The sequence below is a fragment of the Thamnophis elegans genome, chromosome 6, assembly GCF_009769535.1.
Source record: "Thamnophis elegans isolate rThaEle1 chromosome 6, rThaEle1.pri, whole genome shotgun sequence".
NCBI classification, from domain to species: Eukaryota; Metazoa; Chordata; class Lepidosauria; order Squamata; family Colubridae; genus Thamnophis; species Thamnophis elegans.
Window position 1 is genome coordinate 31559586 of NC_045546.1, and position 144179 is coordinate 31703764.

The following is a 144179-nucleotide window of genomic DNA, read 5'->3' on the forward strand; positions in this document are numbered from 1 at the left end:
AAAATCACATGCCAGGCTAACTTAAGATGGCAGATCTGGCAATTCTGGTTGTAGTCATTAACCAAATCATGGCGATCACATGATCACAGAATATACTAACCACTGGAACTGTTGTAAACCTTTCCCCCAGTTTTAGTATAATTAAAATAAGAAATAACCCCATCCCCAAGTGTGAGAGGTCACGTTGGCTAATTGGGTTAATTGGCAGGCTGTCCAGGTATTCCTTCCCCAACCTTATTCGTTGCCAGTAGAGATGACCTTGGTTCTCATGAGAAAGTTCTCTGTTGTGTCTAGTAAAGCATTCCAACCTCCTTTCCCCCTTCCCCTATGTGTGGCAACTGAGGAACAGAAAAATGGCTGCTGCCAGGTTTGGTTCAAAGTTGACAAATATTTTGCATACACATACTTATTGAACCTTTATACGTATGCATCAAAATAGGATTATTTTGTATATCTTTGGGAAGAGAGTGAGTTAATTTTCTCTTAGCAAAATACAAAGTTTGGAACTTGAAAAAATATATGATGGATCAGCAGTATGTTCAAGGTCCTACCTTGCACCCCCCCCTCCAGCTGAGAAAATGCATTTTTAAAAAAGTGTTTCATTTAAACTCTCCTGAGTAAGCATAACTAATAGCACAGCATAGTCATAGTCAGAGAGTTAGTAAACACCATTATATATAGAAGCCCTATAGAAATAGAAGTTATTTGCTTATGCTTGAAAGACTGATAAAGGAATTAGTAGTCCAGTAAATAACTAGTGAATAGCACAGTGGGGCAAAGGGTATTTAGTCAACCACTAGTTGTGCAAGTTCCTCCACTTAAAAAAATGAGAGAGGCCTGTAATTGACATCATAGGTAGACCTCAACTATGAGAGACAAAATGAGAAAACAAATCCAGACAATCACATTGTCTGATTTGGAAAAAAATGTATTTGCAAATTATGGTGGAAAATAAGTATTTGGTCAATATCAAAAGTTCATTTCAATACTTTGTTATATATCCTTTGTTGGCAATGACAGAGGTCAAATGTCTGTAAGTCTTCACAAAGTTGGCTCATACTGTTGCTGGTATGTTGGCCCATTCCTCCATGCAGATCTCCTCTAGAGCAGTGATGTTTTGGGGCTGTCGCTGGGCAACACAGACTTTCATCTCCCTCCAAAGGTTTTCTATGGGGTTGAGATCTGGAAACTGGCTAGGCCACTCCAGGACCTTGAAATGCTTCTTACTAAAAGAGAATTTGACAACTAGACAGATTCTTTGGGTATTAAAAGTATCTTTACCATGTGGAATGGGATAAAGGAATGATTACCCTTAAGATTAGTTGTTCTGTTTGCTTCCCCTAACTAAAACAAATGAAACAGGATATTTGTACCAATACCCCCTGTGGGGAGGTAAATGAGTAATGAATGTCATGTCTCTGTTTTGGGAGATTGTGTAGAGGTCTACATGACACAGGAAAGGGGTCTACGTGATACAGGAAGGCCAGGTATTTGGGGATGATCGATAAGTTGTCAAAGAGTATAAAAGACTGTACAGAACTGCCATTCGGGGTTCAGGTTTTGCTCCTGAACCTTTGCGCAAATAAACCTTTCCCTTTGACAAAGAGCTGGTCTTGTCTCATTTTCTGCAACATTACGAAGCCACTCCTTCATTGCCCGGGCGGTGTGTTCGGGATCATTGTCCTGCTGAAAGACCAAGCCACATTTCATCTTCAATGCCCTTGCTGATGGAAGGAGATTTGCATTCAAAATCTCACGATACATGGCCCCATTCATTCTTTCCTGTACATGGATCAGTCGTCCTGGTCCCTTTGCAGAGAAACAGCCCCAAAGCATGATGTTGCCACCCCCGTGCTTCACAGTAGGTATGGTGTTCTTTGGATGCAATTCAGCATTCTCTTTCCTCCAAACAAGACGAGTTGTGTTTCTACCAAACAGTTCTACTTTGGTTTCATCTGACCATATGACATTCTCCCAATCCTCTTCTGGATCATCCAAATGCTCTCTAGCAAACTTCAGACAGGCCCGGACATGTACTGGCTTAAGCAGGGGGACACGTCTGGCACTGCAGGATCTGAGTCCCTGGCAGCGGCGTGTATTACTGATGGTAGCCTTTGTTACGTTGGTCCCAGCTCCCTGCAGGTCATTCACTAGGTCCCCCCGTGTGGTTCTGGGATTTTTGCTCACCGTTCTCGCGATCATTTTGACCCTACTGGGTGAGATCTTACGTGGAGCCCCAGATCGAGGGAGATTATCAGTGGTCTTGTATGTCTTCCATTTTCTAATTATTGCTCCCACAGTTGATTTCTTCACACCAAGCTGCTTGCCTATTGCAGATTCAGTCTTCCCAGCCTGGTGCAGGTCTACAATTTTATTTCTGGTGTCCTTCGACAGCTCTGGTCTTCACCATAGTGGAGTTTGGAGTGTAACTGATTGAGGTTGTGGACAGGTATCTTTTATATTGCTAACAAGTTCAAACAGGTGCCATTAATACAGGTAATGAGTGGAGGACAAAGGAGTCTCTTAAAGAAGAAGTTACATGTCTGTGAGAGCCAGAAATCTTGCTTGTTTGTAGGTGTCCAAATACTTATTTTCCACCATAATTTGCGAATAAATTCTTTCCAAATCAGACAATGTGATTGTCTGGATTTGTTTTCTCATTTTGTCTCTCATAGTTGAGGTCTACCTATGATGTCAATTACAGGCCTCTCTCATCTTTTTAAGTGGGAGAACTTGCACAATTGGTGGCTGACAAATACTTTTTTGCCCCACTGTATAAACTCTTTTCTACTGTACTCATGCCCACAATGAACTTTTAGAGATAAAAGCCTCATTTAATATTTGTTTTTCAGATATGCTGGTCATGAAACAGATCTTATTCATAATGGTCCTGGGTGCTGGAGTGATGTATGCTGTATTACATAGCAACCTGTGGAAGACCAACAGCTTGGGGTAATGGCAATATATTCTTAGAAAAGCCATCGTTTCCTTTGTCCTGATTATTTGTAGATGTGGCTAAGCTATGGGAAAGGCTTCTCCGACATTCAGGAGTTAGAAATTAGTTTGTCATGTTTGGAAAGCAAAGCTCTTGAAAGGATAGGGTAAAAATGAAAGGCAACGGTGCAGAATTACTGCTGTGCTAAGTGCCAAGGCTATGCAGGTCAAGAAGGAGGTGAAGAAGCTGGACACAGAACAACTGATTGGTTCAATATAAGGAACAGAGTATGACAGGGCCATATATTGCCACCCTACTCATTTAACATGTGCAGAATACATCATACAAAATGCTGTGATGGAATCACAAACTGGAATTAAGATTGCTGGGAGAAATAACAATAATCTCAGATAGGCAGATGATGCCACTTTAATGGCAGAAAGTGAAGAAGAACCAAAAACCATCTTGATGATGGTAAAAGAGCGTGTAAAAGTTGGCTTGAAACTAACATTTAAAAAAAACTGAGATCAAGGCATCTGATTCCATCACTTCCTAGCAAATAGAAAGGGAAGAAATAGAAACAATAACAGGTTATATTTTCTTGGACTCCAAGATCAGTGCAGATGGCAATTTGCAGCCATGAAATTAAAGGATGCTTGCTCCTTGGGTAAAAAGCTATGGCAGATCTAGACAGTATATTAAAAAGTAGAGACAAAGGTCCATGCAGGCAAAGCTGTGGTTTTCCTAGTAGTAATGTATGACTGTGAGAATTGGCCTGTAAGGAAGGTTGAGCACTGATGAATTGATGCTTTCAAATTGTGTTGTTGGAGAAGAATCTTGACTCGAGTCCCTTTTTGGTCCCTTAGACCAAAAAGAAATCAAATCAATCAATCCTAAAGGAAATCAATCCTGGTTATTCTTTGGAAGGACATATACTGAAGCTGAAGGTCAAATACTTTGACCACTTAATAACAAGAAAGGATACATTGGAAAAGACCTCGATGTTGAGAAAGATTGAAGGCATAAGGCAAGGTGGAAGGCAGAAGATGAAATGATTAGCTAGTGTCATTGACACAAATGAATACAAATTTGGGCCAACTCGGAGACAGTGGAGGAGAGTGGGGCATAGCGTGCTATAATCCATGCAGTTGTAAAGAGTTAGACATGACTTAGCCCTGAATAATAAGAAGTTCTTTGCTATTTTGCCACAGTGGCTTATGAGCAGTAGATTTGGGGACTAGGAGGCAATGAACATACAAATGAAAGCTAAAGTGATTTATTGAATAAGTTAATGGAAATTAAAGGCTGTAGTTAAAAAAATGTAAAGAAGAATGGTATGGAGCTAAAAATAACAATAGGTTCCTTCTGCTGCTGGGCACAGGTACTCCTTGACTTACCACAGTTCATTTAGTGACTGTTCAAAGTCGTGACCCGACAAATGCGCGCACGACAAAAGCGCGCCGACAAAACCACGGTGCTAAAACCGCGATGTCATCAACGCACCAACAACAGCGCCCTGACAACAGCGCGCCGACAGAAGCGCGATTTAAGTTAAGGTTAGGGTTAGGGTTAGGTTTAGAGCGCGCTTCTGTCGGCGCGCTGTTGTCGGCACGCTTCAGCGCTCATTTGTCGGTGCGGTTTAGAACTCGTGGTTTTGTCACCGCAGTTTAGTCGGGCGCCCTTTTGTCGGGCGCCCTTTTGTCGGGCGCCCTTTTGTCGGTGAACCGTTCAAAGTTACTTATCACTTATGACCATTTTTCACACAGCCATTGCAACTTTCCCATGGTCAGATGATCAAAAATAAGATGCTTTGCAAGTGGTTCATATTTATGATGGTTGCAGTATTCTGGGGTCGGTCATGTGATCAGTTTTTGTGATCTGATAACCAAAGTAAATGGGGAGTCCATTGCTTAACCACCATGTTACTAGCTCAACAAATGCAATGATTCAGTTAACAACTGTGGCAAGAAAAGTCATAAAATGGGGCAAACTCACTAAACAAATGTTTTACTTACCAACATAAATTTTGGGCTCAATTGTTGTTGTAACTCAACGACTACATGTACTCCTTTCTAAATGACCCAAACCACCGAGGCTCATATATAGGTAGCCTGTTCCAGGAGCCTTTGTAGCCTAGAAGAGCTGTGTAGTATGAAACTGCTTACGGATTTCCAAAAGATTCTAAAACTCCAGTGTTTGTCTCAATATGCCAAGAAGTTGAAATACCAGTCTGCATGCTTGTAAGTAAACTCAGAATGGGGGAATGAATTGAACCTATATCCTGTCATTTTTCTGAGGCTGTAAATATTTACAGCGTTGGGAGTGGGGAGAGGAGAAGCATGAGCTTAGCTTTGTGACAACTGTAACAACATTGCTAAAAAGGCATATTAAGAGTTGTCAACTTAATCCTGAGTAGCTTCTTCTCTGGTAACTCTGTACTACTGACAAGATCAAAAAAAAATTTGCTAGACCAATTCTCAAATGCAGCTCATCTGTCTGGAACCCGTACTGCATATCGGACATTAACACAATTGAGTGAGTCCAGAGATATTTTACAAGAAGAGTTCTCCACTCCTCTGCTCGCAACAGAATATCTTATGCCACCAGACTTGAAAGTTTGGGCTTAGACAATTTAGAACTACGCCGCTTTCGGTCTGACCTAAACGTAGTACATAAAATTATCTACTACAATGTTCTTACCTGTCAATGACTACTTCAGCTTCAACCACAACAATACACGGGCACTCAATAGATACAAACTGAAGGTAGACCGTACCAAACTCGATTGCCGGAAATACGACTTCAGCAACAGAGTGGTCAATGTGTTACCTGTTTCTTCCCCAAACCCCCACAACTTTAACCTTAGACTGTCTACTATTAACCCCATTTATTTGTATCCATTTCATGTATTCATAACCTTGTATATACCTATACCTATTACCTTATACACGCTTGACAAAAAAAAAAAAAAAAATAGAATTAGGGGTAGGAAATGTTTCTGCCTTGTTGCAGCTGCTTTCCCCAAGCAACTCCAGTTTTTCATTCCCTCATATTTCCTTATATTTGTTTTATCAGCTGCTAGATAGTATCAACTCAGAGATTTCCCTTCTTCTTTCAGGCGCCTGATTTTCACAGGAACACCTTTTAGAGATAAATGACACTTTATTTTATTTATATTTACCCAGCTTGGAAGAGCACCTCTGGACGACTTACAACTATAAAAATAAGGGAATTAAAAACAAAACACAATAAATATCCAGAATAGGAAAACCGTTACAATAACAGGGCCGGCCATTGCATATTCTGTTCAAGATCTTTTTTTCTAGATAGGCTGATCCCACAGTCTGATCAAATGTCTCTGAAAATAGAAATGGTGCTCCATAGGTGAAGCACTGCGACACCAAGTGTTCTGGCAGATTTTATGGGACCAACAGAGGCAGTTGGAAACGGTAAGCTCCATAAAGAACCCAGTCTTGTGTTTGGAAGAATTTTATAGGTGATAACCACTCCTTTGAATTATACCCAGAAACCTTTAGAGAGAGAGTGAATCTCCCAAAGTAGTAGTGTTTCATGGGCTTACTGAGCTGCACCCTGTGTATAAGATGGATTTGTGCAAAACTGCATTTGTTATGGTCAAGTTATTCCCTGGTAACCATGAGTTACTCTGGCACTGCCCCCTGCCATTGGGTGGTGGAAACTATTAAATCTGTCTGCCCTTGGTGACCTATGATCCCAGGTGTGTTCCAGAGGGAGCTGGGTTTTTTCCATATGGTCTGCTGTATAGTCCAAAATGAAGCTTGGCCTTGGTCATAATTTGGAATGAGAGGGTGCCAAGGCTTTGAATTGGATTGCACCCTTGCAAACTTTTTCCTCCTATGGCTCTCATCACTCTTCATGGTTTATGAAATAGTTGAGGCAAAGGAAATGGGAGAAGAACTGTCTAAAGTGGAAATCAGTGAAGGATGAACTCAATTGAACATGGGTTAGAGCTGCCTTGGTCTTGTCAGGGCAGTGAAGCATTAGTACTTCTTCGCCCTTATTGTGTTTGCAGATAACTGTCTGATGGCTCTGTTTAACCATGTTATCTGGAAATGGTTTGAACCTGTTGGGCCTAAGGAGGTGGACAGATACCTCATAATTGTGAGCTTGTCCCCTTATTCATTAAATCCATGTCCCTCCTGACTAGCTAAGGATGCCCATGAAGTGACAAGTGGTTGAATTCTGGTGGTGGCAAATTCTTCGAGAAGTGATTGTTTCTCCACCTCTTAAAGAGGTGTTTATTTGTCCCCTCTGCAAAAAGTCATTGCTAGACAATCTGCATCAAGCATCCAATCTCCCTTTCTTAGGGAAGTTGGTGGAAAAAGTGGTTGCACAACAGTGTCAGCAGTTCATGAATGAAGCTGCCTAGGATCTGTCCCTTTATGAGGTTTCAGAGGAACATTTTAAGCCCAACCTTCGCACCTCACCAGATAGAAAGCATGCTGTGAATGTTAGGATATAGTGGTGAACCCATGACTATATATATATAGGTCTTATCTGATGATGCTGAGACTTTTAAATTATTCTTTATGAGTGACTTTATTTTTGCTTGAGGGATGTTTTGTCATTAGCCATTTGGGGACTTCAGGAATGAGTAGCAGGCAAGTATAGTAAATAAACATTTACTTCAGTTGTAGATTAATTGTATTTTTTGAGTCTTCTAGGACCATTGGATTAGTTGGTATATAAATAAATAAGGAGTGGTTGGTATATACTTTTAAATAAGCACTTTTAAATAAAAACACTAGGGGTATTGGAACAGAGACCGCATCGTTATCTATCAGAGATGTTCTAGAAAATCCTGAGCAGGAGGTTGGAATAGATATGGGGTGTCAAACTGGCAGCGCACAGTCCAGATGCATCATGGGCAGGCCACACCCACCCCAGCTCCGCAAAGACAAGAAAACGTGATACGTCACGTGACACAATTGAGTTTGACACCTGGAAAATAGATGATTTCTAAAATCCTTTTCAACTTGATTATTATTTCTAAGTATAATTTTTTCCTATTGACAAACAATACTGCTTATTTTTCTCCAAGTGTATCTAGCAATGATCACGAGACAAATTTTATATATATAAAATGGAATCTTCACTTTCTGTCAATCTATTTTAATACAGTCTCTTCTTCTTTTTCTAGATGGTCCTCTCTCAGCAGAAAACGTTGCAACTTCAAAACCAATGTTTCCACTTTTATACAGTGAGTAAGAAAAGAAAGTGATGGAAATGGTTATTTAGGTTAGTAATAGGATTACATTCCCCTAAAGGAATGAGCTCAGCACTGTCTACATTGATGTAAGGTATCAACCATGACCCTTATTGAGTCAAGAGAGAACTTAGATTCAATTGCCTACTAATCAAGAATTATCCAAAGGCACAACAACTAAAAACTCTAGAGCAAGGGACTCCAAACTTGGTAACTTTAAGTCTTGTGGACTTCAACTCCCAGAATTCCACAGCCAGCATGATTGAAGACTTTTGGAGACCCCTTGCTCTAGAGTAAAGATTACTATAATCTGGAAAAGTTGATGCACCAATATCAATTAAACTATGCCATAGCTGAACCAATATAATATTGACTGAGAACATTCCAAGTTCGTTTTCTTCAGAAATGGCTACAAGAATCTCTTTTATCATTAGAAAAAAGGTTTGAATATGTAACTGCTAGGTTTGACTTCTGACTTTTACTAGTATAAGTGTCTTTACATCCGCAAATTTTTCTCACTTGTAGGAGAGGATTTTTAGTTTATTTTTTGTAATTGATAACTTTGTTCCTGCATTTCCAAAATGTAAATTGTTGACTTGTATGTATGAATACTCTTGCTTGCATTCTGCCTTAATAATCTGTGATACTGTCCTAAAGCAATGCATGGTTTCACTGGTGAAAAATAGTAGCATTTTAAAGCCATATGCTACCAACACATCTATCTATAGGAACTTGCTATTTATATTAGAATGAATGAAATCAGCATTGAGCTCCATACAGCAAGCTTTATTTCTTTCATGCATACGTGTTGTGTAAGAATGTATATACAGAAGGGGTGGGATTTATGTCACAATTCTACTTTTAGTATTCTGCCCATCTTGCCTCTCCCCAAATGACAGTGGCTATAAGGAAACAATTTTTACATGGCCACAGAGTTGTTATATGGTACAAGTTCAGTTTAGTTTCATGGAAGTTATTTTCTGTAATGAATAACAAAGGAAGCGTTCTCCTAGACAAGCTATACTAGATCTAGTAATGATGGCAACCAATGACACATTGTCAAAGGTGATGCCCCATGTCATTTTGGGTGATATGCCAGTATTTACCAACACCCAACAGCTATCCTCAAGAGTTCTATTTCTAAATAAATGTCCCTTTGCCACACAACTTTTAGAGGCTGTGAAGATTACATGAGAATGGGATGTCTTCTCATACAGCCTCTGGAGCTGAATGGGCCAAACTTTTGCATGGTTTTTAGAGTCTGCAGAAGCTGCAGAAAAACAATCTCTAAAGTCATTTAAAAAACAGAGGCCTCATGTGACTTGGAACCGCTTCGAGGAACCTGCAGAATTGCGTCAACAGAAAGAATATACTGATTGAAAGAAAGTAATACATGGCAGATTTTGAGGATGACACACATAATTGGATTACATTTTTTTAAAAAATGAATGAACAGAGAGGGAGGGAGAGAGAGAAGGGACCATCTGTTTAGAAATATAATTTCAAATATGGGTCCTGTTCTGACCCCCCTCCTCCGTCCATTAGCAAAAGCTGAGACAAATGTAAATGAGAATGTTTTTTAATAGCAAGTTCAGACTCTCGGTGGCTGAAAGCCAAATAAACAAATAGATAAGGACTTTGGCAGCAATCCAGCCTGCCAAGTTCGTTTCTCTTTAGTCCCAAACGTTGACTTCTGCAAGAAGGGCGTGGCACAAGCAGTCTCTTTTATAGTCTGGGAGAGGAGCTTAATGACCATTAGCTGAGTGTAATTACCTCTGTAATTATGTAGTTGTTCTTGACGCCGAGTAGCTCTTCGACGGCGTGCATCCCGGAACAACTCACAGTTGGTTTCTGGCTCACTCTCCCTTGTCTCCTCCACATTGATCCAAGGCCACCTGGTGGCCAACCAGTCTCTCTGCGCCCTGCTCAGAGTCGGAACCCTGTCCAGGGTCCTCCACATTCTCCAGGGCCGACTCATAGGGCCCCTCGCTGTCGGAGTCTGGTGGCAGCTCCAACGGCTCCTGCCGGGCCACAACAGGTCCCTTGCAACTAATAAATACAAATAAGCAGTGGCAAAAAAAATCTGATTTAGCCACCTTACATGTGTGTATGGGGTGTACATTAAAAGGTCTGATGAAATGTACGTTTCTAAATATTTCTATGATTTTACAAACTGAATTTTGCTGAATAAAAATGCCCTAATACTGAAGGGCTAGCACTGCAAAATGAGCCACCAATACTGGCAATTGCATACATTTGGTTAACTCCTTAAATAGTTAAAGAAGCGTGACATGACCAGATATATCCTTAGTTCTACCCCTTAATCTCAAATATTTGTGCATATTCTTTTGTCGGCATATCAAAATGTATTGTTACATCTGCTTGTTATATATATATATAAGGTGTATTGAAATAAGCAATAATCATCTTTTAAAAAATAAAATACACATTAACAATTTTAACATTATTTTTATTGAATATATTTATCTTTTAGTAGTAGTTATTTACTTAACATATCTTGAAGCCTCCATGGACTTCTTACTCTGTTACTTTGCAGCATTTGGGAAATTGTTTGAAAAATGCATACTACATTTTTCTACATACTACAAATGCAACACTACATAGGTATTTCCTATTCTGGAAAAAAATGTTTTTAATGTTTTTGGGAAGTTGGTGACAATGAAATGGCATAGTTATTGATATAACAACAATGTTCCAAAAGTCTACCTTCAGTTTACAGAAAAAAAAGCTATTTAATAGTTGTACCCGATGTATGAAAGCCAGTTTGATGTAGCAGTTAAGATACAGACAGGAGCTTAGGATCTGGAGACATTGTGTTCTAGTTCCACATTCGTCATGAATGTGACCTTGGAAGTCACTCTCAGTTTTAGGAAAAAGACAGTTACAAACCACTTGCCATTGCTTTCTTGGTGCTCTTGTGAAGATAATCCAGACAGTTATAATGAGTTAACACTGACTGAAAAGTGTGCAAATACTGTATGTATGTATATATACATTATATATAAATAAAATAAAATAAATAAAATAGCTGGTCTGGTTAGATTATTATAAATATATTTTACATTGTCAATCTGATGATATGGACAAACTGCTTACAGGTATAAAGCATTTCATTTGCTTCATTCATGAATTTGTTTGTCTTGAAACGTGAAATAATCAATTCCTAATTTGTCCAATTGACCAGAATAACTATTACCCAGGGCCTAGTGTACTATTTTAGAGCAAATTCTTAGAGCAGGCAGTATCTTCTCACTACAATGATATTTCAAAGGAGATTGTTTATTTGAATCCATTCCATAGTTCATGTCTGGTTTGGTGACAAAAATAATCCTTGTCAGAAGATTGATTCTGTTGATTCTCCTAGACCAGGAATATCAGGTATGAAAAACCTGTTTAGTCCTACCCAGAGTTGCTGAAACTTTTGAACTATACTTAATGGAAATTTTGCAAGAATCTTTTACTGAACTGACATGATATCGGTGTTCCAATTCAGCTTATCTTTCAGAAATTATACTTATTTGTTTTTAATACATTCCTTTAATAAAGATCTTGTTTCAGTCTTTGTTTCTAATTAATAGCTAGTTCATTTTTGTCTGATTAGCGATGGGGCCAGCTTTTGTATTTCCATTTTAAGGACTATATGTCTACTTTGTTCTGATAATTCAAATATGCACATTCATGTGAGCAGTCTACTTCATTACACTGAGATCCTCGTAAGATGCCTTATTCATCATGTTTCATTAGACAGTATGGATATCAGAGAAATGGCCTTTTCAGTTTTCATCCTATATTTCTGGAATAATTTTTTAAAAATGTGTCTGTGGTGTTGTTATTTCAGTATACTTCAGTATACTTCAGTATACTTCAGTATGTTTTATGTATGTCAATTATTACAATAGCTATTTGTGTTTTTTGCCCTTTTTGGTTGTTTAATTATAGTAAATTAAGAGTTTAGTTGGTGAGAAATAGGCAGTTGGAAAAACAGTGTAAAGTAACCACATAAATACAAATAAGTATTTTTCCATTCTTTTTAGGATGGATAATTTCTGTCCTTTCTTGTGCGAAAGTAATTTTTATGATATATCTGCAAGACGTGGAAGTGATAAGTTTGATCTACCTTATGGAGTGAGGAATTCAGGTAAGTGTTGGCACTGTTAATGTTAAATGGGAAGGACACACTCCACCCTCCCAGTCAGTGGAAAAAATGTCTTCCATGAAACTGGTGCTGGCTGCCAAAATATTTGGGGATTGCTGCCATATACTGTTACATAATATGAGCAGCCTACAGTTAAGGTTCAATTATGAAAGATGTGTAGTTCATTTTTATTCAGTGGTATAGTGTTTTCAGAAGTATTGCATAGAAATAGAGTCAAACATAAATTAACAACATGCTTTGGTAAAATTAGAAGTTGCAGGATCTGCTTTCTTGTACTCTCTTCATTTGTAATACTGGATGAGGCCTTGCTGTATCTATATACTGAGCATAAGTCAACAAGACCATTACCTCAACACTCTGAATTTGCACATATTGGGGGCAGTTCTTATAGTTCTGTAGTGAATGCTTCCATTATGTATATTTAAGCAGCAGATGAGACTTGTTAAGAAAGGGATAAAATGTTTGGAATATGTTTAGTCTGATTGTGATTATGTGTTTAGGAGTATAAATTAAATAACTTTGTAACTAAAGATTATTCTGCTTCTAGACACGTCTTTGATGCAGTGAGAGTTGCCTCAGGATAACATTCCTAATTGTTGAATGTTATGCTTAAATCCTGCTTGCAAGCCATGTTCATGCAGGTACCTACAGTAGATTGAGGTGACCTTATTTTTGTTAGCTATAAAAATAAAAAAATAAAAGTTCCTGCACAGAAATCTGTTTCTGCGTGCACTTTAGTTTTACAGCAGCAACAAATTATATTCAAATCAATTATACTGGATTTTTGCATTTTAGTTTTACAGCAACAACAAATTATACTCAAACCAATTATGCAGAATTTTGTTGGGACAATAAAATGCTACTTCTTTTTTTAAATAAAACGTTTGTGTTACAGAACTCCATTTTCAAATTGCACTTTCAAAACTTAAAAGCTGTGACCTGTTCCAGGAAGATGACAGGTGAATATTATATCTTTTATCTAATGATAGAGAGCTTTGTAAGAAAATCTATGCATCTTAGGATATAATACTGCTTTTTGTATTTTTAATAGAATTTTAATTGCATTTTTTATTAACAGAAGCAATAATTGTATTGATACTTTTGATAATTCTTGAATTGATAGTATAATCAGTGAAACTTAAAATGATGACATGATTACTGAAAACTACTTAGGAAGCCAATTTAAGGGGCTTTCCAAAGCTGCAGATTCCTTTTTTCTTTGGTGGTCTTTCTCATATAATCCTTCCTCTATGAACTAAGTGACATGAAAATGTAGTTTTAAAAGTAGCAATTTTTAACCTATCATCCTTATCTATTGTTCAAGATGAACAAAAATGTAAAATGAAATAAAATGGAGCTTGTGATTTTGTTCATCTTGTGTGGCTCAAAGAAAGTGTCCTATGTCTCTTTTCCATTTCCTTTTTGCTATAGTTTAATGGAAAAATAGCTTCAGAAACTGTGCTTACAAAAGAGAAACTGTCAGGAATGATATTGGTTGGGGAGCTCTATTTCCTGCTTAAAAAACCCATTTCAAATCCTTAATTCAGACTTAATCTGCAGCAAAAGGTTGATGTTCTATCCTTAAAGTTCAGAGAATATCACTTAGTCTCCTTCCTCATCTTCAGGGCATCTGAATATGAACATTGATGATAAAAATATTTTCAGTGAATTACATTTAACATTGCCCTTCTGTTTATAAAGACACATTTATTGTATAATGCTTAATAGTTGTGTTATTATCATTCAGCAGCCCATCCTGTAAAAAATGTATTGTGGTTGGCAATGGAGGAATCCTTCGAAACAAGAAGCTGGGTCAAAAAATTGATTCTTACGATGTGGTAATTAGGTAAATAAACTTTCTGTTGTGAAAAAAAAAGGATTTTATCATTAGCTTTATTATGGGTATGGGCCCCTATTATTACAAGGAAAAGAGGCAGGAAATGGCATATTGAAATATGGCATAATGCAATATATACAGGTAGATCTCGAATGAGAGACTATTTGAAATGGTGTTAGCACTGAAAAATTAACTTTATCATCTGTCTTCGCATTTAACAATTGTTACATTGTCCCCACAGTCGGGTGATCACAACTTACACTTCCAACAAGCAGAATCAATGGAGCACTGAGGAATAAAATCACAAATAGCAGTTATGAAGCATCTTGCTTAGCGAGTGTGGGTGATTTGCTTAACAATTACAGTGGAAGTAAGGTTGTCAGTCCATTGCAGATATATGATGTCTCACTTAACTGATGGATAATTAGCAATGGAGTTACTGATCGCAGTTGTAGTGATTAAGCAAGTGTAGGAATGACCAGATTAACCCTGAAGGCAGGGTCAAATGCATCATCAGTGTGGAGTCACTATGCTGTCACAAGAGATCTAAGTCAATTCCATTGACTCTTATCTAGCAGAAGTTTGCCTTGACCATTAGTAAAACAGATTCTTGCATAGGAAGCATAATATAAAGACATAGTACTTTTGAATTCTATCCCAGCTTCTGGCTTACTACCTGTAAACTACCTCTACCTGTAGTTCTGTACAAGAACTACCTGTCAAGGCATACTGTGTAATAAATTCATGGATAAATTTAAGAACTGGTATGCAAAGTAGAATATCTCCTTTTAAATGTAATCCATTTATGTTTGATGACATCCTAGGTTGCTCCTTCCTGCCCCACATTTTGTTGTTTTATTTATTTCTTTTTAAAGTTACAAGCAAAGTACAGAACTGTGTTAGTCTATAACAAAATAGTAAACATAAAGACTGGCTATACTTTCAAAATTAACCAGGTTTAATAGGGATCAGTTTTCATGAGCAGCTGCTGCCTTAAAGGTATAATTAGACTCATGTTTGTTTATAATGAGTAACTTAACGGAAATATACACGAGGAAAAATATCACCTTAGGGGGTAGGTAAAGCAAAAGACAGAATAAAAAAGTTTAGTTAGGATAAATAATTCCAAGATTGTATATTCAATACTTTTCATAATATTTTAGGAAGTAATTATTAGAAAGTACAGCTGTTTCAGATAAGCTAAAGAAGAAGTAGGAAACCACAGGAAATGTAATTACTTGTCATATTCCTGTATCAAAGTTGAAGGGGAAGTTTTCCATGTTTATGTTGCTCAAAAAGTTTACAGAACAGCTTACTGACTTCATCTGTATTGACTCTTCTGAAAGCAAATAGAAACTAAATCAAGGATGAGTGATTTTACATCATATGCATCTTTCAATAATTCCATGCAATGTTTTGCTTCATGTCAAATGCCTTGGGCATCAGTTTTGACTTCTGGCAAAGATAGTCCATTCTTTAGTAATCTGGTTGGTAGGAAGATAAAAAAGAGGGAGAACAGGAAATGTTGAAAAAGAGAGGGATTTGGATTCTTCTATGTCCCTTGACAGATTTCTCCCAAAGGAAAGTGCTCCTAAAATAAAACCAAAAGATTCCAATAGTTGAGTTATGGCTTTAGTCAAACCTCCCTTTTTTCATATTGCATCTATTATGTATTTACAGGTGAAATCTGCATATTATGCAGACTTAATATTAGAACAAATTCTGATTTTGAATGCCATCTTAAAGTTGTACTCCAGAAATAAAAGCAGGGTTTTTCATAACTATTAATATTTTTCTTGAATAGAATGAATAATGGGCCTGTTATAGGCTATGAAGATGATGTTGGAAGGAGGACGACATTCCGACTTTTCTATCCAGAGTCAATGTTTTCAGATCCACTTCACTATGATCCTAAAACTACTGCAGTTTTTGTTGTCTTCAAGCGCCATGACTTAAAATGGCTTTCAGACCTGTTAAGTGGCAACAATATAATAGTAAGTTCTGTGCGGTGACAATGTGTCTATATTTTCTCTTGCTTCTCCTTAGCATAAAGAGACACAGCACTTTGCAGTGGGCCCTGGTTGGGAATATTAATTGCAATATTGCAGGATTGGCTTGTTCTTACAGTATGCCTAAATCCAAGAACATGTAGCTATGCTTAATGCAATGTTTATTTACATATTGTTGTATACAACCATCGGGAATTGTCCTAAGTAAGAATGATCTCTTTTAGGTTGGTACTTTTGGAATCTATTTTTGACTTTCCCTTCAACTAGCATAAATTGTGCAAAGTAATTGTATATCTATATTTTTTTATTTCAATTTTTTCAACTGCTTCCTACATCAATTAAATACACTCTTTGCACAGATAAAGTTACTGAGTTAAATAAAAACATACTGTATAATATTGATAATGTATCCTTGAGTTAACAAAATATATATTGTAAAAACCTGAGCTAAAAATTTCATAATAAAAATGATGTTCCCCTTTCCCCAAATAAAATAGTGATACAATATTAATTAATATTGTAAAAATCAATTTAAAAATATTTTTTTAAAAAGGTGGGAAAGGGGAATTTAAAAAAGAAATGGATACAGACAAGGTAACTTGGAACAATCAGTTTGCTATAATGGTTAAAGTGTTGGACTAGAAACTGGGAAATCATGAGTTCAAGTTTTTTGCTAGTCAAAAAGTTTGTTGGATGGACTTTCAACCCACCTTGCAGAGTTATTATGGAAAAAATAAGTGGGAATATTATGCATGCCACTTTGAGTTGAATAAAAAAGAGACAGGATGGAAATCTAATAATAACGTTTAGAAAATTTGAGCAGATCCCTTAAAAATCCCCTTTCTTGCTTCTCTTGAAAGCAAGGTGCTTCAGATACTGATAAACTCTTTTTGTGCTAGCTTGTAATTTATACCACAATTAATGTTCCTAGAAATAAATGTTTGGAAATCCAAAGATTTATACTGAGGATAATTTTTATACTGGAATAGAGTTAGCTGGAGTTGGCAGAATGGTGTTTGTGTCTTTGAAGGAGTAGCCTCACAGTTACAATGGAAATTTAAAGTGCAAGCAAGAAGTAGGAAGGAGATTGGTGATTTACCCGGCTTGAGTTTGAGCAGACCAATCCTGATGCGCTCTATTTAATGATTTCATTCAACCAGAGAAATCAGAATGGAATAGTGGCCCTTAGATTTGTTCCTTTGATGAGGTCCTCTGAATTCTTAGTGTTTGAGGTACTGTTGAAGATAGACCCAACAACAAAGGTCTGCTCTTAGTGTCAAGTTCATTTTTTTCAATGAGACCAAGTGAACAGATTGCTTACCTAGATAACTGAAAAGCCCTCTCCCTTCTTGAATCTGTTTCAAAGGAGGATCAGAGTGTTGAGCTGAGGTATCCTGGCGGACTACTTGTGAAGACCTAACAGTGGTTTTTCAAAAGGCAACTGGACTTTGCTTTTCCCCAAAGTCATTTCACTTCGCGTTTTCAGTCAGAACTGAAGAAGCTTCTTGGATGAGAAGTGAAACATCTTTAAGTTGAAAAAGCACCTTTGTGACAATCTTGACATGGGTGACTGAGAATAGTCATAGACACGGAGAAGACCTAGGTAGCCTGGTTGCTGAAGGACTGGAGCCACTTGGATAGTTTTGAGATGATAGTCCCCTCAGGGAGAAGGGCGGCCTATAAATCTTAATAAAAAATGAAATGATAGGGAGCAGCAATGTTCTATGAGAGACAAAATTGCCTGTATTGAATCACCACTTGTGGTGAAAGGACAAAGTGCATGGGCATCAGTGACAAGTATATTAATGTGATAGTGAGCCCTTCCAATTAACACTTTAAGATTGATTTCTCTATGGGTTATGGAGGGTTGTAGAAGAGTGATCAAGAGTTGATTGATTGGGTTGTAGGGAGTGCCTGTCATGGTTCCAAGTAATGATCCTAATCAATTCAGGACCCTGCGGCTGTAGCTTTTCTCAAATATCTCCTTTATTGGTACATCATATTAGCACGTTCAGGTGTGAATCCAATTCTAAATATTTCCCGCAGTTTGGTACAATTAAAAGAACAGATGTTCCCGATGTAGTATGCTTCCCAGCTGCTCCCTCTGGCTGTTATGAGCACTCGTTGAAATGACCTTGGTTCCCATGAGCCCTATCGCTGTTATATCTGGAACATTAGAAGAAAACATTTCATACTCCATTGGTTCCCCTCCCCCATATATATGGCAACTAAGAAATGAAGAGAAGAAAATATGGCTTCAGTTAAAATCATTTCGAGAGTTAACAGTGCCATTTAATATGTTGTGTAAATGCTGTGTAGAAGCACCATTATGAGTTTAATGGGATTTAGAGATGTAAATTTCTCAATCGTAGTGGGTTGTAAGAGATACTGGACAGAATCTGCATTTAGGGGGGAAATTGCCAGATTGGAGGATTTTTTAAATTGATACTTGATTATAGTTTTAGGGAAGTTTTTAGAAAAGATGGTAATCTTTCCTCAGTTTTGTAGGATTTCATTTCAGATCAGCCTTATAGTTAATGAAAAATCATATTACTAACTTGTTTTCCCATTTATAAAGTTCATTATTCTCCATTTCCTTAAAGTAATCAGGATATGTTTTCACTATGTTTTCAATATGAATCAGAAAACATGACTACTGCATCTTTTTTTAGAACTTGTTTGTATGATATTTTTTTCCTTTACAATGGCACATTTTTTTCTGTTATGAAAATACAGCTTTAACATACTAAACGCATGCTTTTTGTCCATAGTCAACTAGTGCCTTTTGGAAGAAACCAGCAATGAGGATGATTTATAAGCCTAACCAAATCAGAATCCTTGATCCATTTATTATTAAAAGAACAGCGTATGAATTGCTTCATTTCCCCAGAAAATTTCCTAAACGATTAGTAAGTATTTTACTATGACAATTTCAATAATATTGACTAAGAAATTGTAATTGGAAATACTGAATCAAAGTTTCCTGTAGTTTACCTATTACAACAAAATTAGGACATTACTATATTTCTACATTGTTTTTGGCTCCCAAGAGTTGAGAATTTATCCTATCCTCTTAATCTTGAGTTTTGTGTAGGCTGAAGGAAAGTATGAGATATTGACTCAAGATAATTTAACTTGAGATTTCTTGTTGTTCAGATATCACATTGGTTTTTCGTTAGAACTTTGAACAATAATTGTAATGTAATATATAGCTATATATGTAATATATATAATTTAATAGAACTTTAAATTGTTATTTAAAACAGATTGTTTCAAGCACTTTAAAAAAATGCAGGAATCCCTGAAAAGTGCATATTTGTATTTTTAAATGTTGGTTTGGATTACTATTTTACATAATTGTTTTCATTTTAAATGATATAGTTGTAGCATTTTTAAAAATGAACTGAACCTTAATGGGATCAATTCATTTGATACTAACCAATATTTATATAGTCACAATTTTATACATTTTAGTTCCATTTATTGTCCAATAAAAATTGTAACCATTATTATTATTATTAACACATAGTAACATATCCAAATCAATAGCAATAACTGTGCCCTTAGGTAATAGTACCATATCTTAATATTTATCTTCCATTACAAGTGAGTAAATACAAGTTTTACATTATTTTTAACAATTCTGATTTAGAAGCCCATTTTACTAAGCTGAGGCAATCTACTGGTTCCTGGCATATATGAGCGATCTATATTAAATGATAATTGGCTACTTTAAAAGTGGAATCAAGGATTTTTTCTCCATTTATATGAACTCATTCATTTATATGAACCAGCTCTTAAATAAACTCAATGCTGCTATTCTGCTTGATAGAAAAACTATAGCCAGTGGTTAAAGGTCATTTAGAGTAGGTAAATAATTTTAATGCTTTTCCACTGTCTTTAGGTAGTAAACCTTAGTAACCTTGTATTTGTATTTGTAGTTAATAAATTTATAGGCCGCCCAATCCCGAAGGACTCCGGGCGGCTTACAAAATATTTTTTTTTAAAAAAATAAAGAATTAAAAAACAGAGGAAAAACAGATTAAAAGCCACACCATGCACCCAATCTGTGAACCTTAGTAAGCAGATTACCTAGTCCAAGATTCTGCTTAGTGCATAATCCACTACAGATGACCATCGGACTTCTGTATGAAGACAACCAAACAAAGTAGGATTCATCATTCCATGTAGCAAGCTATTCTACTAGTTGGCACCCTGTTTTCCCGAAAATAAGACCTCCCCAGATAATAACCCCAACCGGGCTTTTGAGCGTGTGCACTAAAATAAGCCCTCGCCCCCAAAATAAGCCCTCCCCAAAAATATTGTAACACAGCAGCAATCCTGCTCACCACCTCCTGTACTTCAAATAATAATATTAAAATATTAAAAATAATAAGACATCCCCCAAAATAAGGTTAAGTGCTTATTTTGGGGGTGAAAATAAAATACCTTATTTTCTAGAAAACACGGTAGTTTATGCCAGAAAGTTCTTTCTGAAGTCTAGCTTGATTTTGGGTCCTAATAGTATAACCTATTGTTTCTGAAATAATAGAGAATGCCTGTTTCCTTTACTCTACCACAACCTTGAAATAGCTAAAGATGTCTACATTGCCCTTAATTTCCTCTTCTATAGGCTAAATATACCCAAACCCTTTACCCTTTTCTCATAGGGTTATGTTTCAAGCACCTTCACCATCTTTGATAGCCCTCTTCTGTCACTATTCCCGAATTGAACATAAAATTGGGACTGCTGGTGTAATAAGCAATGCATTTTTCCCACATTTTCTTTAAATTCTGCAAAGTAATCCAGACAACATGGATTCTTCAACCAAATTTTCTGCTATTATCTAGTAGTCATCCAGATTTTTGCAGACTAGGTGAGGTAGCCCTATTTAGCTTATTTCCTGGGGAAAAAAACAGAGTGAAAAACAATTGAGTATGGCTTCAGAAGCTGGTGATTCAAGATTAGGATATTATTATTTTTTCATGTTAAAATATGCTGCTTTTTTCCATTTTTCTTCAACCCGTTTTTTCTTTACTATCATATCCATTAGATTAGGCCAAGAAAGCTGGCTGAATGAGGCCTACAGCCAATGGAGAGGGTAGGGAAACATAAAAGACCATTGAATATCCTGGCCACTGCAGCTTAGCTATAGTGATGCCTGAGCGCATAGCAGAGAGTGTTAGCCATGGTGAGGACCTGGAATAGCAGCAGTGGTTCAGAGACCAGCAAGCAAGCTCCTTCATGGTGCGCAAAAGTAATGAAAGCTGTAGCAACAATAACCAGGTAGACAGTTGGCCAGGTGGCACCGATATCAGCAAGGCAAATGGGAAAGCCTCTTTCAAGGCACTTGAAAGAGACAGTAGGCTGGCTGGGAAAGATCTCAGCACCCAGAAAGCCTCTCCTGGAGGCATCTCAGCTATGCTGCCTAACAGTTATTGCAAGCAAAGTGGGAAATACCCAACAATTGCACTTCATTGAGATTTCCACAGAAGCAGTTGTTTTAGGCACAGTTCTGCATTTACCTCTATGTCCTATAAGGAGAGCAAAATCTGCAGCATTTCACTCATTGTCTTTTGTGGTCTCCAAAGGACCTCCCAGTTACCAAATCAAAGTCTTTTACAATTTTGAAATAACAATCATATAAAAAGTGTTGTGTTGTTGTCAAGGACTGATGTATGTTAAAAACAGTCTCTCCCGCCCCCGCACATATCTGTATCCTAAATAGGCAATTAATCAATCTACTACATAATGAGCCTCCATTGATGTAGTATTGTTACCTTCCGTATAAGAAATACAATATCTATCCATCAAAGAGGTTACCTACGCTTGGTTTACTATAATCAACACTAGATAGATAAGCAGGCAGACAATGATATAGAATTTGCCATATTTCTTCCAAATGCAACTGTAGTTTGGCATATGTGAATCTGTTTGCAAATCAAATATATTTATAATTTGATCTTTTTTTTAGAGACCAAAACATCCCACAACAGGGTTAATTGCCATTGCCTTTGCCTTTGATATATGTACTGAAGTTCATGTGACAGGCTTCAAGTACAACCTGAAAGATCAGAGCAGTTCTTTGCACTATTATGGTAATGAAACCATGTCTATGATGATTAAGGTAATATTTATATTTATGCAACGTATTTCCTTTTCACCAGGTTGTATCAAATGTCAGCTTGTAGTAGCAGAAAGCATTTTCTGAGTATCTGTTGTTAGATATCTACCCCTTCCTTCGTACAGTCCTCAAGGCTGTATCTCAGATCAGCTTTGGATGGAGAGGGGGGGGGCTGCAGTATCTAAAGGAAATTTAGGAGACATAATCATTCTGAGCCATCATTGGTCATAACTCTGTGATGATTATTGTTATATCTTTTATTAGAGCTAGATAACAATAAACTGCTTAGTTTATTGTTCAAACATAGTTTGAACATGAGACAGTAGTTCTTAACAACCAATTGCTTGGGGACCGTTCAAAGTGACAATGGACACCCCCCCCCCCCCCGAGAAAGCTAATTGCGACCTGATCCTGAAGTTATGATATCCCGTCGTGGTCACAGAACTGCAATTCATAATGCTGGAAACATCATTTATTTCCAGTTTATGGCAAAAGCTGTCTCATAGTGAACACTGGGTTTACTTAACAACTACCGTATTCACTTAATGCTACAGATCCTGTCAGCCAAAAACAGTGGCTGGCAGGGATTAGAAGAGGAGCTTTTTCTGAAGCAGCCCCTCCTCTGTGGAACATCCTCCCTTCGTAGATTGGAATGGCCCCCAACCCTGTTAGCTTTCCATAAAGCTTTAAAGACCTGGATGTGCTACTAAGCCTGGGGCGTTACATGCATCCGGGCCCCTGCTTCCTGGCTATATTGTTAACAGGCCTGGTGTCTTGCTTTGTATGTATTCACATTAGACCAGTCGTTCCCAACATGAGGCCCAGGCTCAGGATGGGGAGGGGGCAATTTGATTTTTAATGGGGCAATTTGAACCTTGTTTAAACCAAGTTGAGTTCACTTTTTGAGTAAAGTAAGAATTATATGTCATGCGGGGCATCAGGATTCTAGAGATGCTTAGGTGGGGCTTGGCCAAATAAAAGGTTGGAAACCACTGCATTAGACACTTAACTTTTTTTAAATGTTTTAACAGTTTTTATTGTTTTTGTTGTTTTAAAATGTTTTTTAGGATTTTGATTATATTGCACATTTCTGACTCCTGAGCCCAGACTCATTTGCTGAGATGGGCACTATGTAAATTAAATAAATAAAATAATAAATAAAATAAATAAATAGTGACTGTTGCAAAAAAAAAAAGTTGCAAAAATTCTGTATTTTTCAGTTTTGTATTTTTTTATTGTTCTTTGCAGAATGAATACCATGATATCAATGCAGAACAAAGACTTTTGAAGAACCTTATAGATCACCATATTGTGATCAATCTCACAGAAGAACCAAATTGAAGAACAATCACATTTTTTGTAAAACTGAATGGGGGAATTATTTTTATTTGAATTATTTTTTTAATAAAGTATTTATAGAAATTTTCCATTTAAGAAAACTATAAATATATCTCACATATATTCTAAGAATGTCTCTGCCTAACTATTAGTGTTTTCCCAGAAAGTAACTATCACAGTCATTTACACAAACATGTTAATTTAGTAATGGAAAAATGCTGGCTATATTCATTTAACAAGAAACTATTATTTCCTCTTTAGTTTTCTGTTTACCATTTTTCACATTATGGCACATTGTACCTACATCTTGCAATGCAGATACGTAGAGATCAAGATAAAATGTTATTCAGGCAACAATTTATAATGTCCCTTCTGTTGAGTTTCAATCATGAGTAAAAAAAAAAAGGGAAGTGCTAAAAAAATTAATACACTTGCTCTCCATGATGTGGTGCTGAAAATGCATATAGTTAGTTTCTAAATCTTGTTTAAAATGAGACTGCAAACTGTGACTTTTTCATTAAGGTGATGTGTGCATCGGTTAAAGCGACACAGTGATAACTACTGAACAATGCTAAATGTAGTGCAAAAAATGGCTTACGAGTAATTTTCATTTTAAATAACGGAACAGTGAAAGTAAAGCAGTCACTCTGCTCTTAATTTCCTGCCTGTTGCAATTATAAAATTGTCTTGAAGTAATTAATATGTATTCAAGATGTTGCAATAGATGCTTAAATCAGAAGCATCTGCAGGAAGAATTTTTAAAAAGTCGTAATGGTGACCATGATTATATGATTAAAGTCCCACCAGTATTTTTTTTAATACGCAGTGCAATTACGTGAATGCAAACTATTTTATTCCTCCTCCCACTCTTTCTCCAGTGAACCTCCCCACTTAAAATACGGCATACTGTAGAAAGTTAGTTTTGGGCCTTGTTCAGAATGCTGTTTAAATTGTTTCTTCCAAATGTTTCAGGTTTTTTTTTTTACTTTTATTGTATTTTCTGCTCTCAATTTTTATCTTTAACTTTAAGGTCAGTGCTGCATTGTTGTCAAAGACACCATAGAGTCAGTGAAAGTAGAATCCCTAGAGCAGCCTAGAGGTCTGCATGTTTAAGAAACACTATTTAAAGGAACAGCTGAGCTAAGGGATAACAAATTCTTATTTCACTTGTTCACCTTTTAGTGACAAATATTCTGCTTTATAATATTTCCGTCAAAGCTATTTGACATTCTTGGTTTACTAATGCAAATGGTCCAAAAAACCTTTAAGTAACAGATGATAGTATTCTTCTAGTAGAACAGTCTTCCTAAATCATTGAATTTGGGGGGGATTTATTTTACCCTCTCTAAGTTAATATTTAACTCTTTAGAAAACATAATTTCTTAATGTGTTAATTTTGCTTAATACTGTATAGTGCTGCAGATGACTTGTGTCTTTGAAATTTCTGAGGAGCTTGAGGTAGATAGTAGGATATGTTCCAACGGTATTGAGCTACAGTTCTTACAAACATCAATGACCAGTTCCAGACATTATTTATAGCCCTAAATATTGGAAAACCACTTAGTTGACACACACAAAATATGGTTTTGTTTTTTTTACTGGCCAATTCTTTTACTTCTGTTAAAAATAAATAATTTATCATCATTAAATGATTTGAATATCTATAGTCCCATAATATAGTAGTATGTAGTATATTCTATAATATAGAATATCTATGGCAGTGTTTCTCAACCTTGGCAACTTGAAGATGTCCGGACTTCAACTCCCAGAATGCTGGCTGGGGAATTCTGGGAGTTGAAGTCCGGACATCTTCAAGTTGCTAAGGTTGAGAAATACTGATCTATGGTCTTATGCTATAGTATAGACACAGGCAAACTCGAACCAATATTAGAAGGCTCTTTGTCTCTTCTCCAAAGTCACTGATCCCCTCCAACTATTTTCCTATCTGTTGTCCTAATCAAAAAGAAAAATCTTATTTTTTAGCAGCACCAAATTGGAGATAATAGCTGTTCCTCTTCTTTTCAAGGCTTTCAAATAGTTTCTTTGTGGCGTATTTTAAAAGCTCTTTGCTGTATGGGGCTTGGGCAACCATTTTGAAATAGAGTTGCTGCTGAGGGGGTATTCAAGTCCCTTTTAGAAGATTAGTAATCAGGCTTATTTTGAAATATTGATAGCAGTGGAGGCTTTTTGAAGCCTGTCTGCCATGTAAGAATAGGCATGTGTGAATGAATACACGAGATATGTTAATGTGGGAAGAAAGGAGGGGGAAACAATGGAGGGATGTATATTCACATTGCATTTCACTTTGCTGGCTGTTGATAAATAAGATTTCCAGCGTATTTGTCCAGGATAAGCTAGGACCAAAATAGGTTCCTTATGCTAAAATTAAGGAATGTGTGGAAACTTACTCCAAATATATTCTTATTTTACACTGACTTGTGCATGGCATAGCCATTACCACCTATTAAATGTGTTAAAAACAATACATTATTGTTCCTAATAAAGAAGTACTTGACATCTTTGTCAAATTTACAAAAGTACTGTATAATGAACAGTTGCTATCGTTAGAGATGCTTAAATAGACTCTATCTTTCCAAAGGTTTCTTGTGCACTTGGTCTGCAATGTTGAGGCCTATTTGTATTTTTATTCTGTCTTGTAAATTTGACATGTAGAGTGCTGTAGTCTCAGGATTGATGCCAAATAAAGCTAATGTTAAGAAAAGGACATTTCAACTGGTGTATCATGCACTACAAGCAAGACTTGCTACATTTCCCACTTCTACATATCCCTTCGCAGGGTTAATTCTGCCCACATTCAGATATGGCCAGTTCTCACTTTTCTGGTGCCCCTTGGATTAAGCTACATTTCATATTTTGTATGTTATGTGATCAGCTGCACTGCTATAATCTTGTTTATCATCTCAGTACTACACAAAAGGTTAACTTTTGTTATTATCTAGATTTTTTCAGATTAATATTTCTGACTTGGCCCATTTAAAATTGAATTAAGGATATAGGTCTCATTCTTTGAAAGTAGCTTCACTTTTTCTTAATTTATTTTATAATTTAATAGAAGATATATGAGACTGGAAACAAATTGTGGAAGATTTACACCTTTGAACTTTCAACTGGGCTGAGTTTTTTTGTTGTTGCTCACATTGAATTTTGATTATCCTCTGAAATGTGATGATTTAATTTGGAAATTAAGAGTAGTAGTGTTACTTCTGTTGCATTAAGTATCTGCTGTTTGTATTCCCCAAAGTCTTCTTAAGTTTCTTAACAGTTAAGCAACCATTTCTACTTTCTGAAAATGTTTTGGGAGTAACATGTATGCTGTTAAGTGGCAATTCAACTTTTTGTTTTTATATCCAAGTGCAAATTTTAGCCTGTTGTAATTATTTGTGTAAAATAGTAGATTAATGTCAAAGAGAATTATTTTTGTTATAATAAATATGTTAAAATAAATACTTTTATTTATTGCTTTTTGAAATATTCTGCAGATCAATATAGATGCATTTACACTGCTAATGATATGATTCATAGGTTACCGATAATGGGCATTCCACACATAAATATAGATTTCACACTATGTCGGTGATACTATCCCATAATAGTACTCCCCAATACAATATTATCTCTACTAAAATATCTCAATAATATTCACACACTATATCTCATAATATGCGGTGGCTCAGTGGCTAAGACGCTGAGCTTGTCAATCAGAAAGGTCAGCAGTTTGGCAATTCGAATCTTTAGTGCTGTGTAACGGAAAGAGCTCCTGTTACTTGTCCCAACTTCTGCCAATCTAGCAGTTTGAAAGTGTGTAAAAATGCAAGTAGAAAAATAGGGACCACTTTGGTGGGAAGGTAACAGCGTTTCATGCCCTTTGGAATTTAGTCATGCTGACCCCATGACGACGGAGACGGATTCGGACAGTGCTGGCTCTTCGGCTTTGAAACGGAGTTGAGCACTGCCCCCTAGAGTTGGGAACAGCTAGCACATATGTACGAGGGAAACCTTTACCTTATATCTCATAATATTCCTTGGGTAATTATGAAGAAATACTCACACTGTTTACAGTTTTATAGCAAAGTGGGTTTTGGTAATAAAGCAGTTTTTCTTTGAATTACAATTAAAAGTAGCAAAGAATTTTTGCCAAAATTAATATTTTTTTAAAAAAAGTCTTTTTAAAATGTCTAATAGGATATAACAATAAATGATACCTTGCTATTTTAATTAAAACAATTTCATGCTATTTAAGAAACAGCTTTTATAAGGATTTTGGATTGTCCCCCATCTTGGTAATAAACATCTATTTTCCTTTTCATAACTGATAAGGAGTTGTATGCCTGATGAGATATATTTTTTTCATTTCATTTCATGAATTGTAAATAATCATGCCCAGAACAAAATGTGATTCTTTTATTATAAGATGTAAGTTGCTTTGTGTACTTTGTGTTTTCACCTACCATTTTTATGAATTGTTGTCCATAGCAGCTTCTGCCTTCTCCAGAAGATTGATTTCTGTTCATTGAATAATAATAACTATTACAAAAAGCTTTTTCCTACTCTTTCATGGTGATCTTGGCATTTTCAGACCAGATCTATATTACATGCAAAAATAATAAATACTATATATTTTAATGTAGTATTAATGTAACATAAATATGGAAAAAAATTGTTGGTCTAAAAGTCTTCTCACACCACTGAGAACAGTTGTGTGCTCAAAATTAAATAAATCATGTAAGACTGGTCTTAATAGTTTCAAGATTTTCCCTAATTGCTCTGCTGCTGATAAGGATCTTTTTAACTGGTAAATTTTAGGGAGTGAAATGTACAGTATATATAAATGTATATCATGAAAATAGTAGGTGTTGTGATTAGATCAAGGGAGTCTTAGTTCCATTGCATCAGTACATTGCAAAATATGATAGACATTTTCAGTTGTTTTTAATCTTTCTACTATGTGGACCTCCAATTTTAGATTATAAATTGTAGAAAAGTTTCAGAATCTGTGTGTCATCTCATAAATTTCCATCACAATTATTAAGGTAGTTAACTAAGTCTGTACATTTGTTTTTGAATCAGAAAACTGATTTTCTGAAACTCTTATTATAAAAATTTATGGGTATGGAAATACTGTATGAATGATTGGGAATTTTCTAGGTGGCTTTTTTTTTTTTTTTTTTTACTGTTAAAGGCAGATTAGGGAGAATGATAGTTAATGTTTTCAGCAATGGTTTTTAACATGCAGTAATTTGAACGAAGTTGATGGTTTAACACAAAAGGAGCGGGAAACGAAAGTTTGAATACATTTCCAGAAAAGAAAATTTCAAAATTGTTTATATAATGTTTTTCCAGGATGAATCTTCCTGAAGAATGTTCCACATAATTTTTATTGCACATTGCCCTGAGTCCCTCTGAACAAGATGGCAATACTTAAATATGATAAATAAATTCTGTTTTTTGTGCAACGTGTAGTTCTTGTACCTCAACAATTAGAACCGAGAGCTATGTTGTCTCTAATAAAAGAATATAGCATAATAACATGTTATATGATATAACCTTATCATTTAAAGTGATCACTATTACTTCTGGTAATGCATTCTATAATTTAATTGCATATGAGATAAATGATATCTGATCTGAAATGGCAGTATACAGTTTCATGGTCCAATCTTATTCCTGAGAGAAAAATGCCTCTTTCAAGCAATGTCACGATCCCATACATCATTTTATACACATTTATACAGCATTATTGTTTTGTTTATTGTGTGTGTACCTTATGATGATGGCAGAGACAGGCTGCTGAATGGGTGATTTATGGTTGCCTAGGTTTTCCAGCAGAACTAATATTAATTTATCACAGCAGATGCAATAACAATTAGCAACATTTCCTTATTAATTATCTACTAGCATTTCTGCCCTGTTTGTGTGTTCTAACTTGAACAGTACTTGCTGCTTCCTCCTTTTTCCTGGTTGCATTCCCTGCTATTTATTTAAGATATCTTTTCTACATACATAAACTCCCTTCATGGGAAATTGCAGTAAAGTACTGCAAGTTTGTATGCATAGAATAAATTCTTTTTTTCTTTTCAGAACTTACGCTGCATTGAATGTGGTCAGGCATAATAGTTATGATCAATTAATACAGCCCTCATTTTCCCTACATAATTGCTGTTTGTATGAAGAGTGAGCAATAAAAATGATGTTTTTGATAGCATACTAGTGCAATCAATAATTGTAGAGGATAATTTGCAGGAGCCATAAGTAACACATTCCAGGAAATAATTGAAATAAAATACCAAAACATTGTAAAAAGTTATTTAATGAGACCTTTGCAATCAGTACAAAAACTTAAATACAAAATTATTTCTTATTTTCATTTTTTATTTCTTTACCTTAGTAATCTGGCCTAAAGATCTTTGAATTGCCCATTGTTCTCAAATAGTTTGTGCTGTAATGCATTGAGGTTTAAATAATGGAAATTCCACTTGCTATTTGTATACATCTATATTAGGATAATCTTTCAATTAAGCATGGAATTTTCATTTAAGATATAAAAACAATAAGGATTAGTCTAGATGGAATGTTTAAAACAAACGAAAAAGTAAATGGATGTTAAATAACTCATAGATTACTTTTCCTATGTCAAGGAGAAATCATAACTATCAAAGGAACTAGAATGGCCAAGTCCATTAATTCCTCAACTCCGATAAAGCTAGAAGTACTTCTGCACCATAGATGCTTCTACTCAAACCACCCATCTGGATTTGGACTGAGGTGTGTAAATGAGTATTTCATCCATATAAGGCTACCTCTAGCTATATGGCTGCCATGAATAAAAGTTTTGTTAGGCATGGCAGAAAAGGAATCCCTTTTCAAGCTTTTCCTGAATATATCCTTTGTCTATAACTTTTCAAGTAATAAGAGCAGAGATTCACTTGGTTAAATCCTGAGTGGAGGATTAGACATTTCTACTCTAACATAGTTGTCTCCCCAGGAGTCCTTGAACTTCTTGAATACGTGCAATCGATGAGATCTGGGCAGCCCTAAACATGCAGCATCCAACATATCCTCTGTGGATCAAACAGGTGACACTGCACACAATGCTGTTGAAATTGGGATAGAGTTTTCACCACAAGATTTTTGTTAAGCAGAAGAAAGGATGAAGTTAGTCCCCTGCAGTTCCTCCTGCTAAACAACCAATCCATATGGTAATTTCTTGCTCATCAGAATAATCCCAGTTACAGTTCTTATACATGCAAATATTGTTCAGTAGAGCCACAGGATTTCAGCACAGTCTATTCAGGTACATCTATGTCCTTCAAGTATCCTTCTAGAATCTGTGTTAACTGAAAATGGTAATTGGGAGTGTTTTCTATTGGGACTTACTAATACTTTAAAACAGTTATGAAAGTCCTTTCCATGTGCTAATCTTTGAAGACTGTTAAATTGATAAGAAAACAAAAACGAAGCCTTTCATCAGTAACTTCATGCTTCTCAGATGGGTTGCTATGCAGTATATGTTGCAAGTTTAGGAATCTGAGGTAATCTCTTTACTCTTTCATGTACATCTCTTAATGGACTGGTTTGAGTTTCAGCTGGTTTAGATTTTAAAACTGTCAGTGCTGGATGTTTGTTGATTTTCTTTTTTCTTTTTTGCTGTTTTATTCTTGAATAGGATTTTATTACATCAGTGGTTCTTTGAAGACTTTTATCTTTAGTGGCAGACTGGAAATAGTTAATGTATTATTATGGTCAGTTGCATAGTCAACCAGATTTTAAGACTTGATTTGGCATTGTTAGCTACCTATTAAGTTCTTCTGAAGGACCTGGGATAGTCACACAAGGTATCTTGGTACTAGTTTTGCTTTCTTTTGACACAGTCATTCCACCTCTATTTACTGGTCTTTATATTTCTTTTATTTTCTTCAGTTCTTTCACTTCTATTCTGCTGTCTTTCTAGTGCAGGGGTGTCAAACTCATGGCCCGCAGACTGGATGTGTCACATGCTGGTCATGCCCACTCCCAGTTTAGCAAAGGGGAAAAACATGACGACATGTGTTTGACACCCCTGTTCTAGTGTATTATCTACAATCCAGACTGTTTTGTCTTATCCATAATTGTGAAGACTGATGTGTTAGGTGGCAAGTCTTTGTATGTTTGAATTCTAAAGTTCCAGATACTTTAGCTTCTTCACATTCTATTACTAGCATTTTGTGGTTCTACCAGTTCTTGCTTACAGGCAGGTGATATTTCTTGCAGATATTCCAATGTACCAATGTTGCTACTTAGTTAGGCCATTGCTTGTTGTCAGTCTGTGTGAACTTTTGTAGGAGCTTACTAAGTGATGCACTGTTTCTGCAGATTTGTTGCAGAGGTGGCATTTGCTTTCTGTTGCTGGCTTCTCAATTCTAGTGTTGCATGAATTTGTTCTTAAGCCTCGGTCTTGAACAGCCAGCATTAGCCCATCTGCCTCTTTCTTCAGCTTTACTATTGTTGCAAGCACTTGTTTTTATTTGCTTTGTCTGCAATTTTTCTTAATGTACTGGGCATGTAATACTTTGCCATGCCATGCCTCTTATTATTATTATGTACACAACAATGTGAAATTACAGGTGCCAGTTCTTTAGCTGTGTTGGCCTTCATACTCACTTTCCAATAACCTAGATATCATAATTATTGGCATGGCATATGTGTGAAACTAATAATCAATAAAAGTTATTATCTATGCACTATTAAGTTGGTGTCAATTCTTGGCAACCAGATAGATAGACTTTATTCAGGATGAAATAATAATAGCCGCTTTGCTGCTCCCACAAACATATGACTTTCTAATCTCCATGTATTTAAAAGCCATTTAGCCAAAATAGGCTTTTAGGAATAATCCATAGGATAGTTGAACTGAAGATAGTTACTCTATTATATGCCATTGCCTTTACATAACTCATACTGGATAAATCACACAATATACAAAACTAAAGGACTGTGCTATTCTCAGTCATTGCTAACCACCTTTTCCAGTATTTGTTAAAGGACCTAGGAAAATGAACAACGAATAAACTTCTATTTTGAGCATATCAAACATCCAGTCCTATCATTTCTTGATCAAAATTTGCAACAATGATTTCCAAGTGAAAAAGGATCACTCATTCCCTATTTGTGTATCAGGTAATTCAGACTTACCTGATTTCAGATACACATTGCCATTTTCTGTATTTATATTCTGTGATCCATAAATCAATATGAAACTGTTAATCTATGCTGCACTAACATTATTTAGTTTGTAAATACCATTTTACCTTTAAATCATTGATTTAAACTATTCCACAAACCAATCTGGAAATATAAACATTTACTTGTAATATGAATATGGTCTATTGCTTGTTGGAGAAAAGAAATCAATGCCATAGATTTCAGTCAATTTGCTAATAATTAAATTGCTTTCTAACACTGAGATTTGTCCTTTTCTACTATTTTTGTCAGTATAACCAGATTAAAATCTTCACATAAAAATAGAAACTTTGGCAAAGAGAAGTTGGTACATAATTACGGAGCCTTCTTGAAGTCATTGCAGTTTTTGTTATAAATAAATCTTTATAGTATTATTATAGAATAAATGTTTGTATCTTTGTCTATCACCTTTCACTTGAAAGTTTCACCCTAGAAGTAATTGATCAGTAAACACTGAATGTAAATCCTGACAGGACATTATTTTTAATTCAAAAAAGCAGAGAAATGTTGAAAAGATTCATTGTACAGCAGCAAGCCAATTAATGCTGGGCTTATCAATAGATTTTCTTTATAACAAGCTGTACATAAAATGTTTAAATTTGTAATTTTATTTTAATATTGTACATGTTGGTCCAAGAACGATCAATAAATGCACCTTTCAATGGTATAGATTTGGAAACATAGAAAAAAGAGCTTTCATTTGATCTGAGTGTGCAGTTTACATTGGATACAATAAATATCCAGAAAAAGATGAGTGAACGTATTGCCCAGCGTAAAGTCCCGCCGCCTGTTCAGAGGGCATCTGGATATAAACTCTGTCACCGTGCATCAGCTGAACAACGGCACTTCCAGAAGCTTGGTCCAGGAAACCTTTCTTGTATTCATCATACGTGTACATCAATGGCTCATTGTTTTTAAATAATGCCACCCAGACATTTCCCCCTTTGCAGTGTATGTGGTAAGCGAAGTAGTAGATCCCAGGGATTTCACAGGTAAAGACACCAGTCTGTGGATTATAATTCTGCCTGCCATTATAAAGGAGCTTGTCAAAGATCACAGGAACCCTGACCCGTGGGAAAGGAGTGGTGAGCTCAGCCGTGAAAGCCGGCATCTCATAGGTGGTAGCGGCGGCAGCGGCAGCGGCGGCGGCAGCACTGTTTTTGCTTTTCTTCCCCTTATAACCATATGGAGTCTTTATTCCATCAAGGCCTGGCCCTATCTCTGGCAAATAGTGTCCCATTGCTGGCGGTGTAGGTTGCATTATTATTGGAGGGCCAGGGGGACCAGGGGGACCAGGAGGTCCTTGGAGACCTGGCTGGCCAGGAGCACCAAGCGATCCAGGTTTCCCTGGTGGTCCAGGTATCCCTGAAACACCAGGTTTCCCCATTCCCGGAAAACCTGGCGGGCCTGGCAAACCCCGTTCACCTTTAGTTCCAGGTAGTCCAGGAGGTCCAATGGGGCCACTTGGTCCTGCAATACCTGGGATTCCAGTAGGGCCCTGATGGCCTTGAGTTCCTGGCTTTCCAGGTTCTCCCTTGGGGCCCATCAGCCCATGAGCACCAGGCAAACCTGGCAAACCTTTGTGACCAGCTTCTCCTTTTGGTCCAATTGGACCAGGCAAGCCTCTCAGACCTGATGGGCCCACCTCTCCTGGAAAACCAGGTTTACCTGGGAAACCTTGCAAACCAAGCTCACCTTTGGGACCGATAGGTCCTGGAGGCCCAACAGCTCCAAATTCTCCTTTTGGACCTGGGAATCCCATAACACCTGAGGGCCCCATTAATCCAGGCTGGCCTGGTTGGCCTGGTTCCCCTGGAGGCCCAGCCATGCCAGGTGGGCCCACATAACCTTTTTCACCCTTAGGTCCCAATGGGCCCGGAGCACCACCCATGCCCCGATCACCTTTAGGACCAGGGAAACCTGGCTTTCCAATCCCGGGAGCACCAGGTGACCCTGGTAAACCTGGCAGGCCTTGTTCCCCTTTCCCACCTGGCATGCCTGACTGTCCTGGGATTCCATCTTGTCCTGGCTTCCCTATACCTGGAAGACCAGGAGGACCTTGAATTCCAGGACTCCCAGCTAAGCCCTTTGGCCCTCTTTCCCCTGGAATTCCTGGTTTGCCTATAGCTCCCTGAGGGCCTGGAAAACCTATCATTCCTGGTTTGCCTATTCCAGGAAGTCCAACAGGACCGGGAGGACCTGGTAAACCAGGAGGTCCTTTTAGCCCTGGTAACCCTGGAATCCCCACACCTTTATCTCCTTTTGGGCCTTGGGGGCCTTGTATCCCAGGTTGCCCTTTCATTCCTGGCTCGCCCTTTCCTCCTGGTTGTCCTGGTGATCCTCTGTCGCCTGGTTTTCCTATTCCAGGCAGTCCTTGAGGTCCTGGTGGTCCTTTGGGTCCTGGAATTCCTATAGATCCACTCTCCCCCTTTGGCCCCATTTCACCTCTTGATCCTGGAGGCCCCATTGCTCCTGGTTTTCCTGGCATTCCAGGCATGCCTGGTTTTCCAATTCCTGGGTATCCTTGCGGTCCTGGTTTTCCTTTAGCTCCTGGTACTCCGTGTCCTGGCAGCCCTGGAGATCCTGGAGGCCCTCTTGGTCCAGGCTCTCCAGGAGGACCCTGCTCACCTCTCAAACTGGCTAATGGCAATTCTGCTTTTTAAAGAGAGAAAGAGAAATAAATAAAGAAAAGAATATTAACTTTCATCCTGACTTTCATCTAGATGACACCAATATGCTTCAAGAGGAATTGATGTATCAGCCTGCTGGCTGGATTATTTTTACAGTATAGTTGATGTTCAAAAAGAAGGATGGATTTCCTCCTTTCATTAGCAATTTTGTGATCAATGCTGCTGCTCCCTCAATTTCTATTTTTATTTTTGCTTTCCTAAATTGTTCCTGATGAATTAGATCCATATTCAAGTTGATATTTGTATGTGTTTTGATGCAGCAAAATCTAGAAAAGTAAAGAAAAATGACTTGTTGGAAAGGATCACATTGTGACTTCTCCGAATCTGGAAGATAAGGATACGAAAATGGGAGTGGACAAGATGCACACTCTTGCCACTCTCTGTATTTCACTAAAATTGTATTCGGCTTTAGTGCAAGTGACAATGTTTTATATTGTACTAAAGACAACAAGCTGCTTGCCAATGGCCTCTCACAAGATCACATTCCAGAACCTGCCCTTTAAGGCAGCCATCTCACTCTGCCTAAAGCAGGTATGAGAACATTTTGGTAACAGGACAGAATAAACTTAACATTTGGAAATGGGTGAGGAAAATGACCAATTTTGGTGCACAACTAGAAATAAGGAGTTGAAAAAAAAGGGATGTTTAAACATCTTGGCTTGTTGCCAACTCTCTGTAAACTTAAGTTCATAGCTGTTTCGGAATAAATGCACAAGCTGTCTTGCCCCCCCCCCCCAAAAAGCTCAACAAAAAATTCTTCACAAATGTTGACTTTTGCAATATATTCTATGCATTTGGGTAAAGTCAATATTTGAAACTTGCCTTCTCTTCCATCCTGTATAATGTAATAATTAGGATTTTGGAAGAGGATCAGAGAGGGTCATTTTCAACTCCAGCCTCAGCTATGGAACCTCATCAGGAGACCTTGGTCCAGTCACTAAGCCCACCCAACTTCACATCTTGCCCATATTACCTTTCTGTTTCTTTGAAATCCTCTCCTTGCCAAGCATGGGGATCTGTGGAATTTCTTTTATATACTGAGGTATATATTCTTTTCCATATGATAGATGTGGTCCCTCCTTTCCCATGTGCTGCATTGGCACTCCATCTTTACCCAGTGGCATGTGGGGTACTTGTTGCCCAAGGGGTTGGTACTGTGGCACTTGGGGAGGCATCGGCTTGATCCCATAATAAGCACCAGCTTGGATAGATCTCAGTAGCCCAAGGTAAATGATTAGCCATGCAGGTGCTAGCAATATATCCATAATCTGCAACAACAAATAAATCGTTCTCAAAATAGAAAAACAGCAAGAACTAATGTAAGAAACTTAATTTTGGACAATGAAAATTATCCCCGGTAAGAAGGTATTTCCTTTTGGTAATCTTTTTAGCTATTCTGCATTAAAGCAAACAGAGCTGGTTTTAGGTCTTATGCATCCTTATAGTATTTCTGGCATTTTAGCTTTGGAAGCATAAAGATAACTATGAACTGCTAAGTTATATTTATAATATTGCTTTGGGAAAATTATCCCATTACATTGCAGAATATTAAAATGATGATTTTCAGTGGGAATATAATTTGAGTTTCCAACAATGCTTTGGAAGATGTTTTGATGAAAAAAGAATAAGGGGGAAGCTTTCAAGATTTTTGTAAACATGTAGTTGTTTTGAAAAAAAGAGAAGAAAAAGACAAATGCCTAGAAATGATAAAATACAATAGTTCATGGAAATGTTTGCATAGTAATATAACAAAACATTAAAAGAAATTGTGAATTAAGATAAAAATTAAAAGACAGTTTGAATATACTTATAAATTTGAAATGGTAGCCTGCACTTGTTGAGTCTTTTAGAGGCTGGGTATATGGCAGGAAGAATCCCTGTTTATTAAGGATCCTTATGTTATTTCTGTGCTGGAGAATTTTTCACTGAGAGAGCACCTTCGCCTGAAGACTTAGTTGTCCCAGGAGAACAACAGTTTCAAGGAACCATAAGGAAGAGCTGAAGAATTCAGGGCTTTCAGAAATTGTCATTTTAGGTCTGATGCCCTACAAGATTGAGAGGCCATGTTTAAGTGAGGGGAAATAAAAACACATCATCCAGATCACAGGCACACTCTGTCTTGTGAGGATGAGTTTTTGTTGTGGCCAGACAGCGGCCAGCAGAGCTGGCAGATTCAGACAGTGAGGAAGTTAAGGAGGAACATGGGCCAGTCCTGGAGTCGGAAGAAGGCTCTGATGAGTGCTTTGCATCGGAGGCAGAGATGGGACCAGGGCCATCTGACAGTTATCAGCTGCCTTCGGAGTCAGACATCAGTGAGGCAGATGAACAGCTGGAACCTGTTCCCAGTGTGCGCATGTGCAGTTGCCAGATTAAGGGAACAGCTAAGGAACAAGGGTCAGCTTGGGAGTAAAGCCACAGGTGGGGAGGGTATATTCTCCCTCCCATAGGGAATAAAAGAGGAGCAAAAGGGGAGGGTGTTTGCAGGAGACAATTAGTTCATTCCTGCATTCTTGCCAAGTATTGCAGCGTCTGAAAAATATTGGCCTGACCACTCTCCAAACCTGATAAAGGTCGGTAATTGGGAACTACCATGAAAGATTGTGGGCCGGGACTTTGCTGGAGAGGAATTCACTGTAAATTAAATAAAACGGGTTTATCAGGACTCAGACTCAGCTTTGTGCTGCTGGGGAAACTGAGGTCAGAACAGTTTTCTCCAATTTATACAAGAATGCCTATGATTGGAGCCTAAATGTAGTATTACAAAATCTAGCACAAAAGGGCCAGTATCTGCAAGAAAAATACCCAAATTCCCTTAAAATCTGGTTTCCTGTATTGATATTTTTCAAATTAGGAATGCTCTTTTGATAGATCTAATCTAATCAGTTTTACAAAGTCACTGTTATGGTATAGAAATACGTATTTAATTTTATGGTCTCAGAAAGTAGTATACTATTGTCATGAACAATTATACAAATATTTTGGTTAACTTACTTTTAAAAAGAGTTGCTCGTACTCTTCATTGGTCTATAAGAATTGGGTTCACCGTGACTTTCAATGACAGTCCTACAAGTTGCTCTCTTCTTATTAAACCAACATAATTTAGACAACCAACAATGTGTAATGCCTTATGTATCGGTTTTCTTCAAGTCTTATATGTATAAGTAGTACAAAGAGTGTCACCATGATATTTGAAAGCCAATATTAGCATCGTCAGAAAGGACTTTCTTGTCATAAACCAACACAAATTAGACTGTATAAAAAAGCCTATTCATCCTCAGTGTCATTAATAGTACTTTCACTTTCACTGCAAACATATTGGTGGATGTTTTTGCAGTACTCAAAATTTCCGCTCTCCAGAACGAGTCAGAACCTGCTGAAAACCACCTTCAATACCAAACTACCATAGAGACTATGCTGGGAATGAATCTCATAACATGCTTATTTTATTCCCAGAGGTTTGCAAATCATCAATTATAACAATGATAAATTGAAGTATTTGGTCAACATTTTTAATGTTCACTTATTATACTCCTCAAAGATGCTTCAGGAACCCTTTGCTTCTGGTCTTTTTCTGCTGCAGTATTTCAGCAAACGACTCCCTTAGTTTTATTCTCCCCTAAGCCTGTCTAAATCCTCAGTAAATGTAAATAATTTAGTAGTGCATAACTTGTGTGTGTTTTAAATAGGCTTTTAGACTGTTTCCTAACTGTTTGGTGATAACATAATAAGCTTATTCATGAACAACTTTCTATATGAAGAACCACCCTTTCTGAAAGCAAGCCTTTAACCAGGAATATTTGAGAAACTATTCTTTGAAGTTTCGTGTCTTTTTAATCTTCCCTAGCGTCTAACTCGCTCCTTAAAATATTCAGGGAAAGTGTATATGGAATTATTTCTAAAACATAATAATAATTTCTATGGATTAGGAACCTTTCACAATTCATGGGCAGCAGAAAATAGAAACTAAGAAGCAATATTGGTAATTGTACACTAGATGGAGTGTTTGTTTCAAGATATGAAACCCCATTATTTAACTAACATTCATTTCAAAACAAGATGTGCTTATTGAATAGTAAAAATAAAATTATCAACTGCTTAACATTCCAATATCTTCCTTCAAGGTAAACTTTCTTTTCAAGAAAAATCACATTTTCTCCAACTTTCAAATTTAATACTTGATTATATGAAATATTGTTCTGCAATTATTACAGCTGGATAAGCGCAAAGCTTCAAACAAAATAATTTTACTTCAAATAAATCATATTCTTCAATGAAATACAATGGGTAGGGCACTAAAACCTCAGGAATTTAGATTCATTTTTGGCACATATTTTCCTATAAAAGTGAAAGTTAAGAACAAGCAATTTGGGATTTGGAGGCCCACATATATCGTATTAAAATAGCTGAGAAGCACATACTGTAAAAATCCATAATTACACCCAGCTTTCATTCTTTGGTTTTAGTCGTCAGCTGACAACTGTTTAAAGTCAGCTAAACCAAGAGTTGAATTATTAAACAAAGATGGTCAGAAATGTGTGTAAATTTAATTAGAATATTTCATGTAAATGCATTTGATATTTAAATTCCCAGGTATTATTCCTATTAAACAAGTCAGTCTTTGTTACCCAGGTGGATGTAGCATAGTTTTAGCATGATATTAGATTGGTATGAAAAATTTATATTTAAAATTTGCAATAGGACTGACAGCATTTTGGACTGTGTTGATGAAGAAGACTCCCTTTGCAAATCCTTAAAATAGAAGTAGTAGCTTTTCTCAAGTTTTGTATGGCTACCATACGGTCTTGGGAAAATGTGCTTGATTGAAAGATTTACAGGCAGGTGCTACATTTGCAACATTAGTCATTTTGAAGCACATGTTTTCTTTCAGTCCTAAGTATGCAGGGATGTGCGGTGAGCTTCATGGCCGGTGAGGCAAGTGCAAAAGCCCCACCGAAGCCCTGGCGCTGCGTCCGCCATAGAGCGGGACCAGGACCCGCTCTATGGCGGACAGAGCCGGGACTTTAAAGTCCTGCCGCTGGTGCCTGCCGCCACTTTAAAGCCCTGCCGCCGGGGCCTGAGCGGCCATGATTCCCCCCTCCCCAGCCAGCCAGACCACCCAGCCCATTCCTCCCTCCACCACTGCTGTGTCCAACAGGCCAGGCGTCTCGTGTTTATGGCGGACATAAACACCAGACGCCTGGCCTGTTGGACACAGTGGCGAGAACATCCCTGCCACTGCTGCGCTTTACCGCCTCGTTCCCCCCCAAAGAAACACACGCATACACACACACACAGACACACACACAAATTCCTCACAAAAAAATTACAAATTAAATTATCATTTTGAATACTGCCCCCTCCCTCTGTCTGATCCACGTACCTTTTCCAGCTGTGGATTTCAACTCTCCTCTTGTCCGCCCGCCGTGATGAAAATGTAAAAAATTAAATAAAAAAGCAACTTACTTAGGCAAGGCTGCCAAGGCATGATTTGCTGCTCCCAGATAAGGAGGCGGGAGAATCATGTTCCTCCTTTGCATAAGGAATTTTTCGCCTTTTAACCCTTGCTTAACTCTGAGCATGGGTTAAAAGGTGAAAAATTCCTTATGCAAAGGAGGCCATAGTTGTCTTGCCACCCCCTACAGTTAGTACTAAGCAGACTCAGAGTCAATGTGACTCTGGAGTCTGGCAGCAGCTACCTTAGCCTTTTTAATTATTTTAAAAATTATTTTCTTTTGCTCATGACACTGGTGAGGCCCCGCCTCCCCTGCCTCCCCTGACTGCACATCACTGGCAGGGACCATAAAAGGGGCTATTCATTAATCTGGGCCTAATATGAAACTCTTTCCAAAATAAGTAGACTACAATAAAGATAATCGGGGCAGTTTGCATATTTTATTTCTTTGCTCAATGGTTCATTTGCATATTAAAACATATTCAAATAAATAGTAATTATGAAATGAATGTACCCGAGGAGCAAAAAAGGAAATTCAGAAGATCTATGTGGTCTGTGATTACATCTGCGCCTGAGGGTAGAAGAAGAAGCAATGGGTGGAAACTAATCAATGACAGAAGCAACTTAGAACTAAGGAAAAATTTCCTGACAGTTAGAACAATTAATCAGTGGAACAGCTTGCCTCCAGAAGTTGTGAATGTTCCAACACTGGAAGTCTTTAAGAAGATGTTTGATAGCCATTTGTCTGAAGTGGTGTAGGGTTTCCTGCCTAAGGAGGGGGTTGGACTGGAAGACCTCCAAGGTCCCTTCCAACTCTGTTATTGTATTGTATTGTATTGTATTGTATTGTATTGTATTCTATTCTATTCTATTCTATTCAGGGGTGGGTTCTGGCAGTCACTACTGTTGGGTCGCTCATGGCTGTGCCATGTGCGCACATCCAGTTGATGCGCATTGTGCACACATGATGCACATTGAGTGTGCTTGATGCACATTGTGCACACATGATGTGCATTATGTGCACATACACAGTCCAATAAAAATTGTTCTGCGCATGTGCAGAAGCACAAAACAAGATGACCATGCCTATGGTGCTGGCCAGAGAACCAGTTCAGGGGCGTTACAGGTCTGCATTGCTGGCGGTTCCAGCGACCCAGGCCGCCAAACCACTACTGGTTCGGCCGAACCTGTAGGAACCCACTGATTCTATTCTATTCTATTCTATTCTATACCACACTTATTCCGAATCATATAGTCTACTCTATTAGTTCCAGAGTAAATTGCAATCTAAATAATTTCAAAGCATGTCCTAACACATATTAACATTTTGGGAGAAATCTATATAAAGCTTATATTTTATTATTTTCTTTGCACAAAAATCCTTGTGTACTAATCATCACACTTGACCAAATAAAGTATTCAATTCAATCCCATCCAATCTCTCCTACAATTTACTTCGTTTTTTTCCTTCGGAAAATATCATTGTCCTTAAAACAAAACAAAACAAAACAGAAAAATGAAATTCTCTTTTATTTGTAAAAGATCTGAAGTTTCCAGAACTCAAGCCTTATTGAAAAAAAAAGGTAAATCTATTTGTGCTGCCCTTAAAAGTCTCACCACCGTTGGAAGTATATTGAAGATAATTTTCATATTCAATTTTGTGTTCAATCAAGGAACTTCCCTGTTTCCAAAATTCATCATAGAAAGAAGTTTTTAAATACAGTGTGTGAGGTTAGATTAGAATCATTTAATATCACTCTTGTTTATGGCTCTCTGCTGTAATCCTGTGGTTTTATGGCCTAATACTTTGTCATAAAAGACTCCCTTCTTTTTTAAAAAAAATATAATTTTCATTAAAACGTTTAAACAAGAAGATAAAAACTAATATAAAGTAAGGAAGACGAAAGAAAAAGAAAGACAAGAAAAAAAGAGCTTATTTTCCCCTTTGAAAATACTTTCTTTTCTAGCGCTTTTTAAAAACCAGCAAAAATGTTACTGGTCTTTCATCTTCTCACTTTGATACAATTCACACTGTGTTTTCTTAGCCCTTGGCATCATGCTGCTTTATGGGCGATTTGTCTTCAATAACTAAAGCTGTCTTAAAGTTTGCATCATGAGCCTGAGTCTTTGCCATGTACAGTATTTCACCAGACTGTACTTTGATTATCCTTTCCAAGTGGGAATGCAAAACAATAGCATCTCTTATTTTCTTTGCTTTGTATTAATTTTATAGCTCTTTAGAAACCCAGGATCCCAATCCAAGGGAGATGTTCAAACCATGAAAAATGTTTTTACAGTATTTTTTCTTGAAAATGTCTCCTGCAGTTAGAGCATTTTCATTGGAAGGGTTTTTTTTTCCATTGCAAAGGCAGAATCTTTCTATAATTTGCTGTGACCAGTGGTAAAAACAATAAATAAATTGATTGATTGCCTTGTCTATAAGCTCTTTCCAGTTCTGGAATAAACTATGTCTACCCAAATAACAAATGAAATGTGATGATTTACTTTGCGGAAAACAACACAGAATAAGGTGTGTGTATGTTAATGTCTCATTTCTCGCTCTTGTCTTCATTTTATTCTAAGGCATGCTTCCCTCAGTCTGAGTCCTCCACATTCACAGAAAAACAATACCCTCTAACAACAAGGCTGTCGGTTAAGATGATTGAGGAATAAAGGGAATAAACCTATATGGCGAGGATTACATTATAGAAAGATGCTCTAAAGCAAAATTTGCTTGCTTGGATCTTAAAGCCATGAAACTGAGGTCCATTAAACCAAAAGGTTAATATGCTGCTTCTATGAAAAAGTTTCAGTTTTTCAGTTGCATAAAAGTTTTCTTTTCCCTGTTTCCTTCTTAGTTTTAGAATAGCAGTATCTTCTGCCCCAGGGATATACAGTATCCCTGGGGCAAGGAAAAGAAAACCTACCTGGAGCCTCTCAATGTTGCCAATAATTTGTAGTAATTCATGTGAATAAAGGTGCAAATCACTTAATATATGAGAAATAATAATCTTCTATATTAGGTTATTTCAATTAATTACATTTAATTTTCATTCAAGCAAATTCTGTTTCACCATGGCCTCTTTCATTATGTTGTCCTGACCCTGCATATATTGAAATTCCCAGGATATTGCTCCCAGTGTGGTATTTGACTTGAAAAAGTTTTCTCAATCTTTCCTTTATGGCAAAAGAAGCTATGCATGACTCAAAAAGTATCATTCAGACCTGATCTATAACCGATTCTTACTTTCCAAAGAAAATTGGGTGGTTGGAAGATGCACAGATACTATTTCCTATACAGCCCTACTACCGGACAGAAAGAATAATAGTGAAAGTCTCCTTATATTTTAAGACATTCTGGGTGTTTTTCATTTTCAGAAGATAGAGTTATTACGCTGCTGTTTTCAAGTGTGAAAAAGGAGCCTGTCAGAAGTGTTGAAGTGAGATCTGTCTACCAGTCCAATAAACTTTTGTGATGCGATCTTTCCTTTGTTTCAGGCATCACCATGTCTTCAGCTCATTGTATAGTCTTAATATATATTTTTTATAAGCAGTTGATGACAGTTTGTAAAATTATTACCTAGGACTGAAAATGTCAAAGCAAAGTTTTTTTTAACATAATTTGTTGAATTACAATAGCAACTAGATTGTTCCATACCTGAAGAACAGGCTTTTTATGTTTGGCTTTCTAAAGAGTATTATCAGTCAAGCACCAACACTATAAATTGTTGAAATTCTTTTATTTGGAATTTCTCCTGCTGTTCTGATGAGAAGATAATGGAGCTTCAACAATTTCAACGATACATGCAACAATGAATTTTCTTTTCAAGCTCTCTCACTGTTTTGTAATTGAAAATAAAATTGAAATGGAATCCATATATTTTAAGTGGTTTAATGATTGAATCCTTCCTTTAGCAAAACAAAGTAAGTAGAATAAACCAGAATTTAGTCCATATTATAAATTAACAATAATTACTAAGTATATTACATTCTGGGTGTTGCCAACAAGAAGTCTCCATTGGATTAAGTCCAACTCTCCATCCTAAAGTAGATTAAGATGCTTTGAACTCTCTATTTATACTCTAATCTCATTCTAGGTCTCAAAGAACCTATAGAGTTTCAAGGCACATACAAACAAGAGTGTTCTATTACTTTTATAAGATTAAAAAGCATAAGGTACATGCAGGAAACATTAATATAGATTTAAAAAGTCCTTAATTTTGGTTTCAAAATAAAATAAATAAGAAAATAATAAATAAGAAAATAATAAATAAGAAAATTCTTCCACTGAAATCTAATTAATTCACAGAGAATGTGCTAATATGGAATCTTAGAAATTAATGCAAGAATTAATTTTCTTTAAATCCCAATCCAGGGTATGTGATAAACAAACATCTAAATTGTGCTGAATTATATATACGTTATATAACAATGTCATTTTATACCTAGATTTATTGACAAAACTACAAGGCCAGAATCAAAACTCAGCATCCTCACTCAATTTATAGAGGCCTTAGGCATTACCAGACACGACTTCAAAAGGACTCAGATAATTAATTCTCTGTCACTATCCCAGCAGGAAGAATGGGGCCTGGAGTGACAGAAAACACTCAAGCACTCGGCAATGCAGTGTGGTTTTGTGTGTTTAGTTTCTTTCCTGGGAAGACCTAAAACCACACCATGCAATTCCTTTAGCATCCTAAATAAGATTCACTGCTGAAATCTACCCTGTCCTGCATTTAATTTACTTATTCTCAGCTCAGAACATCTACCCCAAACAGCAGCTGAGTTTAAATATCATTTCAGTTTCTCACATGCTCCCTGGCTTGTCATCATTTTGGAACGGGGTAGAATATTAAACACATTTTTTAATATTTACTGTATTTTTTGCATTATAAGACGCATAAGATCATAGATGCATATTAGCTTTAAAGGAAGAAAAGAAGAAAAAAAATCTGCCTCTGCCTCCCAGCATCCATCTGGTATATGGCTAGTGTCCTTGCAGAAAACAGGAAACAGCCTGGTCAGCTTCAGCCCGTTAGCGCAGCCCCAGCACGTGGCTCATCAGGGCTCTGCTCCATTGCACACACCACTGGTCAACTGAGCTGAGCTGCTGCCGCCGCCGGGGAAAATTGGAGCTTTTGCAGTTGATTGGCGGTTGGATCGGCTTCCCGGAATACCACCGATCAACTGTTCTAGGTGGCGAGAATTGCCGCCACCTATCACTGCTACCTCCTATCACTGCTGTCTATCGCTGCCATTGCTGTTCACCACTGCTGCCATTCTCTTCCGTTCACCACTATTTGGTGCCATTCTCTGCCAATCACCACCATTCGGTGCCAATCTCCTGCTTCCGCTGAATAGGTGGCAAATGGCGCCAGTGATTGGTAGCAGTGATCCCCTCCACCTAGAACACCTGATTGGTAGTATTCCAGGAGGCCGATCCACCTGCCAATCAGCTGCTCAGCAGCAAAGGCTTCAGCTTTCTCTGGTGACAGCAAATGGCAGCAGCAGTGACAGGCAGTTCCAGTGGCGAATATTGCGGCGTCTCACCAATCTCCCTCCGCCCATTACAATATTCGCTCTATAAGACACACACACATTTCCACCCACTTTTGGGGCCGAGAAAATGCATCTTATAGTGTAAAAAATACTATACGTCATACTGCATAATTAAATACCAATAGATCAATCCATGATAATCAGACAATAATATTATAACAAAATGTGGAAGGCTGGGTAAACACGCATCAATGTTACACTGTAAAGTACAATGCAGTTGATAAGATTAAAGCAACCATCAGACAAGCAGTTAAAACACAGGTGAAAATTTAGAGAATAAAACTGGAAATAGAAAATCATTTTAAGTAATTGTCATATATTCATAATTTCTCACTGCAGTTACATCTCTTGTTGCTTCTTTTCCACTAAAGTCTCAGAAAAGACTCCCCAAATACAAAAATCAATACAAGTATAACCTTTTCTGCATGGGAAGGAACACATTTATAATTCTTTCTGTAGGCAGCCAAAGACTGCAAGGAATCTGGTATTATATAATAAATAGCATAATGATTCTAAAGGAATAGGAATTACATATGCACTAAAGGTATGATATATTTTTTATTTTTAGAATTTATTTTTTTCCAAGAAAGAAAAATACAGAAGAAAATTTAATAATTTGCTACTAAATTGCCATGGCATGATCTTAGAGGTGCATGGGCCAGAGACCATGGACAACACTGATGCATTTCAAGATCCCAGCAAGAGTTCCTCTGGACATAATTCCGTATGGCCTGACCATTCTTCATAAAAGGCTGAAGCTGATAATAGTGCTTCTCATTATAAGCCACTGAAACCATTAAGGCTAGAGGCAGATCACCCCTGCTCCCAATGTGCATAATCTCAAATGGGTTGAATCCTCTCTTATAAGAACCAATGATATCCCTAATTTGCTCATCTGTCTATTGCGGCTCTTGGTCGAAAAGCCTTACCAGAGCTTTTCAAGGAAGGAGCCTCCCCCCACCCTCAGAGGATATTGGGCACAAGCCATTGTCAAAAGGAAAGCCAAATGAGAAAGTATTTAGTTTAATCTAGCAAGAATGTTCTAAACAGGACAGAAAAGAGAAAGAACGACTAATGTGAATGATGAAACGATTCCTTCTCTATTTGAAGAAATGTCAAACCAATAACTAGTCCTGCCAAATCTTCCCTAAAGCCAAAAGGTTTGTTGAAGAGGATGTGATGCTTCTGTGTTTGCTAGGCTGATCATGCTATGCATTATTTTTTGTTCAACTAACATGTCTTTTTTCTATGACTGTTTTTTTTTACTGTTCCCAAATTTATCCAGACATTAGGGACCATTGGAGTCAAAGATCCTGCAAATAAAACCACAGTCCAAGCCAAAACTAGTCAATATTATAACAAAAACGTGCTTTTCAGATTCTCTCAGCTTCAAAGGGATTACAATGGTCATAAAACACATTTTTGGGAGAGAATTGCTTCAGACCAAATGCTATTTATTGGGCAAGGATTTTCAAAGCTATATAAATACATAAAGGGCTTGGTTTAATGGAACACCATTTTTGACTTGATTATTCTAAGAGCTGCTTTGAAATTTTTATGAAAATAATACCATTATTTGTTTACTTGATGGATTTCAGATTACATTTAAAGTTTTGCACATTTAAAAAAAATAAACACTCTACTAAATTACTAAAATAAACTATTTGATTATGTTCTGTGACATATAATCACGTAAACTGCCTTTTTCAAGCATAGTGCTAATCTTTTTAAAAAACAAGCAATCTTGTTACAAGATGTAATCCATTTTGTCAGATGTATGATTAATACAAGAATAATTATGTATGATGAGAAAAATGAAACATAAGATGTAGCAGATATTTCTACTGATCTCATATTGGCACAGCCTTTATGAACATCAGAAAGAACAAAACACCCATAGTTAGACATTCCCTCTATTGGGGACATCAATGTGACCAAAAAGAATGTTTTATTTTTTGTTTTTGTTTTTTTAAATCAGAAAGTCTATTAAGAAGACAATAGGGAAGAAGCAAAAATATCTCAAAATTGGTTTGAATATTAAGTCTGAAATTCATATATTCATATAAGATGGGACTGGCAGAGTGAATTTATTTGTTAGTGGCAAATATAACTGCTGTCACTGAACATTCAAAGATGGTGTCTTCATTTGTATATGAAAGCAAAAGATTATTGTCCCTGTCATATTGACCTGGATGGAAGAGGAGGGAGAAGTGTTCCTTTTAGAGGTATGCCCAGCTGACATTCAGACAGGCATCAGTGTAGGTGTGGCCTATTTTGTGGGCATGGCTTGGTGGTCATGTGACCAGGCAGGAGTGGCCAACTTGTAAAATGTGTTGAAACTCATTTAACAATGCTCTTGCTTAGCAACCAAAATTTTGGGCTCAATTGTGATAATAAGTTATCTTTCTTTTTCTTTCTTTCCCTTTTCTTTCTTTCCCTTTTCTTTCTTTCTTTCTTTCTTTCTTTCTTTCTTTCTTTCTTTCTTTCTTTCTTTCTTTCTTTCCTTCCTTCCTTCCTTCTTTCTTTCTTTCTCTCCCTCCCTCCCTTCCGTTCTTTATCTCTTAATCTTTCTCTTTCTTTCTCTCTCTCACCCCACCTTTCTCTCACGCACACACAAATTTTTATTTTGCCAGGTGGGAGGCTGGCAAAGAAGCCTCATTTTCCTTGCCGCCTACAGATCTCGGAGGAAGGAGGCACGGAGCTTCATTTCTGCCTCCTTCCTTGAGAGCTGGCTTCAAGGAAGCTAATCTCTCCTTCCACTGCACCCTTCGCTCTCCTTCCACCTGGAGGATCTGCTGGCAGTTGCCTCCAGAGAGAAGCTTGGGAGAGATGCGCAAATGGCCGTGAGCCTCTCAAGGAGGATGCTGGACACTAGGAGATGGCGGTGGTGCTTGCTTGCTGCTGCAGCAGTACCTGGTAACACAGGCTTCTCGGAGGGCATTAAGCTTCAGGTGCACTGATTCCAGCAGCTGCCTTGAAACTTGTTGTCCTGGCAACTCAAAGGGGACATTCTCCCAGAGGCATCTCAGGCAACTTTCTCTCTTGCTGTGCAAGGAAGCAAAGCTAACTTTATTTATTTATTTAGTTGGTAGGTTCCCGGAACGTGGGAGGTGATCTGACGGTGCTTTGTGTGCCTGCAGTGACCCATTTTGTTACTTGCATCTTGCCCCACAGCTCTCACTTGAGATTCCGGCTGATTTTCTCTCAAGCGGCGGCCATGGTTGTGAGTATCAGGTAACCTTTGCTCCAACCTCCCCTGCTCTACTACATTAAGATCCCCGCACTTCCCATTCCCGCTAGAAGCACGCAGGCTACATGATTGAGCAGGTGCACGAGGCCCCCTGATGATCTGAGGGGAGCCGGGAGGCTCCAAACTGTGCCTAGCCATACTAACTCCCTCCCGGCTAAGGGTGGGAGTGCCTGAGATGCTGTTGGGAGAATGTGCTCTTTGGGTTGCTGGGACAGCAAGTTTCAAGGCAAAATGCAGCTGCTGTAATTGGTGCCCTTCAACTTAATGCTCTCCGAGAAGCCTACATTGCCAGGAGCAGCAGCAACAGCGGGGGCCATCGCCACTCCCTGGGGTCCAGCGTCCTCCTTTGGAGGCTCATGGCTGTGTGTGCATCTCTCCTGAGCTTCTCTCAGGAGGTGAAATGGGAGGTGGCCCACTGGCAAAGCCTCCGGGTAGTAGGTGAGTGAAGGGTGCAGTGGTGGAAGAGGTTGGCCATCCCCAAAGCCAGCTCTTGAGGAAGGAGGAAGAAATGAGGCCCTTGCTCGCTTCCTTGCCTCTTTCCTCCGAGAGCTGCAGGTGGCAGGCTGCTGCCCATTTCAAGTGCCCAGGGAGGCCTCGACACCTGCCTCCCTACTTCCTCAAGGCCCACAAAATCTCCCCACCAGCCCACCAACCAGGGGACGCTCCCAGTTCTGCTGTGTGGCTTCTCCTTCATGCCCCATTGCTGGCTGCAGTTCTCCTGGTGTCCCTTCCTGGCTGGGAGATGCTCCAGAAGAGGCCCTCCACCCTGGCCAGGCACTGGGTCACTCAGCAACTCACATACCGTCACCATGTCACCTTTATAAATGGAAATTAACCAACTTCTTCTAAACTTTCCATTTTTCTAAAAAAAATTAAATTCTCATTGAAAGGGAAAGTTTAAAAAAATGGCTAATTTCTGTTTATAAATCGGCGGCTGGCTGGGAAAGCATCCCTGGGAGCTGAGTGGGCCAAGTGTGGCTTTGGAGGCGCCCCCCTGCCAGGCACCCCTCCCCTTCTTGCGGGACTTTTGGAGCTTCCCACCCATCCCCCTAGACCGCCCAAGGTTGGCAGAATATGCCTGAGGGCACTTCACCTCACTGTGATGTTGTTTCCTTGGTAGGACATCTTCCCCTTGAGGCCATACCTGCAGTGCAGGAAGGAGAGTAGTGGAGGGAAAGAGGCCTTTCTGGGCTCATCTGAAGAAGTCTATCCCCCTCCCCCCCTTCCTTCTCTTTGAGAAGCAGTTTGCAAAGTCCTGGTTTTGCAAGGCGCTTGTCAGAGAAGGTAGCGTGGGCTTCTTCCAACAGCTGAGTCCGGCAAAGGAAGTGAATGGGTGGGGCAAGCATGGTGCGGACAGACGGAGTGAGTGAAAGACAGAGAGAGCAGCTACTGGGCAGGCAGGCAGAACAAGTGGGGGGGGGGCAGGCCAGGAGAGGGACCATTCCAATACAGGGCCTCCAGAGGACCTGATACGCAAATGCACACTGGATTTCTGGCACTGGTATACGTGTACCGGACCAGCTGAAACCCACCTCTGTACCAGACTGTCTGCTGCCTAACCTTCTTCATGTTATTGCCCGGTTGGCTGTGGATGTCACCAGACTTATGGTCTTGGGGGAGTCGCTGAGTGCTTTTTTGTCCTTTGTGCCAGTTATGCCCATTCCTGAACTAGAAGGCTCTGCTCACTTAAGCCCCTGCAACCTCCTACTTGATCTATTGCAAAGGTTTCTACTCAGTAATGGTATCCTCTTATCTTCGCAACCGATTCGGAATTGGGAGCGTTCGGCACTTCCACGCATGCACAGAGCATCCGTGATGAATGTCTGGGAGGGAAGGTGGAGCCTTTCACCACCACTGCTACCAGTTCACCTGAACCGGGGTGAACCGGCAAAATACCACCTTTGGCTCTACTGTATATGAGACTGTTGTTGAGGAATATTTGGAAACTTCAGATGGTACACAAATGAAGCTGCACAGATTGTAAACGGTGTTGACTGTTCCGTTTCAGGAACTGAGTTGGATGAATTGTTTCTGAATACAATTGAAAGTGCTGGTTGTCATCTTTAAAGATCTTCATGGTTTGCAACTGGATTATCTTCTAGTTCTTCCAATCATTTCTACCCATCCAATCTGGTCTGGCAGAATGGACATAATGTGGGTTCCACCAGGGATGTTGGATGGCAGGGACTAGGAGTTGTGCCTTTTCTGCTTTAGCACCTCCCTTCTGGAACATCCTATCTTCCTGGAGTAGGATGGTCCTAACCCTGTTGGCCTTTTGGAAGGCCTTGAAGACCTGGTTATATGCCCAGGCATTGGTCCTGAATATGTGAAGGGGCCCACTTCCTGGCTATGCTGACACTGATGGATTATAATATCTCTTGGCTGCTATTTTTATTTAATTTCTTTTTGTGACACGTTTTAATTATTTTTATGTTTATTTGCCATCCAGAGTCATGGGTTTGAGATAAACGACTATATGAACTGAATGAATGAATAAATAAATAAATATATTAATACATAAATATCTTTTCCACAAACATTTAAATGGTTTGCTAGTTTATTGTTCCCCATGCCATACTATTGTTTTATGTTGTTTAAAATTGTTCTGAAAATCTAAACCTAAATTTAGTCCTCCTTTAAGCACAAAACTCTGGCTGGCTTACTTTGCGCCAGTCATTCTTTTTAGCCCTGGCCAAGGAAGTTTTTTTAAAAAAAAATATCTATGGACATGGACATGACTAGTATGGTGCACGATGATCCATAACATTCAGTAATGATTCTGTGGTGGACTGATTGAAGCTATTAATAGTTACATATACTTAAGCACAATCAAAACCATGTGGATTCTAAGCTTATGAGTAGCTGAGTGCTTTTTGTCCTGTTCATATTTCCTAATTCTAGGACTTATGAGGTTGCACAGATTTTAAATTGACAAAAAAATCCTTTCATTCCCTCCCATAAAAGAATTGCCTGTCTACATATATTTATCTACATTTCTCTAGAAGCTTTCCAAAGGGGAAAAAATATTTTCTGAAGCTTTGCTTAAGGATGGGTGGTCTGTCAATGAATACCCCTGGATAGAGCAGTTTGAAAACCATAGTGCTATAAGCAGTAAGTCTTCATGCAGAAATACCTCTGAATGGCTATGGTCATTATGTCATGGGACTTTGGCACAATCCTTTTAAATGGCTGCAAATTTGGAACCTGGTGGTGTCATAATCATAATGTTGAAGTTCTGATAATCATTCTATGGCAGTAAAGTGATGCACAGACTATTATTTGCTCTTGCTTTTTAATGGTAATTTGGAATGTTGGAGCATAGATATGAATATTTTGTTTAAGCCTGCAGAAGCCTTTCAAGGTAGTATAAACAGGAAAGAGTGTGAAGCAAAATCCTAAACAGAGTAAACACAAACACCAGAATGTTGAAAGATCCATGAACACATATTAAACTCCTAGAGGCAATAGAGACAGAAGTTTGTAATGTCAAGTTTTCAACGGAAATAAAGTACTGATGCTGAGCATAGAGGTAAGGAGGTGGAACTGAAAATGAATAATCTGAATTGCAGTTAAAGTTCCTGCCCTAACACTCTTGGTAATTAAGAGTTTGATGGGATGGCCTTTCTTTGAGAAAATGCAGAAAACAGGAACACAGGTTGGTTAGATTAACTATGGGATGGTTTGCTTATGAAACTACTGCACCAATAGGTGGAGGATTCTGCGAGTAGTCTTTCTGTTTACTGAATTTCAGAAATCTGATCACTAGATGGTAGCCATGATCCATTCAATTTTACATAGACAGTTTGCTTGAAATGACCTCTATAATATTGTCATAGAGCTGCCTTGCTCAGTCTAGTACCCTCCAGATGTCTTCATCCAATTCCCATGATGGGTTAGAATTCTGGGAGTTGATGCTCAAAACATCTGGAAGACCCCACTTTAGTAAGTCAAATAAATAACCATTTGAGCCTCCCTTGGTTACACTAGACATCACAAGATTGCTACACTGAAAACATAATGTGATTACTATACACAGTGTTGCCTTTAAAATAAAATGAAGATTTTTTTTCTTTTAAGTATTGTGTAATGTGGAAAAGACCCTGAAGGCAAATTCACAGGACCATTTTTTTAAAGCAATGACTATTGAGTAGAGACGTCATGACCTCATCTTTTTGGCATGGGAATTATCTTTGTTAATGCTCCAAACAGACGTCAAGTTTACAGCTGATCACATCCCAGTGTACTGTTTTAGAAACATCTCAAGACATTTTTATGACCTTGTAGTTAAACAATTGTGCTACTTAAAATAAATTGAATGTAACAGCCCTCTTGTATTGAATCAATTCAGATTTATACTCTTTCCATAATCATGGATCGGGCTGCCCAGGGGAGAGTGCAACTGGAAAAAATTGTTTCACTCTTATTTTAAGTTCTATGTAAATTGTAAAGTCCCTGCATGTTTCCCATCTGCATTAGTCCTGTTTGAAGCCTGGGGTGAGTGGTGGAATTCAAATAATTTAACAAATAGTTATCTGCCCTAATGACCAGATGGGCAGGAGGTGGGGTTGGTGGTCATGTGACTGGGTGGGCGTGGCCAACTCAACATCACTCACATTGATATGCTTTTCACATTAGCTGTTACAATGTAATACGGGTTAACCAGAGAGGCAGTTTCTGTAAGCAGGGCAATAAAGAGTAGGCTAGAAACAACACCAGAATGTTTCCTTCCTGCCTTCATTACAGGATTAGCCCTGTAAAGTAGAAAAAAACCAAAATGAGATTTCTTCCAACAACTGGTTCTCCCAACTGCTTAGAAAGTTAACAACCAGTTCTCCTGAATAGATGCTGAATCCCACCACTCCCTGGTCTCCTCAATTATTTTTGTACCTATGGGAAAATTTGAAGATATTATTAGCATTTTTATGCACCTTAACAGAATAGCAGAACTGGAAGGGACCTTGGAGGTCTTCAAGTCCAACCCGTTCCTTGAACAGGAGACTCTATACCATAGGAGCCGAGGTGGCGCAGTGTTAGGGTGCAGTACTGCAGGCCACTTCAGCTGACTGTTATCTGCAGTTCAGCGGTTCAAATCTCACCGGCTCAAGATTGACTCAGCCTTCCATCCTTCCGAGGTGGGTGAAATGAGGACCTAGACTGTGGGGGCAATTTGCTGACTCAATTTGCTAAAAATCTGTAAACCGCTTAGAGAGGGCTGAAAGCTCTATGAAGCGGTATATAAGTCTAATAAATAAAATTAATTAATTAATTAATTAATTAATTCCAGGGGTTAAAGATGTGCATGCATGGGGGTGTGGGGTGCATTGCATTTTGGGGGTTTGTGCACATGCTTTGGACATTCGGTCCAGAAAAGGTTAGCTATCATTGGTTTAAAGTTGCAGTACCTCAACTGGATGCAGTATTTCAAGTGTGTATTCCAATCTTAACATGGCACATATGGCCAATCAAATAATGGTTCTTTTATCAAATGAAAAGGTGGTAAGATTGCTCACTATTAACTTCTCTAGCTTCCTAGGAAGCTGTCTACATTTTCAGTTGTCTTTTTTCTGGCAGTTAGACATACTTCCAAATAAGGCTGCAGCATTTCCTTTTCCAAGATAGACATCTAGAGGCATTACTGGAAGTACCTATTATGCTGAAAGGCTAGTCCTCTGATTGCAGCATGCCAGCATTCCACTTTTCTTCAATGAAAATAATAGTTAAAAAAAATTAAATCTGAGCAGGCACTGTTAATGCCAGTGAGCATCCATAGTGGCATTTCCATGCATAGTAGCAGAGACTCAAGTAGTATGCAAAGAGAAATATCTTTCCCAGATATATTATGTGAACATATTAAGGACTCATTCCCTATTATCAACCACACTTACTGGGAAACTAAGGCCACCAAATTAAGATTACAAAAATCCAAAAAACGGTTAGCTGGTAGCCGAGGGTTACAATTTCTGTATTTTTCTGTTACTACCTAAAAGTCTAGTGTTTTGCAGTCCAGATTTGGTAGCCCTAAGAAAGTCCAGAAACTCGTCTTCAGATTAAAGGTAAAGGTTTCCCATGCCCATTTGTGTCTGACTCTGGGGTAGTGGTACTTACGTATCTCTCTTTCTTAGCCAAGGAAGATAATAGGCCTTATATTCCTTTCAATCCCCCTGCCCCATTCTCTTGTTTGGGAAATCCAGCCTCATAAACATTTTATGAAATATGTACTTTTGCATTTTAAACTCATTTAAATCACAGCAGCCTTGCCACTATGCTGCATGTTAAATGCATTTGTTGATTTACAGCTTTTAAAGGGTTTCTAGAAAGAAGAAGGAAGACATTTTAAACCATTCAAAGTGCCTTTCAAATGGCTAAATAAAGTATTGAAATAAAAACAAATGGTCCCTTGGTGTTTCTGTCGATATAATTGTTTGACTGGCTGCGATGATACAGACCATAAAAAAAGACTTTTCATACGTCTGTCATCTGCTTTATCCTCCCTATTCTGTCTGAGCTTTGGAGTAGATATATCAGGCTTTAAGTCTGAGGCATTCCTCTTGATTGAAGAAGGATGCTAAGAATGCATGAATTCCTGACGACCTTTCACTGAAAACTGTGAACTTTGCTCACTACCCATGATGCATACTTAGACATCATTACTCAGGCTCTTAGCCAGGATCTTTTCTTGGCCATTACTTATTTAGCGACATTTCTCAAAAAAAAAAAAAAAGTGAGGAATGAAAGAAACTGCTTAAGTAAACTTTGAGCTCTTTTCTTTAAACTGTCACCTCTAAGTTCATGAGCAAGTTCAAGGGAGAACATTGCTGTTTGTCATAGAGAGAAAGTTCCATCAAGGCAGGCACTACTATTACTGCCTTTTTTGTCCAAAATTCATGTTACAAGGCATTATTAGGCTTCATTCAAATTCTTGAGTTTTGAGTCAAACATAATCTTGGGGTTAAGAAATAAACTATGCTTAGAAATTTGACATAAATTCAAAGATCATTCCATAGATTGGAAGTTTCAAACTTCTTTTTTTCAAATTTAAATCTGATGAATATCAGCCTGGAACACTCTTCTATCTTACGTCATGAGATTTTACTCGTAGAAATCCAGACAACAGAAAGATTTGTGTAAATCAGCCATTTATAATTAAATATTTTCTTTTAGGATTACATTCACTCTGATTTCAGATTGACATGACTTTCTATATTAACTGAGATTTCTAAACCAACTTTAAGATTGGTCTAAAGTTAACTTCATGACTGCAATGTTACATAAGTTATTTAATATATATTTGCATACACACATTTAATGAAGTTGGTTTGAAAATTCATTATTGTCCAGTTCTATGCAAAAATCTTTTCTACTATTTGTTTTTGTTGTTATTGTTGTTTTGAAACTATTAAGTACAGTTCATTGAACCCAGGGACTTCTCCATGCAACTATACACCATGACTGAGCTATGGTCCTATCCATCCGAGATTATGAAAAAAACATCAATAGTTGAAACCCAAACAGACAAATTTGTGTCCTTATTATATCTTAATTAAAACCAACATGTTGAAACAAGTACCCTTGAGTTTCCCATAAATATTTCTCTTCATTTTGTGGTTGAAACAGGAGTGCGCATCACAAATAGTTCTTTATTTGTAACATACTGGAAATGTATTTCTTTTTCCTCTAGTTTCAATGATTTCTAAAACATGTATTTTCCCACAACATGTATTTTCCCACCTTTATAGCCATTTAATAATGTAAAGTAGGTCCAGTTCTACCCTGGATCGCAGCAAAGGAATCCAACACAGACAGGAAAAATGGAGACTCATACAAACACATTCTTAAAATACTTCATTGTTTCAATAGAAAATCTAAATCCTTCACAGACTAATATTTTCACATGATAGAGGTTTTATTAAAAATGTTAGGCTTTTAAGAACTGTTAAACCATCCTAATTTTGCCACAACGCTTATTTTCAGAGAGCTTTATTTCTTAATTAATTTCTCCTTGCCTGTCAACTTCCACTGCGGCCTTTTACACCTTTAGCAGAGGTTGGGTTGGAGTTTGGTGCCCATAATTCTTAAGCCATCTGTTGACAAATGATAAGAGTTTCTGTCCAATACATCTGGAGGGCACTAAATTGGAGATGGGTGTTTTAACGCACCCTTGTAGTTGTTTATCAAACACAACATAGCAATGTCTGCTTCTGAGGGAAGTTGGTAGGATTTACATGCAGGAAATCCAAAAAGAGCAGTCTCCTGTTTTTGGCAGAGACAAATCCACTGTTGCTTTTGGTTAAAGATCAGAATTTTGATTGGATACAAATGCACTTGGCAGAGAATATTAAGCCAAAATGCTAAAAGAACTTTGGAAGATTAGAAGATAGATCTTACTATATAAGATTTGGTTTGGGGATAAATTCCTATCAACAGCATGTTCTCAATTTCTTAAGGCTGACTTTAATAGACATATTTTTCTCATTCCAGAGATGTGTCTATGAAGGAATGAGTTTTTGATTCAGGCTTTCAAAGCTTATCCTTATTAAATCCTAACAGGCCCTCGAGAGGTTTCCTTTGGATTTTTTCTATGGCAGCCTGCCCTGCGGTAGTATAAAGTTGAAATTTTCTTTTAAGTGGTTTGCTATGTCAGTTATATTAGTCACTTGATTGCAGTTGTGTAAATTATCAGTTTCTACAATTAGCTTCTACCAGAGATGGGTTGCTTCCAGTTCGGGTGAACCGGTAGTAGTGGCAGCAGGAGGCTCCGGTCACCCGCCTGGACGAGTAATGAAAAAATTGGCAACCCACTACTGGCTTCTACCGTAGTCAAATGGATGTCTCTTCATCCAAACAGTAATATATATATATATATATATATATATATATATATATATATATATATATATATATATATATATATAAAACTTTATCAGCACAAATAAAAAAACACAAATATAACAAAAAAATATTGGGTTTCTGTCGTGATATATATATATATATATATATATATATATATATATATATATATATATATATATATATATATATATGACTTTCCACATGTTTGAAAAAACATTTAAAAACAGAACAAAAATTATGGAAAGTGTTTTGGGTGAGGCATATTGGCATCCATTTTATTGGTTCTGTAATTGGTTATATGTTAACTATTGACTTCTTATCTTTGTTTCATCTCTTTATTATGACTGTTTTATTTTGCTTTCATAATTTTTTTCTCTTTATTTAGTATTCTGTGGACTTCTATTGTTATGCTACACACATACACACACACACACACACACACACACACAGTATTCAGCTGATTCTCTCTGGTTTGCATGAATCAATAGCGGTGGCTGCAGGAGGCAGCAGCTGCGGGAGGCTCTGCCCACCTGCCCTGACGTAATGTGTGAGCACTGCGCATGCACAGAAGGCAGTGTGACAGACGTGGCACGTTTGCTCACATTTGTGAACCAGTAGGGAAGGGGAGGGAATCCCACTTCTTCTTCTTTCTCTCTCTCTCTCTCTCTCTCTCTCTCTCTCTCTCTCTCTCTCTCTCTCTCTCCCTCCCTCCCTCCCTCCCTCCCTCCCTCCCTCCCTCCCTCCTCTCTCTCTGTCTCTCTGTATAAGAAGTCTATGGTGGGCATAAAATAAAAAAATAAAAAGCTTTTAAACTGTTTTTCATGAATTAAGAAGGAGAAGCTTTGACAATGTGATAATGCACTTGGAGAAAACCAAACAAATTATTGTAATTTAACTCCTGGAACTCCTTTCTATGGCAACAGGATGAAGTTATATGGTCACTGGACTTGAAATGGTCCTTAGCACTGGTGATATTATTTAGTTTGGCTAATGACATGTTTGCAAGAAAACAACCTATCTCAGAGAGCACAGATTAACTGTTTAATAGAGTTGGAAGGGACTTTATAGGTCATCTAGCCCAACTCCCACCCCTGCTCAAGCAGGAGCCCCTACACCATTTATGACAAATGGCAGTCCAATCTTTTCTTGAAAGTCTCAAGTGATGAAGCCCGCACAACTTCCGAAGGCAAGCTGTTCCATTGGTTGATTGTTTGCATCAAGGACCCTTCATGGTCACTGGTGTTTATTTTTTGCCTAAGGTTTATTTTGTTTTCTGTTATTATTTGTAAACTTCTTCAGTTTTAATTTACAAAAGATTGAGTTTTTGACATAAAATCTATAGCTCATGTCACTTATTCGGAGTAAGGTGCATTGAATTTACTTGGTATTTAGGCCTGACTTCATATAATTAAGCAGGAAATGCATCTCAAAAGAAAATTATCTGCATTTTTCTTCCAAGATATTCTAGTTCTCCCTCTCTCTTTCTGTCTGTGATACAGAATACAGGAAGTATATAAATGTTTCTTCCAAAAATCTCACTTAGGACCAGTTAAAGACTGCGGACACTATGAGCTAATGTCTACTTATTTAAAATTTTCCAATTAAAAGTTTTAAAAAAGGAATTATGGTTTTTTGATACTGCTTCTTCTGTTCTACATAAAAAGCACAATGATTCATCCAATCTCAAAAACTATGGCTCATGAAATAAACTATTTATAATTCAGGAACAGATTCTTTTTAAAAAGGAGACTTAAATCATATATGGTCTCTTTACCCATTTAGCTAAATGATATTTATATAAATATGATTAGTTTTATTCCATTGCTTCTTGTCCTGTCTTCAGGTACTTTGGAGAATAGCTTGGTTCCCTCTTCTGGTGGCAAACCTGAGATATTACTATCACGTCACCCCTAGTCCTTTTTATTAAACTAGACAAGCCAATTCCATTTTATAGTCTTTATATATTTTAGCCTCCAGTCCCCTACATCAGTGGTCCCCAACCTTTTTATCGCCGCGGACCAGTCAGCCTTTGATAATTTTACCGTGGCCCGCTGAGCGCGCGCAGGGGTGTGGGGGCGTTGTTCGCGACGGCCCAGGAGCCTTTGCGCTGCAGCGATCATGTTCCCCGGCCACTGCAGCGATCATGGCCCCCGGCCGCTGCGCGGCCCGGTGCCAGGTACTCCACGGTCCGGCACCGGTCCGCGGACCAGGGGTTGGGGACCACTGCCCTACATTATTTTAAGCTTTTTTCAAAGCTTAGTCAAAATTCTTTCTTATAATCTGAGCCTATTCATTCATGTCTGCAAATTTACTTTATATGTGACATATATGTTTTTAGCTACTTTGAAGTTGTTTATCATAATGATATTAATTCTCACTTTTCCATGGTAGTGAGCGCACGTGCACAGATATATTTCTAATGAGATCTAAACAAGCAGAATTATTTTCATGTTTTATGTTTTGAAGATGTAATGAAGACTCTAAAAGCCTTTGGAGCAATGAACTATTTCATTAAATTTTCTTTATATTTGTTTGGGAGTAAAATGTTGTGCCTGGTAATGATAGTGGTAGTATTCAAATTAATATTCTGCTCCAGAACTCTCTGTCCTAAAAAGGCACTACATCGAATAGGCTGAGCATATCTATTTACAATCCCCTATGATATCTTAATAGGAAGAGGCTCGGGTCAAATATCAGCATTTGAAAGGTATAGAAATCATCTTATATTTGTTCATAAGTTTCCAATTATATTTACACTTTATATTTTAAAGTTTGCATATACTTACTTTAGAACTTTGGTGAAATGATGTGGATCAGTGCAGTAGGATTTTCTTTTGTTAGATTCTGATAAGCAAGGAAAAGCTTTTTTAAAAAATCACCACTACCTTTAAAAAAAAAAGAAATTGAAAATTAGGAATCAAAATTATGGTCAATTTTAAAACATTAGAATGTCCAACCAGAAATTGATAAAATTATTAAGATAAAGTGGAAAAAATTATCACAACTATTAAGAAATATAGAGATCAGATCACAACATATTAAAATCAACATTTTGATTTGGAAAAAGCCTTCCAAAGCTCAAGAAACCCATATAGAGGTTTTGTATTTAAAATGTGTTCTGAAAGGTCAACATTGGGATAGCACATCTTTGCACTTAAATTGTCACCAGCATTAGCAACCATGATTAGCCTTTGTGTTCACAATAAAGTGTTCACAAATATTGATATCAAAAGCATGTACAAAAGTACAGGTCTTCATTTGCACATCTCCAACTGGTATTTTGCCTCTTAGAGCCCCCTCATTGTGTATGCTGAAGGATGTTAAAGAGTAAACCATTTTTTAGATTTTTAAGATTAAAAAATAGATTGTTAAATGACACTTTTCCTAAAGATATAGTTTTTATGCATGCCCAGCATACCCTGTTGTTATCAACTTATATAATACATCTTTATAATGCACTCAATAATGTAGTTTTTTTTATAAATATTCACTTTTTTATATACCCTATTTTATTCAAATTAAGAAAATAGATTAATTGATGCCTCCAGATTCTATGTATTTCTAATCTTAGACTTCTGTTGATGTCCATAATGGTATTATTTTGCAGGAAAGAACTTGTCAGATTTCAAACTTAAACAATTATCTTTCTTTTGCTTTCTGCAAAAGAAAAGCAGTAGACACATAAAAACAGTAGACATAGAGATTTATAGAAGGAACTATATTAAGTTTGCATGTAAAAACTGTTGTAAAAATGTCTATGTGTAAATTATCTTCAATATTAGTTTACTGAAACTTATGAAGAAAGAAATCATATTGAATATAATTACACTAACACACTTATGTATAAAGGGCAACAGTCTTAAGTACTATCTAAAAAGTAAAACTGACATTAAAAAATTACATAAAAGTATTTAGAAAAAACTGTTATGATGGCTTCATATCTTACAGAAAGGAAGCCCAACATTCAGTCACATTAGATGATGATTGTCTTGAGTGGTCATATTTCCTTTTGCATTTATCAAGGACATCTTGATGATAGGGATCCTTCCAAGAAGGAATGCAGAGACATCTTAGAAGCATATGGAGTCACTGAAAAGACCTCCATGTTTCAGTGCCTGTTGTAAGAGATCCTGATGTTTCCTAGAGCACAAGAAGAATTGTACCACATAATCCTAAGAAAACATGGTACTCATCTCCTCAGAGTTAGTATATTTCTTGTTATGTTCTGTAGCTTATACAAAGTTGTGGAGCATTGTAACAGTAAAAGGGACAAGTATACTAGAAAAATTGTGCTGTTTTATTGCATGTAATAATGAAATATTACTCTGATCTACTGGCCACTACTGTGCGTATGTGAGGTTTTCTTAATCCAGAAAAATATCTGCAATTGTGTATTCTGTCCAATGGAAGACCTTATTTATACTAAGTTCAGAAAATGAATGTCAGACTGATAAGAAGGATACCCAGGAGGATTATTTAATTAGAATCCTGTCTACTATTTCACATACTGTAACTGATATAAAAGTTTTGGTCAGTCAGAGAACAAAACATTCATTTTGTTCATTCTTTACTTAACTTCTTTAGTTCAACTTTGTTAAACTGTAAAGTGTGATTTATAAAACACATACAAATCCAAAGACAAACCCAAACATATTACACTATAGTTCATCACACTATGCAGACCCAGCCAGAGATACAAATGCTACATTTCTTTGAGTCTGTTAGTTTTTTTTTAAATTTCCAATGTAATGATTTAATGTCACTGTGTACTTTGCAGCTGATGAGACAGCCAGTTAAGCCAGTCTTCATTCACAATTGTACTATGTACAAATAATATAAACAGATTTTAAACATTTCTCCTCAGAACTGAATCCCAGTGAGATTTGGCCTCTTACTTGCAATATTAAATACATCCAACTACATCAAACAAATGATGGTTTTTAAAAATCAAAGAATATCACGGGGCAACAAATACAAGGAGATTGTTGCATCTCCTAGCACCGGGGTGGCAAACATATGGCACGCGTGCCACAAATGGCATGCGGAGCCATTTATCAGGGCATGTGAGGCGTTGCCCTGTCAGCTGGCCAGCGTGCATGCACGCACTGGCCAGCTGAGTTCAGCCTTTTTAAAAGCCATTTTTCACCTCCCCCAGGCTCCAGAGGCTTTATAGGAGCCTTGGGAGGGTGAAAAGAGCCTTCTGCGTATCTCCCGGAGGCTCTCCAGAGGCTTCAGGAACTTCCCTGAAGCCTCTGGAGTGCAAAAAAACCAGTCTTATGGGCAAACCAGAAGTTTGGAAACAGGCTTCCAGTTTGCTCGTAGGGTCGGTTTAAATCCTCTGGAGGCTTCAGGGACCTTCAGGAGGCTTCTCTGAAGGCTCCGGGGGACTAAAAACGACCCTACGAGCAAACTGGAAGCCTGGGGAAGGTGAAAAAGCATGCAAAAATGGGGGGGGGGGAGTGCCTCTCATGCGTGCATGCACATTGGTGGGGGTCACACATTGCATTATGGGTGTGGCACACCCACGCACAATTCCCCTGCGCTCCCCCCCTTATGGCAAGCAAGCCAAAAAAGGTTCGCCATCGCTGTCCTAGCATCATTATTATTTCTTTTAAAAGCAATTTATTAGGTTAACTAACTTGGTAAATATTATTCCCACTGAAAGTAGTATGTCTTGTTTAAATTTTTACTTTTATTTCAATTGGATCTAAGTAGAAATACTTTGCAACCAGTTCAGCATGGTCAAACTAATTCCACAAGGAAGTTTGTATTCATTTCTGAATCATCTTAGAGGGAAGGCTTGTTTGCTTACTTTTGGCTCTGCACTAGCTTATTCAAAATCTGAGCATTCATTCACCTCACCTCCCAGAAGCTAGATTAGGGACAATTGTTATTTCTTCCATATGATATTCTGTTTCTAGAAAAACATTATACTTCTCGCTGCTTCCCTTATTGTCATGAAATCATGATTACAGCTTTAAGTAAATTGCCAACAAACTATCAGTTCATTTAAATAGTCTGCAAAGATTTATTATTTAACACAGAATTGTTTCTTCAATGAGGGGGTTATCTTCCTAGTATTAGCTCTTTCTTCATTTTATTTCTCAGATTCAGGAGCACGAGCACACAGTGATTTCTGCAAGTACGAATTGAATTTTGTGCAGGCCAGTACTCAAAACTATGTCCCACCACATTACTAGGAACTTTAGGATTGCTGTCTGAGAACACTATGTTCATCAGTTAGTCAAACAATAACAAATTGACACAAATAACAGATGGACTGTCTGCAATTATGTAGCTTGTAGATAAAATGACATTCGTAGCAGCTTAGTAAACTGTTTAAACTCTGTTGGGTCGTATTCACAATTAATAAAATAATCTGGCAAATAAAAAATGCTAGCAATTTCTAAAAGTGACGCATTTAATCATTAAAACAGTTGTGTTTAATACAACACAATACAATAGGTTCCTTGTCTAAATTGAACTGTTCAGAGAGAAAACAATGTTTGCTTGGGATGGAAACTTTGACCGACAATTTTGGAAATAATTCAGGCTATAAAGAGTTAGCAGGACAATCCCATTTTTTAATTGCATAAAAACTGAACTAGACTGCAAAATTTTGTATACCTTGTTTAAATCACTGTTTAAAATCAGCAGATATTTAGAGCTTATAATAATAGTACCCATATTTTGCACACTTATTTGGATCAGTGCAATGATTTAAACATTTGGAATTTTTCTGGTGAAGGAAAAAATCCTGCAATGTTTCTTTAGGTAGCTCATGCTACTGGGGTATCCTGCCTTTTTTTCCTTGCTCTTTCTTCTTAAATTTTATTTAAGTTTTGAAAGTGTGTTTATTTAAGTTTATTGATTTATTAAACTTATTTCTTAAGTATGACAGAACAGAACAGAATAACAGAATTGAAAGGCACCTTAGAGGTCTTCTAGTCCATATTGGGTGATTTACAACAACCACCCTAATTAAATATAACTCCCAACTCCCATAACATTATCATTTATTTCATCAGAATACCACAACATATCACTGACTCTACATGTACGTTTTTCACTTCCACAGTGCAATGCCTGGCTTGAAGAGCCTAGTTTTCATAGCCTTCTGCAACCCAATAGGGTGGGGGCTGTGGTATATTAACCATTAAGCAGACTAAGCACGTGCTTAGAGCACCAGGCATCAGGCCTGTAGTTGAGATAGGAAAAAACCCAATGAAGATTTGTACAGTATGTACAAAGGAGGGGGGGCACCAAGATTTGTCAGTGCTTAGGGCACCAGTGAGCCTTAATCCGCCTCTAGGTGGGGAGGTCTCTGAATCTCAGAGTACAGGTTGTTTCAAAGAGCTGGTACATCCATAGAAAAGGTTGTCTTCAAGGTCCCACCAGATGGCAACATTGAATGGAAGGGCTATGGAGCACAAACATCCTCTCTCACTTGGTAGGATTGGTAGATACCCTCAGGGAGCAGCAGTCCCTAAAATAACCTGGCCCGATGTCATTTAGAGCTTTAAAGGAGATAATCAGCATCTCAAATTGAACCCAGAAATTAATTGCATCCAATATTCTGTAAGTAATACCAATTCTTAATGTTTCAAACTGATGGTTTTCTGCAACCGTTCTTTTAATTAATTTCAATAATCTTTTAATTCAGTTCATAAAGTCCATTCCTACTCACCAATTGCTAATTGTGCTTACCAAATATCATTTCACCCATTGCTTTAATGTGGAACCATTTCCTGCCATATGCAATCAAAATTTTTGTATTTGCAAGAAGTAATCTTAGCCTCAAGCTTTCACACCTTATTTTTGCATAGTATTTATTCAGCATTCATAATTTAAACATACATCACACTACAAAATATTATAATACTAGGAGCAAACATGACTGTGAATGGCTGCATTGAAAGATTCAAATATAGAGAATTGTAGCAAATAATTGCTAGAATTGTCCATTCCAAAAACTAATACCGTGTTTCCCCGAACATAAAACTTATCCTGAAAATAAGACCTAGCATGTTTTAATGTGTGTGGTTAATATAAGCCTGTGGCCATGAGGCAAAGCAAGTGTTGGCCAGTGGATGGCCTGTCTGTGGGGCCCCTGAGGTAAGCTGGTGCAGTGTGTGTGGGGCAGCTCCACTCCCTGCCTCATGGTGGTGGCAGTGGTGCACCGTGTGCTCTCCCCATCTTGACCAAGCAGAAAAAGTGAGCCTCCTGTACATGGGGAAAAAATAGGACACCCCAAAAATAAACCTAAAATAAAATAAGACACAGTCTTATTTTAGGGGAAGCACAGTAGTTGAATAGTAGTAGTTAACATTTGTTTGTTCCATATTTCAATTGCATTTGTTCTCATGGTATAAACTATTTGTAAAGACAGCACTTAGGCAATCATGGTTAATCTTCAAGTCCTAGACAGGATTGATTATAGTACATGCACATTGCATTTTTACCTGCTTACCCTTCCCACTGGCACTCTGCTAGAAAACAATATGGATGGATCAATGTAATCACATGCAATGGAGCTTGACTTGAGCTTGATTTACATTACATAGCATGGACAACCTGAAAGAGAAAAAGAAGGACAGAGTTTTGTTGCACTACTTGTTTATTATTTGTATAGTACTATCTTAAATCATGAATTTACAGAATATTAGTTTCCATTGTTATTTTGTACTATAAGTGTATATGTATGCATGTATTTTGTTTGAGAGACATTTGGTGTAGGCATTAGACTAAAACTTGGGACACTGTGAGTTCTAGTCCTCTCTCTTAGGCACAAAGCCAGCTGGATGACCTTGAGTCAATCATTCTCTCTAGAAAAAATGCAATGGCAAACCACTTTTGAAAAAGCTTGTCAAGAAAACTGTGGGGGGCTTATCCAGGCAGTGTTTGAGAAATATACCGTATTTTTCAGAGTATAAGATCCACCTTTTCTCGTCAAAAAAGAGGGTGAAAATCTGGGTGCATCTTATACACTGAATACAGCATTTTTGCCTCCCGAAACCCTGCCCCCTTTGCAAAAATGGCTGTGCATAGCCTTTAGGAGGCTTCCAGAGTGCTCCTGGGGGCTGGAAAGTGCAAAAATGAGCGAAAAACTGGGTTTTTTTTGCTTTTTCCCTCTCAGCTCCCAGGAGCACTCTACAGCCCCCCTAAAGGGTATGCATGCCCCTTTTTTGATAAAAATGGGCCCGTTTTGGTGAAAAATGGGTCATTTTTGGGAGGTCTACTGAGTGCAAAAACTGTTTTTTAATTTGCCTCTTCAAAATCTTGGTACGTCTTATACTTTGATGTGCCTTATACTCCAAAAAATACAGTATATATCTGTTCTGCCATGCACAGTTCTTATACACGCAGAGAGAGAGAGAGAGAAAGACATACACCAATTTATTCCTTTATTTTTATTCAGTTTTAAATGATCTAAAAGTTAAAAATCTGTTATTCTAAAAACAAATTGCATAGTTAGATGTTTAAATATAAGAGCAGCAGCCAAGTTTGCTGAAAAGCGTTCTCATTAGCTACACCCAAAATACACTGATCCTCTGAAATAGCCATAACAGTCTTTGTTTATTCTGAAACCTGGCAAAAGAGGAGGAGCCATATTTTATTTCTTCAGATTTCCATTCAAGATGCTGGCTTGCTCAATCATATTTTACATATTAAAAAACATAGCTTTTAGGAATATGCACAATATTACATACTACAGTACACCCTTTAATTTGCCTTTCCCCTGACTTAAAGTATTCTATTGTTGTAAGAACCCAGACATCCTATCTTGACATCCTATCCATTTGATGTGGATTTTATTATCTATGAAAGACATGTTTATTAATATTAATGTCATATATAACATCACATTTGATAACCCTTCTTTATTTTCAGAATAAAAAAAAGGAAAGTAAAGTTTGATAAACAAAACAAAAGCAAAAAGAAAAAAACCCTGCTATGAAAAGAGACAATAGCTGCACAATTTCTTACAGTCTTAGAGCATCCAAAGTTACAGAAAATATTCCATTCTTCAGATGATGAATTGCGGGGAGTTCCTGATGTTGACTGCATATAAATCCTCCTCTGAATTACAATATTTGGATAAATATAAACCAAATCCCACAACTAGATGCTTTGCTTCAAAGAATTGTAGTGAGAGATGAATATAATCAAAATGAATCTGCAAAGTTGGCTACAGGCAAGGAATAAGAAACTAAAATAGTTGAACTTTAAATCACTGACCTACAGTGCCCTTAGAATGAATCCAATGGTGGGATTCCATTTTTTTACTTCCACTTCTGTGGGCATGGTTTGGTGGGCATGATGTGGATTGGTAGGCATGGGTTGGTAGGCATGGTAGAAGAAGGATACTGTAAAATCTCCATTCCTAGCCCATTCGAGGGGAAAGTTACTGCAAAATCCCTATTCTCTCCTGATCACCTGGGACTAAGGAGGGAGAGAATAGATGGGGGCGGGGCCAGTCAGAAGTGATATTTACCAATTCTCTGAACTACTCGAAATTTTCGCTACCAGTTCTCCAGAACTGGTCAGAACCTGCCGAATACCACCACTGAATGAATCCCACCTTTGTTCTAAGACCATTTCCATCCTGCATATTAGTAATATAAATGATTAAGGAGCCAAGAATTATGGCAGTTAGAGAAGCAGGGAAGCACAAGTTCTTATTAAACTTTGGCAACTGAACTGATATTGCAGCCCTTAGATAGCTATTCATACATTAATGCATTACGTTACATACGATTTTTACCAGGATTTTGTTACCAACGATTTTTACTACTGAAAGCCATGAACAACTAATTACCACACAAAGATTTTCAATCTACTGTGCCTTGTGGGATTTGGATAAGCGAATCAGAGCAGTATTTTATTAACGTTTCTGAATACTTGCCCATTTTTGGAATGCAGTCTGATTTGACATTATTGTGTTCTTGATTAGTATAGTACATTGAACACTAAGGAATAAATAGGTTCAAACATTCATTGTGGTGGAATCTAGTTGGAGGAGGGAGGGGCTCTTTTCCAGAGAGAAACAACTAAGCTTTTAGTCCTTGGTTTGCGGAAAAAGGCTCAGAAAGGATCTTCCCTTCACCTTTCATGGTATTTATCTGATAATTCTGCAGTGTGTGCTTTAGTCTGGCAAGATTCCTGTCTATAGGTAAACAGAAATAAAGAAAACTACTTGAAAACTTATTGTGTTATTCTTGGTGCTTTAAGCCTGACATTTATTTACCTATCAACCTATCTGTTTAGCTATCTGTTCCTACCCATGGTGATGCCAAAAGCTGCATTTTAACATTATGATGCAAGCTCATTCTTTTCTACTTGTATCACAATGTCACACACAAGTCTATAAGAGATGGAGTTTGTATTATTATATTATTGTTCCCCTTTACCACCTTTATTCCTCCTACAGATGCCTATGCCTCTCTACCAAGATAGTTTTAATACATTCCAAATGCTATGGATTGGGAATGGTGCCCATGCCTAATAAATTATTTTGGACTGTGTCCCTTCAAAGACAGTTTCAGATCCAGAATGAAAGAGGATGCATTAAGCAATAGCTCTGAAGTGGAAACTTGAAACTTTCCCTAATCAATTAAGCTAGCCACTAAATCACACAGGCAGTCGTTCTCCACCCTAGTCTAGATGGACATGTGGCAAACTGAAACCTAGATACACCATGCAAAGCAATTTTAGAGCCATCACAAATTAAACACAAGTTTTAGATAGACATTTTCATAAAATCATTTTCCCCCTTATCATATCATCATGACTGATTATGATTTCTGTGTTCAACCTTTGGATTTTTGTGAGTATTCAATGATGTTTGTTTCCTACAAATACCTCTGGAGCTTGTAATGATCTTTACATATCAGCAAATCTGTTATAGTAGCTATGGTACTTTATTTAAACACAAATATTTCTGTTTTTGGGGGGTTGGGAAAGGAGTTAAACAATATAGCCAACAGCAATAGTCTCTGGACTGGTTAATTCTAAGTGTGCTTGCACAAAAAAATAAATCTAATAAAGTTAGATGTTTGTAACATTAGAATACAAAATTTGAATGTTTTAGATTATGTACTATGAATGATACAGAAAATACCATAGTAAAAAATGAAGCTTTTAATAGTTATATAACAATTATTAGTTATATAACAATTATTGAAAAAAGATCTTGTATATATCTTTATATATATCCCACTTCAGAGGATAGTCTGCAGGAAAGTCTATGTTTGATTTAATTAGCCATAAAAATATAGACCATCTGAAGGTAATTTTCTCCATTGTTTTGAAATGTATTATATTGCAGGAAACACTTTAAAAGCACTAGCACTTAGACTTATATATCACTTTACAGTGCTTTATAGCCCTCTCTAAGCTGTTTACAGAGTTAGCATATCTGGATCCTTATTTTACTCACCTCGGAAGGATGGAAGGCTGAGTTGACCTTGAGCCTGGTGAAATTTGAACTTCCAAATTACGGGTAGCCAGTAGTCAGCAGAAGTAGCCTGCAGTACTAACCACTGTGCCGCCCTGGCTCATGAATATGTTGAATAAAAATATCAACATATGCATTTTTACATAAATCTGAGTTCTGCATTATACTAGTTAGCCAAAACCAAAACAGTTATGTTTTAGAAAAAAGTAAGTGTAAAATAGATCGGCTACAATCGTCCCAAGTTGTCATGGTTTTTAAGTGAAAATCTACCAAACAGAGTAAAAAGAAAATCTACATAAAATGACAGCAGGAAATTTTGTTGCAGTCTAGTTTGGCAAATCTAGTCAGAGTTATCTGGCAAATTGTTTTGGCAAGGAGAACCATCATTTTGATTTGGCTTCAGAAGTTCATAGAGGCAAATTGGGTAGCTTCATGATCACCAGTAATCACCAGATTATTACTGTTGGACAACAAGATTATCCCAATATAGTCCTTCAAAAAAAAATATCTTGAACTGCATGAAGGAAAACTTGATGTTAACCAATGGGGAAAATAGTAGAAAGAACATTCGGAAGAGGAAGAGGAGAAAGATATTTAATACAGGGTTAGGGTATTGTAATGGAATATTTTATTAAACTTTTTGACAGTGATAAATAGGATTCATTTCAAGTCAATGGGAAGCATGGGAATGGGCATAAGAAGCAAATGGAAACACCCAAAATACATTTACAAACAAGTTTAATGAAGAAAAAAAGTGGACAGAGTAGCAGAAGCTATCATAGGGTACACAAAAACAAATGTGAAGTTATTTACATAGGAAAGAAGCAAAAAAAAAAAAAAAGCAACTGCATAGGAATAGTATGGAGAAATACCTTTCTTAATAATGATTTTCAATCTTTTGTCATAAAAAATATTTTGGAAGAAACTGAAAATGGATGATCTGTATAAGGTGACTAGAGAAAAGACAAATAACATTTTAGGCTGCACCATTAGAAGTATCATTTCAAAATCATTCATTTTTATTCTGTATCTGCCAGACCACCTTAAGAGTTATGTTCAGTTGCAAGCACCATACTTTAAAACGCAGGTTCAGTGAAGACCAATGGGGATGACCATGGAATTAAAAGTCATAGAAAGAAATATCTGAATAGCTGAGGATTTATTCTTAAGAAGAAACGTTTGTGGGGATATGTTATCATAAAGAATTGTCATAGCAGATTAAAATCTGCTCCCTGTGACCGCATAGTTCACGGATACAAAATAATGGATTTAAATTGCAGGATGGCTACAGATAGTTAACAACTTACGACCATCTGTTTAGCAACCGGCTTGAAGTTACAAGGCACTGAAAAAAAAAAGACTTATGGCTGATTCTTGCCTTTACAACCATTGCAGCATCCCCAGGGTCAAACAATGTATATTTACGATAGTTGCAGCACCCAGGGTCATGTGATCCCCATTTGTGACCTTCCCAAGGAATTTGTGACAAGCAAAGCCAATGGGGGACCCTGGATTTGTTTAATAACAATATGATTCATTTAACAACTGCAGTGATTCATTCAACAATGATGGCAAACATGGACATAAAATTGCGTGTAACTCACTTAACTGCCTGGCTTAGCAATAGAAATTTTGGTTCTAATTGTGGCCATAAATTGAGGACTACCTATACATTCAGGATGTTGTGGGGGAGAACCCCTTCATAATAGAGAGATCAGTATGACAGTGGCATCAATTATTCAGGGAGAAGATAGGTTCTCTTTCATCATATGCGTTCCAGCAGAGGTTCAGCATCCATCTTTCAGGGCTGTTCAGGATAGGAAGGTTGGACATGATATTCATGTGTGTAGATCTGTTCCTCTTTGGGTTTTTGTTCAGGCATAAATCCTGAATACTACTAAGGTGACTATTGAGTGGCTGGCTCTTTTAAACATGCATGGATAAGACACAACATAGGAAACACCTGGGAGACAGTGAACAGCACTGAAGAAGTAAACAAGTTGCCATTTTATTCCCTACAACATCCCAATGTGGATTAACAGCAAAGATAACCAATTGGGAAGGCATAAATAATTGAAAATTAGAAGGGAAAAGTCTCGTGATGCTTGGAAATGAGAGCTGAAACTAGCAGGTGATGAAAAATCCAGATGAAAGGGATAGATACACTCATTGAAAGCTTCCTCGCACCAAAATATTTGGCAAAGATTTAATTTGGAATTAGGAAGTAAGAACATTTGGAGAATGTTAGGGCGATGATCAGTAACAGACTATGCGTCTGTCTCTGTCTCTATTCTATTTAGATATACTGTATAACAGATGTTTTGACCTAGTTGTTAAGACACCAGACTAGAAAAAAGGAGACTGTGGGTTCTAGCCCCGCATTAGGCATGAGAGCTTGGGAGACTTTAGGCCAGTCATTTTCCCCTCAGCCCAATCCACCCCAATAGTTGTGGGGAAAATAGGAGGAAGAAGTTTAAAGATAATTTGCCACTGAGTTATTTTTTTAAAAATAAAGGCAGGATATAAAAGAGTATGAATTTATAATTTCAATATAAATATACAAAGTTCTGCACAGACATAATTTGATAACAAATATATAAAGAAGTTTATGATCAGTTACTATTGATAACTACAGTTTACCAATGGCAGTGGGAAATTTTCAGGCCAAACTAATAATTTTTCAAATGCACATTTAATTGAGTTCTTGTAGAGATAGAGGTCATATAAAGGTTAAGTAGAGGCCGTGTGCAGCAAACTGCCACGCTTCAGTACCCGTTTACCTCAAATGTCTATGAGTTCACCTAATTAGCACCACCAGGAACCATCAAGATATGTGATACTCTACCCTGGCTGGGATGTTCTTAAAGATTGACAAGGAGAATACACCAATAATGATGATGTTGCTATATACTCTTTGCTGCTTGTTATAACAATATAAAAAGCAATAAACTCTGCGAAGGAAGAGAGACATTTTGGATACCCTGCTATGACTGGTTTCTGAATCCATCAAGTTCCAGTAAATTATTTTTACTTATTATTTGAAATATGCAATATATATGAAATATAAAATGTAAACAACACTACAGATCTATCTATCTATCTATCTATCTATCTATCTATCTATCTATCTATCTATCTATCTATCTATCACTATCTCTATCTCTATCTCTCTATCTCTATCTATCACACTTAAATCTTTGTATGTATATATAAGTATATCTTTATTGTCACTGTACTTAAATACAATGAAATTGTATGGACTTCCTGGGAGGAGCCTACTGGTGGGGGCAGCAAAAAATCAGCTGCCTCCGAATCCCTGGCTACGTACCTGTTTAGAGGATCTTCCATCTGACGTCTTATCAGGTTTTCTTATCCTTCAGGCAAGAAGGAAAGAAGAAACTGTTTTGCTGGCAAATGCTCTTCGATTTTTGCAGCTTTTGTGCTTGCAAGGAAAGGGGGGCTAGCCCAAGGCAGAACGGCTGTCCGTGCTGGGAACTTCAAACTGCCTTGTGCAGGACAAAGTAGGTCTCTCCCACTCTGCTCTAAGTTTTGTTTGATTTATTCTTATCACGAGCTGGATCCGTTTACTGTGGACAATAATTGCTTATCAACATTTTAGCTTCTTTTCTTTTTCTCCTCCGAAAAATTATTTACTCAGAGGCTTCTAAAATGGCGCCGAGCAGGCTGGTTTCTCCGGTAATAACGAACACTTTCTGCTAATCCTCACAAGAATTCAAAACAAAAGAGATTGCTTATCACTTGTTTTGGTTTCACAATAGAAGAATTTTACTCCTTCATTAACCTTGCTTATTTGGAAGTTAAATGGTGATGAATCTGCTGAATGGTCTTGTTACAATGTTTACTCACTGAAAGTTTTGCCAAGCCTTAAACTTCAAAATAAAAGCCTCTTTATTTAAAGCTGCATATTTAGGCAATAGAGTTTTATTAACTGCAGGCAGATAAATTTTGAAATGGCCTCAAAACCAAATATTAACTTGAAGTCGTCACCCTCTACTTCCAGGGGCACATCTTCAGTGCCTGGCACAAAGCTGCAGCCTCCGCTTCCTACGCCCCCTGCTGGGGATGTGTTAACGAAAGAATTTTTCCTGAGTAATCTAAGCGAGGCTCTTAATGCACAGACAATTAAAATGGAAGATAAATTTAGAGATAATAGAGAGGAGAGAAAAGAGGAAATAAAAGAAATGAAAGAAGAAATTAAAAGTGAAATAAAAGGACTTAAACAGGAGCTGTATGAGAAATTTGAGGCTAAGGTTGATAAAATTAGAGACGACATGCTGAGTCTTGTAACTGTATTAACAGAACATATTTCTGGAGTGGAAGATACTCTAGAGGTTCTTAATGATGCCAATGCTAACTTGACATTGAAAACAGAGGTGGTGGAACAAAAAGTGGAAAATGCTGAAAAAGAAATTATTATGATACAGTACCGACAAATGGAGTTCGCATTAAGAGTAAGGGGGCTGCGTGAGGAGAAACAGGAGAACCTGAAACAGACCCTATCGGAAGCTTTTGACCGCCTGATGGGATGACCAGGGACCAATCAAGATTGGCGAATTGACAAAGCTTACCGCGTTAACTCCTGGCTGGCAAAGCAGAAGCAGCTTCCTCGAGACATCGTTATATATTTTACTACAAGAGAGTTTAGAAATATGGTACTGCAAGCATCTTATAACACTAAGCTTCAAATTGGCGGTCAAGACCTGGCTGTTTTGAAAGAGATACCACCTCAAATGTTAAGAGCCAGGAGAGACTACGCTTTTTTGGTCGAAGAACTCAGAAATCGTCAGATACAGTATAGATGGGATGCACCATTTGGCATCATATTTACATTTGATAAGCAAAGATACCGCCTCAACGCTGTATGGAAAGCCCGAGATTTTTATTATAATATATTGAAGGCCGGACACCCTGCACCATCTGGACCTAGAGAAAGACCACAAGAAGGACAGGATAGACAGCAAACTACACAACCACCAGACAAGATGGAGCATCTCTCTTCTCTAGAAGTGCAAGGTGCTATGGAACCAAGACCTAGCCGCATGACTACTAGACGTATGGAGAAACAAGCTAAAAAGCAACAGCATCAACAATCATCGGCCATCGATCAAGGATCTACAACAACAAATCTGGAAGCAATGGGAGGAGCTAGACCTAAGGTTAAACAGGCCGTGCAGGAAGCTATAAAAATGCTTCAACCAACCAAAGATGACAACTAAGATTTTAACATGGAATGTTAACGGACTGAACTCTCCACAGAAGAGGAAGAAAATATTTCATTATCTCAAACAGTTTAAGAACGATGTAATTTGTTTGCAAGAAACTCATATCAAGTCAACTGATCAAAAATATTTGATCAACTCAAAACTTGGTCAACATTTTGTAGCTTCTGCTATGGAAAAGAAGAATGGTATAGTTGTATACTTAAGAAAAGACATGAAAGCTGAATTAATAGAAGCAGATCCCTTCGGAAGATATATTGCTTTAGACTTAATCTTAGAAGGGAAAAAGACATTACTTTTGGGAATTTATGCTCCCAATCAACAGCAAGATAGATTCTATAGAAATCTTCATGCTAAATTAGTACAATGGGACTATAGTTCCTGTATACTATTGGGTGACTGGAATGGAGTGATAGACACTAAGAAAGATAAGAAGATTTCCCGCCTAAATACCAAGATGCGAGCAAAGTTACCCAAATCTTTCTTTGACATTATGGATGATTTTGAATTGAGAGATATTTGGCGAGAAAGAAATGCAGAGGAATGTGACTTCACTTTCTTCTCGGACAGGCATCAATCCCTCTCAAGGATTGATTTTATTCTAACCACTAATGATTTGCTTTCTAGGGTCAAGAAAACAAAGATTGCAGCTAGGATCCTTTCGGACCATAACCCAGTTTGGATGGAGTTGGGAAGGGTAGTGCAGGCAAGAAGGTCTTGGAGATTGAATGAAAACTTATTTAGATATGAAAAGTATATTAATGATTGTAAAAAATTACTATCTGAATATTTTGTTTTGAATATGAATAAGGGTACATCTATGGAATTTGTATGGGACGCAAGCAAAGCGTATATGAGAGGAGTTTTGATGAATATAAATAAAACACATATAAATAAGCAAGGGTTAAAACGAACAGAACTGGAAGAGGAAATTAAGAGAAAAGAGCTGGAGTTAACAATGAACCCAGACGATACAAAGGTTAAGGAAGCTATTAACATATTAAAATCTCAATTTGACATGTTGATCTCTGACCAGGTGGCTACTAATCTATTATATGCAAAACACAATACTTTTTGTAATGCAAACAAACCTGGCAGATGGTTAGCTTATCAGATTAGGAAAAAAAGGAAAACTCGAAATATATCTAAACTGATTTACAGAGGGAAGGAGGTGTTTCAACAGGAAGAGATTCAAAAGGCTTTCTGGGAATTTTTTACAGAACTGTATAAAGGGGATAAAATTAATGGTTTAGACATAGACAAATATTTAGACAAAGAGAAAATACCTTCAGTTAGAGAAGAACACAGGCAAAAATTGAATCAACCAATAACCTCGGGGGAAATCCTTCAGGTAATTAAGCAATTAAAGTCAGGGAAAGCACCAGGTACAGATGGCTTGACAGCGGTTTACTATAAAAACTTACAGTTAGAAATGGTAGAACCTCTTAGAGAATTATTTAATATGATTCAAATGGAAGGTAAAGTTCCTCCATCTTGGAAGACAGCGTTTATATCTTTGATACCCAAAGAAGATCAAGATACTACTCAACCCAAAAATTATAGACCTATTTCATTACTGAATGTAGATTATAAAATTTTTACTAAAATATTAGCAAATAGGTTAATGTTGGTCATTCAACAATTGATACATACGGACCAAACAGGTTTTATACAAGGGAGACAGATGAAAAGTAATGTTAGATTAATTATTAATGCATTAGAATATTTGGGAAAGAACAACCAGATTCCAGCTGCGTTTATATTTTTGGATGCTGAGAAGGCCTTTGATCGAGTTAACTGGCAATTTCTGTTGAAGATACTGCAAAAAATGCAGATAGGAGATAATTTTTTACAGTCAATTAAAGCAATATACCAACAGCAAACAGCACAAATCATAGTCAATGGAAGTCTAACAGACTCTTTTCAAATTGGAAAAGGTACAAGACAGGGCTGTCCTTTGTCCCCATTATTGTTTATTATAACTTTGGAAGTATTGTTGAATAAAATACGGGGCTTGGATGGTTTAAAAGGGATCAAGATTAGGCAGCAAGAATATAGAGTCCGCGCTTTTGCGGATGATTTGGTCATAATATTGGAACAACCGCAGGAATCTAGTATGGTTTTAATGAATATGATTAATCAATATGGTCAAGTGTCGGGCTTTAAAATAAACTTAGGAAAAACCAAAATATTAGCTATAAATATGAATATTAAACAAAAGGAAGAATTAGGAGTGATGCTAGGATGTGAGGTAGTTAAAAAAGTCAAATATCTTGGAGTTAACATTTCAACTTCAAATGGGAAATTATATAAGCATAATTATGAACCACTTTGGCATAGTATACAGACAGAGATGAAAAAATGGGAGAAATTGCACCTATCTTTGCTGGGTAGGATAGCGGCAGTGAAAATGAACATTCTACCAAAATTTTTATTTCTCTTCCAAATGTTACCTATATTAAAAAAAGATGCGAACCTTTTAGAATGGCAGAAGGGTATCAACAAATTTGTGTGGGCAGGAAAGAAGCCGAGGGTAAAGATGAAAATAATGCAAGATGTACGTGAGAGAGGAGGATTGAAACTACCTAATTTAAAACTATATTATGATGCAGTGGCATTATCTGTAATTAGTGATTGGATTCACTTAACCAATGATAGAATATTGAACATTGAGGGACACGATCTGCTATTTGGTTGGCATGCTTACCTGTTATTCAACAAAAAATTGGATAAGAACTTTAAAAGTCATATTTTAAGAAATGCTTTATTGCGGGTCTGGAAGAAATACCAATATAAATTAAATGACAAGATACCCATGTGGGCAATTCCTAGACACGCAATTGAAAATATGAATACAGCACAAAAACAGGACAGAATTACCTACAGACAGCTTCTTACCTCGGAAAGGGGGGTATTACAATTAATATCTTTAGAGGTATTAAAAGAGGAGAAGGTAGTTCAAACATGGTTCCAGTATGGGCAATTACAGGCTAGGTGGAAAATAGATAAAAAAATTGGTTTTATTCAAGTTGAGGATAATCTGTTTAAACAAATAAGAGATCAAAGCTTAATGCATATAAAGAGGATATATAATGTATTAATACAGATGGATTCGGAAACAGAATTAGTTAAAGATTGTATGATAAAATGGGCTCAAAATATTGAGGAACCAATAATGTTGGATACATGGGAAAGAATTTGGGTAAGAAATGTGAAATTTACACAAGCTCAAAATCTGAGAGAAAATTTTTACAAGATGTTCTATAGATGGCATTTAGATCCTAAAAAGTTGGCTTCTATGTATCCGAATGTACAGCCTAAATGTTGGAGGTGTGGTTCTCTCGATGCTACATATTATCATATATGGTGGACCTGCCAAAAGGTTAAGGCATTTTGGATAAAAATATGGTGGGTCATGCAAAATGTTTTTAAAAGAAGGATAAAGTTTAGTCCTCAGTTATTTTTACTAGGTATATGTACTGACTTTACAGTGGTAGAGACCAATTTGATTCTGCACCTGATAACTGCAGCAAGACTGTTGGTGGCGCAATATTGGAAGAAGGAAGACTTGCCTACAATCCAAGAATGGACATTGAAAGTAACAAACTTAGCTGAAATGGCTAAAATATCGGCATATCTCAAAGATCATTCAAATGAGAGATATAAACGAGACTGGAAAAAATGGATTGACTATATACAAAATAAATACGGGACTAAGAAATTCCAGTTAGCCTATGCTTAAGATCAGAAATGATTTAAACTGTTAAAAGTCAGTTCAGTAAGAAGAAGCTAAGGTCAATCTAGAATGTCATTAATTTCTTTATTTCTTTTTTCTCAATAGATTTTAGACTGTGTTAGTTAAAAATCCATACCGGGTACGGGTTCTGGGAAGTCGGGGGGGGGAAGGAGGAAGGGGTGGGGGGGGTGGAGGGAGGGAGGGGTACACACACACAAAAAAAATTGTACTTCAATGTCTTAATGATTGACAAATGATGACATATTTGTGTTTTTTGTTTTTTTTAAAGAAAAAATAAATAAATAAAAAAGTTCTGTTTCGAGAAATTGTATGTATGTATGTATGTATGTACACACACACACACACATGTTAAATCTTTTTATTACTTTTTTGCATTTTCAATCAACAATTCTAATTTATATTTATGTAAAACAAAATATTTTAGCATGCATGCAATAAAACTATACAACAAATAACATTATATTTTAGTTAAAAATTTCTGTGGGTCTAACACACTTCGCTTAATCTTGTTTTTCTACAGCTGTATATTTGCCAATCTACATTCTCGAATGCTAGGAGACAATAATGAGGGAAAATATGCCATTTGTTCTATGTAATCATAATACAAACCTTGGAGAGGAGAAAAAGAAATAAAAATAATTTGACCTGTTGAAATATGAATATATACTGGCCTATCTATTTTCCATTAAAACCACTGATTAAACTTTCAAAAATTTCATTATGAGTAAGTCAGGAAAGGATTGAACAGCCTACTCAAATGACTTAAATGTTTGTTGGCTAGATATGGGGCATTTGGAAAAATACTTAATAAAGCAATTATGTCAGTTAAAATCATGTGGAACTAAACTATATGGTTAACCATTATTTAATTACTTAATCATGATATAGATGTAGAGTGGTTTTATAGTGAATTCTTTTCTTTTTCGTCAGAGAATTCTAACAATTGCAGTTCAGAAAAAGAACAGATTACCATATTTAGGGATCCTGACCAAAGTGTTCCCATTATCTCTATGAACTCTTGGATTCTTATAAGTATTCATGACATTTAATGTGACACATCACATTTGTCTTGCAGATAACACCATTTTATCTGTAGTGGCTTGGAATGCCCTTTTTTTCCAAGTTAGACCAGCTATCTTAGAAAGCAGCTGGATTTTATTACATGATTTTACATGAAATGTCAGCACCTTTACTCCAAGGTTTTATGAGTTGAAATCTGAAATACTAAATACTGAAAATACTGAATTTAAAAAATTTAATCATTTTTTTAAAATTTAAAAAAATATTTGTGGCTTTTGCAAATGTCACTTAGAAGTGTCATGGATTCCCTGACACCTGTTATAATGGCATAGCTAATGCCAATGTTAATAATGTAGATATACAAGTAAAGTATCCTTTGAGTTGAACTCAACTTCTTGGGATTTCACTCATATGTAGCCTTTGTGAAAAGGACATAGCTTGCTGCAACATTTTTTCAAAGAATTTTTTTTTTACTCCCCAGTCCATAATCATTTAATAAAATTTCAAAATTTCTTGTTTGACTATTTTAAAAAATCCTCCCTAACAATAATAGCAGTTGAACCAAGTCAGTCAGTTACCAAGAATGGTTATGATTCCATTTCTATTTTAATGGATTCAAGCTGTGCCTGGGTAGCAACTGAATTGGCTAATCAGACCCAACTTCATAGTTTACATGCCATCTTCTTATTGTATAAGTTTACACCATGAGTACAAACTGGACACTGCAATTAAAAATACAGTTGAAAAATGCTATTTGTTTTCACCTGCAATTTTAAAATTGTAATTATGTTTTTCATTTTCATATTTGTCTTAGTTCTTGGCATATATCTCCTTAGTTTAATTGTGGCTCTATTCTTAGGTTGTGTAGTGCTAGGACAACAATGTCAGTAAGGGTATCGATTGGTCTACTTTTGTTGTTCATGCTCTTTATAAAAGGATCACTCTGATCTCCTAAACCCTATAGAACTCTAGCTGAAAAATATAGAAGCATCTGAATTGTACATTAGGCATATGCAGTGTATAGTATGCCTTAGATTTTATGTTAAAGACCAACAAAATCATAGTATAAAGCAATGTCTCAACCTCAGAAACTCTAAGATGTGTGGACTTCAGTTCCAGAATTTCCCATCCAGCATGAAGTCCACACAACTTCAAGTTGTTGAGCTTGAGAAACACTGCTCTATAGCCATAAAGAAATATTTTAGAACAGAGGTGTCAAACTTACATCATCATGGTGGTGTCACATGACATATTGGGACTTCCCCCCCTTCACTAAACCAGGCATGGGTGGGGCCAGCGCATCTGTGGGCCAGCACATCTGGCCCGCAGGTCAGGAGTTTAACAGCCTGTTTTAGACAGTCTTTTCTCTTAGTGCAGTTGTTGGAAATCAAATATAATTTCACTGTATGAAAAATGATTTATATTCCTAGAGTTTATCTCAATGACTAAAACCGTTGCACTTCAATGTCCTTTGGGATTTTGCCCTTTACAGTAAAATTGCAATAAGTAATCAAAATACAAGAATAACACATCTCCACATTGCACGCCATGCTTTTGGAAGAAAACTATTTAAAAAGCTGTAGACTACCTCTTGTGGACTTCAGCTATGATTCACACTATCTTTTGAAATTTTTCTTTTGCTATCACTATTTTCTATTATTTATAAGTTGTTTCCTAGAGAAGCCCTCCCCTCCTTCCAAGTTTTAATACTGTGCCATTGATTGCTTTATTGATGTGAGGTCATTTCAGTGGGCTTGGCTAAGCTTAGTTCTTTTGCTAAGAAATCTCATCCATCTTGGATCCAGACCAGATTGGGAACCTGGAACTGACAATACTTTTGCAGATGTGCATGACAACAATCCGTGGTTTTTTGTTTTAAATAACCAGCTTTTTTTGGAAGCAGAAAAGGAAAAAAAAAATTAACATCTCCTTTTGTTGGGTATTGCCCCATTCAGTTCTTCCTGCTTCATATAACAGAAGAGGCTTCTCACTAGTTTTATGTTTCATTGTATATATATCTGAGCATTTGCCAACATTGGGTATCTAAAATAGGCCTGCTATGGTTGCCTCCCCATCTTCCCTTTCCAACTACCATTTTAATTTCTCACAGTGTCAATGGTGCATATAAGATTCTAAAGTGGCAAATAGACATGACCATTCTTGCTATTCAGGATCCGATTATCCTACATTAGCAACTTAGAAGAAGGTACTTTGCCCAAGGATTTATAGAAAAAGTCATGTATTAGTTATAGTTCTAAAATAAAATTCTTGTTTCTGAACTGTTTGCATACATTGTAGGCAAATACTCCTTCCTATTATTATAAATGATATTACAGTAAATAAATTCAAGTCCAATTATAATCAATTATAGCAAGTCATGCCCAAAATTTGAAACCATAGATAGAAGATATCCTTCTATTTATACATGTCTTGATTTAGTCTTTTCCCTACAATTTTGTTTATATAATATTCTTTGTGTGGTACATATGTTTCCTCAGCAAATCTGAAATATGCATCTTCTCTTTTCATCTATGATAAAAGGAAACATACGTTGTAGTCAAATTAAAGGTAATACAACAAAACACTATAGTGACGATGTGGAAAGGCTCTAACCCAGCTAACATTTGTAAATCTAAATGATATCCATATCTTCATTCTGTTTATCAACAAAAAAATACAGCACCAAAGATATGAGTATACTTTTCCATTTGGATCCCCAAGCATTCAATCTGGAATATCACAATTCTTTTAGAAATTAAATTATGCTAGTTCCCACAAGACACATCCAATGTATTTATCCTACATCAGTTAATGTTTAGAATCCCAAAACATGATTTAAAAATGCTTTTAAATTTAACATATAGGAAAAAGAAAATAAAGAATTCCATAGAGGTAATAAGTGTTTGTTTCTGTTGGTATTTGAATATCCTGCACTAGAATTGAAAAAGAGTGTCCCTCTTTTGTCCCTCCTTGTTTCTTTAGGCCACCATCCAAAGCTGTCAGGGAAACCAGCCTTCTCCTCAGGATGTTCCCAGGTTCCTATTTCTAGTGTAACTTTTCAAAAAATTCAGAAACAAAGAAGAGTTCTATTAAATGAGTGGCCTGGAGGCTAGTTTTGGTTTTCCTGTTCTTTAGACTGTGGAATCTGCCATTCATTTTAGTCACAAAACATCTCTGATATCATTTGTTCCTATCTGACCTTCGCACCAAAGTTGCATTTTTTGTCCCTACCTGTCAATATAGACTTACTTAGCTGGCTCCCTTTGAACTTGGAAGAGCTTTACACAAAATAAATCCAATATAATTTTAACACCTGGCTTCCATTTGAATACTTACTCTCTGATGCCATGTAGAAAACTTTGAAAACACCCTAGCTAAAGAAAAGTAGCGGTGAACAAGACATAGTTGTTCAACATGCATTTGGCTAAGTATAATGGTTTCATGGTAGAAAAAAAATAGAGGCGGCATATAAAAATATAATAAATAACTAAACAGGGGGCACCTGAGTTTTGACATTGAAAATTAGTCCTAGAACAAAGATCTATGTAGGTAATTTCAGGATTCAATGTTTTAGTATCACTGAAGTTAATTATATGTGATATAATATATAATATATGGAAAGCATAGGGGGAAGATAGAATAGAATAGAATAGAATAGAATAGAATAGAATAGAATAGAATAGAATAGAATAGAATACAGTAGGATAGGATAGGAAGGATAGGATAGGATAGAATAGAATAGAATAGAATTCTTTATTGGCCAAATGTGATTGGACACACAAGGCATTTGTCTTTGATCCATATGCTCTCAGCGTACATAAGGAGAATAAAATTCATTCATCAAGAATCATAAGGTACATCTCTTAATAATAGTCACAGGGTACAAATAAACAATCAAATCATACTAGGAAACAATAAATATAAATTGTAAGGGTACAAGCAACGGAATTACAATCATACAGTTATAAGTATGAGATGGGTGATAGGAAAGATGAGAAGATTATTAGTAATAGTAATGCAGACTTAGTAAATAATTTGAAAACGTTGAGGGAATTATTTATCTAGTTTCAGATCTAGTTTCCTTGGAAATTCTGAGTAACTGCAGTCTAGAACAAAACTATGCAGTATTCGGTAAGATCATGAGATTTTCAGAATGGAATAATAGATTACGAAATATTATAATAGGCAAATCCAAGTTAATAGAAATATGTCACAGCAGCAGTTCTCTTGCCCCAAAGATTTCCTTTGCCCCAAAGATATAATGAACATCAGAAAAGCCCTGACAGATCGAGTACATGATTTAGAGTATTGTATATAACTGTTGATGCTACTAGTTGGCCTGCTACTCATGAATTTATTTAGCTGTCTTTTAAAATCATCCAATTTTGTAGCTGTCACCAGTATCAGATGGCAACAAAATCTATAGTCTAACTAGGCATTTTGTGAACAAGGGCATCCTTTTATTAGTCTTAACGCTCTATCCTTTTCATCTCATTAAACCTGACATTTTATTTTATAATTTTATATGCTTCCACACTAGCTTTTCACACAGAGTTAAACCCCCTCACTGGCTGTAACTTTCCCTATAGCAAACTGCTCCAAATAAAGTTGCTTTTCTTCTTCTTCATGTTTTCAAGCAGCATAGTATCCTTGTATAAAAAGGTCTGATGCTAAAACACTATACAATAATCTAGAGGTGGAGTTAATATTCAGGATTGAGATAGAAAAAAGGAAAGTATAAATTGCCAATATTGCTGACTTGAAACACTTCACGCACAAAAAAATCTTCTAAAGCTTTGGTTCAACAAATATGCATTCACAAATATGTATTAATGTAATGTCATGTGACACATTACTTCACACATAAGCATTTAATATGTACATGTGAAAAGGTCCAGAATGTTTTTTCAGGTGCACTTTGTTTTCACAAGTTATGAATGTGATATAAACATCAATATAAAATTTTACACAAGTTTGAAAGCAAATGTGAATGTATAAAACAAAACTACAAGATGGACATCATCCTGAAGGGTATGCTATTTTCTCTCCGGCCAGGCTCAAGTGGAGGTGATTATCTGACTGCTTGCTGATTTTTGGAGTAGCAGCTTTTCAAGCAATTGTCACTTTAGTTGTACACACCCTTATAACTAAAACTTCTTTCTTATTTCCTAAAGGGTAGGAAAAAATTTCAGATGGGAATGGAGCAAGCAGGATGTCCTAAAATGACTCCTCCCACACTGTGCTATGCATTCGTTTTAAGAAAAGTAGTTCTTTTTACTGGTTATGTCTTATGCTCCATTACTTTATGATCTATTTTGGGACTGATAGAAGAAAAATGAGATTTCCATTCACCAAAGACCTCTTTAGTTTTTTGACTGATCATATTTAAATCATGCATACTGGAGAAATCTGTTGTGACTGTTTATTTATCTTACTTACATTAACAAATAGGGTTTGATGAGAGGGTTCCCATGAGGCATTCCTAGAGGAGGTTTATTCTGGCACATTCGTTTTGCCCCATTTCTCATCTCACCAAACATGCCTTCTGTTCTGTTCAACTGATTACAGAATAATCAAAAAAGTTTGCTATTTTATTGCTTATATGCTTTTTTTTTGCAGAAGAGTCTTCTGGAAAGTCAACATTAAAATAATTATTTTAGCTCGTTCTCCTTTTTTTTTACAACAGCATGCATACTTTTTTTACAACAGCACTGCCAAACCACATATCCAGAGTAATGGTTTCCTTAGTGAAAGTACATCGGTTGCAGTGGTTGACAAAGCCTTAATTTTGTGGTACACCATTACTTTGCTTACTAGATTCAATTTTGGATTTTTTGGGAGTGCTGGGAATAAGATTCCCTGAAATCTAGATGGAAGTCTCTTGGAAATTTATTGTCAGCAAAACAGACAATTGGCTATAGTACAGTATACAATATACAGCACAGTGGATAATAAGCTAACTCAGAAAAAAGCAGTTTTCAATAATAATTATCCATACCCTCTCAGTCAGGCTATCAAGGCAAATTCAGAAGCTTGCATTAGGGTAAGTTCCATGCTCACAACAAAAGCCAAATTCTTGTTAGTTGTGTTTCAAAACTGAAACTAGCAGGGCATATCTGAAATCATGCTTAATGCGTGTCTCTTGGGACCAAGAAAGATAAACTTGAGACCAGAAAGATAAACTTGAGACCAAGAAAGATAAACTTGTTAGAAACAAGAAAGATTGCACAGAATCATTACTGCATATACCACCTCATTATTCCATTATGTAAGTGGTTGCCACAAAGAACTTATTCTCTAAGGCAGGACAAGAACCAATACATGGAAACTAATCAAGGAGAGAACAAATCTAAAACTAAGGAGAAATTTCTTTAGTTAAACAGCTGGACAGTTAGAACAATTAATCAATGAAATGACCTGCCTCCAGAAGTCATGGGTGCTCCAATGCTGGGGTTTTTAAAGAAGAGATTGGACAACCATTTGTCTGAAATGGCCTAGGTTTTCATGCTTGACATGGGGTAGAAGACTCTAAGCAGAGGTGGTTTCCTACCAAACCGGCTGAACTGGTAGTGGTTTGGCGACATAGGTTGCTGGAACTGGCAGTGACTCAGGCCTGCCACCCCCCCGAACTGGTTCTCCTACAGGGCCGCCATCTTGATTTTTGGTTCTGCGCATGCACAGAACAATTATAATTGCACATATTTAATTTTTTCCCCTTTTGACATTTTGCACATGTGTAGACCTATTTATGTACAAATGTGCATGCAAACGTGCATGCTTCGCTCGCACACACAATTTTTTTGCGTGCACTGAACCAGCAGTAATGCTGGGAGCAACCCACCCCTGACTCTAAGGTCCTTTCCAACTCTGTTCTGATTATCAGGGAGTGGCCAATGGTCCTGTTTGTCTCAACACTCCAAGGTTGCATGCTTGGAGATTTGCCCAGAAGAAGACTAGGAGTGGACAACTTGGCAGCTCATCTGGGATCCAGACCCATAACAAGCAGAGTAAGAGATTCTATGCTGTCTAAGTTATTCTTACTGTTATTTATTGAGATTACTTGCTATATAAATACTTTTCATTAAAAAAAAACACTTGAAGTGCCTTAAATATTTCAAAATACATTTAAAACAATCATAGAAAAGAAATGTTGTGGGACAGGGTGGGTGAGCAAAGAAGTAGAAAATCATTTTTCCAGAAAGCCTTCTCTGGGAAGAAGCACAACTCTGCATAGATACTAAAATCTGGAGATCTTGGGGCAAGCACTATCTCTTGCATCTTGGTATACTGTAACTGGAGATCTTTCCTTAAGGGACCGGAGCTATTGAAGGCTTTGTATTCTAATACTAATACCATGAAAGTGGCTAGATACAAGATTAATAGGCTGCTGTGCTTTCTTTCAGGCCAGATCACTTTGTGGCCAGATATCATGAAGCAGTCTAGTCAGTGTAACAACTGGTAACATATGTTGGCATATAAGGCCCCTAAAAAGCAAGCTCATATTTTTAATCATAAAAAGTTAACAACCAGAGTCCACGAAAAGATTCATCTGTGGACACCGAGATGCTGTTCTGAGTGCCAGTTAGCCACCCAGCCAACCACTTCATTTTCTGATTCTTTATTCCAATTTTTCAAGCTCTCCCTCATCCAGTGACATTTTGTGAGCATTAAGAATTTTCAGCCTTGTTTAGAACATTATTCGAATTTCATTTCATTTTTTATTCAGCTCATTTCTACAAATCTTTAGGATTGTCTGTATTATTTAGGAATCCAGAGTCCGGCACAGAGAGAAACAGATAGTACTGGAGATATAGTTCTTGAATTTGAAAGTGTTTGAAAGGAACCGGACTACTCATTTTTAATAGGATCTTGCTTTTTAAAAACCCAACATGACTTAATGTAACTGTTGTAGATTTTGTATGCATGTCTTTCTCCAAAATGTGACTCATTTGAATGCTTACTTCATTTTTATGATTAGCTCCAAATCAGAAACAGAATCTGTCTGGATTTTAGTCATAACCCTCAGGCTATAAAAATTCAGTGGGAGCACTAAATCTTTGAAATTGTATGATAATATTGGCATAACACTGGGCTATGCGTTTATTGCCTTTAATAAATTGAATTTTTACATTAACAGTAGATTACGAAATGTACTCGCCAACAATTTTCTTCAATTTACTTGCCACTTGTTACGCTTTCCCATGTCTTAGGCTTCCAGGCCTTGAGGGACAAATTTGTTACAACATGCTGCATTCTTTTCTTCAAAATCCAAATAGCAAAGCTTTGTTGCAATCCAGACCTTAATTGGAAAATACACCCCCTTGTAGAGTAGTCATATTTTGAATTCATCCAGCATCTTTGAGAAAGGAATGCCTCTAAGCTCACTGCATTTTCAGAACTAAGTCTACCATTAGGCAGAGGGAAGCTGCTGGCTCTGGCACAGATAGTGGGGTATGGCATGGGCAAGATTTAAGCAAGAGAATCTCCTGATCATATTTTACTGTTACATGTACTAAAAGAGGCTACCATTAGCATTCCATAGCTCTGATCAGGTGGAGCATTTTAACTCCCTAACAGGGCAGATGGCTAGGTCCAGAGATGGTATTCAGCCAGTTCTGACAGGTTCTGGAGAACCAGTTGTGGAAATCTTGAGAGATGGGAGGGAATGGGGATTTTGCAGTATCCTTCCCCTGCCACGCCCACAAAGCCAAGCGCACAGAACCAGTAGTAAAAAAACCTGAATTCCACCACTGGCTAGGTCCTCTTGTTAGACAAAGTAAAGCAAGGTAGTAGAAATCTCAGTTCCTCAAATATTCCTATTTCATGGAGACAGAAGTCAGGGTGTTACACTGCCCTCCCATCTACATTCCCCAAATCAGCCTGTAGCAAGATCTATTCCATTGTACTGAAGTACAATTATTGAAGTATCATTAACAGAACCTGTGCAGTTATATGCAAAGAAGAGCTACTAAGATGATTAAGGGCCTGGAGACAAAAACATATGAAGAACGATTGCAGGAATTGTATATGGCCTGTCTAGAGAAAAGAAGGACTAGAAGGGATATGATATCAGTATTCCAGTATTTGAGGGGCTGTCACAAAGAAAGAGAGGTCAACTTATTTTACAAACCACCAGAAGGCAAGACAAGAAACAATGGCTGGAAACTACTCAAGGAGAAAAGCAACCTAGAATTAAGGAGAAACTTCCTAACAGTGAGGACGATTAACTAGTGGAAAAGCTTGTCTTCAGAAGTTGTAGGTGCTTCATCACTGCAGGTCTTTTTTTAAAAAAAGCCTGGACAGTCACCTATCTGAAGTGGTATAGGGTCTCCTGCTTGAGCAGGGGGTTGGAAGACTTCCAATGTCCCTTCCAATGTCTATTCTAATTGTATGATAATAGTTGTGTTGCTGATTTTGCAATGGAAACCCAAATCTAGTCCATTCTCAGTCTCAAAAAGTCAATGAGTAAGCAAGCAGATTCTCTCTCAGTCTGACCTACCTCACAGGTTTTGTTATTTGGAGGAAATGAGAGGAGACAGTGCTATTAATATTACCTTAAATTATTGTAAATCTAATAATCTTTGATTCCCCAAGAAAAATGTATTGAGCATTTGGCATAGGCATTCTGACTATTGATGATGCTTGCTCTGGTCTTCTTGAAGCCTACCTTAATTCTCCATAATGTTCCATATGCATCTTTATTGCATGCTGTGAGAACAGCTTTTTTTTGACCCAACACACTGATAGGAGAATGGTTTTTGAGAATATTTAAGCAAAAACACGATCTGGAAATTCCAGATAGACAATAACTAGTGAGCACTTGTGTACACAGTGATGCATAGGGCTTCATGCATTAGTTCTCTCTTCCTTTCTTCTATTTTTTTTAATTGATAGAAGCTGTCAAATTCTCGAGGGAGGATTATTTATTTAGTATATTTAGATAGCTTCCCATCAAATGATTCTGGGAAGCATACAAAATTTAAAACAAAAGTATGGATGAATATCTATGGAGATTCTCAGTCATCCAGGTTGCTCCAAAGGTGCTTTTATCAAATGGTATTGTAACTGGACTGTTTTTTTCTTGAGGAAGAAAAGGAAGATGAAAATGAAAAGTGAAACAACAACTACTTCTTCTTCTTCTTCTTCTTCTTCTTCTTCTTCTTCTTCTTCTTCTTCTTCTTCTTCTTCTTCCTCCTCCTCCTCCTCCTCCTCCTCCTCCTCCTCATCCAGGAAAAAACAGTCGAGGATCCTTTTTGAAAAGCACATTTGAGAAACGGATGGACAGATAGATATACTGTACCTAGTTCAAGTTGCACTGCTCAACTGACTATTAATAAAGCCTGATAACAGGATGAGATTTAGTGAAATAATATGAGTGTGAGTTGAGTTTGACTTTGATATGTAGAAAATGTACACATACATACATACATGATTAAACTGAGAACCATCTTGCTCCAATAGAGTTGGCAGAATGGATCTAGTGTGGACCCTGTCAGCCAAAGAATTTTCTGCTAGGACCTTGTCAGCCAAAAGTTTTGTCTACCATGGCCCTTTGGAACATCTTATCACCTGCTCTGATGAAGTCCTGATGAGAAGCTGTAGACTGGGGTGGTTTGTGCAGTGATAGAAAAGGTACTACCCCGTTCCGTTTTTAGCATTTTTTTATATTTTTGTTTATATTTAAATTTTTGCCATTTTAATTGGGTGCATATTTATAATTTTTATATTTCTATTTTTACTACCCTCTAGGCTTCCCAGAGTTGCTTTGGATTTGAGATGGACAGTATAAACATTTAATAAATTATTACTATTATTACAAATATTCAGTCATTACTTCAGCTGAGTCCTAAAGACTTCTTTGGCTTTTTGAGGCTAAGACCCTGCTGAAGCCTAGTGATTCTGGCAGTAAATATCTGGTCAGTATTGATAGAAGTGTTTTCACCATCATTCTGGGAAAAGCATTTTCTGATGATTTTCTTCTGGTAAATAGAAACTAATTGGAATGAATGCAAGAGCAGTTGACTGATAGCAGAGAGGAAGTATTTTTTTTAACAAGGCGGCTTTCCTTGGCAAGGTTATGGCATGAGAAAAATTGCTTAATGCAAGCCTCCCACATTCAAGGTGGATTGCACTCCTTTACAAAATGCTACCATGTGGTTCTTGGCTTCAGTGTGGAAATAGGAAATATATATTGAAAGCCATCTGGCTGCCAATGTGGTTTTGCTCTGGCTAGAATGTGGATTGAACTCCTTTGCAATGTGATTCTGCTCAACGCCTTTTCAAGATAATTAGATTATTTCATTCTCCACCTTTAGTGATGCTGATTAGAAACAGACCAGGGAACTATGTTTGACAATGGCAAACAGTTAGAAAACATCAGTAGGATCTGGAATAAAATGTTTAGTGTATAGGGTTGTTGTTCAGGATTCTGGCCCCGCTATGCTGTCATTTATACACTCCTGCAACAAATAACATTCCAAGGTCAATGAATATGCTGCATTTTTATGGAGTTACGTTGCATTATGTGGAAACTTGTTTGTTCTTGTGATTTTCTTCAACATTTATGTTCACCCTGATGACATTTTTATTTTATTTATTTATTACAAGGTTTGTATACTGCCCATATTAAAGGACTGCTCATGTGTGAATGTTGCTATTTTGGCTAGAGATGCAATGGCACTCATAGTCTAAACATTGGAAGAGGGGATGCACACCCACCCACAGACAGGAGAATGTTGTTAATTGAGAGAGAAACATTGGAAGAACAAATGTGGTTCTCAGGATGTCAACTAAATATCTTAGGAGAATGAAGGGGGGAAAATCTAACAAGAAACAGACTTCTGCTGACCTATGCAGAGATCATGATCTGAATTATATAACAAATGCCAAGTTATCACTTAAGTAAGAAATTGTAATTGTGAAGAATTGCAATTATTTTTTTCTGTGTCTCTTTACGATTATAAAGTATTAGTCCAGATGTCCATAGCCCAGATATGGTAGCTCTAATTCAGTGGTTCCCAAACTTGGCAACTTTAAGACTTGTGGACTTCAACTCCCAGAATTCTCCAGCTAGCTCTTCTGGCTGGAGAACTCTAGGAGTTGAAATCCATAAGTCTTAAAGTTGCCAAGTTTGGGAACCACTGCTCCAATTAATCAAATAATTTCAGTAATTTTAATAAATTAATTGCTTAGATCTACATTGAACTGCATATCATAAAACAGTTTTTTTGAAAGAGAAAAGACATATTTATTTACTAGTGCTGATAATCCGGCATTGCCCAGGTACTTATTTATGGGGGGGGAAATGTCCGGACCAAACATAATTTCTAAGGTTAGATTTTCCCCCTTACCAGAGGGAGCCCCCTTGTGGAGTACTGTGAAGCCATTACCATGACAACTCCACTGTGCTGTACAGTAAAAGCCCTTTTAAGGCACAACAGGGTGTATCATAACAGAACACCCCCCCCAAGGAGTGCTAGGGGTGTCTTACCCCCCACAGTATTTGTTTCCAGAAAGTAAGTCATCTGTGTACCAAGTTTGATTGAAATTCCTCAAGGCGTTCCAGAGTTATGTTGGAACACACACACACACACACACACACTCACACACACACACACACACACACACACACACACAGACATTTTATATATATAGTTTATTTTAGATTTCATTTATTTCCAAAATGGCCCACAGCAACTGTAGCAACAATAATAACAAAACAATACAAAGTCTTGTAACATCTTAAACAAATTTGAATGGCATATACTTTGGTTGGCTAAGAGCTGTAAAACCCATGCTTTTTCTTAACTTGAAGAAAGAACCTTTCTTGTAATTTTGAAACACATATACCAATCCATTTTGAACTCAGGACAAGTGCATAAAGTTGTAAATTGGCAAGAGACAACAATAGTACTAAAGTAATAATTGTCAGCAATCATCATAAACTTTTCTGTGTTTGCTCAACACTTGCTAAGTATTATAAATTCCATATACTTTAATTTCTGGTATATGTGCCTACACAATACAATTCTACATCTGTTGAATAAAAAAAGTCCATAGAATTCAGAATTTCTACTTACTTCATTATGCCTATTTGTATGTTTTTCATTATAAGGAGATAACAGTTACTTGTGAATAAACCCTTTTAACCAAGGAAATTGTCTTTGAATAAGTCTATGTAGAAACAGACAAAAATAATATAAATAATCAAATTAATGCTGCTATTGTGTTGTATTTTTTATTAAGAATGTCATTTTTTTTTAACTGGAAAGGAAGTTTTGTACAAATTAATACATAATGACAAGACAATTGCTTAACCAATTTTCTTTGGATTAAATCACGACTGGCTCTACTCAATTTTTGTGATAATCTTAAAAATCATTTATAGATTCAATAGCCGGTTAACAGTATGTATTAATAGAAAACCAAGCAAATCATACTATGCTTTAGTGCAGTGCTTTGAATACAGCCTAAATAACCATCTGTTTCAGTGGTAAAACTTTGACAAACAAATCATCCATCTCTTAGCTAGTCTCCTAATCATGGTTATTTCTTAATCCTTGGGATTAAATATGAAAAGATTAATAGTTATATGGACACAGTTTTAAAATTCCTTTGCTGGTATTTTTTTCCCTTTCATCTGTGTAATGATGACAAGTGTTCTATTTGGGGAAAATATGACATAGATTAAAAATAAGATTATCTGTAGATTTTTCCAGCTTTACATGTCAAAACTGAATGTTAATTAATTTTGAGAACAAACATCTTTTTAAAATTGTGAGAAACGTTGATTGAGAGGAAAAATGCATAGGAAGGGGAGAAGAATAAGAAGTGTACTGTGAATGGGAAATCTGACAGCCTGACTGAAGTTCAGAACACACAACTTCTTTGAAAATTCTAAAATCAGACAAAATTCTTCTTAAATTTAGTAACCTTATATGCTACAGACATGCACAATAAAGCTTCTGTCTGTCGTTATGACTCTTTCTTCACATCTTCCCCTAGCTGCAAATATAGGTAGACCTTGATTTACAACAACTCATTAGTGGCTATTCAAATTTTCAACGGCAATGTAAAAAGTGACTTGTGACTGTTTTCCACAGTGACAACCATTGCAATATTCCAATGGTCACATGATCAAAATTCAGACACTTGGCAACTGCCTCATATTTGTGTTCACATGATCACCTTTTGTGAACTTCTGACAAGCAAAGTCAACTGTGCAGTTCTATAACAACTGTGATACTTGTTTAACAACTGAAATGACTCACTTAACAACTGTAGCAACAAAGGTTGTAAAATTGGGCAAAATTCACTTAACATCTATCTTGCTTAAGAACAGAAATTTTGGGCTCAGTTGTGGTCATAAATCAAGGACTGAAAAAACTGAAACAGAGGCAACTGAGGATGGTAACAGGATCCATTAATTTCAGTAGTTTTCTGCCGGCTGAAGAACAGGTAAATAACACAGCCCTGGAGGAACAGTCCTAGTGGTGAACACTGTTAAACAAAGTTGTTTTGTAAAATAGGATTAAATGGAAGCAAAGTAAATTATAAGATTAGTTGGTATATTTCATCATGAAATTATTAAATTATATCTGAGCCATGACATTCAATATATGTATAAATATACACATAATAATTTATTTTAGGTGTTATTCTAATTTTTTTACTATGGCTATCACATACCTCTAAACCTTGATCCAAAAATCACAGGTATCTTAAGTGTTATAATGCTGAGGAAGGACTTTCTTCCTTCGAAACTATCTTTTATAAAGCTTCTGCTAAAAGGACTACAGCAAATGATTAGAATTTTCACTCCATGTGCAAGTTAGAACATTATGTGTTTATAATTAATTAAATAAATAAAATCAGAAGCTGGAAGAAATCAACACACAATTTGCACATTATCTAGTTTGCTTCTAGTTGCCAGTTATCTGTTTAATATTACATAACACATTTTTTACATTGAATTAGCTACATGCATAACTCAAGTTATACCGTACTTTCAGCTTGTGAACCTTCTTGTAATTAAGATAAAGAATTGCTGCCAGAATGTGGGGAGTGTATCAACACCAAAGTGCTATAGGACAATGACTGAAGATCAGAATTGTTGTTGTTGTTTATACTGTATGGGGTGATTTTGTATTCATTTGACATTGATGTAAGTGTTGGATAAAGATACAAGGTTTTAAAAAATATGTACACCACAGGAAATAAGATTTCTTTAGCCATGTTTAAAATGTAATTAACTTAATATGGTATGTTGAAATTGGGATTTTATTTTTTTCCTGTGGCCATCCAGGATTTAACTAACAGGTATTGGTACATATATACAGATTAACAGAGTTGGAAGGGACCTAGGCAGGGGTGAAATTCAGCAGGTTCTGACAGGTTCTGGAGAACTGGTAGCAGAAATTTTGAGTAGTTCAGAGAACCGGCAAATAGCACCTCTGACTGCCCCCAGGGATGGGAATGGAGATTTTACAATATCCTTCCTCCAGGAGTGAGGAGAGAATGGGAATTTTGTAGTATCCTTCTTCTGCCACGCCCACCAAGCCACGCCCACAGAACCAGTAGTAAAAAAATTGAATTTCACCACTGGACCTAGTCATCTAGTTCAACTCCCCACTCAAGCAGACCCTACACCGTTTTTGACAGATGGCAGTCCAGTCTCTTCTTGAAAGCTTCCAGTGATGAAGCTCCCACAATTTCTGAAGGCAAGCTGTTCCATTGGTTGATTGCTCTCCCTATCAGAACATTTCTCCTTATTTATTATAGGTGCATTTGTGGCCACTTTTATGTACATAATTCTATTTGGATGGAAAGGACAACATTTATCAGTGGGCATACTAAAAGGTGATCTGAATGAAATATTAAACTAAGTGCCAGGGAAAGTCCCTGGATGGTGTTAGGCTGTGGAATTGTCTTCCAAAGGAAGTGAGAATCTTTCTCCATTTCTTAGGACTAATAAAATTTAGCACCAGAAAACGTACTGCAAGGAACAATGTCTCTCTGGCAGGGAGGTGATATGATCTCATGTGCCTTTTCCATCTTTCAGCTTCACAGTTCATGAGCAAATCTGACCTCACTAATAATTTCTCCTGGACAGATTTCTGAGAAGAAAATGACTAGGAATTTGTCATGGCTCTGTCTAAAAACAAATTCCATATAAAGGAGAGTGGGTGGGGAGAGCAGCTGTGTGAACAGGGAGACCTTTTCTCACTGTCTTATGCAAGGAGTTAGGAAGGGGAAAGGAAGATAAGAAGAAATCCATTTTCTTTCTGCCTAGAATTGTCAAAGTTTGAGTTTAATATTCTTAATATAGTTGTATTTTGCAACAAATCCAACCCACACATATATACACACAGCCAAGAGAACTTAGGATATTGTTCTTCACACTCCATTTCATCATCTCTTGGGAGATTGGCTAAACTGATGGATGGCTACTAGTCAATAGTCAACTAGGAAAGTTCATGTCTAAATGAAATATGAATTTCCCCAGTTGGAAATTCTATCCTATGTTTCTCCAATGAGATGCTTTCTAGATGTACTGGACTGCAAGTCCTATAATTTCTATCAAAGATGCTTAGTAAAAATGTAATTATTGTTTTGGTTTTATTTTATCACCAATAAAAACATTTACTAATTGGAGTATTCACAAAATACCTATCTTTGTAGTCCTTTGCAAAGAAATGAAGAGAAAGGGCTTTGTGTGTCTTGTGACTTTTTTAGTAGTTGAAGGGCTGATAACTGTTCTCTATCATCACTAAGAAAAAAATCCCAATAGAAATATTTAATAGTAGGAGTAAATGGTTCCCCTCCCCACATGTGTTCAAGCAGACACTAGGCAGCATCTGGTGGGAATGTTCTAATTGGCATTGAGATGGAATAAGATTTGATGGCCTAAAAGGGACCCTTTCTAATTTTATGTTTGCTAATCATTTGATGAGATTTGAATAACTTAGAGTAGGATATCCAGTGCAATGGTTTGATTTTTTTTTAAAAAAGTGCCCCATATTCAGAGGCTTTGAATTGCTAATACACAACCTTATATATATACATAACTGCATATGAAATTATTTCTGAGATAAAGGAACCCTTATTCCACCAAAAGATCAAGAAATAGTTTAGAGGCATCTAAGGACAAAGACCAACCTATATCCCATACTTTCATTTTGGTGCCTTCCGGATACAAACTATGTAACATTTATAGTAAGGACCAACAAAGGATTTTGCCCTTCCTTTTCTGGTTTACTATCAATTATGAGATATATAAATTTGTATATGTAAACAAAGTTAATATCTGGATTCACCTTATTATTTAGTCCAAATTAGACTGAATATTGAAAATCAAACAAACTTATTAAATACAGAATCTTTGATGACTTTTCTGTTAAAAACTCCTGTTTTCTGTGAAATCTTCTAGTGATATTTTCTTCCAGCTGTTTCAAAACAATTTCTGAATAAAACTTTACCACTATTTCCTGAACCAAAAGTATCATTAGATTAGTAAAACAGTGTGTCCGAAATACACAAAAATGCTCTCTTGGAACTTGGAATCTGCTGAAGGAACAACTTTAAGTTGTTTGGGGAAATACTGTTTTAGAAATCAATTTCTAGAGTTATAGCTCAATTTATCTAAAAGCAGCGGGTTTGAAATACGCAAATAAATAATCGTATAAATAGTTTACTGTATAACTCCACTCCATTGACCATGAAAATAGTCTTTTTTAGGGTAATTATCAGTTTTTAAGCAAACAAAAGAAAAGGCATCATGATGTTCTGGATTTCCAAACAACTAAAACTAAACATCTGGTCCTGCAGAGATTGGCCTTTGAAGATAGAAGAAAGAGAAAAACTAAAGGAAATCATTTTATGTGCCTACATGCTGTGTTATAAACTTCTAAATAGCGAGATTATTAATAAATCCCATTAGGGTATCTACATAGTTAAGATTTTGAGAAGTGAACCTGGATATTATACAAATATAATTGTCTGATACAGCAGACTATAGAGCTTGTATTTCAATTTCAATTTAGAGCAACTCACTGTCTCCCCTCTTTAGAAATGTTTAAACACAGTGAACTACAGCTGCATATAGAAATGCTTCTTGTGGAGTTATCTGTTTGAGAGAAAAAGGACATGGCGAAACTAGAGGTAGATGAGCCACCCAACTGCCAAAGTACATATAGGTCAATGGAGCCCAAAGGAGTAAGTTAATACTTTCCCAGGATGCTTCCAGTTTTTTCTGCTGTCTATTTCCATGCCAAACCAGAAACATGAACAGCAAGACAGCAAGACCTAACAGATATTCTATAGGGGTGGATTTTAAAGAAAAGAAACAGAAAATGAAAGTTAATTACAACAATACAAGTTGGAAGTATTTTAGGATGTCTTGCTTTTCTGGCTGAGGATGAAATCTACTTTTTGAAACATATGAATGAATGAAACCCAGATTTTCTAAAAACCCATAGTCACACTGTTAATGCATAGAGCAAAAAAGTTGAAATGGATACATGTGGTTAAATTTAAAGGATGCATTCAAATACCATGGCTTCTGACTATTCAGGTTATACTATAACATATATACTATAATGTAGGAGGTAGATGTTGACAGTATTCTATCACATCAGTGTTTTCTCTTCTGTTCAATTGTTCCTGATTTTCGGAGGCTACCTATACAAATCCCTGCAGTTTACTTGGCTAGAATTATCAGAAGTGATTTGTTATAATCCAGTGGTGGGATTCAAATAATTTAACAATGAGTTATCTGCCCTAATGACTGGATGTGTGGGCATGGTCATGGTGGATGTGGCCAGGGGGATGTGGCCAGGGTGTGTGCAGCATTTGGCCTCTTGCATCCCCTAGGAGCAAAATGGCCCACCAGGGGGACCATCACCCTATGCCCCATTTTAGTCCTGTAGGTCTCCCTGCTGCCTCCTGGGAGCAAAAACAGGTCATGGGGGTCTGCACCCCACACCCATGCCCCATTTTATCTAGTAGGCCTTCCTCAGCCTCCTGGGAGCAAAATTGGGCCATGGGGGGGCATTCCACACTGCCCCTCCCCCTCCCTGTGTACACTGTTTTGGGTCTAGTAGACCTCCCTACACTTACCTGGAAGCCAAAATGGGGCACGTGGGGACTCCTGAAATGAGCAGGGCAGGAAGGGTTGGGGCCAGCCAGCCAGTTAACAATTGGTTTGCTCAAACCAGCTTGAACTGGCAGAATCCCACCACTGCTATTATCTCCTATTTAGGGCTGTGAGAGAGTGACTAGCTCAAAGTCACCCAGCTGGCTTTGTGGCTAAAAGTGGGACTAGAATTCATGGCTTCTGGTCTCTAACCCAATGCTTTGACTACTACAAATATGATATAACTCATCATATTAACCACTAAGATTATTAGGAGTATAATCAGCAAGCAATGGACTTCCTTGCTACTCTCTTTGTCATTTATCTGTTTTTTCCTGATTAGAAGATAGATGTTCAGTGTTTCATTCATTCAGATGATTCAGTGATGAATACATTCTATCAAACCATGCAATATCAATAAAGAGTGTTATCTGACCTTAAGCACCTGTCTCTAAATATTCTAAATACTCTTGGTTCTATTTTAATAGGTATTCTTTATTCAACATAGGGTATAGTGAACAAACAGCAGGATCGCAGCCAGGGTTTTCTCACAATTTTCTGTCTGCTGGAACAAAACTATGTGCAAATAGTCATTGCCTCTTTTTCTTGGGTATATAATTAAAACCTCTTAATGCATCAGGATAGTTTGCCATGATCAACCAAGTAGTAGTTCCTTGCATTTATTTTAACTGAGCTTGGGATACAGCAACTGCATCATAATCAGATTTTAATTTTGATCTATGGAAAATGTTTTCATCTTAATAGAAACTTTGCAAACAGAATAACATTTTATTTGTGAGCTATGCTATTACTCTACTACTTAAATTTTGAAAATGCTCGCTACAAAAGTACGGATTCTAGTACCTCTGGTATCAACTTCAGGAAACAAGAATGGACAGAAAATATGCAAAATTTATGCCAGTATAGTGTTTTTTGGTAGAACTGAATTAGAGAACAATGTTATATTGGCTAGAGTGTAAAGCTCAGATTAAGGAAAATAAGTTTAAATCCTTTTCAATCATGAAGGTCCTTAGCACGACTCACTGGATCTCAGTTTAATCTGAGCATCGATATGAAAATAAATGGAAAGAAAAAAGAATATTAAAGAAAGAATGGAATTAAATGCCATTAATATTTTAAATGGATAGTATGGATTTTTCCGATGGAAATTGGCAGCAATTTTTAAATCTTGAACATATCAACTCTATCGAATGTTCACCCAAGCTCTTGCCCATAATATTTCAAAGTGAAAAATAAAAAAAAATGACAGTGAACTTTCAGGCACCAAATCTAAACAAAAAGAAAAGAAATTTATTTTTAAGCATATGTAAGCCAGTTCTGACAATGAATATTTGGAGTTGGGAATATTTTAGAGTGAAAAATATTTTATTTTCAATCCTTTCCTTCATAAACATACATTTCTCTCATCTTTTCAGAAATATTGACCAAAATGAAAAGTAAAAAATTAAATGAGAGTGAAATATTACAACTTTAAATCAGGTTTTCTAGGAAAAAAATAATAATTTTTGGGTTACTCTTCCAGAGTCAGTTTCTCTCTCATTCTGTTTGTTTGTTTATTTAATTCCTCCCTGCCTTCCCTTTTCTAATAATTCTTGGTGGTTTGCAGACTATATAATAAACAAAACATTATGGTATGATTAAAAGTAATAATAACACCTCCAACGAAGACAGACAACAAACAAGAACAATGAAAAAAAGGGTAATATGTTTAAGTTAAGATGATTTCAGTTTTTGTTGTTTCCTAAAAATCATCAGGGAAGGTGCAAGTATGCCATTCAATTCTTTACTTTATATTAATCCATAAGAATTTTTTGGGTGTGATACTATATTTTATTTGAAGTTTCACAAAGAATGCAGCTCTAAATTCTGTATGTTCTGCTGGCTTCCCTGCTTCTCTGTCTGCACAGTTGCAGAAACACATTTTCAATTATTCTTTAAATACTTGATTTAAACCAAATTTGAAAAAGTCAGGATATACATTGTCCTTTTTCTAAACTGCCTACACAAAATAGTATTCAAAACTACAACATAATTTTCACTGTAGAATTGTGGTGACATCATAGAACCTGACAAAAAATATTAAGAACAGAAAGCAAGTGAGTGCCAAATACAACTTCACAGCAATTTACATCCTAATGGTCCAGATGGTGGTATATACCGTACAGCAGTGGTCCCCAACCCCCGGTCCACGGACCGGTGCTGGGCCGTGGAGTACCTGGCACCGGGCCGTGCAGCGGCCGGGGGCCATGATCGCTGCAGCGGCCGGGGGCCATGATCGCTGCAGCGGCCGGGGGCCATGATCGCTGCAGCGCAAAGGCTCCTGGGCCGTGCGCAAAAGCTCCTGGGCCGTGCGCAAAGGCTCCAGGGAAGAGAGCCCCGCGCTGGTACGCACGTGATATATAAACAATCAATGTGTCGTCGCGAACCACGCCCCCCCACCCCTGCGCGCGCTCAGCGGGCCACGGTAAAATTATCAAAGGCTGACTGGTCCGCGGCGATAAAAAGGTTGGGGACCACTGCCGTACAGCATTTAGGAAATAACTTTCAAGAATAATGGAAGTATATATAAGTCCCGAAAAAAAGCATGCAAGTTAAGTTTTTCTAAAAACATCTCTACAGATATTATGCCATGTCCTGAACAAGTATACAGAGATAAGTAGCACTCATCCCAATTCCATTGTTGAATTATTTTGCAAGTTTACTTTCTCTGTATTTCTCTACCAAGTGTTTCGGTTTTAATAAGTAGAATTCCTTAAAACTAGAATTGGAGTTAATGGTATCTTTCACAGATGTTTATCTGTATTGTCTGCCCCCATATTCACTATGAAAGCATAAACAATGGCATAACAAAAAAAAACCTGGAATTTATGGTCTTAAATCAATCATATAATTACTTCAATATTCTTATTTGCTGTAGTAGTGGCAGATACATGTTCTTTATTGTCTCTTCAATACTAGTCCTTTTTGGAAGGGAAGGAAAGAGCAATTCTTATTTTCTTGAGTTGCTTTGTCTACAAAACAAATTGCCAGAGTGTCCCATAAAATATTTTTCTTTCTTTAAGGAAATTTAAAAAATATGAAACTGGCATTTTGGAAAAAATGGCTAGAACTAAAACAGAACAAAAATGGTTATTGAATATGGGTTGCTGGCAGTGGTGGGATTCAGCCAGTTCGCACCTATTCGGGAAAACTGGCTGTTAACTTTCTAAGCAGTTCAGAGAACCAATTGTTGGAGGAATTTTTTTTTTCTATTTTACAGGGCTAATCCTTTAAAGTAGGCAGGAAGGAGACATGGTGTTGTTTCTAGCCTAATCTTTATTGCCCTGCTTACAGAACTGCCTCTCTGGTTAACCCTTATTTCATTGTAACAGCTAAGGCAAAGCTCCCATCGACCTGAATGACAATGAGTTGGCCATGCCCACCCAGTCACATGACCACAGAGCCACGCCTATCCAGCTGGTCATTAGGAAATAGAACTAATGGTTGGTGATTTTGGTAAAGCCAAGTGATGACTGGTCCTCCTGATCTGGAACAGACAGTGTTCGAAATGCTAACCAAATGTGAACCAAAGTTGGACCTAGTCCAAAGAAATTAAAGACTATAAAAGGATGAAAAAAACTAAAGGAACAATAATGAATCAATGCAGAGGCATGGTTGGAGGTCAAAATATAACATAAGGCTTTATTAACATGGAAAAAAAGCTGATAGTTTGACTAAGAACAAGAAAATTGCCAGCATTTTCTGTAAGTCCTTCCTGAAATCACAACTTTTGATCTATAGATCTACAGTATGATAAACTATTAGCCCATTAATCTGGCCTTCAGAGAACATGGTCCAAATGGAAACAAAAGTAAGTCTCCATCCATGCATAGAATTAGCACAGAAGTTCTTTGTAATATACAAAGAAATAAGTAAGTATTATTTACCTGTTTCATGGAAGAACGATTATCTTTATTCACTATAACAAGTAGAAGATAAATTTAATAACACCCATGAACAGAAACCCTCCCTTATTTTGGAAGCTTGTCCGCTGTCTTTTCAATGCAACAAGGAAGTTAACCTAGTAACATGTCACCCAATCTATTATCAGCTGTTCTGCTTTAAGTTGACAGGTCTTCAGATATTTCCACCAGATTTTTTACTATTGTTGTTAGACACTCGATTATCTAGCAAATTTGGGAACCTCAGTGATTTTATGGAAGAAGTTGGGTAAATAAGTAGTTTAATTGTTTTCTCATACACATATATAGTTTTTTAAAAACAATATTTAAAAACAAAATATCTATTTAAACAATAAAGAATGTTAGGTAGATTGTTGAATGCTAAGAAGTGAACAATTCTATCCCATAGACATTAAATCTTATTTCTTCTTTTTTAATGCCTTTTCATTTCTGCAGTATAATTTAGGCTACAGGAAAATTGCTTTATTTCTGATATTGTTAAAATGTTAGGAGAGAGAAATTCTTCACAATTTTCTGCTAGTAGGTTGTCTACCCAGTGAACTTTTAATATAATTCAGATCTTCCCTTTGTTCATTTCTGTGCTAGGCTATATTCACTCCCGCCCACCAATATTTTTTAGATGATCCCTAACAGAATTCCTAGCAGCTTTATAAAGTTGCTATTTAGAATCCATAAATGATGAAAGCAATAAATTTCCTTACGTATTACGACTTAATTGCTGGCTTGCAGGACTTTTCTTGTTTAACAATCATCCAGGACTCTGGAAACATATTCCACAATATGAATGAGCATTGGAAAAGACTAGAATTTAAATTTATGGTAGATTATTACACACCATACTGAGTCTTAACAAATATATGCTTATAAATCTTTTTTTCTCCTATAAGCAAAACAAATGGATCCAAAATGTTCAATCTTCTTGAAACACTTTTTCATGGTCATATTTCCAAAAACTTAAAGTTCAAAGCTAAACTATTGCTTGTCATCAAACAATAAATTTGATATGAAAACCTTGGAGCATAATCTTTCAAGTGGTTGGTTAGTTGAGGTAAGTGGAATGTTAATGTTGAGGAAAAAATAAAAAGCACATAAACTTATTTGCAAGTTTAAATCCTTTTTTCCTTAGAGATGCAAACTCTGATCCAGAAAATCACTTGAATACCATCAAAAAATATTAACCGTTTTCTCCAATTTGTGTAACATTACAGTTCCTAGAATTTCAATCCACGGACAACATACTGAAGGCCATTAAGGAAAGGAAAGCTGGCTACATATTTATGTGTTTAGATTAATCTTACAAAAAAGGTTACATCATAAATTGCATTTAAAAATGTGTCATTGGTATTAGGATAATGGAACCAATAAAGGATTCCATAAAATGAAGTGAGTGAAAGAAATTCACTTGGTGATTGTTTATGTTTATGTTTGTTTATGTTTATGTTTATTTAATTTGTATGCCGCCCCACTCCCGAGGGACTCAGGGCGGCTAACAACCAAAGGAGGGGGGGATACAAATAGGACAAAAGACAGACAGAGTAAAAACAACAACAGTCATAACGATTCCAGTGGGGCTGGAAATTCATCAGCCCCAGCCCTGCCAGAACAACCAGGTCTTTGTGGCTTTGCGGAAAGCTTGGAGGGTGGTGAAGGTCCGGATCTCCATGGGGAGCTCGTTCCAGAGGGCCGGAGCAGCCACAGAGAAGGTCCTTCCCCAGGGATTTGCCAGTCGGCATTGGCTGGTGGATGGAATTCGGATAATCTGTGGGATCTGATTGGTCGTAGGGAGGTAATTGACAGGAGGCGGTCTCTCAAGTACCCAGGTCCAATACCATGTAGGGCTTTAAAAGTAACGACTAGCACCTTGAAGTGTATCTGGAGCCCAACAGGCAGCCAGTGCAGCTTGTGGAGGATAGGTATAACGTGGGTGTACCGAGGTGCACCCACAATCGCTTGCGTAGCTGCATTCTGGACCAGCTGAAGTCTCCGAATACTCTCCAAGGGCAGCCCCATGTAGAGCGTGTTACAGTAGTCCAGTCTTGAGGTCACAAGGGCGTGAGAGACTATTCGAAGAGCCTCCCTGTCCAGGTAGGGTCGCAATTGGTGCACTAGGCGAATCTGGGCAAATGCCCCCCTGGTCACAGCTGACAAATGGTGTTCTAAAGTCAGCTGTGGGTCCAGGAGGACTCCCAAATTGCGAACCCTTTCTGAGGGGCGTATAATTTCACCCCCCAGCCTGAGAGATGGAGTACATGGCCAATCTTTGGGAGGGAGCATCAATAGCCACTTAGTCTTGTTGGGATTGAGTGCAAGCTTGTTCATTCCCATCCAGACCCTAACAGCCTCCAGGCACTGACACATCACTTCCACTGCTTCACTGAGTTGGCACGGGGCAGACAGATACAACTGAGTATCGTCTGCATATTGGTGGTATTTTATCCCGTGCCGACGTATGATCTCAGCCAGTGGCTTCATGTAGATATTAAATAGGAGGGGGGACAGGACCAAGCCCTGCGGCACCCCATAATTGAGGGGCCTGGGAGTCGATCTCTGCCCTCCGACCAACACCAACTGCGACCTGTCCGAGAGGTAGGAGGAGAACCACCAAAAAACGGTGCCTCCCATTCCCCTCTCCTGCAACCGCCGCAGAAGGATACCATGGTCGATGGTATCGAAGGCCGCTGAGAGGTCAAGAAGCACCAGGATAGAGGCATGGCCCCTATCCCTGGCTCTCCAGAGATCATCGATCAGCACGACCAAAGCAGTTTCTGTGCTGCAGCCAGGCCTAAATCCAGACTGAAAGGAATTTAGATTCTCTTATTGACTACAGTCCCCTTTGGTATTCTGTACCAATCACCTGGAGCTACTGGTGGAGGATACATCAAAGTTTCGATGAGTGGAAGGAATTGTTTAAAATTAGGGCTCTTCCAAATTATGGTTTCAGTCTAACAATAGATCAGAAACAGTAATTTCAATTTAATAGTAATTTAATAAATTGTAAGTAACTGTAATTAGCTTACTTATTGATAACTTTAAAAAACATTTTTTAGATTTCAAGCTATCAACCTTTTCCTTACAAACTCAATATTATACCCATTATGCTATTATAACATTTTCTGGTAATGGTAGATTAGATGTTATTAGTAATCAATAAGACAGTAAAAATATTTTTTGTTTTGAATTAGTTATTGAACCTGCATATAATTATTTTTTGTAGCTTTAATCTTGTGTATATGTTTGCAGCTTTGTGTGCTTGTATCTCTGTCTCTGTCTGTCTGTCTGTCTGTCTGTCTGTCTGTCCGGCTACCCAATTATCAGAATATTTCAGAACCTCTACTGATTCCTGAGACTTAAATCATATTTGGAAAGGTTTACAAACAAAACCCTTATTGTCAGAAAGTGTTCTTTGCCCTTTTTTGCAGTAGAATTTTCTGCATGACATTTTGAATGCCTACGTTTGGGTCTTAAAGTTATTAGGAACAATATTTTGTCATAGCACAGTAGGAAAATGGTAGCACACATTCGGATGTGCTTTTCTGTCACAGACTGTGTGTCATTAAGGATTATGCAATAAATAGAGATTCTAGAATTAACTTTTCTTAGCAATTATATTTCCAACCAAGACCCCATTGAATTCTCTTTACCAAACATGTTAAAATTATTTCTTAAGGATTATTGTTGAGGAATTTATACACTGTTTCTTTTATAACTTTTATAAGTCTTTTTAAAGTACAATGTTAAATACTTTTTAAAAAATCTCACTATGAATACAAATAATTTATGCACAAATATATTAGACCTTAAAAATAATTTTGATGATCAATGAACCATATTTTTCTGCATGTCTTTTGACTTGGGTGCACCATCATGTTTATAGAGTGAAATGAAAATGTATTATATAGACTATATACCAGGAAAACAACCCATAATCCTTGGCCAAAATCCAGGAAAGACAGATCTCTTTTTCCCACATTAGAAAAGGAGGATGGCACATTAGAAAAGGAGGACGGGAATGAGAGAGAAGATGGGCATGGGGTTGTGATGAATATAAGAAAGATGTGACTGTGGCCATTTTTGTTCTCATTTCCTATACTTATTCTGTCAGCTAGTTATTAGTATATTCGTATACTATTCAAATACAGTCTGTATTCAAAAAATCCTTCTGAAATCAAATATTGAAACTGAATATCTTATTATTGCGTGAGAATTTGGTAGTTTGGGCTTCTGTATTTTTTATATATATTAACCTCTCTGATTGATCAGATCATGTATCTATTGGTGATTAACATGATTAAGTTTGAAATAACCATCTCGATGTTGCTGAAAATTTCTAACAACCAGTTAACAAACTAAATGTAAACTAAACAAGACAGCCAAATGACAAGAGAAAGAAAAACATTTATATACTTACTGATATGACCCAAGTTACACTGCAATCAGATCTAAATGCCAGAAAGCAAACAAGATTTGGGGAGGGGGGATCAAAATTAGTAATTTATCGTACTCTAATTCATTTGGAAAAGAAATGTACATATATGGTATATTTCATCCTTATTTTATGAGTGACATTTCTCCATCAATTTCAGGAAAATTGCTATGAATATAAATCTTATAAACAAGAGATGTTAAGCAATTTTGTTTGAACCCAAGCTGGATGGAAGATAAAACAAAGAGAAAATTTGTAAAAGCACCAAAATCAGGTTTTGGCCAGATTCAGGATATCAGACAAAATGTACAATTCCTCTGTTCTTTTCTGGAATTTCCTTTGTTCCTAATAGTATGCTGGCTATGCTTATTTCTTATAACACATGTTTTGTCTTCAGTAAAAGAAGACAGCATGAGCACTTCTTTAAGTCCAGTAGCAACACTTAAGCAACAAATTATATTTTGGATGTAACCCAGATTTTAAAGAAAAAATGTAATCTGATGATAACAGTAGAGATAGATTCAATGACAAAAAGCATTTTTAAAATTCTTAAGCCTACTCAGTGTAATGGTTCTCATAGTAGTCTTTTTTTTACAAAAACAAGTTGTACTGGGCTGTGAAAGATCAGGAAAGTTTAATATGATGTGCTAACAGAAAAAAATAGTTCAATGATTACATAGAGAAGTAATTTTGACCCCCAACAGGCCAATATTTTTAAGGTTAAATTAATCTTAAAATTCTGACATTGAAATGAGAAAGAACCTACAAAAATGGGCAATTCTAGGCAACTTTTCTCTTATAATTTCAATATTCACATCCTTTGGTAATCACAAAAGCTTGGATGTAAAATGGGGAATTCATAAGTCATATTTTGAGAGGTCCTATTCTAAACAAACCATTCTTTTTTTTACAATCTGGCACAATAAAATTAGATAGATGATAAAAGATAGATAGAGGGATGGATGGATGGATGGATAGATGGATGGATGGATGGATGGATGGATGGATGGATGGATACAGATCTTCCAAACATCAGTCAGGACCTTCAAAGGCAAATTTATAATGTCTCTCAATGCCACCAGCCTTGTTATTGCATCTCACATCAAATTATAGTGATAGGATGCAATTATAAATTAGGTAAAAGAGCATAAGAAAAATTATTTATTTAAATTAAGCATGTAGCTTAGTCATGCATTTAATGATTTAATAATTTTCCTGTTCTTTTATTAAATAATATGATAACAAATGGGACAAAGCAGTTTTTTTTAGAAATTCAAACATTTTTCCATTTATATAAAAATGAGTTGTAACTGGTTTGGACAGTGCCAAATGGTGCTCAACAATGCCTTGCACAGATGTCTTGAAAACATCCTTTGTGATGCATGGAAGTGCTACAAAGATACAATTAAAAGAAAAGTGGTCAGGTGTGGAAAACCACCAATCAAGCATGAAATAGCATTTTAAGAAATGCTGGGAAACAGTGATGGGTTGCCAATTGTTGTACTACCGGTTAGGGTGTGCGCACCCCTTTTGTGCATGTGCAGAAGTGTCCAGACAGGTGGATGGAGCCTCTTGCTGCAAGCTACTACCAGTTTGCTCGATCCAGGAGGAACTGACAGCAACCCACCTCTGCTGGGAAATGAGAATGCTTACTGCAGGACATGAGAATACGTAGCTTAAGTTGTAATAACTCAATTGCTGCTGATTTGAATCTAGTTTTTTTATTGCAAAACAATAAAATAAACTTAGCTATCCAAAGTTGTGATAAGACAAGGTCCAGCTGAACATGTAGAGTAATATAGCCAAGTTCTATTTCTCTGGGAACTGATTTGTAAACACATTTACTCAGATGTAATTACATCACTTTTTAAATGATTTGGGTAATGAAACATTTAACAGTTCTGGTATGACTGACCAGCAAGGCAGTGAACAAGCTACAGTGGTCAAGATACTTTGCTTCATACAATATTAGTCAGGTTCAACATTATAATCCAACTATATAAATTGGAATTGAAAATATTGTTTGGAGTTTATCAGAAAATAATCTTAAGAGAATCTCCCCATCTGAAATTTGAGCTTCAAGTCCTAGTGTGTATTTTGATGAAAATGTGTGACTCTCAAATTGCACTATGCACTATTCTTAACCATAGTTTGAAACTATCACAATGGGCTAAATTCAATCAATATGTTTTACAAATTATGATTGATGGGCTAACATATCAGAGTCAAACAAAACACATTAGGCCTTTGCTTAAGGGACAAATTCAGCTTTCTTGAGTTTGGAAGTGTTGCATTTACTGAAAACTTACTGAGGTTTTTAAATTTGTGTAAAAGGCTAGTGGTGGTTTGTAGAATTTCCATTTTCCATTGCCAATCACACAAATTATACACACATAACCCAAATATGTCCCAAATATGTGACACAATACTTCTATAAGAGACATGGTAGTTGTTGCAATATTATTCCTATATTGATTTCCATGCAGCATTTGCAAAGTAGATAATACTAACATCATTCTCTTTGCAAGTTTTAAGAAATTAAAAAGCAAGGCTATATATATAAATCCACATAGAAAAGGAAGCACACAGTACAGACAAAAATAATAAATCTAACCAACCTAACGTACCACAAAATGCTGCAAAAGTTGTTATTGAAGAATTCTATCAATTCCTGGGGCTGTGTTTCTTCACTATACAGAATTCATGCATCCAGGATATTTTCTGTCTATAAATTACTAGTAAAGTACCAATAAAAAGGAATTTGAAATAATGAAAATCTTGTTTTTCTTTTTTTAATTCAAGTGTTTTGAATATGTATAAGAAGCTTAGCTGCAGTCCACAGAGTATATCTAAGATGCAAGACACTAATAAAACTACATCATCAAGTGACGAAATGTTTTTGTGGCTAATGTTGCTTATTCAGATAGATTGCAAAATGGAACAGAATCAGTCAAGAAATGTTATCCCACTGCTAAATATTTAATTTTAATATTTAGACTCATTCGTCAAATTGTTCTGGTAAAATAATTAATCATGTCCCATTTTTTAAAAGTTTTTTTATTTTAATTGAACAAAAACGCAAAAAAGAATCATCCTTCATTACATCTTGTAGAAAGCGTGTCTATTGGTTACAGATAACTTTCATGCATTTCTTCCACAGTCATTACTTATAGTTCATATTAGATTATACATTTTAAATAAAAAATCTTTGTATATCTTACTATCAATGTACCACAATTTTCATTTGACTACAATTATTTGAATGTGCTTTTATCTCAAATCATTCATATTTAAAGCACAACCATATAATGGCATTCATTAGCTATTTCAAAAAATCCTCCAATAACATTACACCTTTATGACATCTTTTAAGTAAAAGTCAATTAATAAAGTTTCTAAACCTTCCCTCCACCTTTTCCCCCAACTCACTGTTTAGAATTTATATCCAAGTTACTTTTGCCAATAACATAGCATGTATATATTATTAAACAATGTCCATTGACATTTCCTTGTTGTTATTATAATTGGCTAAAAATCATTTACTATTTATGTCCCATCTCCTCTCGTCAGACCCCCCCAAAAAAACCCTTACACCTTTATGACAAGATCTAAATAAAAAATTGTTAATAAGATTTATAGGTTTTTTTCCCAGGTCGCAATTTGCAATTTATATCCAAATTTCTTTTACTAGTTTGCAGTACATGTATATATCATTAAGCTGTATCCATTATCATTTCATTAATTATTTGTTAATGAATAAACATTCAATAACAATCTAAAACAATCTATGAGTTACTAAATTCCTATTTATTGATCACCAAAATCAACTACTTTTTATTATCAACTTTCATTGTCAACCTGTACCTTTCCAGTAACAACAAAACAGTCTTATCTCTCTTGCCAATTGTGGTGTCAGTCTTATTTTTATCTCCTTTATAAGGTTTTTATAGACTTCTCTCTGCACTTTGTTGCTTGAGGGATCTCTCAGGTAATCTCGCTGCCCTCCAGCTGTTACTAAAATTAGCTTGTCTTTGGTTGTCAATTTTGCTTCTGAAAAATTTCTCTTAAGTCCATCATCATTACCATTTTTTTCCTTCTGTATCTTGGAATCTGGGGTAGAGCTCCAATTCATTGAATTCCCTTTTCCATATTCCCTTCTTTCCACTTTCACCCACATTTGCTCCATTAATAACTTCATCTATTGTCTTATCTTTATCTTCTATGTCTTCATTCTCCCCTTTAATTTTTGGGGCTCCAACCCCTTCATCTTTTGCTGTGAGGAAGACTAGTCTTTCCAACTTCTTCTCAATTCTCCCATATCCTTCCAATAGATTTTGAATTCCAGCCAACATATTTTGGAATTTTAAGGTTTCCTCATCTGAATATTGATCCATGCTTCCAAAAAAGAAGAAAGAAAGAAAACTAAGAGCCACTGCCACTCTAGCCTTCCAGGCCTCTTTTATTTTTTAATTTTAGGTTAACTTGAACACAAGTTCTTTTATGCTCTTCAAAGGAGAAGGGTTCTGTTTTTTCCCCATTTCTTCCCGTACCAAAATAGTTCTCAAAGGCACCTGTGAAAACAATTCATGCCTTTGGCTCTTTATCAGTTTTTGTAAACAAATTGCAAACCCTTCAGCTACAAAGTCAGTGAAATCAAAGAAGGAAAGAGAAGAGATAAGTTGTTTCAAAAGCTCCAGCCTCTGACCTCTGAGTGGCAGTGTTGCTACTTTTCACTTTCTAATATTTATCTCTGGCTTATAGGAAACAAAGTTCTTTAGATTTCTTTTAATGAAATTTAATAACAAGTAATTGTAACAAGAATTGTTAAAATAGGCTTCCGGGGAGTGGCCTGTCGCCGGTCGGCAGCTTAACAGAGCTGCCCCCAGAATTCAGGATCGTTATCTACTCAATATCAAGAAGATAACTCTTTTTTCAGACAGGAAAAAAGCAGTGAGGAATCTCAGCTGGTAAGAATCTTCTTTGAAGTTCACAGTTTGTTTCTTTGTGAGCTGTGGACGGAGGGGGAGGATCAACCCAAAGCTGAGTCATTCAACTCCGACCTGAACTTCGCAGCTGTTATTCACAGCACCAGACAGGATCCCCTCCCCCTCAGGACAATCTTTAGAAAAGAGACTATTAAAAATCAATACGAGCAAAGACCAACTTGTGAACTTTAAAACCTTTCTCTATCTGAAATACCAGCTTCAATGTTATAAAAACCTCTTTTGTTTAATTGTCTTCAAAATGGCGTTTACAGCTTCTGCATTTGTTATCTCCGGCTTCCTGCTACAGAATTAAAGAAATAATCTCTTATAATTTAATTAGAGCTACTCCCTTAAAGCTTTCAAGACTCTTTGTTGATTCAGAGACATTCCAAACATTCCAAACGGACTTTCTCTTTTGAAATCCTCCGTAAAACCCCTTGTAAAAAAAAAAAAAAAAAGAAGGAAGAAAAGGGGGGGGGGAGAAATTTCTTTTTCTCCACATAGCACAGTGGATTAGTAATTTAGAATAAATAATTAAAACCAAAATATAATGGCATCCAAATCAACCTCTGTTAAATTACCTCTGAAAACGTCTCCCATACCTGGCACAAAGTTGCAGCCCCCACCATCTATGCCCCCTAGTGGAGATGTACTAACAAAAGAATTTTTTCTGGAAATGTTCAAAAAATCCAGAGAACAGAACTTAGAAATGTTTAAAGAATTCAGAGAACAGAATCTAGAAATGATTAAAGATTTCAAAGATGAAATAAGGAATGAGATGGAAGTTCTATATGACAAATTCGATACCAGGGTCACTAAAATGAATGATAATATGATGGGAATTGTAAATGTGATAACAGAATATATTTCTAGAATGGAAGATAATTTAGAAACTCTCAATGAAGCTAAAACTAACCTGATATCCAAAACTGAAGTGGTGGAACAAAAAATTGATAATGCTGAAAAACAAATTATTATGATACAGTATAAGCAGATGGAGCTTGCATTAAGAGTGAGGGGGCTGCATGAAGAAAAGCAGGAGAACTTAAAGCAAATGTTTTCTGAAGCTTTTGACCGTCTGGTGGGAAAACCGGGATCCAATTCTGATTGGCAGATTGACAGGATTTTTCGTGTTAACTCATGGGCGGCAAAACAAAGGCAACTTCCCCGAGACGTGGTAATATACTTTGTTACAAGAGAATCTAGAAATATGATACTACAAGAGTCCTACAATACTAAGCTTCAAATTGGTGGACAGGACCTGATTGTTTTGAAAGAAATACCGCCTCAGATGCTAAGAGCCAGAAGAGATTATGCTTTTCTGGTGGAAGAGCTCAGAAGGCGTCAGATACAGTACAGATGGGATGCCCCATTCAGTATTATAGTTACAATGGACAAACAAAGATATCGTCTCAGCTCTGTATGGAAAGCTCGTGATTTCTATCATAAGATTCTGAAGATGGGATACCCTGAACCTTCGGGATATGGTGAAAAACCACGAGACGAACAAGATAAACAGCAAACCACACAACCATTAGATAAAATGTATCATCTCCCTCTTCCGGAAGGGCAAGGAGTCAAGGAAAAAAGATCCAACCGTAAGACCACCAGACAAACGGATAAACAAGCTACTATGCAACAATCTCAACAATCATTGGCCACTGACCAAGGTGCTACTGCAACAAGCTCAGAAGCTGTGGGAGGAGCCAAACCAAAGGTGAGACAGGCCTTGCGGGAGGCTCTAAAAAAGCTTCAGGCAACCAAAAATGACAACTAAGATTTTGACATGGAATGTTAACGGACTGAACTCTCCACAGAAAAGAAAGAAAATATTTCATTATCTTAAACAGTTTAAGAATGACATAATTTGCTTGCAAGAAACTCATATCAAATCAACCGATCAAAAATATTTGTTTAACCCCAAACTGGGCCAACATTTTGCGACCTCAGCCATGGAAAAGAAAAATGGCATAGTAGTATATTTAAGAAAAGACATTAAAGCTGAGCTAATTGAAGCAGATCCCTTTGGAAGATATATTGCATTAGATTTAATCTTAGAAGGGAAAAAGACGTTACTTTTGGGAATTTATGCTCCTAATCAACAACAAGATGGATTTTATAGAAATCTCCATGCTAAATTAGTACAGTGGGATTTTGAGTCTTGTATATTAATGGGTGACTGGAATGGCGTGATCGACACCAAAAGAGATAAGAAGACAGCTCGCCCGAACACCAAATTTCGAGCTAAGTTACCCAAACCCTTTTTTGACATGCTGGACGACTTTGAATTGCGAGACACTTGGCGCGAGAGGCATGCAGAAGAATATGACTTTACCTTTTTTTCCAATAGACATCAATCTCTTTCAAGGATTGATTTTATACTAATTACAAATGATTTACTTTGTAGGGTGAAGAAGACAAAGATTATGGCGAGAGTTCTTTCAGACCATAATCCAGTCTGGATGGAATTGGGAAGGGTAGCCCAGGCAAGAAGGTCCTGGAGGTTGAATGAAAATTTATTTAGATATGAAAAGTATGTTAATGATTGTAAAAAATTGCTATCGGAATATTTTGTCTTCAATATGAACAAGGGTACATCTTTGGAATATGTATGGGATGCAAGCAAAGCGTATATGAGAGGAGTATTAATGAATATAAATAAAATACATAGATACAAACAAGGGCAAAAACGAAAAGAATTGGAAGAGGAAATTAAAGGGAAAGAGTCAGAATTAACATTGAATCCAGGAGATACAAAGATTAGGGAAACAATTGCTATATTAAAATCTCAGTTTGATATGCTGATCTCTGACCAGGTAGCTACTAGTTTATTATATGCTAAACATAATACTTTCTGCAATGCAAATAAACCCGGTAGGTGGTTGGCTTATCAGATTAGAAAAAAAAGGAAAGCTCGAAATGTATCCAAATTGTGTTACAGAGGGAAGGAAGTGTTTCAACAGGAAGAGATTCAAAAGGTATTTCGGGAATTTTTTACAGAGTTGTATAAAGGGGATAAAATTAAGGACGGAGATATAGACAAATACCTAGATAAAGAGAAAATCCCCCTAGTCAGAGAAGAACATAGGCATAAGCTGAACCAACCTATAACCTCTGGGGAAATTTTGCAGGCAATTAAACAATTAAAGTTAGGGAAAGCACCAGGTACAGATGGTTTAACAGCTGTTTATTATAAATATCTACAGTTAGAAATGGTAGAACCCCTCAGAGAACTATTCAATAAAATTCAATCGGGAGGGAAAGTGCCTCCCTCGTGGAAGACTGCGTTCATATCGTTGATACCCAAAGAAGATCAAGACCTTACCCAACCAAAAAATTACAGACCTATTTCATTACTCAATGTAGATTATAAAATTTTTACTAAAATATTAGCAAATAGGCTAATGGGGGTAACTCAGCAACTGATACATACCGATCAAACTGGTTTTATACAGGGCAGACAGATGAAGGATAACGTTAGATTAATTATCAACGCTTTAGAATACCTGGGAAAGAACAATCAAATCCCGGCCGCATTCATATTTTTGGATGCGGAGAAAGCCTTTGATCGAGTTAATTGGCAATTCCTGCTGAAGACATTGCAAAAAATGCAGATAGGAGATGGCTTTTTACGGTCAATTGGTGCAATATATCAGCAGCAAACAGCCCAGATCATTGTCAATGGAAGTCTGACAGACTCCTTTCAAATTGAAAAAGGTACAAGACAGGGCTGTCCTCTGTCCCCATTATTGTTTATTATAACTTTGGAAATACTGTTGAATAAGATACGGGGCCTGGGCGGTCTAAAAGGGATCAAATTAGACAGCAAGAATATAGAGTTCGTGCATTTGCGGATGATCTGGTTATAATATTGGAGCAACCGCAGGAAACTAGTAGGGTATTATTGAATACGATCAATCAATATGGTCAAGTCTCGGGATTTAAAATAAATCTAGGAAAAACCAAAATAATAGCTATAAATATGACTATCAAACAGAAGGAAGAACTGGGGGCGACGCTAAGATGTGAGGTAGTTAAAAAAGTTAAATATCTTGGAGTTAATATTTTAATCTCAAATGGGAAATTATACAAGTATAATTATGAATCACTTTGGCATAGTACACAGTTGGAGTTGAAAAGGTGGGAAAAACTGCATTTGTCCTTGCTGGGTAGAATAGCGGCAGTAAAAATGAACATTTTACCAAAATTTTTATTTCTTTTTCAAATGTTACCAATACTTAAAAGAGATGCGAATCTTCTAGAATGGCAGAAGGGTATCAACAAATTTGTGTGGGCAGGAAAGAAGCCGAGGGTAAAGATTAAAATAATGCAAGATGCACGTGAAAGAGGAGGATTGAAATTACCTAACTTAAAATTATACTATGACGCAGTGGCATTATCTGCAATTAGTGATTGGATTCATCTAACTAATGACAGAATTTTGAATATCGAGGGATATGATTTGTTATATGGTTGGCATGCTTACCTGTTATTTAACAAAAAAACGGATAAGAAATTTAAAAATCACATCTTAAGAAATGCTTTATTGCGGGTTTGGAAAAAATATCAACATAAACTAAATGATAAAGTGCCCATGTGGGCAATTCCTAGACATGCAATTGAAAATATGAATGTAGAACAAAAACTCGATAGAACCACCTATAGACAACTTCTTATCTCAGAAAGAGGGGTGATGGAACTAAAATCTTTAGAGGTACTTAAAGAAGAGAAGGTAGTTCAAACGTGGTTTCAGTATGGTCAACTACAAGCTAGGTGGAAAACAGATCAAAAAATTGGCTTTGTAAAAGTTGAGGATAATTTGTTTAAACAAATGAGAGATCAAAGCTCAATGCATATAAAGAGGATATATAATGTATTAGTACAGATGGATTCTGAAACGGAACTGATTAAGGATTGTATGATAAAATGGGCTCAGAATGTCGAGGAACCAATAATGCTTGAAACAAGGGAAAGAATCTGGGTAAGAAATGTGAAATTTACACAAGCACAAAACTTGAGAGAAAATTTTTATAAGATGTTTTATAGATGGCACCTAGATCCTAAAAAGCTTGCCTCTATGTATCCAAATGTTCAACCTAAATGTTGGAGATGTGGTTCTTGTGATGCTACATATTTTCATATATGGTGGACATGTCGTAATGTTAAGGCATTTTGGATAAAAATATGGTGGATCCTGCAAAACATCTTCAAAAGAAGGATAAAATTTACCCCCCAGTTGTTTTTACTGGGTATATGTATTGATTTTACAGTAGCAGAGACTAATTTGATCCTGTATTTAATAACGGCAGCAAGACTCTTGGTGGCGCAGTATTGGAAGAAGAAAGATTTACCTATAATTCAAGAATGGACTTTGAAAGTTATGAACTTAGCCGAAATGGCCAAAATCTCAGCATATCTCAAAGAACATTCAAACGAGAGATACAAAAGAGACTGGAAAAAGTGGATTGATTACATAAAAAGTAAATATGGGACTAAAAAACTCCAGATAGCTTATGCTTAGTATCAGTAATAATTTAAATTGTTTTAAATTTGGGTAACAGTAAGAAGCTGAGTTCAATGTAGAGATATTTCAGACTGTGATTGTTCAAAAATTATACCACGTATGGTCTTTGGGAAGTCGGGGGGAGGGAAGGGAGATGGGGATTTAGGGGGAGGGGGGAGGGGGGAAATACAATATGTGTTAAGAAAAATAAATAAATAAAAATTGTAAAAAAATAAAATAAAAAATAAATAAAAAAAAAAGAATTGTTAAAATAAAAAGGAAAGTTTTAGTCCAGAAGTCAAAAAATAAAACAACAAAAAGCACAAAAAATATCAATCCATTCACTTTAAAAGGAGAAATGAGAAACGTTGCGAACACTTCAATCCACAAAGTATAGTTACAAAGAAAAAAAAGCTTTCCAAAGCAATCCAATATAAGTTAATTTTGCCGCTTACTTCTTTTGCTTAAGGATCTCATTTGGCTTTAAAGAAAAATTTCTTGGGGCAGTCTTTCGCAAAAAAGAAAAAAAATACCTCACCAGATGGACTCGCTTTCTCTTTTCACTTCCTTCCTTCTGGAGCCATCCCGACCTCATCAGCCTGGGGGCTGCCTGTTTACCGCCAGCTTGAAGCGCTTCCTTTGGGTCAATCAGGGACTTTGTGATGTCCCTGAGACCAGCAAGGCTTTTTCTTCCTGATCACCATCTCTGCAGGACAGTTTAGGTCTCAATGGACTGTCCAGTGGCAAAAGTGTCAACGGCAGTCTCGGAGTGTCGAGACTGCAAGCTGTGACATTGTGACGTTGGCTCCTCCTTCTCCATCATGTCCCATTTTTGATGCTCTGTGCATGTGCAGAAAGTCCTGTGCATGCATGGATTCACATTTGCGAACCAGTAGCAAAGCTAAGTTGATTTAACCCATGGCTGGAAAAGCAATGGAGCAGAAAAGGTGTTTGTGCACTGGTACCCCACCAATGGCCTCATCTCCAACAAGGGTGTTCATTGACACTTATATTTCCACCCAGTGACTACATCTGTGCAGGTCTACTCTGACCATAATAAAGATGATTTTGATATGATTCCAGTTACAGCTACAGGGAAGACAACTATGAGCCTAGCTAGCAAAATTCTAGACAGCATACAACTGAACTTAATCTTTCCTTCCTTCTGCTTTTGTACAAGATTAATATCAAAGCCTATTGCATAAAGAAGTAATGTTATTGTTCGCAATGGCTGTGTTACATTAATTTCAAGCTTCATCGTAAAATATCTAAGAAGTGAAATTTTATTTAAAATAAAATTTAACTTGGAATGCCAATATCTTATTTTAAGCATTTTTACCTATTTGTCCTAACAGATATAGAGACAACTTACATCCATCTTTGTCTGCATTGGACATAAATATTTTAATTTTTAAAATGTTGATTTGCTGTTTTCAGAATTTGTTATGGTATTTGGATATCTTAGATGATGTAATCATTGTTGAAACAGATTATGTTACCTAATCAGATGACTATTCTAATTTAAATGCCTGTGCATCACATCTTATCCTAAAATGAAATCAAGAAAATTCCAGCATGCTAATAAATATTTAATACCAGGAATCAAAAACTATTAGTATATTATTTTCATTCTTGCTAGTTCAAAGTAGTTTAAAGAAGAAAATATACAGTCTGCCTATATATTTTATTCCTTTTTGTTCTCTTCTTCAATGTCCTTCCTTGTTTATTCAATTGTTGTTCCAATGCATCCTTAGCATTGCTTGATCTTTTTCCTTGCCACTGAAGGGATAAAATCTTTCAAACAGAGTTATTGATATTGACCTGGTTTCAAAATACATTGCTTAAAATTATTCTTGTTCACATTGCTCAGGTGTCTATAATTCAGTAAGTACTATACTCTAAATTATTGCATTTAGTCCTGTCATATTTTCTCCTGCCATTATTTGCCAAAGATGGATTCACTTCTACTGTTGCTTTAGAAATCCGTCTCTCAGCTATTCTCCTTCTTAAAATTATTCTAGTCAAACAGAACAGAAAAGAAGACATAACATGCAGCTAAGAGGTTTTGTGTAGTAAAAGAAAGGGAGGTAGAGAGGGAGGGTGGGAGGAAGGAAGGAAAGAAGGAAGAAAAAATGATAAGACATTTACTTAGAGATAATTTTCACATGCTACAAATTATAAAAATTTAAAGAGACATCAAGTACATTTGAATAGTTCAAAATAATACAATCTAGGACTTGCAAATCTACTCAGTTTATTGTCCAATTGATGCTGCTAAGTAATGGGCAACTTAAAGGTCTTGCTCTGTTTTTTCATGGTTCTTAACTTTAAAGAGAGTGCAAACTGGACTCACATTCAAATAATAATCTGTTGGTTGTTTTTTTTTTAAACTAAGTACCATAAATAGGCAAGCCAGCAATACATCCTGTCCCAGTTTTTTTTAGACTGAGAAATAGAAGCACTGCCTTCCCTGTCAAAAGAAATCATGAAGATGACTTATCAATGAGTACCTGCTTTTAAAATCCTCATGCATGAAAGCACTTGAATTTTAGAGGGGATTAGAAAAGTTGGAAAAACATGACTCATGCTTTTAAATGATCCAAATAGACCGATCCCTTGTATTATAAAATGTATATTTTATTAAAGCTTTTCTCAACTTGGTGCCTTCCAGATGTGTTGAACACTGTCTCCCAGAATTCCCAGTAATCGTAGCTATCCAACACATCTGGAAGATACCCGATATGCTTGGGGAAGCCTGGTCTGTTGTAAGGATCCTGAGCACAAAAAAGGCACAGTTGAAGCAACTTCAAATAACACAGTTTTTAGTCATTGTACTGACTTCCCTACATGCACCTGAACTTTTTCTTGGCTGACTGAGATATCTGTATTTACCATAATCAGAAATTTTTTCCGTGCCTAGCCTTTCCACTTGTTTCCAGGAAAAAGCATAAGCTTAATCTTAAATACAAAGAGACATTTTAACTGGTGATATTTGTGTCTGTGAAGCCTGTAGCTTTTCATACTTCTTAGTCAAGTCTTTAGGACTAATTCCTTTTGTGGGTGAAGTTCTCTCTGGTAGTAAAGGTGCACGTAGTCATGGAAAATATTCGTTTCCAGAAGGAAACTACTGAGCCAGCTCCCTGCCATTCTTTCTAGCTTCCCAATATACTTTCTAAGAAAACAATCAGGCCTGTGCTGCAAAAACCCTGATGGCCAGTAGATGGAAACAATAACTTAGAATTTTCTGTAGCTCTCTGCTCTCACCTGCTGGACATCTGGAATTCTGCAAGCCAGGTCTGGTAGCCCCTATTCCAAATACACTTTAGCTATCTTCGCTAACCACTTTTTGAAAGGCATGTTGATGGGGTATAACTGTGGGGAGAATGAAAGCTTCCCATTTATATACTTTAGTTATACAAATGTTTTTATAGATGGGTGCAGCTAGCAAGCTGGCAGGGGATCATTGGCAATTACCATCCACAAAGCAACCATATAAACGCTTAGGCCCATCTGTCTCAACATGCATTTTTCTCGCTTTTGCAAACACAGGGTTTAATCTAGATACACAAACATTCCAGAGGTCAACCTTGAGTTGAGGTTTCTATGAAATCAAATCTGCCCAATACATTGGTCTACATTATAGCCACAGAAAATCAGAAGGTGCTAGGTTCCAACTAACACGTTTTGTTTTAAAATACACAAACTTCCATAAGCTGCAGCTCACTTCATCAATTGCATGGAGTGGCTGAACTGATGTAGGGTTTAAATTGGAATGAGTTGAGAATCATGTACAGAAACATATTACATCTGAGAGACATTACAATATAGGAAACTGTAGTATAAGCAAAGCTTTAATTTTATAACCTTTAAAACAAATAAAATACTACTTCCACACCACAGATTCCAAGTATGCATTTAAAAAGGAGAAAATCTTAGTATGATTGATTTATTTGTTTCGCATATGGTGTTGTTACATTAGCCAGGAGGCTACAATGCTAATGCTGAGTAGTAGTTCAGCTGCCTGTTTACCAGCTCTCTTGGGTACACACAAGGTGTGCCACAGGAGGGCGCGCTAGCTTCGTACCAGAAAGACGAGGAACCTTTCCAACAGCAGCATCCAAGGCCCTCTCCCTCCACCAAAGCCACATCACAAATTGGTATTGTAACTGGGAAGGTTCAGTGGCAGCAGGTTTATAGCACCGCATGAAGCCACAGCTTGCTTCCTGTGAGAAAAATTATCCCCGATAATTTTATAAAGTGAAAAAAAATCAAAACAAAGAAATGTAAAGCAACAAAAGGCTTTATTTATTGATAAGAGGCTTCTTATAAATAGACTGCATGTGCATGTAGGATTCTCTAGGCAAAAAGAGAATGGTTACAGATGGAACAGGTAACTCTTAAATACACAAAGTGACATCTCAATATACGTCATCAAGCAATTACAAAAATACATGTGTGTGTTACATGTGATCCGTGTTCGTGCTGAGTAACAATGTTGGCAGGTATCATGCGACTGGCATGGAAATATTATGTATCAAAATACATTTGAACACATTTAGGTAGTTTCCAGCAGTATATATGTGCATTGTTAGCTGCCCCCTCCAGAATGTCCCCAGGACACCCCAGAGAACTTACAATCTTGTACGTTCTCAAGACTTAAACAATAGCATGATACTGGCCACCTTCCGTCAAAACATCTCTGGAACATAGGGGACTTGTCCCGGGGACTTCCAAAAGCCATTAGGATATTTTCAGCCAGGTCATCGTAACCCCGGCACATCAGCTTCTGCATTTTAGTTCCAATTTGTAAATTTCCAAGCAAGCAAGCAATTTATGCTAAGCTTGTAGTATAATCAAAATGGAGTTTCGGACTCAAAATGGTGTTTTAGACGATATCTAAATGACCCAATTCATCCTTTTTCTCACACTTCCCCACCAAAGTTTTCCTAATCATCTATTTGCATAGAACATGCTTTCGAACTATGAGTGGTCAGAAGCTGAGGTGAGTGGCAGGAGCTCACCCTGCCATGTAGTGCTAGGATTTGAACTGTTACAGCAGAGACTGTTTCCAATGTCATAAGGCCACTGAGCCACTGCCCCTCTAGTAGGATGATGAAACAAATAAAAAAGAGAAAATCCTGGTGTAGTATAGCCTTATTCATTTTGCATTACTACCTCTTGAACTCCCTTCCTAAATCTAATTATAGCTCTCAACCATCCAATATAAATATTTCTTTCCATTCTAGTCTAAATAATTTTGAGTATAGCACACATTTTGATTCTATCAGAAACTCAATCAATCCTTGTCATGAGAAAAAAAAAAGCAGTGTTGTATACTTCTGCATTAAACTTTTGGTGAGTAAAGAGGTGCAGTTTTTAAGGGGATCAGATTGTAAAGTGGGCGAGGATATACCACATACACAGGCAAGGCTACTGTACAATTTCCATTTGTTTTTTACCCATGGCACAAGGAAAATAGAAACAGGAAAGAATGCTTTATGGCTACAAAAAGGGAGGTTAGAAGATACAGATTTTCTATCCCTACCAAATGCATCTGCTGATTTTTTTTCTTTTTTACAGATAATGAGCTTGCTCACAATAGTTTAATGTGATAGCATGAGCAGTGGAGAAAATCCTTCTTCAGGTTGGCATTGTGTACAGAAATGCATGGCTGGCAACATGTCATATGTCTTGATCAAAGTTTACCCATGGAATGGTCTGGGAAAATTCGCACCTTCTCTGACCATGGCTTCTATGTCCTCAGGAAATCTAGATCCTTCTTCAAGGGTGAGAAATTTTGTTGCATATTTTTTTTTTCAGCAAGGCTGGATAAAGCTGAAACATTTAATGAAGAACTTAAAGTTCTTTGATATTCCGAATATTTCTTTTGTGATTACAGCCATGGCCTCTTTGAAGTTACAGATACAATTTATTACTTATGAAAAATTAAAAAATCAGTTTTGGCCCCAGTTGCTTTGGAAAACTTATGTTAAAATATTGCGTGAGCTTTTATTTCCAACATTGACAACTATTAGTATTTCTGGAACAGCTAAAATGTGAAAGATGTATGCCTAAAAGTTCAAATTAACGTTTTCTGCAACAAACAACAAGAATGCTACAATGATACATTTTATCCCCTGGCCAAATGGAAATGAGCAATGAATTATTTCTTTCCTCTTTTAAAAATATGTTTTATAAGTGTTGGATGCCAATGGAAGGGATTGGCTAACTGTTAACTGTTCTAAAGTAGAGTAGAAAGAAATGTAGCCAAAAACCCGTCTGAAACAACCTATAACATTTTCAATTAAATTATTCTACTTGAAACTCACATAAGTACTAAATGTGAATGAACTGAAAGATTTGTGGCTGTGGCTGTCTAAGCAAAGCTTGGAAAATTGATATTTAATACCAAAATCTTTAAATTCCCTAGTATGGATGAAGATTTAGGAAACAAATAAGCTTAATTTTGCCAATATGTGAAGATATGCCACCACACTAAGCAGTGAAGTCAAAGCACGGGTGGGGATTTGATGGTTATCCAGATGTTGCTGAACTATAGCTCCCAGCATATCTTCCCATTGGCCATGCTGACTGAGGCATGCTGAATAGCAGTTAAACAACATCTGGAAGGCCTTATGTTTCCCATCCTTTCATTAAAAGAACTGGCAATATGAGCTGCTTTCATTGCCTTGTCATTTTTTTGATATCCACTTTTACATACATTGAGATAGAGCAACTTCTAGTATTTATCCAGGACTTCTGTGGCATGTAAGGTTTTAGATCATCATTGGCTTATTTATTTCAGTGACATCCCCCAAATTCCATGCAAAGCATCGACCACTTAATACTTTTGCTTATTTTCCATCTGAGGCAAAAAGCCAGCTTCTGTTCTTCTGTCTGAACATAACATCACATGGAACTTGAGTGCTGACATAAATTCAAGATTATGAGAACAGAAGAACAAAAGTTTTGAATCAAATTTGTGGCAATGAAACAGAGGTTTTTTGTTTCAGTAGAATATGAAAACATTTAGACTGAGATAACCGATGGAGTAACCACCAAAGTATCTCATCTTAAATTTAATCAATAAAAACTAATCAATAAAAAATCTGAGCTAAAACTAGCAAATATTTTTAATAATAAAAAATTGTAAATATTTTTTTCAGCAATTCAGTAAAATCAAAGAGATTCCATTATGGCATTGAGAAATAGGAAGAAAAAGAAAGGAATTCAGTAATATAGAAATACTAGATGGAATTTGAATTTGGTGAATGAACACTACTTATTACAGTTATCCTGTGATTAACCACTAATAACTGGTTAACCAGATTAACCCAGGTCTTTAAATTAACATGCCGAAGAGAGGCTGCTTGGACAAGTTTGTTCTCCAATTTATTCTTATAAATTAAACTTGTAAATTGTGAGATAACAAACTTCCTGCTCTAACCCCAGTTAAATAATTATTAACTTATTTTGTCTTAACTAGGTGCCTAATATCCTACTATACACCTAATCCACAATAATATGTGAATATCCCTTGATGATGCTCAAACTAATCCATTTGGGAGTGGGAAGTGGGTGGGTGGGAGCTCGCCCAATAAAACCAATCCCTTTGGTTGCTTGGAATCTCCTTCCTACAGCTTTGGTTCACTGCAGGACTTGCGGAAAAAGTCTCCCCTTCCCTGTAAGTACTGGATTTTCATTAATAAATTATTCTTAATAATTATAATTTTCCATTTTGTGTTCAACCTCTTTGGCATGTGGCTTGAAAACTGGCAATTTATAGTAATGTGCACAATATCCCTGGGGTCTCTCCAAATGTTATAGTTAATGCTCTGAGTTCTGCCATGTAGTATCAGGCCTCCAAAACCAAGAAAAAACATAGAGTTACTTCTATGTAGTTTGCTTTATTGTTCCTTATCTGTAAACAAAAATCTTGCCAAACCAAAGCAACTATTTCCATCACTAAAGATATACTCTGAGAATTGTGAAGGAGAAGCCATCTTAACTCTCTTTTCCCCAATCAAACTAAACTTCGCTGTTTCTTGGTCAGGCATCAGAATATAAGATCCAAGGTGGAAGACATGATGCAGAAACATAAACATTACATCAGAGGTGTTATTCAGCAGGTTTTGACCAGTTCTGGAGAACCAGTAGTGGAAATTTTGAGCAGTTTGGAGAACCAGTAAATACCACTTCTGACTGGCTCGATCCCCATCTATTCTCTGCCTCCCGAGTCCCAGATATTCGGGAGGGAATGGGGATTTTGTAGTAACCTTCCCCTGGAGTGAGGAGGGAATAGAGATTTTACAGTATCCTTCCCCTGCCACGCCCACCAAATCATGTCCATCAAGCCACACCATGCCCACCAAGCCATGCCCACAAAACCGATAGTAAACATTTTTGAATCCCACCACAGCATTACATGTATAGGTTGAAATGTTAACAAATACAAGAGGCATAGTAGAAATAAATTCATTGGAATTGATATAATAAATCATTTTACAATGGATTCTTGGAGGTGGCAAACAAGCTCAACATTATGTATATCATACTATTAACAGAAGTCTGATTTGGTTACAAGATAGGCAAGGCCTGTCAAATGAGCTGAAGGCATCTAAACTCCAGAAATCCTCTGTAAAGGAGAAGTTGTTTGATTGTACTGTTACAGGAAAGATTTTGTAAAAACAAAGTCACAGAAATGCTGAATATCCAACAGCTTTCTGGTTACTTGATTACTTGATTAGGATTCCAAACCGTTGGCTACCTAGACAATAAAGGAGACATGACTGGAAGACATGACACCGAAGTAAGAATCTTGGAGGAGATTGAAGAATTCTTCATACTATGCCATCACGACAGTTAAATTGCTATAGCTCCAAACCATAACAACCTCACTCACTTTAGATAAACTAATCTATGTCTGGCCTAACCATTATATTTCAATTTTTCCCACATTAATTTTCAGAGCAATGATTCGGCCCTAGAGTTCTGCTGTCTAGCAAGGAATTTTAGTAGCATCACAAGTATGTCCAAATTAATGATCCTCATTAGAATCAAGCAATCATTCATGAAATGTAGGACAAAAGCCCAACAATGAAAAAAATGTCCAAAGTCTTCAGCTAGCATGTAATATTATATTAAAAACATTTATCTCTTTGTGAGTGGGTGGGTATGTGTGTTTAATGATTTAATTTTGATAGAGTCTAATTTGATAATAAATTCCAACATTTCATTGGTTCAGATCTTTGGAAGGAGTGATGGATAAGATTATCCTTCTTTTGCTGAAAATATACACCCAGATCTTTGGTGGAAACCACAAAAGTCAAGCTATTTAAAATTTCAGGATTTATGTAACTTAAACAGGGCTTGGAAAACAGAATTCCACCACAAAATATAGGAGAGCAACACATGTATAAGGAACATCAAAATGTTGGATTCAAATACAAACACTGATTCAGAGAATTTTAACGATTAATATAACAGAATTTTTAGTTTGGATTGATGAATAAACAGTTTGGGAAAAAAGTCATGGAACTTAGTTTTTGCATATGATAACTCCAGCAAGATTATTCTATGTACAAAGATGGAAAGATGATGCTAATATGACTTTTTTTTAATCAGAAAAAACATGTGTCTGAAATGTCAACATTTATTGCTAATTGGAAATCCTTAATGGGCTTTTTGCATAAAACAGATAAAATACTAACTTATGGTGTATGGTTTGATGATTACACAGGACAGATTATAGAAAGAAGAGAGTTATGTTGTAACCATAGAGTAAGAGTTAATTTTATCATTATAGTTATAACTGCTGTAAAGAAGATTTCTTTGTATCTTTTTTCTTTTTTAATTTTCTTTTCCTTTAGTTTTCCTTTTTTTGTACTTCTACGTACTTTATCTTTAATTTCTTTCTTTTCCTTTTATTTCTTTAAATTTAATTGTATCAGTTTTTATCTTCCTATTTTAAAATCTTCATAGATATTTATGATAGATGGGTGGGTGGGTGGATGGGTAGCAGGGATGGGTTTCTCGCCCCGTTCCAACCGGTTCGGTTGGAACAGGGCCGGCGGCGTCCTTGTGCATGCGTGCGGTGCGTGTGTGCACGTGGCGCACGCATGCGTACTAGCATCTGTGCGATGCTCCAGCTGCTCCTGGAGGATCGTGCAGGTGCTGTATGCGTCCTGCGCATGTGTGGAAGCACAGAACTTGTCAAAACCAGGTAAGGAGCGCTGGCGGGTGGGTGGGCCCTTCGCCGTTCCCGGAAGTTACTTACTTCCGGGTTCGCCGACCAACCGGTTCGCAGGGACCGCCACGAACCGGTTGAAACCCACCCCTGATGGGTAGGTAGGTAGACAGACAGACAGGCAGATAGGCAGGCAGGCAGGCACATGAGCCGCCATCCCAGCTCAGCTCCACAAAGCATATATGTGCACCTCCCGTTAGCCAGCTGATTTTTAGGTCTCTGCTGCACATGCACGGAGGGCAGGGCATATGCATGTGTACATTGCGGGGGATGGGATGTCACATGCACATGCACAGGGGAGAGGGGGAGCATGGGGTGGCAGCCTGTTTTTGGTCCTAAGAAGCTGCAGGAAAGCCTACTAGGCCCAAAAGTGGGCATGGTGGTGTGTGACACATTTTTGCTTCCAGAAGGCTGCTTTCAGCATGTGACCACAAAAAGGTTAGCCATCAGTATTCTAGACAGATAGAGACAGACAGACAGTATTTTGGCTTTCACTAACTTCCATTGTTTTGAATACCAGCTAAGATCTCATCTTCTATTGAAGAATTGGCAGCTATAAGAATTGGCATTGTTAATGTATTAATTAAATGCTTTGTGGCCAACACTTGTCCTATATGTGAAGATGAGAAAAAATATTTTTCATTCCTTTAAATGAATTTTAAAAGAATTAATCTAATAGTTCAGTAACAAACCTTAACATTTCAGAAACAATAAAGATTAAACATTCCATTATGACATTTTCAAACATTTATATAATGTGTTGTTTTGTTTAGACGTTTATTTTAAATATATTTTGTTTTGACTTGCTGCAAAAAAATGTTTTGACTCACTGGCTTAAAATAGTACATGCTTTAGGAATATCTTCAAAATAATTATTTCAAGGCACACCATTATCAATGTATCATCAAAGCTTTCAAGGAGAAGGGAAATCTGATTCAACCTAAGGCTTAAAGACTGGCACCCAAACTAGGCTTAAATAATAGAACAAATATGACACTTTTAATGTCTATCACTGGTTTTTCCTTCCCACCTCACATACACAGACAAATATTGCAAAAGTAATTCTAGTTATGAGAGTAACTGTTGACTTTCAATTCTGGATAAATCGTTAACACATTTATCTTGTTTTCACAAAGTAAAAATTAAATTCTATTCAAGCACATGTGACACCAATATAGACCTCTCTTGATGGCCAGGTAAGGAATGGTTACATAGACCTTGCTTTTCTTCTCTCATCACCAGAAACGTCATCTAGAATTTTAGTAGAGATTGCCCAAGAGAAACAAATTCCGGAGCACTACCTTTTACAAATATATGGAATTGTCTATGTCTATGATTACAGTGTTGTCATTTTCATTGTGTACAAATCAAATCAAAGGCAGGTATTCATATTTCTACATCAGGAATTCACAATTGCTACCAACCTGCCTTCCACTGGGGACCTACAAGCTGCGAGCTGTGCATGAAAATATCTACAGACCCCTCACATCCTGGACACAAATTGTTTCAACTTTTACCTCAAAAAGACGTTATGGGGCACTGCACACCAGAACAACTAGACACAAGGACAGTTTTTCCCCCTGAAAGCCATCACTCTGCTTAACAACTAATTCCCACAACACTGTCAATAATTTACTAAGAATGTATTACTATTATTCTTCTCTTCCTTCCTAGTATCGATCTCTCCACACTTACGATTATAACCATGTTGCTTGTATCTTTCAATTTATATTGTTTTTATTTGTTTCCCAGTATGATTTGATAGCTTATTAGTAACCTTGACTATCACTAAGTATTGGATTTTTTTTATTCTTGATGAATGTATTTTATTCTCTTATGTACACTGAGAGCAGATGCACCAAAGATAAATTCCTTGTGTGTCCAATCAACTTGGCTAATAAAGAATTCTATTCTATTCTATTCTATTCTATTCATTTTTGACAAAAGAATTGCATGTAGATTTTCAATGGCATAGTTGAAAAAGTATGCAGAGTTATTATAGCCTCCACATGTGATTTAATTTTAGCTGAAATTAAATCCTTTGTCTTTCTGTATTTTCCTTTGTATTACTTTAATCATCAATTTGGCAGTTGCTCCGTAAAAGGCTCTACATCAAAAGTTTTTCGGGTTGCACTATGTCTCTTTCTAGTTTGCAGACTCCAGTTATCAAGAAAGTAATAAGCCTGCAAATAAATGATATTGTGAGATATTGTGTAATATAGATAGTTCACTCAAGAATGTACATTTCTGTATTTGATTTTAACTATAAAGGAGATATCAAATCCTACATGTGTTAATTTTAATTATTGTCTTGAAAACAAAGGCACAAGCTTCAAAACCAATTAACATGAAGAATTCATTAACCCCAGACATAGCAAATAGAAAATTATCCTTTAATCCTAGTAACTGAGCAGTACAGCAAATTGATGCAAATTGATGCAATGTAGCTTGTGCAAAAAAAGCTATTTATAAAATGTTATTTTAACATGAAAAAAAATAGACCTTTATTTCCATGAGGATTAATAATAGCACATTTACTTTTTAAAAAGGGCCATGTATCAATCTTGTGAACAAAATCACCTTTGCCCTTGAAGATGAATCATGTACAAATGAATCATGTGCAAATCATTTCAGTTCTGATTCAAGGAGGTTTTGTTCCTTTTCATGTACAATATATTTTCATTGTGGACTCACTTGTAAAAGAAAACCAGCTAAACATTGTACATGTGTTCTAGTCACTATGCATTCCGTTCACATTGCAGACATCTGAAATATAAATTTAAATATGCACTTACATGATGCATAGTCATTAGAAGTTCATGTACAGTAGCATAACATTGGGGAGAGTGAAGTTGTTAATATCTCTCTCCCCCCCTCTTCCTCCCTCTGTTTGCGAGAAACTGTAAAAGGAGTAGCTATTTTCAGTTTCCTGGTCTGAGGCTTGAAGCTGAGCAATGGCAAAATTCAAAGGCAGGAAAATGACCATGTTTCAATACCTTTTGACACTTTTTACTTAATCCAGTGCCATAAATTGAAAGGGAAATTTAGGTTGGGAAGATTGTGTGTCTGTGATGCTATGTTCCTGGTCACATGAAGCTGGGTATTCAAAATTATCACAGGTGGCCAAAAGTGGCCTTCAGATGCAAAATATGTAACACATTCACACTAGCCAACAGATCATAATGATCAAATCTGGAGGCAGATTATAATTTTCCCACTACTAGTTGGGGTGGAAAAGAAGGGTTATGAAAATAAAAATCACCAAATGGCAGATGACTAGATTTTGTCTTTCCTCTTTCTTACCTTTTTTCTGTTCTCCCTCTCTCTTGCTGAAAACATCTACAAGAAAAGTGTAACAGTAAGAGTATTATGTTATATAATATATGATAGCTAGTTATCCAGTTTGATCTAGTGGTTAAGGCACCAGGCTAAAAAACAGGAGACTGTGAGTTCTAGTCCAATCTAGGCATGAAAGCAGCTGTGTGACTTTGGGACCACATTGGACTTCTCAGCCAATCCTCCTCAAACTGTTGTTGTTGTTGTTGTTTGGAAAACAGAAGAAGAAATATTAGGTATGTTCACTGCTTTTCATTATTTATATAAAAAAGAGATAATCTGGAATAAATATTAAACAACTAAATAACTAGCAGTTATTCTTGGGTGGAACATTTCTGTCTTTATATTCCATATTAGTTTTTAGGTAAGCTTTATGGGTGGCAAGAATGTATTTGTAATATATAAAGGACAAATGATTTTACAAAACAAATGTAGAATGATTTAATGCAATACAGTGGGAGATATTTAGTTTAAACATGTTCAGACTATCAAGTATTATCAGATTATATCCATAGCTATGAATTAGGGACATTAATTTCCTGACCGGAGTGTCTTCTTTTGACTGCCGATTGTCAGTGTGCAGAATATGAAATACTGCTTTTGCAAAAACAAGCTTTTATGCAGGAAATATTTAGAACAAGATTTCCCCCTAGGGTGTAAAATCACTGTCATTCCCTCACTCAGTCACTCCCTCAAGCACTTCTCTTAATTGTCTTTAAGACATAATGAAAAATGACAATATCTCAAGATGTCTACTGTAGCTTATTTTGTTTGAAACTTCATGAGATTTTATACAGAATCTCAGAAGATTCTGAAAAGTTGAAGGATGAGGTGTCCCAGGCTATTTTTCAAGAATATGTACATATTGTTGTCTAGTGAACCAAAATTTATCCTTCCCTAAAATAAGAAAACCCTATTGAAAAATAAATTCATAGTTCAGGAATATGAATGTACAAGATTACTTCTTGTTTCATGCCCTTTGTGCTTCAGGATTTGGGTTGTAATTCATTCATCTTCTTTTTCCTACCTTATTGAACTTGCTGCCATAATATTTAGGAGGTTTATCATCTGTTAAGGAGAAGAAGGACTCACTGGATAAGAGACTAATGCTGGGAAACATTGAAGGCAAAAGAAGAAGGAGGCGACAGAGAACAAAGTGGCTGGATGGAGTCACCTAAGCAGTAGGTGTGAGTTTAAATGGACTCCAGAAGATAGTAGAAGACAGGAAAGCCTGGAGGAACTTTGTCCATGGGGTCGTAATGGGTCGGACACGGATTTGGAAACAACAACAACAACAACAACAACAACAACAGGTGTTAAGTCCTCGGACTTACGAATGACAGCTCACCAACAGCCCGGCGTGCTGGAGCCAATCAGGCGCGACCTGCAGTTGCCGGGCTGTAAAACGCGTGGCTATTGGTTTCCCTGTCTGACAGCTCCATATAAATAGCTGTCAGACAGGGAGGGGGTGTCGGTCTACTATTCTTGTTTGCGAATGCCTGTGAATAAAAGTTGGTTGAATTAAGTTACCTCAGATGCCTCCCGCCTGGTTCTTCTAGGGAACTTAACAACAACAACAACAATGAAGGAATGAAGCTATTATGAAGCTACAATGCCTATTTTGTTCTTCTGGAGATTTAATTATGATGAATCAGGGCAACTTCAACTAGCCTGTACACCAGTATTATCACTTTTGCCTTCCTCTTACAGGTATAGGTAAGTGGCAGTGGTATACAATATTGTATTTCACAGACACAAACATGTGAAGAACGTCCTACACATGTGTCAGACAAGGTCACTGAAAATGTTTTTGATGAATGGGTTGGAGATGTCAAAGCACTGCAATATATATTAAAGATTAAAGTCTAAAGTGATTCCAACTGTCATGAAAATGACTGTTTACTAATATTATGGAGTGGTTCTCTGTTAAGTTAAAACACATACATGCTGCTTTCATAGGTAATATCTGCCAGAAAAGAAAAAGTCAGTCAATCTTGCAGAGAAGCAACGTAATCATGACTTATTTAGCCAATTCCTAGTTTGTTTTTTCCATTTCATTTGCCAGTATTGAAAATAATGGAGAAAGCATAAAACTTGGACTAGCCTATAGATAAATGAGATCCCAAGTCAGGCTTAAAATCAACAAATTATGGCTCCAAATTATGGCATCTTTGAAAAAAAAACCCTACCAAAAACAAAAGTATTCTTTCATGGAATAAATTTTCATATCCTTAAAACTCATTATAACTTTGCATTATGTTTTAATTCTGCCATATACCCAATTGATCTCCAAATCCAGAGTCAAACCAATAGTCTCAGATTCTGGAAATTTATTGACTTTCTAAGTGGATTTTTTTTTTTTTTGGCAGCATGAAAAATTTCACTAGAATCACAAAAATTGTACAGCTGGAACAATTATAAAGTTGTCAAGGATTTAAATATAACAAGGGCTTTTCAAGTTATAAAAAAATGAATGTCACACTGAGCACCACATTCTTTACTATTATTAGCTGTAGTGAGATAATGCAACACTGTCACTAAAATGCCTATGATTGAGATTTCTGAAGCATTGGATAACATTTGCCTTTTTTCTTTTCAGTTTAATTTACTACTGAAAAATCAGTGGGAAGTAGCATTTAAAATGTTTTCCTAACCTTTAAAAAATTGTAAATCACTGGTGATATATAAACTGTCCTCCAGATGTCTTGGGATTACCCTTCAAAAGAATGGCTAAGAATTCTGGGAATTGGAGTCCAAAATTATATAGAGGGTATCAGATCTGGGAAAACTCATACATATGTATAAATATGGGAATAGGTTTTTAACAAAGAATAGTTATGTTGTACACACCCAAAGTGTTACATTTCTTCAGCTGGTGAACAGAATTTTAGGCAGTGTTCAGCAACATTCTTTTCTCCACCTAATACTTCCAGGAAGTTAATATTAATAAGCACGTATAATAGTTAAGCAACATCATTTAATGAATTACTTTAAATTGAGTATTGTACAACATTGCACAGTTGTAATTGAGAAATATTAATAGTCTAATTCTTTAGTCAAGTACAATCTAAGAGTTACAATATTGGGACTGGGAAGAATCCAGTTCTAATTTTCACTGAAATATAAATCTCACTATAAGACTGATGAAGCCATGTGAATAGATGGCACAGAAGACTATCATGTGCTAAAGCCAAAGAATCAGTTGATTTAAAAAGCATACATGTGCTGTAGTCAATTGATCTATAAAAGCATTATAAGGGTGAGTTATGAGCTTGAGCATAGTGCTGGCTTGGGTAAGAAACATAAATTGCTGAGATGGAATTGTTGCTGCAACATTAGCATTTTGGCAGAAAAGATTTTGATCGTCCCTATTAAACGTCTAATTACCTAAATAAGAAGGACCTATTGGCAAGTTAACTTTATTTTCACTCTAAAGCCTTTCATTGCGCAACTATCAGGTTAAAAAAGGAAAGCCACAATCAGATAAGTCTTCTAGACAAATATCACCAAAGAAGAAGAAATTAATTTAAGAAAGCAAACATTACTAAAAGCAATAAATCATCCATCTTACCTGGGGGAATAATCCTTACTACAAACATTCAGACTCCTCTCCTTCCCAAATCTTACTCATTTATTTCTCCACTGATGAAAAATATGATCATAATACATTCATATCTAGATTATAACTGTATGCAGTTTGTTTCAGTACAGTGTAATGATTTAGAATTCTATGCTCAAGTCAAATATACTTTCTTATATGCTGTTGCTGCAAGGAGCTACAGAAGCATTTAAATCTGCTAACCAGCCATAATTTATCATTTAATCTGAACCTTCAGATGAACCCTAACCTTAATTATGATTTAAGAAAACAAGCCAGCTTCATACACCAATTTGAAGTTGGCTTGCTTCCAAACACATACTGTAGATTCAGAATCTTTTTCTAGTTTTGAATAAAAATAAATTACAGTCATGAAAACATCTGATCCCCTTGAAGCTATTCTAAAAGCCAATGGGCCCATCACACAATGTTTTCCAAAACCATAGTTTAGATCTTGGCATATATAAATGAAGCCATGGACAAGCCAAATCGTTTTTCGCAATGAAGCTGAAAGGATTTTTTTTGCTTATAGCAATTAATTATAGTAACATGAACCAAAGATTGGAATAACTACTGAACAAAAGTAATGACCATGTTCTTTTGAAAATTATTGCACACTTTCTTTATCACTTTTCTGATACTTGACTTTCCACAGTAGCAGTTATATTCTGGTGTTCAGAATCTTATACTAGAACACAAGAGGGCGCATAACAAATAGGAAATCTGCAATTTTGCTATTAATTGGGTTGTGGCATCATCCTTCCACTTTCAGCTAACAATTCATATGGCACAATGAAATAAAATAAAATACTAACTTTTCTTGACTCAATTCTTACAAAACTTTTTGAGAACTATCAAATGTATCCTATTATGATATCTAGAGAACATGAAAGATTAAAAAAGGATTTGAACAGAGACTGCTTTAAGGCTGATGTCTTAAATACGAGACACTTTGATATTTGGTGTATAGTATATAGAAGCATAATATAATAGAATAAGAAAATATCCTTCCTCTTGAACAACTGAAGTGCTCATCTTTGATCCATTCCATCTACCAATTCCATCATCTTCCAAATCAAAGTGCCTCCAGAAAAGAAAAAATGCAATATATAGGAGGGGAGAAAGATAGCAGCATCTACAGAAAAAGCTAAAAGTCTTGGCTTGTAGAAGTGGTAGAATTTTCTATAAAGCCAAAATTTAACTTTTATTCTTAGAAATTACTAACACTATACACACTTATGCTGTTTGGTTTTGTTGTAGCTGGATGCTACAAAAGCTGTAGTCTTTGCATGTTTGATTGATTACTATTTATTGTAGATAAATAATAAAAACTCTGATTTTACTTTTACCTGACTAGTATTATAAAATATTTGACTGAATTTGTGATCTATTTCATTAGGAAAGAAGATTAATCTGCAGGAGAATTAATACTAAATTGAAAAGCTGAAATTATTATTAGTTTTTACATTCCAAATGTATTTAACTTTCATTTTTGATACACACAGTTATTCTGTTTTAAGTACATTTTGAGAACAGTTTCTTCTGAAGTAATGGTTGACAAATGTTCAAAAGTATTTGGTTAAAAAGAACTTGCACATTAAGTGGAATTTCACAGTAGAATCTTATTTTAATCTGAACTCTTCAGACAGTGCATTCCTTAAATTACAAGGACTTAACTATGGTAGATGGGTGAGTGGGTGGTATTAATAACTATAATTTGATAAATGATATTTGCAAAGGAAATACTGGTTGAGTGCAAAACATACAAGGTTTTCTTGATCCAAAAATTACATGCAGCATTTGTTTTTCAACAAACGAATCAGATTTTTCTCCATCCAAGTTTCTTAAAAAATCACAAGGCTTAGCAAAATGTTCTCTACTTTAATAGCAATTTCAGACACATCAAACATTTATGTAACTTCTGGTTATATTTTTCCCCTTGCTATTACTATTGAGATGTAGTTTTAGATACTTATTAAAATGTTTACATTATTGAAAACTGGCTAAAGTAATAGTAATATTTGGACAACTCAAACTTAATTTTAAGGTAATGTTTTTGTATTTAAACAAACCAAATATTAATATGCAATGTGTATAAATGCAATGTTTATGTTGATAACTATTATTAAACATGCAATATTCATTATTAAGAACAAAACATTTCAGAGAAATGAATGGCACAAATGTGTCTTAGGCAGTGTAAAGCTATGCAGGACCACAATTAGCAGTGACTTTTTGTACTGCACTAATTCCCGACTGCTTGCATCTCAGAACTTTCTGCAGGCATTCCTGGATTAGGATTTGCATTCCTTTTAAAAATGGACTTTGTGGTTAAATGCCATGGGACAAATTGATTGAATGCACTGACATAAAAACAATATATTCTGGTAAACAGAAGGCAGAGTTGTGTATTCTAAAAACTGTTTTAAATATCTTTTCCTTTTAATATCTCTGATTTTATGACAGCACTCTTAATATTGGGTCTGCAATTTATAAACATAACAGTCTTCTGATTAGCACTGAATTCTGGAATATTATAAAAGGGATAAGATCAAAGGGGTAACATGTATAACATTCTTGTTTTTCAAAAGTCATAAACGGCTGTTTGAACACAGGCTCAAGGTGTTCAGTTCAACAAACTTTATCCCACTGTCAAACCTCTAACTAATTAGGGTACTTTAGGTGAACCCTCAGAACAATCCTGTCTTGCAAAGCAATAAAATGCAGAAAGTTGTTCTTTTTCAAACTTATAATGAACATTTCAGGAAACAAACAGTAAAGCCCTTTCTGCTGTAAAAGAGGAAAATATTAATGTCCTTTATGGTACACATGTTTTGTGACTTTTACTGGGTGTACTCTTGCTCTTATTAAACTATAAGCAACATTGAAAAGGTTAAATAACAATTTCAGGATTCCCCCCCCTCTCCTTTTTCCCCCTTACTACTGAAAGGAAAAACAGCTTTTTGTAGCCACAGATGTTACATATTTTCCAGTAAATTAAGCAATCCTCTTTCATTATTAAAACAACAGCCTGCTACTTGATGGGTGAAAAAGACCCATCAACTGAACAGTACCTCAAAATATAGCAGCAGATGAGGACGGCTGCTTGGGCTCTCTTGGCATGTAATTGAAAGATTTGAGAGAGTAACTGAGAGAGAGAGAGAGAGATATCCAGAGATTTCTTACCTTGAGCATGCAAGATCCAGAGAGAGAAGAGATCAGTAGAAAAGGAAGAAAGTGCTCTGATCAGCTGCCGGTAGCATGCCGTTGACTTTTATGGTCAGGAGGGAGGAGCTGCTGTTCATTTTTGGTGAGTAGGCAGACAGTAGCCAGAGGCCACTAGGACAAGCAGATGCTGCTGTCTTCAGGACATGGCAATGGAAAATGCATGAATGCCAGGGAATAACAGGACCCTGCTTTGGTTCAGATTCTCCAGGGTATTATCAGAATTGGATTCAGTTTTTGTTTTGAAATGAGGACACTGTATAGTTCCAATGATATCAAGACTCCATTCTTTGTGTTTAAGTGCACTTATCATTGGAAAATATTTAAGGATGCTCAAAACAGGTCAGCAGACCTTCATTACAGCCTCTGATTTACCAGACACAGTACTGGAGGTATTCTCATGTAACACTAAATTATAATGGCTTAGTATAATGTATAGTCCCTTACCTCTGTGATTTGTGGACCATGATTCACAGCTCAGATGACTGAGAACCAAGCCAGTATGGTTGGTTCAATGAAATACAATCAAAGAAAGCTAAAATGATAAAAGGACTCAAACATATTCCCTGTCAGATAAGGTCAAATATTTTCCAAAAGTTTGGAAAAAGGAGACCGAGAAGGTAATAGAATTATGCCAGGCATGGAGAAATTAGGGAGACGTCTCCCTTTCTCAGATTACTTGTTCCAAGGCTGATGAATGAAGCTAACTGGGAAGAGATTTAAAGCTGACACCCACTAAAACCCTTCACACAAAATTAACCTGTGTGAACCTTCACAGAGAACAACGTTGCTCATTGCTGACAAGATTCATTATCATGTTATCATCATTTTGAGTTGGTTTAAAAGGAAAGTAGTTAAATTCTTGAAGGACGTCTCTTCTAGGGCTTTTGAAAAAAAAGTTATCTGATTAATTTAGCAGTTTTTTAGATAACAGTTTCAGAGGAACTTTGCTTTCAGAAGGGCTTTTGCCTACATGTGAATTTCCCAGAGAGTGGTTGAAAAATTCTCAAAATTTATTTAAATTCAGGCAACATGAAAACTGATGAATCATAAATCAAAGCAACACTTTTCAAAGTGCTCCTTGTGGCATACAAAAGGAGTATAGAATGGATTTGTATTGGAGTTTTGCAGGAAGAGAGAGAAAAAACATAAAAATTAAATTAATTCTGTTAATTTTAAACTATAGTTAAGCATTTTCCAGACCATCTGGAAACTTGCAACTCTCTGTACCATATTATCTTTATTATTGGTTATATTTGCAATGTGAAGTAACTTCTATTATATGGAGAAGTTGAATCCATGTCAAAATGGGTAAGTGATCTACTCTGGAAGAAGCCTCGGAGGAAATCCTAGGAGAGATGCTCCCAACTCAGGTGGCATAGCAAAGGTGTCCAGGAGTTTCCTATGCCAGAAGCTTCTCTAATGCAGACACTTAAGTTTAACATCTTCCAGTCTCAACAAACACATTTTTTAACGTAGAAGGTTTTTATGTAAGAGGCGCAATGTAATATGCATCTGTGTATCCAACCTGCTTTCCCTCTCTCTCTTCCATTCCAAATTAAATATTACATCCCAAGTTACATACTTCTTATACATCTGATCAATTGAGCTGCAACTTATACAAATTTATATTTATATAGACATTTTATCAAGTTTGTTCATGTGAAAGATTGCTACTAGACTTCTCCTGATTTCTAGCTACAATTAAATTGAGGTTGTATTTATTGTATTGGAAAAATGTTGTATTTACTACATTTACTATATTTTTGCTTTTGCTTTCTTTCTTCATGCTTTACTTTGCACCCCTTACTGTAATTAAAAAAACAATGTTACTGTATATTTTTCATATGTCAATATATATTCCTCTGCTGCCAGATTGCATTTTTATTACTCATTTATATTAATGAAAGTTTAAGGAGAAATTAAGCTGAATGACCTTGTTCTTGAGGGAAGAGTTAACAATAGTTGTGCTCTGCTACGTGAAAAAATAATTCACAAGATTGGTCAAAAGTGAGGGTAAGTTGAGAAGTGGTGACAGATTTAAGTTTGGGGTTCAAAAGATGGCCATGACTGTGGGAAGTACAAAGAACCTATGCTAAGAAGGCTGCCACCATTTTGGATTTCAGTGACTGCATGTACTCAATTCATTGTCAATTGTTCTGCGAGTGCACGCAGAACAATTTACATTGAAGAGTGCATGCACACCCAGTGTGCATCGGGTGCGCATGGTACATGTGGGTTGCAAACTGGTAGTAAAACCGGCAGCAACCCATCCCTGGAAGAAGACACTAGGCAACAAAGAAATTTGATGGTATCCATGAGGCAAAAAAATATCTGGGACAATGTGGTAACCTAAAAAAGGAAAGATCATTAATACAGTGTTCTAATAATCCTCTAACAATGCTGACTTCAGGGTTATCTGGATTTCAGCTCAGGAGTCATAATTTGAAAAAGGGAGAACATGTGCCTAAACATTTTTAAGGGAGTACATTGATTTTTGTTTATGTACTCTGAGAATAGTGTAAGTTAACATTACATTATGAATTTACATTATGAATCTTAGCAAAACTTGCCGTCTTCTGACACTCAATAAGATCATAAATGAGTTTTGGGATGGCAGTAATAAAGTAGACTATCTCAACTTCAAGTAGCAATTAATTCTTGAACTTCATCACTTTAAAGAATAACCCTGAGAGAGTAACCAAAAGCCTTTCTTGTTATTTTTATTATTATATAATAGCATACAGCATATATAAAAGACATTCAGGAATGTTTTTGGTGTTTGGTGGAATTAATTCTTTTATTTTATTCATTGACTATAGAAAGAAAACACTGATAAGTCCTATAATTATTTTGAGTGATGCCGTTGTCAGATTTAACATGTGAACTCATGAAGAAAAGGACAAATAGATAAATACAACACACAATATGGTACTGTTTTCTCTTTAGATTATCATTTATTTTACAATCATTATTTGCATTGAGGAGAGGAAAGGAAAAATTGCCTTTTAGACTTTTAGTTTCAAAGAAGGGATAGGCTTACATAACTGGGATCTACTTTGCCCAACTAAGAGTGATTTTTTTAAAAAAAATCAATAAACTTGCAAAAGAAGTAGAAAGCCCTCTTATTTCTTTACCATTTAAAGTATATCTATACAATATTTCATGTCACCTTCATTTCAGTGTCGTGCGCAAGCATGCAAGTAACTAAAGGTAACTGCATACAATATTTAAATTAATAGCAATAGTGAGTACTGAAATCTACAAAATAAATCTGGCCCATCAATTTAAAAAAACAGTCTGAAAATTCAGGCAGTCAAGGCTTTTTTTAGAAATAACTATGGATGAGGCCAGATAGACATACTTTGATGGTTAATTTTGTTAGAAAATTAGATGCTATAGAAAATGCTCTGTCTCTTATGGTTGCCAATCAATAGATCTATCAGGTTAGCATTTATTCATCCCTGAAAAATATCACTGGTGACAGTAGAGGGAGTTGCACTTACTTCTTAAATGTATGGTTTGAATGGAGAGTTATGGTTATGTTCCATTAACTTTTAAAAATCCAATGTGCTTATAAAACAGTAGGAGCCCCAGTGCTATTTCTGAAATTGCCAAGATTTCGCCCCTCCCAATTATATGGTGAAAGTTTTGGAATATTTTTTTAAAGTATATAACTGATTTATAAACATTTACAGATTGTAAAACAGCCCCCAAACAGGAAAATTAGGAAATATATGGAATTAAGGAATTTAGGTGCATGTTTTCAAAATTCATTTTTAAAACATCAACAAAAAGGTTATTCTTCTCCCTAGCAAGAAGCACATTCCAGAAATCTGCTGTAATTTCAGAGGGTATTCATGAATTGTAAAATGTTCTAAAGTTAAATGAGTAACTATGCAGATCAAGCCATAACACCTTTAAAAAAATCCTTCCATCAGAATAATCAAATTCTCTATATTGAGAAAAAAGTAGCCAAAACTTTGAGAGAAATTCACAAGGATAATAAATTCATTTGGAACTCTATAAAACAGAAAATAATTAAGGCAATTGTTTTAGAAGGATATTTCCTACACATATTTCATTAGTGTGAATGCTGTCATTGTTTAGTCTTCGCTCTTACAAATGACAGCCCGGCAACAGCCAGGCGCGCCTGATTGGCTCCGGCGTGGCATGGCTGAGCGCGGGCTGTCAAACGCGCAGCTATTGACCTCCTTGCTTGACAGCTCCATATAAATAGCTGTCAAGCAGGGGGGAGGTCCCTATCTACTGCTTTGCTTGCTTGTTACTGCTCTGTTAATAAAGGTTACTGTCAACTTACCTCAGATGCCTCCTGCCTCGTCCCTTCAGGGAATCTAACACTGGCGACGCGCTGGTGGGATCTACAGGCTCTGAGCAACAGCCTACAGAGACAGACAAGCACATTATTGTTAGGCTCTCTGTGCTGCCAGAAGATCTAACATCGTCTAATTATGGCCGCAATTCCTCCATTCGCTCCATTCGGAACCGCCGGCGAGTTGTGGGCCATGTTCCTGGAGCGCTTTGAGTGCTTCCTTATAGCTAACAA

General features: G+C 36.6%; 2 protein-coding genes across 3 annotated transcripts; one reads left to right on the plus strand and one right to left on the minus strand.

Annotated features, from left to right (window-relative positions):
* Window positions 1-12006: 12006 nt before the first annotated feature.
* Window positions 12007-25367, plus strand: ST3GAL6 (ST3 beta-galactoside alpha-2,3-sialyltransferase 6). 2 transcript variants are annotated; one of them, XM_032219269.1, is made up of 7 exons: window positions 12007-12339; window positions 13253-13316; window positions 14105-14203; window positions 15999-16188; window positions 18975-19112; window positions 22179-22331; window positions 23577-25367. In XM_032219269.1, exons 1-7 carry the CDS (start codon window positions 12237-12239, stop codon window positions 23667-23669), a joined length of 840 nt encoding a protein of 279 aa, XP_032075160.1. In that variant the 5' UTR covers window positions 12007-12236; the 3' UTR covers window positions 23670-25367. The 2 variants fall into 2 exon arrangements, with proteins under 2 accessions (XP_032075160.1, XP_032075161.1); XM_032219270.1 differs by having other exon boundaries at window positions 14108-14203.
* A 6353-nt stretch (window positions 25368-31720) lies between these two features.
* COL8A1 (collagen type VIII alpha 1 chain) lies at window positions 31721-67277 on the minus strand. Its single transcript, XM_032219253.1, has 4 exons — window positions 67170-67277; window positions 61494-61592; window positions 36567-36861; window positions 31721-35555 (listed from the first exon to the last, which is right to left on the minus strand). Exons 3-4 carry the CDS (start codon window positions 36856-36858, stop codon window positions 33622-33624), a joined length of 2226 nt encoding a protein of 741 aa, XP_032075144.1. The 5' UTR covers window positions 36859-36861; window positions 61494-61592; window positions 67170-67277; the 3' UTR covers window positions 31721-33621.
* Window positions 67278-144179: the final 76902 nt, after the last annotated feature.

Excerpts from the sequence above, each read along its gene's own strand:
- ST3GAL6 (XM_032219269.1), top strand. The coding sequence starts at position 12,237 with ATGGATAATTTCTGTCCTTTCTTGTGCGAAAGTAATTTTTATGATATA. Across the intron at positions 13,317-14,104 it reads CTGTTCCAGGAAGATGACAG|CAGCCCATCCTGTAAAAAAT; the intron begins GTGAATATTATA and ends ATTATCATTCAG. Across the intron at positions 19,113-22,178 it reads GAAAATTTCCTAAACGATTA|AGACCAAAACATCCCACAAC; the intron begins GTAAGTATTTTA and ends TCTTTTTTTTAG.
- COL8A1 (XM_032219253.1), bottom strand. The coding sequence starts at position 36,858 with ATGGATATATTGCTAGCACCTGCATGGCTAATCATTTACCTTGGGCTA. Across the intron at positions 35,556-36,566 it reads GATTTCAAAGAAACAGAAAG|AATTGCCATTAGCCAGTTTG; the intron begins GTAATATGGGCA and ends TTTAAAAAGCAG.